Source organism: Myxocyprinus asiaticus, chromosome 37 (assembly GCF_019703515.2).
Source record: "Myxocyprinus asiaticus isolate MX2 ecotype Aquarium Trade chromosome 37, UBuf_Myxa_2, whole genome shotgun sequence".
NCBI lineage: Eukaryota > Metazoa > Chordata > Actinopteri > Cypriniformes > Catostomidae > Myxocyprinus > Myxocyprinus asiaticus.
The window spans coordinates 38,136,717-38,259,944 of record NC_059380.1 but is presented as its reverse complement, the minus strand read 5'-3'; the positions used below and the strand labels follow the sequence as shown (position 1 = coordinate 38,259,944).

Sequence of the window (123,228 nt, the reverse complement as noted above, 5' to 3'; positions counted from 1 at the left end):
GTCTGAAGCATCCGAGCGCTCTCTGCGTAAAACTCAGCGGTGAGATTAACAACACTCAGCTGCAATGTTGGGTAACGTTACTTTTAAAAGTAACTCATTAGAATATTGCATTACTCCTTAAAAAAGTAACTTAATTTAAAAGTAATTTTTTATGGAAAGTGAAGCGTTGCTTTACTTTTGCATTACTTTGGCATTACTTTTTTCTCACAACCGCTTTCTCTTCTGCTATGCTATGCATTTCATAGAAATAAGCAATGCATTCCATACAAGAGGCATTACAGGTCATGCTAGCTACTGTACAACACTCATGTCAAAACAACATAGTAAACAAACAGATATTTAGAAAGTAGTATTTATGTATTTATGCAAATTGCTTAGCTGATGCAGGGGCGGATTTAGGCATGGGTGACAAATTTACTTTTAAATTGTAACATAAACAGGGTTGGGGAGTAACGGAATACATGTAACAGGATTACGTATTTAATATACAAAATATAAGTAACTGTATTCCACTACAGTTACAATTTAAATCATTGGTAATTAGAATACAGTTACATTCAAAAAGTATTTTGATTACTGAAGAGATTACTTTGCATTTTATTGTCATTTGTTTCATTTAATATTTAGTCCTTTCAGATGGAAAACATTTATACATATAAATGATGCGATTCAAAGTGCATTTGAACAGCGGTGAAACACTTTCTTATGATGTGTTACATTCATACGAGCAGACAGAGAAGTACGTTTGGAGCAGAAGAAATAGAAATAAACCTTGTGTAAATTGTCAGCTTCACGCTAAGCTAAAATGCTATTTCTAGCCATTTTACGTGCACATGTTAACAGGCATGATCATATTTTTTTATCAAGAAAATTCACGTTGGATCATAATTTCTATTTTTCTTGTAAGACCTTTGATATTAGGGCAAAAATCATATTCTTGATAATAATTTTTGTATTGTTTTCCTATAAAAATATCTAAAATATCCAAAGATCAATTTGATTTATCTTGTTTTTGAAGCAACACTGCATAAGATATTTGGGTTTTTCAGAGAATGTATTTTTAACATGTGTATTTTGTCTTACTGTACTGGCAGACTTTTTATAGTCAAAACAAGTGAAAAAATCTACCAGTGCTGAAGAAGTAATCCAAAGTATTTAGAGTACGTTACTGACCTTGAGTAATCTAACGGAATACGTTACAAATTACATTTTTACATAAAAAGTAACCATCCCAACCCTGAACATAAATAGATATACCTTTGGCATGTACAGGATGATGATGCAATATACAGTATTATCAAGGGAAATAAATAGAAACATTATTTAAGTAATTTAAGTTTATCAACATTATGCCCCGCTACTGGGGCAAGAAGTATTTATCAATAACCCTATAAGTTAAAATTATTAATACATTAAATAATAATGACACCAGAAACAACCTTCTGCCCCAATTCTGAGGGAGGCATCTTACTCCAATCTCACAAATGTTTATATTCAGATGAAATATCAATATTAATAAAGAGGAGCACAGCCATTCGATAAAGGTGTTGAGATGAGATTTAGTGCCATCTATGGTTAGACTTTCTTAACCAGTACCAAATTGAGTTTATATGGAAAAGCGTATGCATGTATTGCCTGGAAGCACATTCACCCATGCAGCTCTGACAGGCTTTAAAGGAGGCGCAGCAGGAGGCCTGCTTTAATGCAGAGATGGATTCGGAGGAGAGGAGCAGAACCCCTCGTCTTTGAGGGGCTCCTAAAGGAGAACAGGAATGTAGGGGTTGATCAAGGCATGCTGCGGACATTTTTATACATTTATTGGTAAACAGCAATTGAAGAAGAAAGTCCTGTACATTGCAAAATGCTTATCACCTAAAAGCAGAAATGTCACCTGCCATTTAAATACAAGGACATTTCAAATGAATCTTGCTTTAGTATTTATAAATCTATATGGAATGGCAGGCTGCCTCTTTGCACCACGATTAGAGTGTGTGATGATAGTATACTGTAAAATAGTAGAAAAAAAGTTGCACATATTTTGCCATAAGTGATTGTAGAAAATCTCTACACAATAGCTTTGAGGCAAGAAGTCAATGACTTGCATTACTAATCCTCAAAATGTGCATAGACATTAACAGATGTTAACCTGATGGCCCACTGCAAAATTAAACACTATCAAAGCAAGTTCAATTACCAGGAGTGCCCAACGGAAAAGCCATTTTTGTCAAGCTTTTTCAGTTTTTCATTTCAGTTTGTTTGGAGTTTCACAGCTTCCTTTCCAAAAGGTTAAAACAAAATATAAGAACGGTTAATAAGGTTCTTTTTAAAATGACAGTACTCTGCGCCAAGGGGTGGGTGAAATACCAATTGTAGTGTTGCCAGATCTCGCAAGAGAAACAACATGGTCTGGAAAAACAAGTCCAAGATAAGCCACTTGCCTCACCAAAATAATTTTTTTCCTGTGTGGTGGATTTATCCGCATAGAACTCATTACAAGCAGTTAATTAACAGTTAAGTATAATCAAAGTCTTTCTAGCAAGTCACTCCACTGTCAGCCATCTTTGGAACACTCTAAGGAGGCTAGTTCCAGTCATGACAGTGCAGCTCCTATCTACTTGAATGGAGAAAGACCAAAATCTCAAATACGGTTGGTCAAGATTACGATCAAAGGACATATTTCAAATCAGCCATAAAATCTGACAATACTTGTACCATAAATTGTGATTCTTTACCTCATATTCTGCTAAAAAACAAAATTTTCCCAGCTTGTATAGCTAATGCGCATACGAGTTGATTGACAGGCGATGTCTGTAAAAGGTGTAAAAGGTGATTGGCTTTTTTACCTGTAAGGCGGGACTTCCTTTCTACATCCGTTGACCGTTGGGCGCTAGAGCTTTTTGCTTAGGTGTTCCAATTTCTCCCATTCATTTAAATAGAAGTGGCCCGTCTCTGCTAAATACTCTCTGGTATAATTTTATTTACAGATCTGCTTCTCAGTCAAAACTTGTCAACATCAAATATGTATTAATGCATCATATCTAACAATAATTCAGTGAAGACTTGGAAACAACTGAGAAATGTACTTTTTAACTTGATATTTTTCCTTGCATCTGGATTAATCGTGCATGTACAGTATATGTAGTAATTCTACATAGTTGTTAAAAAGGTCTTCATTCACAGAATGCAACATCCACAATGGGCAATTAGGCAAAGAAATGTGTGATGCAGCAGTTTCCTTCGGGATCAAAGCACATGTTTAATTTTGTTGGGCAACATGAAGTGATGTAGTTCCAAAAATGTACTGTGATAAACCCTATGGCATTTGGTTTCATGAAAAAATTATCAGAACAAAATTAACCGGTTATAACCAGTAACCATCATTTAAAAATAACATTTTCACTCCGGAACAATTGAAAATCACTTTGATCGGTTTTCGGCTACCTTCTGCAAAAAATGTAGTTCGTTTTCGGTTTTTGTTACTTGAACCGATTTTAATCCATGATTCTGAATAATATCTCTTCTACTTAAGCTGAGTTTATTAAAATAATATTCATATCGACTAAAGTGACCTGAGAGAACCCCAGGTACATGTTTCCATTGTGACACTTGAAAAAGCATCCAGAATTCATAGTTGTCACTTCAATCTAGCATAATTTGATTAACTTGATAGTTCTACAACATTTTGTTTCTTATTGTCAAGGTTTTTTATTTTTCTATGAAAAATGGTGATTCCACAAATCTTTATTATATGGAGCACACAATTTGTCATTAAAGAAGGCATTGCTCTGGCCAGAACAGCTTGAAAATTAAACTGATTTAAAGATCCACTGACCCAAATGAAGATCCTGCTGGGATCCTGATTACCCCATTTGGCATTGTTGTGGTGTGATAAAATTGCAGTTTTCTTAAAAATGTACCCATTTAGGTTTCAATACATGGGAACAGCTATATAAGACATAACATATATATGTAAAACATACAGCCTATTGTAAATACATACTGATTTATTTTTCAGCTTTTTAGCATGGTAGATAATATGTAATTTAAATTTTAAGAATGCCTCAGATGTATTCCACTCTCAAGAGCCATTCACCAGATTTATGTGAGTTTTTGAAGAATACGACCTTGGTTTTCTACAAAAACTGTCTTGGTGTCATCTCATGAAAAACTGTCATGCAACTTAAGATGATCAAACAAGCTTGGACCGTATCCTCTTGCGTCCTGCAAACAGAAATCTGACCTCTTGAACTTGCTTGCTCAAACAGCGCCTGGACACTCCATGATGTGATCAGGTCACGACCCAGCAGGGAGGTCACAGTGAGTTAAGTATCCTTCTTAAATGTAAGGGTGATAGCTCTTGTCTTTAATGAAGTGTGACTATCCTATGCTGCCACTGTCTGGCCTGACCGCCCTCTCAGCTAAAGGCACATTATGAAGAGGAGCGGAGAGCTCATCTAATCTGCCCAACTACAGAAAAAAGGGCTTTTACATCCATAAAGCCTTATAAAGTGAATGAGAATGAATTGTTTCCATTCTCCTCCAGGACATATCTATGTATATAAATCCACTTAAACTGATCTGATCGTGGTCTCTTTGGAATCTTTCTCTATTTTAATGTAACATTTACAGATGTCACATCCACATGCAAATTGTCTCATGAAGGCCATTAGCTACGAAAAAGTTTAAGATAAAGTTTAGATTAATTGGAGATTTTAATGTTAAAAACCTAAAGCTTTGCTAAGGATGCTGACACAAAAATCTGACAACGAAAGAATCCCACATGTACTTGAGATTTAAAATCATCGGATTAAGGCCTCTGCACACTTCCTATGAAATCGAAGAACGAACAGGTGTGACATCATTTAGAACAAAATCAGTCCGAAAAGGTGTTTTTGAGTTTGATTCCGTGGTTTAAAACAGCTTGCCAGGACAAACTTTACCTGCAGCTAAACACCTGTTTACTGCCATTGGTCTTCGGTAGGTGTGACCTGGAGCACCACCTACTTTGAGGCAGACAGCTAATTCCAGTTCAGTCAGTTAAGGTCAGTCAACAACGGTGTGTAGAGTTATTAGTGAACTGGTGCAAATTTACTTGTACAATTGTTTGTGTAGAGACATTTTCTAAGAACAAGTCATGCCATTTTTTGGTTTAATTACTCTACAAAAGGAGTCAAATCTACTCAAATACTCTTAAGTGCCCATTCACACATCTGCCCAAAGTAAGACATTCCTATCATCATTCTTTTTTCTGCATTACTTTTATTCACTAATCTTTGCAGTTGTATCAGTGTCACCATAAATTACAATAACAGCATGTAATCAGCACATATTATGGCCACCTATAGTGTGTTGGCATATTAGTGCCATGAATATAAAAGGTAAACATTACAAATTACACATTATTTACATTATTTATTAGAACATAAAACATCTACTTTTACTGATCTGGTGTGAATTCTGCTCATAGATTGAGGCATGAAGTCATTGATAACACGCTAGTTGATGTTTTACATGTAGTCTTTAGCGTCCTTATATGTAAATGTACCTCTAAAAGCCTCCCCAGCAGCGTGGTTGGTGTCTGGATATTTGCAAACAGTATGTCATTGCCCAGCTGTAGCAAACGTTTTTTTGACTCTGAGCAAAGAACAAAGAAGCACTTCACCGTGAGTATACCGGGGCCTTTCTGCATTTGACGTCAAGATTAGAGAATAGTCATGTGCACAACATTTGCACACATTGGATAAGCTGGTAAGAGGTATTGGCATTTAACGCGAAATTGGTGTATAGCCAAATATCTACATCTGCCGATAAATTTTTGCTCAAACCGCAAATGACTCGATAAATGAATGCTGTTTAAGCAGTTTACAGTTTACACAAATTCTATTCCGGGACGCAATATTGGAATAATTTCACACGATGTGAGAAAGGTGCCCCAAACTGTTCTACTACTTAGCCTTTCAGGAACAATTTAAGGCACCTTTGAACAATGGGAATATTTTCACAATGTGTTCATACATGTGAACCCTTGTTTATAAGCACACTATGCAAGGAGGAGAATCAAACACATTCATAAGAAAGTCTGATTAAATTGAGTGAACCGGCTTGTTCGGCTGATTGAGATGTCCAAAAAAAAAAAAAAAAAAAAAGCATGCCCTAAAAAACTAATTTCTTTACTTTTATTGTAAGATCTCTTAGATTCATAATGACCAACAATCATAACAAGACAAAATATTATTTTTTAAGGTTTAATCATTTCAGTTTCATAACAAATTTTAAATTGAATTTTAATGAACACATTGTGTGATCTTTGACTAAATTAAATTAGTAAACCTTTTATTTATTTTTTATTTTGTTTTATTTAATTTGTTTTTTAATTTGTTTAAATTTGTTATGAAATTGAAATGCATAAGTCTTTTTTGAGTAAAAAATAAAAAGTTACTGTATGTTCATTTATTTGATTTCCTTTGGTTTAAATGTACAAATGTTTTTTAAACTTTATACATAACTTAATTCTTTATACATACATATTTATATATTTAAATGTTCAGTGTGAACCATAAACTCAAGAAAACTGACAAGGGACAGAATAAGTGAATAAAAAAAAATAAAAAAATAAAAAAACTGACAATGAAAGTATTCATGAGATATGAAATCATCGATTTATTCTCTGCTTTTGATGTTAAAACTTAAACTCATGCGCACATTGGCTCAGCCGGTAAGAAAGCTGGTAAAGGTGTTTACATGCAACGCGAAATCGGGGTAATGGGCAAAATCAACATGTGCCGATCAGTTTATGCTTAAACCGTTAATGATCTTACCTCAATAAAGCAAAGTAGTTTAAGGCATTTATGGGACTTCAAGCGTTCGTCAGCTTATTAGGCAAAATCAGTGACAGATCGTGGCTGTGAACATGCTCAATGTTTATTAAGTTAACTGTTTACTCATAATGTTGGCAACAGATGCAAGTTAAAACAACTTTGCACAAGAATACAGGAAATAAAGTTCAAAATTAGTTGTTCTCAGTGCAGTTTAGTCAGGCAATGTCTGTGCTTAGTTTACAAACTTTTCGAATATAAATCTCTACTTACCTAAAACCTAATGACTTTATATTTATTGATCCTACCTGAACTAATCCATACCTCTCTGCACATACTCATTCAGTAGCCTATATGACAACTCTTTGTGCATGTTATTACCAAGTAACTGTTAGCAAACAATTAAATTCCTTGTGCATGTGACCACACTTGGCCAAATAAAACACTTTCTTTTCTGAAAAATGCCATATAACTTATGTTTTCTTCTCTGTCATAGAAGCGCAGACCCAGCTGTGATGCTATGAAATTTAAATAATTTTGAAATAATTTAAAATAATTGCTATAATTTTGCTCCCAAATCAACAGTCTTATGAGACTTTTACAAGGCCTAATGACATGTGATAAACATGCTGGTACATATTTTAATCAGTTAAGACATCCCGCTTTTCAACAGAATGAAGGAAACTCTCTGTTTGCCCATGATGAAAGTGGCACTATCCATTTTGCATGCAGTCCACATTAGTTTCAGTTAAATCCGTCCCACAATCCCATGGCAGATAAAACAGATCATTTGATCCTTGATATGTGAGGCCAGAACTCTGAGGCAGTGTTCAACCAGATAACAAATCACTCACATTTACACACAAATCACTTAAAACAGTCAGATCTATAAATAAGACAGGTAACCAAGCAAATGTATAAAAATGATATACAGTGGCAAGAAAAAGTATATGAACCATTTGGAATAAGCTGGTTTTCTGCATTAATTGGTCATAAAATGTGATCTCATCTTCATCAAAGTCACACAAGTATAGACAAACACAATGTGCTTAAGCTAACAACACACAAAAAAATAATAATCTTTCATGTCTTTACTGAACACATCCCATTAAACATTCACAGCACTGTGGAAAAAGTAAGTGAAGCCTTGGATTTATTATCTGGTCGATCCTCCTTTGGCAGCAATAACCTCAACCAAGTGTTTCCGGTAGCTGCGAATTAGATCTGCACAGATTGGACCATTCTTCCTTACAGAACTGCTTCAGATCAGCCTGGTGAGAACGGCTTTCTTGAGGTCATTCAACAGCTTCTCTATTGGGTTAAGGTCTGGGCTTATACTGGGCCACTCCAAAAGGTGGCTTTTTAGGGTCACTGTCCTGCTGCATCATCCAACTTCTACTGAGCTTCAGCTGGCACACAGCCACACTGACATTATCCTGTAGGATATCTTAATAAACTTGGGAATTAATTTTTCCCCTCAATGGTGGCAAGCAGCAAAGCAACCCCAGAATAATGATGCTCCCTCCACTGTACCTCACAGCTGGGATGATGATTTCATGTTGGTATGCAGGCCAGTTTTACACCATACATATAGTGGTGTTGAGTGTTCTTCTCAGAGAGTTCAACCTTAGTTTAATCATCAGTCCACAAAACATTTTCCCTGTAGTGTTGTGGAGTGTCAAGGTGGTCTTTGGCAAACTTCAGGCACATAGCAATGTTTTTGTTCTAAAGTAGCGGCTTCCTTTGTGGTGTCCTGCCATGGACACTGCCTGTTTAATATTTTCTGTACAGTGGGCTCATGAACAGAGATGTTAACCAATTCCAATTATTCTTTCAAGACTTTAGCTGTCACTCTAGGGTTCTTTTTTTTTTTTTTTTTACCACATTGAGCATTCTGTGGTGTGCCCTTTGAGTCATCCTGGCTGGACAGCCACTTCTAGGGAGAGTAGCCACAGTACTAAATTGCTTCAATTTATAGACAATTTGTCTAACTGCCAACAGATGAATATGTAAGCTCGATGAGACAACTTTGTTACCTTTTCCAGCTTTATGCAAAGCAGCAATTCTTGATCGTAGGTCTTTTGAGATCTCTTTTTTGCATGGTCCACATCAGCAGATACTTCTTGTGAATAGCAAACTCAAAATGTTTGAGTGCTTTTTATAAGTCAAAGTAGTTCAAAGGGTTCATATACTTTTGTTTGCCACTGTAGTAATAATATGGAAATTCTGATTCCACAAAAGAAATTCTGCCTAGAAAACTTAAATTAAACTGGAAATATGATGAATGTGTGCATTCTACTACACAAGATATTAATCATTTTGCATATTAAATGGTCACTTGGTACAGAATTAGTGGATTTAACATGCTGATCAAAAATTCATATTGTATCTAAAAAGCTTGTCTTCATACAACATTATGTCAGCAGCATTCTCTTAATGTGCCTCTTCCGTCCAACTCAACAAATATGAAACGAAAAAGGTGTTTTGTGTTAGAATGCATGTTTTAAACTAGTATGTGGCTGTCTACTCTTATTTGCTGAGGTTGAAGATTATCATAATGAAAGGATGTATTCTTAATTACAAACTCTAAATTATTTGACAGTGGTTGTGCAACTTCCGTGCAATATAAAAGTTCCGAAGTGGTATAAAGCGAAAACCAAGGTCTTGTCCTTGTTTTTTTTTTTTTTTTATCAGACCTTGTCCTTAAGTGAGGAATTCGCTTTCTCCGGTGTGTTATCTGGTAATCCGAACACACCCAAAAAGGACAGTCACGGATGATTATGATTGTAAAAGCTTGTCTTATAGTCCAGAGGAGCATGAGATCTTCACAAGTGCATCAGCCCCAAGTGAAATCAATGGGAGTTTTCAGCTCAACTTTCTCTGTTGATTCACCATACAAGATGCATTTGGTTTGCTCTGCAAACACTGATAAGTGTCTATTCATTCACTATTATTTATTCTAAATCTTTCTTTATTAGGGGTCCAAGCACGAAGTGCTGGAACCCTATTGTTTTTGTAGGATTTTCGTATTATTATTTTTCTGCCCTTAAAGTGTCTGGGTGTCAGAGACCGTACATCGCAGAGACCCCAAACTTGGTGGGATGGTTCATAATTGCACCCACTACTCAGGCAAGCAAACACACATTTGTCGGACACTAGGTGGCGCTATAATAAGGTCCTTCGCATTTTCTACTTTAATTCTAGAACCATATGGGCTAGAATCAAAATTATTTTTATCTCTGAATCCTTGGGTCAAACTCTAAAAAGTAATGTTATTGGCATTTTCATTTCCACCTATGAAATTTTTCGAACTCCTCCTAGACCGTATGTCCGATTCACACGTAATTTCGTGTGTATCTACTATGGACAAAAATTTTGATTCCTCAAAGCATTGCGAAGATATAAGCCAATGAATTGGTCAGGCGTCGTCCATTTTTTACGAACTGACCTATATCTACCAAATGACAAGACCAAATGTAACGAAACTTGATACACATAGTCAACAGGACATTCTGAAGGTGCATGCATTATGAGTTGCGTCAAATTTCGCCTATAGGGGGCGCTACAACTAAAAAAAAAACCTTCCTAACTCTGCAAATGTATGATCAATGAAGTTGAAAATTGGTATGCATCTTGTTTTTTGCAAATGCTAACATATACTATAATATCACTTGGACAAATAAAGAAACATGGCCGCCAGCAGCCAATCAAATTTCAGCAGCTAATAACGTCAATGTGAATGGCCAACCATTACGAAAATGGAGATATTTGTACATAGTGTCAAAACGAGGCTGTGCACCAAATTTTGTGAGAATGAAGGTGGCGCTATAATAAGCAAATTTACGTTTGTGTTAATAACTCCGCATCCTCGTGGACTAAAATCAAAATTCTTGTTCCATCTGAATCCTTACGTCAGGTCCTATGAAATGTATATCTCCGTTTTATTTACATCTCCAAATTGATTCCATCATTCAAATTTTCTGAAAAACATACTTTTTCGAACTCCTCCTTGGGCGTTCATCAGATCTTCACCACATTTTGCACAAGTCAGCTCTAGTCCATGTTGGCAAAAAGTTATCAAAAGAATTTTGTTTGGTCAAAGTGTTTTGAAGATATAAGCCAATGAAATGCCTGGGCATTGCTCATTTGGACTAACTGACCTGTATGCACAACATGTACAATATCTATTCTTTCAAATTTGACTGTTATGGTTCCCAAACCTGCTTGGACCCCGATAATTGCCGCTTGCGGATATATTTATAATTATTATTAGTTAAAATCTTACATTTAACCATTATAAAACATACTGTAGCTGCACCATGGTACAGAGATGGAATCAAATGTTAATACTATGGTACACTGAAATGAATTACGGCACTTTATTTACTATATTACTATATTAATATGCCATGGTATTTAAATATTAATCCAAGGTATTTCAAAGAATACACATTTTTTCCCACTTACTCCTTTCTGAAATTTGTCACACACGAAAAGTCCTTAATCTCTTTGAGAAACAGCTAGGCAAGTACGAAAAATAATATCCTTTTACACAAAATAATTTCTAAATACTTGCCTTCAAAACCCATAACAGACCATTGCAGACCAAAGCCGACACCTAGTGGCCAAAATTACCACACTTTACGAGCAAGGAGCTCTGACAAGCGGCACAGTTATGGATCGTTCGAGGAAGGCTTAGCTCATGAATATTAAGTATGTCGTGCCACGCAGCATGGAACGTTATTTAATATTCACGAGGTATGCCATCACCATAGTAAGGTTAGTAATAACGCTTCCGGTTGTGTTTGACCAACATGGCTGCGCCCTTGCGAATGTCATGTTGTTGATTGCTCGTCTCTAGACGTGTGTATTTGTGCGCGACAACCAACATTTTAAACTGTAAACAGATAGTAGTAATATAACCAACCTTTCTATATGCAGTTAGCGGATTAATAAGGTATGTGCGCTGTGTTACGAATTTGTATACATATAACGCTGCTTTGTGCTTTCGTAAAGACTATTTAATATATTGATCTTTGTTGTCAAACAAGATGGTCATACATTCTATTATATATTAATAGTATTCTACACTATATTTTCTGTTTCATCACTATATCTGTTCTTTCCTTTTGTACATAGTTTCTATCAATCATGGTTCACCTGTGTAAGTATTCCTAGTGCTTTTTTCTTAGATTTAAGCCTCATGTTCCTGACATTAAGCATTGCCATTCCAACGTTAAGCTTCAATCTCAATCTCTGACATTATGCTTTGCTTTTGTTGTGCCTTTGATCTTAACAGCGTCTTTACTCCTGAAAAAATACCACGGTGGGTATGTTGTCATCAGACTGGCGCTAGGGGGCGCCACTAACAGACCATTCTACCGCATCGTGGCCGCATATAATAAACGGGCGAGAGACAGTAAATATATCGAGCAGCTGGGATCATACGACCCTCTGCCGAACGTCTACAATGAAAAACTTGTTGCCTTCAATTACGACAGAATCAAGTACTGGATTGGCTGCGGCGCCCATCCCACTAAACCTGTGGCCAAACTTTTAGGTGAGTAACACCCAGCATCAGTCCAAAATTGCAGTACAGTACTCCTTGTCACTTTATTCTGAAAATGATGATGCCTGACTCAATATTTGATTTCATGCATAGATGGACAATGAGTAGTGATTCTATGAAGTGGTCAAAGTCAATTACTTTTTTTTTTTTTTCTCTCCCCAATTTGGCATGCCCAATTCTCACGACTTACTAGGTCCTCGTGGTGACATGGTTACTCACCTCAAATTGGGTGGCGGAGGACAAGTCTCAGTTGCCTCCACTTCTGAGACAGTCAATCCGCGAATCTTATCACGTGGCTCGATGTGCATAACACCACGGAGACTCACAGCATGTGGAGGCTCATGCTACTCTCCGCGATCCACGCACAATTTACCAAGCGCCCCATTGAGAGTGAGAACCACTAATCACGACCACGAGGAGGTTACCCCATGTGACTCTACCCTCCCTATCAACCAGGCCAATTTGGTTGCCTAGGAGACCTGGCTGGAGTCACTCAGCACACCCTCAAAAATCAAATCAAATCAAATCACTTTTATTGTCACACAGCCATATACACAAGTGCAATGGTGTGTGAAATTCTTGGGTGCAGTTCCGATCAACATAGCATTGACGTGACATTGATGAGACATATACCAATTTACAATAACAGCAAATTAACACAACACAATTTAAAGTCTAATGTACACATAATTACACACAACACAATATACAAATAATAACATACACTGTACAGTATACAATACACACAATATAGATACACATTATTCAATAAAAAAAAGTATATATAGAATGTACAGTAGGTTGTATTGTACTGTATTGACATTCAGGCTGTCGGTTGATAGTAAGTTGTTAAGAGAGAATAGAATATAATAATAATAATATAATTTATGGCAGTCCGGTGTGAGATATAAGAGTAAGAGTAATAAAGTGCATTTCTGATGTATTTTGATCGTGGGAGATCAAGAGTTAAAAAGTCTGATTGCTTGGGGGAAGAAGCTATCATGGAGTCGGCTGGTGCGGGTTCTGATGCTGCGATACCGCCTGCCTGATGTAGCAGTGAGAACAGCCCATGGCTTGGGTGGCTGGAGTCTCTGATGATCCTCCGAGCTTTTTTCACACACCACCTGGTATATATGTCCTAGGGGGAGGGAAGCTCACCTCCGATGATGTGTCTGGCAGTTCGCACCACCCTTTGCAGTGCTTTGCGGTTGTGGGCTGTGCTATTGCCGTACCAGGCGGAGATGCAACCAGTCAGGATGCTCTCTACAGTGCAGGTGTAGAACCATGTGAGGATGTGGCGGTTCATTCCAAACTTCCTTAGCCATCTTAGGAAGAAGAGGTGCTGATGAGCCTTCTTCACAACGACTTCAGTGTGGATGGACCATGTGAGTTCCTCAGTGATGTGGACACCCAGGAACTTGAAGCTGCTGACTCTCTCCACTGGTGCTCCATTGATGGTGATGGGACTGTGTTCTCTGTCTTTTCTTCTGAAGTCCACCACAAGCTCCTTTGTCTTACTGACGTTGAGGGAGAGGTTGTGCTCCTGACACCAGTGTGTCAGAGGGTGCACCTCCTCTCTGTAGGCTGTTTCATCATTGTCAGTGATCAGACCTACCACCTTCGTGTCATCAGCAAACTTAATGGCATTGGAGCTATGTGTTGCCACACAGTCATGAGTGTACAGGGAATACAGTAGTGGGCTGAGAACACAGCCCTGCGGGGCTCCAGTGTTGAGGGTCAGTGATGAGGAGATGTTGCTGCCTATTCTAACCACCTGGCGTCTGCTTGACAGGAAGTCCAGGATCCAGCTGCACAGCGAGCTGTTTAAGCCCAGAGCCCGGAGTTTCTCATCTAGCTTGGAGGGCACTATGGTGTTGAATGCTGAGCTGTAGTCTACAAACAATATTTTCACATAAGTGTTCTTTTTTTCCAGGTGGGAGAGAGCAGTGTGTATTGTAGATGCGAGGGCATCATCAGTGGAGCGGTTGTTGCGGTAAGCAAACTGCAATGGTCTAGAGAGAGAGGTAGCACAGAGCAGATGTAATCTCTGATTAGTCTCTCAAAGCATTTGCTGATGATGGGGGTCAGAGCAACAGGACGCCAGTCATTTAAGCAAGTGATTTTTGATTGCTTTGGAACAGGTACAATGGTGGATGTATTGAAGCATGTGGGGACTACAGACAAAGAGAGGGAAAGGTTGAAAATGTCCGTAAAAACACCAGCCAGCTGGTTCGCGCACGCTCTGATGACGCGGCCCGGAATGCTGTCTGGGCCCGCGGCTTTGCAGATATTCACCCGTCTGGGTTACATCCGCTACAGAGACGGAGAGTGAACTAACCTCTGTAGCTTCGGCCTCGAGAGCTCTCTCCGTGAGGGCGGTGTTATTTCCCTCAAAACGAGCATAAAAAGTATTTAGCTCATCCAGGAGAGAGGCAGCGGTGTTCATGGCAGAGTTTTTTATTCCCTTTAATGTCCGTGATGATGTTAATTCCCTGCCACATGCTTCTAGAGTTGGTGGTGTTAAACTGTCCTTCAATCTTGTTCCTGTACTGGTGTTTTGCTGTTCTGATAGTTTTTCGGAGGGCATAACCGGCTTGTTTATGCTCCTCCGCGTTCCCGGAATTAAAAGTGGAGGTCCGCACATTAAGTGCCGCGCAAACTTTGCCATTTATCCATGGCTTCTGGTTCGGATAGATCCGTATTGTTCTGGTCGGAACGACATCCTCTACGCACTTTCTGATGAAACACATTACGCTATCAGCATAAAGCTCTATGTCATCATCAGAGGCGGACCAGAACATCTCCCAGTCCGTGTGATCAAAACAGTCTTGTAGCGTAGAGTCTGATTGGTCCGACCAGCACTGGATCGTTCTGAGGGTGGGTGCTTCCTGTTTCAGTTTCTGCCTGTAAGCGGGCAGAAGCAGAATGGAAGAGTGGTCCGATTTGCCAAATGGTGGGCGTGGAGAGGGATTTGTAGCCATCCCGGAAGGGAGAGTAGCAATAGTCCAAAACCCGGTCTCCTCGTGTGTTGAAACTAATGTGCTGGTGGTATTTTGGTGCGACTAATTTGAAACTGGCTTTATTAAAGTCCCCGGTCACAATGAACATGGCCTCAGGGTGCACGGTTTCCTGCTCACTTATACTCCCATACAGTTCCTTAAGTGCCCGTTCTGTGTCAGCTTGTGGTGGGATGTACACAGCAGTGATAATGACAGCTGTGAATTCCCTTGGTAGCCAGAATGTCGACACAGAAGCATGAGAAATTCCAGATCAGGAGAGCAGAAAGACTTGATAGAATGTACGTTCCTCTGATCACACCAGGATTTGTTGATCATAAAACATACACCACCACCTCTGCTTTTACCTGAGAGGTCTTTCGCTCTGTCCGCTCGGTGCACGGAGAATCCTGCGGGTTCAATGTCTGAGTCTGGAATCTCAGCAGACATCCAAGTTTCTGTAAGGCAGATAATGCAGCAGTCCCTCATCTCTCGTTGGAAAGAGATCTGCGCTTTCAGCTCGCAGAGCTTGTTATCCAGAGACTGAACATTTGTGAGTAGAATACTGGGTAGCGGGGGTCGATTTGTGCGGCGTCTTACTCTGATGAGAACGCTGGCTCTGTTTCCCCTTTTCCTCCTGCGTTTCCGCGTTCGGGCTGCTCAGACAAAGGGTTTCGCTTGCGTGTTTGTAAACAGCAGGTCGGCATTGAGGAATTTGAAGTCCGGTTTATGGTGTGAAATTGCTGAACCAATGTCCAAAAGTGTTTGTCTGTCGTAGACAATAAGGCAGACAACATCCAAGACAAAAACATAAGAATTGTAAACAAAACACTACCATGTTGTGTCGGAGCTCGCAACGCAGCAGCCATACTCGGCGCCATCTTGATTCGAACTCGTGACTCCAAGGGTGGTAGTCAGCGTCAATACTCGCTGATCTACCCAGGCCCCCGTCAGAGTCATTTTTAATCAAATCTAGACAGGCCCCATTTCCACTCCAACACCTTATCCTTGAGTAATCATGTTAAATAGCTAATTTGGTACTAGAAAATCACTTGCCATTATATCAAACACAGCTGAAAGCTGTTTGGTTCGTTAAATGAAGCTTAACATCGTCTTTTTGTTTGTTTTTGAGTTGCCACAGTATGCAATAGACTGGCATGTTTTAAAGTCAATATTAGGTCAAAAATGGCAAAAAAGAAACAGCTTTCTCTAGAAACTCATCAGTCAGTCATTGTTTTGAGGAATGAAGGCTATACAATGCTTGAAATTGCCAAAAACTGAAGATTTCATACAAAGGTGTACACTACAGTCTTCAAAGACAAAGGACAACTGGCTCTAACAAGGACAGAAAGAGATGTGGAAGGCCAGATGTACAACTAAACAAGATGATAAGTACATCAGAGTCTCTAGTTTGAGAAATAGATGCCTCACATGTCCTCAGCTGACAGCGTCATTGAATTCTACCCGCTCAACACCAGTTTCATGTACAACAGTAAAGAGAAGACTCAGGGGTGCAGGCCTTATGGGAAGAATTGCAAAGAAAAAGCCACTTTTGAAACAGAAAAACAAAAAGAAAAGGTTAGAGTGGGCAAAGACACACAGACATTGGACAACAGATAATTGGAAAAGAGTGTTATGGATCTTAGCCCCATTGAGCTTTTGTGGGATCAGCTAGACTGTAAGGTGCGTGAGTGCCCGACAAGACAGCCACATCTATGGCAAGTGCTACAGGAAGTGTGGGGTGAAATGTCACCTGAGTATCTGGACAAACTGACAGCTAGAATGCCAAGGATCTGCAAAGCTGTCATTGCTGCACATGGAGGATTTTTTGATGAGAACTCTTTGAAGTAGTTTAAGAAGTTCTGAAAAAAAAAAATTCAAATATGAATAATAATTTTTCACGTTATTAATGTCCTGACTATACATTGTGATCAGTTGAATGCCACTTTGGTGAATAAAAGTACTAATTTCTTTCCATAAGAGCAAAATCTGTACATTTCCAAACTTTTGGCCGCCAGTGTACATTAAAGTATTGAAATAGATGTGATCGGATAATGAAGGACTTCAGCAAATTAGTGTCCAGTATTCATGGGAACTGTTTAAAAAAGCAGGATGCACCTTAAGAAGTTGGTTTAGAGAATTATCAGAGTGTGCAGAGCTATAATCTTAGCAAAGGGTAACTATTTGAAAGAAGTTAAAATATAAGAGAGTTTTTATTTAACCTATTTTGGTCATTGCATAATTTCCATAATTTCATTTGTGTTATTTCTTAAAGGAATAGTTCACCCAAAAATGAAAATTCTCTCATCATTTACTCACCCTCATGCCATCCCAGATGTGTATGACTTTATTTCTTCTGCAGAACACAAATGAAGATTTTTAGAAGAATATCTCAGCTCTGTAGGTCGATACAATGCAAGTGAATGGTGTCCAGATCTTTGAATATCCAAAATCATATAAAGACAGCATAAAAGTAATCCATAACACTCCAGTGGTTTAATCCATGTCCTCAGAAGCAATATGATAGGTGTGGGTGAGAAACAGATCAACATTTGATTCCTTTTTTTACTATAAATGTATACCTTTACTAAAACATTCTTCTTCTTGTGTTTTTGACGATTTACATTCTTTGTGCATATCGCCACCTACTGGGCAGGGAGGAGAATTAATAGTAAAAAAAGGACATATATATTGATCTGTTTCTCACCCCACACCTATTATATCGCTTCTGAAAATCTAGATTTAACTACTGGAGTCGTATGGGTTACTTTTATGCTGCCTTGGTGTGCTTTATGTTGCTTCAAAGTTCTGGCCACCTTTCACTTGCATTGCATGGGCCTACAGAGCTGAGATATTCTTCTAAAACTCTTCGTTTGTGTTCAGCAGAAAAGAGAAAGTCATACACATGCTATGGTATGTGGGTGAGTAAATGATGAGCGAATTTCAATTATGGGTGAACTCTCCCTTTAGCTATTATTCTGAAATGTGGAAAATTGTAATAATATCCAAACTTTTGACTGGTAGTGTAATCTCACTGTCTTAAATCTTATGAGACTGATTCATTTATTGTTCTGACCAGGATTGGCTGGATTTTTCCCACTACACCCAATGACAATAACAGAAGCAGAGCGGAGACGAAAAGCTGCTTTGACAGAAGAAATTAAGACTGACAGTCAAGATCAAGAGGACAAGCATGCAGAGATGTAAAACGTCATAAACCAAAAAATATAAAGGAGTTTCACAAAAAGGCAAAATTAAGTGTTCATGATTTCTCAGTCGTTGCAGTGTAATATTGTACTTATGTAATGGTGAGGTTTTGTTTCACGTTTTGTACTTTTGTAATAATGTTTGGCGTTAAGCTTTAGATCAGGTTAAATAAACTTCAGACATTCAAATATTGTTTGATGAAAGGAGGGGACTTACTCTTTTGAAGTGAATTCTGTAATCATTAAACTGTCTCACACTTTTATTGTTATTCATTGAGAACCGATGATGAGTTGAGAAAAGAAATTAATCAATGATCTGGCTTGGGGCATCTACAATGAAAGCTGAAATTTCCTTCCTTGTTTAACATCAGATCAACTGATCAGACCCTATAAATGATTACACATGATTGTGTAACTCCTTTGCGGCAAGCAACTTGTATTGCAATACACCCATGTACTTGTATTAAAGTCACTGTTTAACATTTGTCAGAGGCTCAAATTATCAGGTATAGTTCACCCAAAAATACAATTCTGTCAACATTTACTCACCCTCACACCATCCCAAATGTGTATGACTTTCTTTCTTCTACAGAAGACAAATTAAGATTTTTAGGAGAATATTTCAGGAGACCAAAACATTCAAGCTCATAAATGCACATAAAGGCAGCATAAAAGTAATCCATAAGAATCCAGTGGTTAAATCCATGTCTTCTGAAGCGATATGATAGGTGTGGGTGAAAAACAGATCAATATTAAAGTCTTTTTTTTACAATAAATTCTCCTTGCCATATTCCAGTAAGTGGAGATATGCACAAATAATGCGAATCACCAAAAACAAAAGAATGTAGAAGTGAAAGTGGAGATTTATAGTAAAAAAAGACCAAAATATTGATCTGTTTCTCATCCTCACCTATCATATTGCTTCTGAAGACATGGATTAAACCACTGGAGTATTATGGAATACTTTCATGCTGCCTTTATGTGCTTCTGGAGCTTAAAAATATTGGTCATCATTCACTTGCATTATGAAGAGCTACTGAGCTGAAATATTCTTCTAAAAATCTTAATTTGTGCTCTGCAGAATAAAGAAAGTCATACACATCTGGGATGGCATGAGGGTGAGTAAATGAGGGAGAACTCTAATTTTTGAGTGAACTATTCCTTTAAACAGAAGGTTGGGGACTAAATGGGGACACTATTTTTATTTTATGAATTTTTTTATTTCATCCCCAATTTTGGAATGCTCAGTTCCCACTACTTACTAGGTCCTCATGGTGGTGCGGTTACTCACCTCTATCCGGGTGGCGGAAGACAAGTCTCAGTTACCTCCACTTCTGAGACAGTCAATCCGCGCATCTCATCACGTGGCTCATTATGCATGACACCGCGGAGACTCACAGCATGTGGAGGCTCATGCTACTCTCCGTGATCCACGCACAACTTAGCATGCCCCATTGAGAGCGAGAACCAGTAATCACGACCACGAGGAGGTTAAAGTGACTTTACACTCCCTAGCAACCGGGACAATTTGGTTGCTTAGGAGGCCTGGCCGCACTATTTAGATTTTTAAGATCATGTGAACACACCAATTTAGTGAAGTGTATCCAAACTTTTGAATAGTGTCAAGAAGTGTATGCTTCAGTAATTGTTTTTAATATAGAAAAAAAAAAAAAAATACTATGAAAGTGAATAGTGACTTAAGCATACACTTCTTGCGACTATTCAAAAGTTTGGACACATTTGACTAAATATATGTATTCTCATAATTTTCAAACCCTTTGATCTAAAGGCATACGCTTAAATGTTTGACATTAATTTTGTAGACAGACATACAGTAAATTGTCATTGACAGTGCTTCTGTATGGAGTCCTTTACAGAACAAACATACATCCATCAATCTCTTGTGTAAGCAGGTAAGAGCAAACTGTTACAACTATAAAGTTTTAATATAAATGAGTCAGTTGGGTTAGTCTTGAGTTAGTCAGCAGTCAGTAAGTTTGACAGATGAAACGCAATTCAGTTGGAGTACAAAAGCAATTTGTAATCTTTTATGAAGTTTGGAAAGGTTATGTATAGTTTAATGAAATTTACCAATGGTGTATCCAATGATTTTATGGACTCGGTGAAGACAAGTCTTAGTGCCTTTGCCAGCAGGATTTTGCATTATAGTTTTTATTATGTACGATCGGATTATGCAGATAAAATGGACTGTGAAAATTGACTGACATGTAGATTTCAGCTGTTGTCCTACTTTGGTCTATACCAAACACAGTGTACAGAATCTTTGAATAAAGATATTGCCTGGCCACCACTGTGATGAACAAACCTTTAAGGAAATGTTGAAATGGACATTCATCTTGCTTTCATTTTATTTATTTAAAAATAGTTGCTTATGATTATTTTAGCTAAATAATAAATAATAATAAATAAATAAGATCAGTATGAGATGAAGGACTGATCATGAAATAAAGTATTCATTGTTTTGTCCTACTGTATAGGGCATAAGATGGGAGACTCATATATGAAACATAAACATTTCTCAATAGAGAAAACACCACCGATTTACACATAATGTTTGTATAGCATAGCCTGTGTTTCCCATGCACGCAGAAAAATGTATGAGAATTGATGAAGCAACTGAACCACTGATAAGCCAGTACAGCTCTAACACTCTAACATTGTTAATGCCTAACACACCCTAGAACAAGTCCACATGCATGTCCACAAGGAATGAGGAAATATGAATCAGAATCACAGTGTCACCTAACCACAGATTTTACAATCATTAATGTCGTTATAAATGTGACAGCTTTCCTTACTGTTTATGCACAGTTGTGTAACTCATTGATGGACTCAGTCTAAATGCAAAAGCATTTCAAAAGATTACATATGAATCAGATTTTCAAATATTAATTTATGTAATCAGGGGCGGTTCTAAACTATTTTGACTGGGGGTGGGCCAGGGTGGGGCCGGGTGTGCTTGTAGGGGGGCAACTGTATTATACCTTAAATGTCCCCTGTACACATATAAAACATAATTTGCTGTTTTAATATTTGTGGACATGCTATTTTTTAAAGACAAGCAAAGATTAACCAAATTTGAGGGAACATTTTTACATTTTAATTTTAAAATATATGAACAAACAGGCTCATGGCAAATGTTTAAATTAGTCAATACATCTAACAATCTGACTTTACCCACAAACTTTAAACCATGTTGCCATGCTGTTCTTTAGAGTGACAAATGCAGTAACATTCTTAGATAACATTAATGGTTGGCTACATCAGTATTTTAGGTTAGAATTTAAGCAGTAGGCTATAATTAGCATGTACAGGTTTTGTAAATGATCACCATTTCCTTTAAGATTATTCTAAGAATTTTTAAGCGCATTTTTTATATCACTAGTTCATTTTAAATGGTTGTGTAACAAGTGAAATTGTAAATGTATCTCAATTACTATGAGTTTAAAAAGGTTGCATGCATTGTAATTATAAGTGACCAATTAGATGGCTTTAATATTTTTTTAAATATTATGTCTGTCAGTGTCTATGCACATTCTTTATTGAGCACGCTTGGTGTGCGCCTCTTATTAGAGAATGCGGTTGCTAATATTAAGCTCAATTCTCTGTTATTGAGCACGTGTGCCTCTCCCTTGTGATTGGTGTGCCGCACGTTAAGTATTTGATTGATAAATGGTGTTAATAGAGAGGACGATGTGTTTGCTGTCTTCCCTGTAAACTATTGAGTAGAGTTGGGGTACTCAAGTTTGGACTTGGACTTGAGTCCAAGTCACGAGTCCAATTTTATTGGACTTGGACTTGTCACGGACTCAAGCCTTTGGGACTCAGGATTTGTTTCAGAGTCCAACCGAGTTCATGACATTTGTAATGCAATTAAAAAAATAACAAAACAGAAATGAATGAACACATCTCTGTCTGCATGCAGCTGTATTAGCCCCTGAAGTCGTAGATGTAACCAGAGTTGTTTCACTGTTTAAGCAAACACACAAAACACACATACGCACGTGCACAGGCACACTCATCAGTCAACCAATAGCTTGAATGTTACTACAGAGACTACTGTATAACATCAAATCCTGAGGTGGCTGGCATGACGAAAACATAAAGATGGGTATGTATCCCATGTAATAGAAACTAAACAAGGCAGTTTCACATGACACGGGACCTGACAACTGGTAAAATTGTGTGTGGCGTTTGTGCAGCCAACGGTGCTCGCATCGTGGTTTCATCATGGTTAAAAACTAAAAATCAAGAGCTTCATTGAGTCAAGCCACCCACATCATGTCTCTCACAGTTTACTAAAAACAGCATAACAAAATAAAAATACATCAAAATAGTATTAATATTGGATATGAAGTCTTTTTAGGCATAATGTATCAACACATGTAGGCTTCTGTAGTCTCTTGTGGTCCACGCATGTGTTGTCAGCTTGAACTGGTCCATAATAGTTTGATGAATTAACCGTGTAACTTTTTAAACAGTCGGGGGGAAAAAATTGTTATTGCTAAAGCAGACAGCAACTCTAAACAGATAAACAGCACCTATTTATTATTGACTGACTATTTTCAAAGCATTGACGAGCTGCTTAAAATACATTCTTTTACAGCATTTGTCCACCATTCACAACATTCAACCATGCACAATAAAATATTAGGATATTTTGGGCAGTGAAATGTTGTTTATAATTTAATTATAGACTATAAAATAAATGTATTATTCGATGACAGAGTTTGTGTATGAAGCTAAACTTCATGTAATGAGATGAATTTAGTTGGTTATGACGTTTTTATTTTGCATTTGTATTTTATTTTTATTGTAAACCACCGGGTAATTTATGCACGTATTTTTTTAGCCTACATCTCTTTTTGAAGGACAATTCTGTTAATTTATGACTCAATTTTTATTCTCCATGTTTTTGCAGTTAAAGAGCTCAATTAAATTTTCTTTGGTTGGTATTTTAAGATTTCAGACTGATTGCAGACCAACGTGGCTGCCGCTCATGCAAATATCAGATATTATAATTTTTTATCTTCTGCAGCAGCTGCTGCGTGATGCATATGGACGCATCAAGGATTTAGGTACACAAGCAGCATGCAGAACTGCCCTGCACTGTGCGGTTTCCCACAAATTAACTAGAAAAATCATGTCCGTGACAACATGGCCCTAATATTATCAGTGGGCTTTTCCAGTGTTTTTGGATGTAGCATTTGCAGTCAAATCATGAGATGTAACTTCTCAGTGAGTGCTAATTAATATTGTGTTGACTCATTTGTATGAACTGTATTTTCCCAAATTAGTCGGCAGATAGAGAAAAAAAGACAGAAATATTAGTATAGACAATTATTTTATTAGATAGGGATCATTTTAAATAAAACTAAATTAAGTAGATTGAAAATGAAGTTGAAATAAAAACTAAATAAAAATTTGAAACATAACCTTGGTTGTAATGACTAGCTTTCACATTCTTTAGCCTATATTTGAGTGGAGGGGGAAACGCAACAAATAACTGAAATGTCAACAGAACGCAATAAGTGTGAAATATATGAAAGGCATCAGAGGTGTTTTTGTTACATTTATATTGACAATCTGTTTTTCTTAGTTGTGAAGTTTAAAATAAGCTTAACATACTGATGTTGAGTTTACGGTTTCAATTTTAATTCAGATTCATGAACAGATTCATTCGAACTCGGCCTGTTATGGACTCGGTCTCGAGTCCGACTCATCCCCTTTTAGACTTGAACTCAACTCGGACTCAATTGTTTAAAGACTTAGACTTGAATCGGACTCGACTAAGGTGGACTCGAACCCAACACTATATTTATTAGTTATCTTGCATTTTGTTTGCAAGAGAAGCAGTAGGATCAACTCTGAAGCTTTGTTCTCTCTCTCTAGGTTAGTTGTGCGTTTGCTTTTTTATTCTTGCGCCCGTACCCAACAGTACCAATATTAATCTGTATGTACACTGCTTGGCCAAAAAAAGTTGCATACTCTAATATTTCGTTGTACCACCTTTAGCTTTGATTACTGCGTGCATTCGTTGTGGCATTGTTTCAACAACCTTATGTAACATCACAACATTTTTTCCATCCACAGTTGCATTCATTTTTGTCTGAGATCTTGTACTGATGACGGGAGAGTCGAACCAGTCTGTAAAGTCTTCTCCAGCACATCCCAAAGACTTTCAATGGGGTTAATGTCAGGACTCTGTGGTGGCCAATTCATGTGTGAAAATGATTCCTCATGTTCCCTGAATCACTCTTTCACAATTTGAGCCTGATGAATCTTGGCATTGTCATCCTGGAATATATCCATGCCATCAGGGAAGAAAAAACCATTGATGGGATAACCTGGTCATTCATTACATTCATGTAGTCAACTGACTTCATTTTATTGCTGCATAATGTTGAGCCTAGACCTGACCAATTGAAGCAACCCCAGATCATAACACTGCCTCCAGAGGCTTGTACAGTGGGCACTATGCATGATGGGTGCATCGCTTCATGCACTTCCCTTCTTACCCTGATGCGCTCATCACTTTGGAATAGGGTAAATCTGGACTCATCAGACCACATGACCTTTTTCCATTGATCCACGGCAAGATGCCGCCCTGGGTGGCTGCCCATGTCGCCTATACCTAAATCTGCCACTGCAAAGGTTAAGAGAGTAAAGATATTCTATGCCTAGAGTCATTGTTTTCCTGTGGTTGCCATATCAAATGCAATTTATTAACTCAGTGTTGCTATTTATAGCATGACACAAGAACAAAGGAACCAACTTTACTTGGTTCAGTATTACGAAATATGGTATCTTTCTTTGAAAACATTTTTAAATGTTTCCTGACTACAATTCAGACAGTTAAACATGAAGCTTAATATAAATAGGAATTAATGTCACAGAACACCAACAGTTGTCATCATCAGTTTCTTCTTTTGCTTGTGGTGAGATTGTTTTTACTACAAGTTCAAAATACAATTTAACTTTCTAAGTATTATTTTCACTATTCGACTCACTGAATAAAATAGACAACAATAATATTAGTCTGACATTTAACAAAAGTCCTAAAACAACATTTTTGCACTTATAAGATCTAAACCTCATAACGTTATTTAAAGGGATAGTTCACTCAAAAATGAATGAAAAATAATTTACTCACCCTCATGCCATCCCAGATGTGTATGACTTTCTTTCTTCTGCAGAAAACAAATGAAAATTTTTAGAAAAATATCTGAGCTCTGTAGGTCCATATAATACAATTGAATGGTGTCCAGACCTTTGAATCTCCATAATCACATAAAGTCAGCATAAAAGTAATCCATAAGACTACAGTGGTTTAATCCATGTCCTCAGAAGTGATATGATAGATGTGAATGAGAAACAGATCAATATTTAAGTCCTTTTTACTATAACTGTCCACTTTCACATTCTTCTTCTTTTGTTTTTGGGCAATTATCATTCTTCATGTATATCACAACCTACTGGTCAAAGATGGTCAAAGGTGGAGATTTATAGTAAAAGGAATTAAATATTGATATGTTTCTCACCCACACCTAACATATTACTTCTAAAGACATGGATTACACCACTGGGGTCTTATGGGTTTACTTTTATTCTGCATTTATGTGCTATTTGGACCTTCTGAGTTCTGGTCACCATTCACTTGCATTGTATGGACCTACAGAGCTGAAATATTCTTCTAAAAATCTTAATTTGTGTTCTGCAGAAGAAAGAAAGTCATACACACCTGGGATGGTATGAGGGTGAGTAAATGATGAGAGAATATTCATTTTTGCATGAACTATCCATTTAAATAATACCAATCTTAAACCAACTGCAACATAAAGCTAAAAAGAAACCGTTTATTTCCTTCTTTTGACTGGTTTGAACTAGTTTCTATTTTGGTCCAGTTTAACTTTTAAACCGATGGTTTCTCAAGGAAGTAACATGATGCTGTAATGCAGTCTTTTTCCACTAACATAACAAGACTTGACAAATTTGACGAGGCATCAATTCAATAACACTTGGCTTTCACCTCACTTTGTATCCTGTTTTGGGGAGCAACTGTAGCATCTAAAAATAAAAACTTTTGGGTACTCTGTTAAATTAGGCGTTTATGACTATTTAAGTGAGTTTATCAAAACTGTAACAGTGTGAGATAAATACTGTTTTAAATCTAATAGCTATATATGATCTGCAATAGCTACTAAATTTAACTGTGAATTTTGACCACTATGTTTTCTTGAATTAATACATAATCTTTCCTGATAAAGCAATTCCACGTTTCTCTATGGTCACATCATGGCAAGCACAATATTTTAGACATACACAAATGCAACATAGGGAGTTTGTTTGTTTATTTATTTATTTATTGGATTTATTGCATTATGTCAGACCGAACATTTCTTGGAAAGGGTGTATGCTGGTGGAGACTGGAGGTCAGATAACTACTCAGTGGTTTCAAAACCATACGCACTGCCAATCAGTGTGGTTTACTCAAGGCGTGGACTTAACTTTCTTAAATGCACAAATGTTCCATACCTGCTGACATTTACTGTCACCGGAAAATTTGTATGCCTTCCTACTCAGGTGGCAACTGAAATTTAACAGAGGAGAAACAATGATGACAGGTGCATTTGGCTGTCAATTTCCATTATAGAAAGAATGCAAATTTTATATATATGACTGAAAATTATATATATATATATATACTTTAAATATGCATGTCTGGAAAACGAATGTCATAATCCTGCTAGTATATTTAACAGTCATGATCTTTGGAGAAGGTAAGTTTCAAAAGCTTATTGTTTATACATTTGTTTAATTAATTATTTTGCAAAAACAAAAGATTAACTGAAGATTAATTTTAAATGTAATTCATTAAAAAATTATCTGTTAGCATTTGAGAAGCATAAGAGCAATGATTGTGATTGGCTGGTGAAAAATTTGATTTGTCTACGCAGTAAAACATAATATGAACACTGTACATGTACACATTCAAGTGAATCACTGGACTGTTGCATAGACTTTTAAAGCAAATAATTCCGTTATCTTGTGTATTTATCAATTATACAGTCTTTCCAGTCATTAAAATAAAAATGAAAAAAATATTTTCCAAGGAACTGTATTACATTTGAAAATATTTAATATTTAATATAGTTAGTCCTAAAACTAAAGAAATATTACATTATAACATTATACGATACATGTCCAGGGGTGTAAATATTTGCACTGACAACGATTGGATTGGATTACAACTTTTTACTTAACGATTACGACTGCATTGCAAAATCTGAAATTTGGTCACGATTTGATTTGGTTTTTATTATTTTAGAACAATTATTTTCAAAAAGATTCAGAAACAAGATTCAAAGTTTTTACTGAACATTCTTAATTTAGACAGCACAGACATGCACCAGACTTGAGCACTATGTGTGGCTGCATATATAAACAGAAAATAATACTAAGGTTATGCATAATAGATCTGATAAGAATAAAGGATAACAATGTCTGATGCAACAGATGCAATGATTTGATGCAAACACACACAAACAGACGGTGTGTGAACTGTGGAATAAGTGTTGCAGATTTGCATATTATGTAACGTTAACATTTATTGCACCAGTAATTACAAATGAAATATGTCAAGTGCAGACAGATAAGGTACATGTTTAAATCAAGCAAGGTCATAGAATTATCAAATATCTATTAGTAGTGTAGGGCCCTATGAAATCCATTTTATTTTTTTCCAAAATCGGTTTTATTTTTCCCAAATTCCATGTTTTCCTTTTTATTTTCCCTGAATTTCGGGTTAAAGTTTAATAACATTTTATCATTAACAAAACTGTCCAATCTAATGAATTCATAGAATTTTAATCAAATAAGATCAGAACAATTACTTTTCAACATACCATTGCATTATTTCTATAATACTTCTATACTGATACTCACAGCACATTCCAAAACACAGCATAAGAGTTTTTTTCTTGTTTTTTTTTTTTTTTTTTTTTTTTGTCAAATACAGCATCACAATTTTAATGAAAGCAGTGATGAAACTCTTGCTTGTGAGATATAATGTATAAATATAATGTTCTTATTATTGATATATTATTATTATCATTATTATTCCTACTACTACTGCACTGAATATTAAATGTTAGTATATAGAAGTAATACATTTCTGTCCCATTTTTTCAATTTCACACGTCTAGTTAAATGGAGCTTTTATTTTGGTGTTTTGGCGGGAAAAAACTGATGTTTTTGATGACTTCACTATGGGCTGATGTGCTTATTAAACCATAAAAGGCTATGATTTAATTATATAAATATATTGTCTGCATGAGCTATGCACGAACAAAGTGCTCTGCTCTTTGTCATTTGTCACAGAGCACACATGATGTTAATAATGCAGTTGGTGTGTAAGCAGCTGCTTCTCACATTCACTTACTGTTGAAGCATGCAGCTCAGCAAGACATTATATAGGCTATTTGTTTAATTAAATCTCAACCTTTTGTGGTTTAATCATCACACTAGGACATATCACAATTGTAATTTGATTAATTGTGCATCTATACATTAATTTTATCCCAAATAAGTTCAATTCCGTGACATTCTGCATTTAATAGTTAATTAAATTTTATGACTGGATTCTACGATTCTGTCCATGTTTTCTGCATCGTGGAAATCATAGGGCCCTAGTAGTGAATAAAGGTAGTTTTACATGTGTGGTGATGGGGCCGTGGTCGAGCTATGTCTGTAGAGAGCAAGGCCAGGAGAGGAAGGGCAGTCTGGTCTGCCCTTTTATCCCTCTCCAGCTCCCACTGTAACACAGAACAGTTGTTAGAAATAATTTCCCACAGGTGTCAATCCTTACCACTCTTCCTCTCCTGGCCTCGCTCTTTAAAGACGTTGCTCGGTCACACCCCATCACCACAACATGGTATGTTGTACCTGCAAGTTCCCTATTAATTTTCAATGGGAGATGCAGCAGAACTGAGGTGGCTACGCTTGTCAAGCACATTCACTGCAATGTTTTATCTTTTCGTGGCTGCCACGTGTCATTAACCAATCAGAGGTAACTTAAATCAACCGGCATTTAGCTTTTAACTGGTTAGTTGCCTTACCAGTTAAAAGTCTGAAATCACTCACTATTACCTAAACAGTACACCATTTGGCATTTGAGTGAGTAATTTCGCTATTTAATGGAGAAATAATGGACTTTATGGAGATATCAATCAATATAAACATGGCATATCGTAATTTGAGAAAAAAGCAATGACAACTAACTAACTTGATCAATTAGATGCAAAGAGTTTTGAATAATGACACAAAAATCCAAACTCAGCAGCATCAATCCATCCATTCATTTTCCCACTTATCCAATAAGGGGTCACAGGGAGCAAACTGGGCAGCATGAACTTTCTTAATTTAAAGTAAGATTTCTTCCCTTCAATCTTTCGTGCTCTGCATCTGCTGCGAGAAGGCTCGTGTACTGTATCTGAATAACATTGGGTATTAATATATTAATGACAATCGATGTCTTATCGAAATCGAAATGTCTTCAGATCTATGCATTTTTTAAACCCATAGACCTAATTAAACCATGAATAAAAACAATTATTAAACAAAATTATATGATTTTTGTTTGTGTTTGCATACATTTGTAAAAATATAATTTATAGGTTCACCTTAAATAAAGCAACATGTTAACTATTATTTAATTTACATCTATGCCACTAAATACTTTTATCAGGTGTGACAACGGCAGAAAAACAATCTACACCAACACGTACCTCTCCATCATCAACATTGTCTACCATAGAAGAACAGAGTAAATTAGAATTCACTGCATCCTCAACAGAAATATCTTCAACTAGTGTAGAGAAAACAACAAACCTGCAGACTCCAACAACAGAAATAGAATCTTCCCCATCAATAACAGGTACATCTTTATCTTCATTATTTTCAACCACAGAAGGACGAAGTACACTAGAATTCACTGCATTCACAAAAGAAATATCTTCAACTGGTGTTGAAGAAACGGTCAGCCTGCATACTCCAACAACACAACTGTCAACCACATTAGGACAGAGTACACCAGAACTCACTGGATCCACAACAGAAATATCTTCAACTAGTGTAGAGAAAAAAACAAGCCTGCAGAATCCATCCACAGATATACAATCTACATCATCAATAACTGATACCTCTCCATTTTCATTATTGTCAACCACAGAAGGACAGAGTACATCAGAAATCACTACATCCACAACAGTTATATCTTCAAATAGTGTGGAAGAAACAACAAGCCTGCACTCTCCATCCACAGAAATACAGTCTTCACCATCAATAACAGGTAGCACTCCATCTTCATTATTGTCAACAACAGAAGGACAGACCACATCAGAACTCACTACATCCACAACAGAAATAACTTCAACTAAGGTAGAGGAAACAACAAGCCCGCAAACATCAAGCACTCTTTCTATTTTAACCATAGAAATACAATTTTCACCATCAATAACAGATACATCTCCATCTTCAACATCATCTACCACAGAGGGAAAAATGACACCAGATTTCTCTGCATTCACAACAGAAACATCTTCAACTAGTTTAGAGAAAACAACAAGCCTGCAGACTCCATCCAAACATATACAATCTTCATCATCAATAACAGGTACCTCTCCAATTTCATTATTGTCAACCACAGAAGGACAGAGTACATCAGAAATCACTACATCTACAACAGTAAAATCTTCAACAAGTGTGGATGAAACAACAAGCCTGCAGACTCCATCCACAGAAATACAATCTTTGCCATCAATAACAGCTACCTCTCCATATTCAACATCATCTACCACATTGGGACAGATTACACCAGAATTCACTGCATTCACAACAGAAATATCTTCAACTAGTGTAGAGGAAAAAACAAGCTTGCAGACTTCAACCACTCTTTCTATTTCAACAACAGAAATACAATCTTCACCATCAATAACATGTACCTCTCCATCTTCACCAATGTCAACTACAGAAGGACAGAGTACAACAGATTTCACAGCATTCAAAACAGAATTATCTTCGACTAGTTTTGAAGAAACAGCAAGCCTGCAGACTCCAACAACAGAAATGCAATCATCCCCATCAATAACAGGTAGAACTCCATCTTCATTATTTTCAACCACAGAAGGACGAATTACACTAGAATTCCCTGCATCCACAAAAGAAATATCTTCAGCTAGTGTAAAAGAAACAATAAGCTTGCAGACTCCATCCACAGATATACAATCTTCACCATCAATAACAGGCACCTCTCCATCTTCATTATTGTCAACCACAGAAGGACAGAGTCCACCTGAACTCACTACATCCACAACAGAAATACCTTCAACTAAGGTAGAGGAAACAACAAGCCCGCAAAAATCAAACACTCGTTCTATTTCAACCAGAGAAATACAGTCTTCACCATCAATAAAAGGTACCTCTCCATCTTCATTATTGTCAACCACAGAAGGACGAAGTACACTAGAATACACTGCATCCACAAAAGAAATATTTTCAAATGGTGTTGAAGAAACAACCAGCCTGCAGACCCCAACCACACAATTGTCAACCACAGAAGGACAGAGTACATCAGAATTCAATACATCCACAACAGTAATAACTTCAACTAGTGTGGAAGAAACAACAAGCCTGCAGACTCCATCCACAGAAATACAATCCTCACTATCAACAATAGGTACCTCTCCATCTTCACCATTTTCAACCACAGAAGGACAGAGTCCACCAGAACTCACTACATCCACAACAGAAATACCTTCAACTAAGGTAGAGGAAACAACAAGCCCGCAAACATCAAGAACTCATTCTATTTCAACCACAGAAATACAGTCTTCAACATCAATAACAGGTACCTCTCCAAGTTCACCAGTATCAACTACAGAAGAACAGAGAACACCAGAATTCACTGCATTCACAACAGAATTATCTTTGACTAGTTTTGAAGAAACAACAAGCCTGCAGACTCCATTCACAGAAATACAATCTTCCCCATCAATAACACATACATCTCCATCTTCATTATTGTCAACCACAGAAGGACAGAGTACATCAGAAATCACTACATCCACAACAGTAATATCTTCAACTAGTGTAGAAGAAAAAACAAGCCTGCAGACTCCATCCACAGAAATACAATTGTCACCATCAATAACAGGTATCACTCCATCTTCATTATTGTCAACCACAGAAGGACAGAGTACATCAGAACTCACTACATCCACAAAAATAATATTTTTAACTAGTGTGGAAGAAACAACAAGCCTGCAGACTCCAACAACAGAAATACAATCCTCACCATCAACAACAGGTACCTCTCCATCTTCACGATTTTCAACCACAGAAGGACAGAGTCCACCAGAACTCACTACATCCACAACAGAAATACCTTCAACTAAGGTAGAGGAAACAACAAGCACGGAAACATCAAACACTCATTCTGTTTCAACCACAGAAATGCAATCTTCACCATCAATAACAGGTACATCTCCATCTTCAACATCATCTACCACAGAGGGACAAATGACACCAGAATTCTCTGCATTCACAACAGCAACATCTTCAGCTAGTGTGGAGGAAACAGCAAGCCTGCAGACTCCATCCAAAGATATACAATCTTCATCATCAATAACAGGTATCTCTCCAATTTCATTATTGTCAACCACAGAAGGACAGAGTACATCAGATATCAATACATCCACAACAGTACAATCTTCAACAAGTCTGGAAGAAACAACAAGCCTGCAGACTCCATCCACAGAAATACAATCTTCAACATCAATAACAGGTACCTCTCCATCTTCATTATTCTCAACCACAGAAGGACAGAGTACATCAGAACTCACTACATCCACAAAAATAATATCTTCAACTAGTGTGGAAAAAACAACAAGCCTGCAGACTCCAACAACAGAAATACAATCATCCCCATCAATAACAGATACATCTCCATCTTCATTATTTTCAACCCCAGAAGGACGAAGTACAATAGAATTTACTAAATCCACAAAAGAAATATTTTCAAATGGTGTTGAAGAAACAACCAGCCTGCAGATTCCAAGCACACAATTGTCAACCACAGTAGGACAGATTACATCAGAACTCACTACATCCACAACAGTAATATCTTCAACTAGTGTGGAAGAAACAACAAGCCTGCAGACTCCATCCACAGAAATACAGTCATCACTATCAACAATAGGTACCTCTCTATCTTCACCATTTTCAACCACAGAAGGACAGAGTCCGCCAGAACTCACTATATCCACAACAGAATTACCTTCAACTAAGGTAGAGGAAACAACAAGCCCGCAAACATCAAGAACTCGTTCTATTTCAACCACAGAAATTCAGCCTTCACCATCAATAACAGGTACATCTCCATCTTCAACATCATCTACCACAGAGGGACAAATTACACTAGAATTATCTGCATTCACAACAGAAACATCTTCAACTAGTGTGGAAGAAACAACAAGCCTGCAGACTCCATCCACAGATATACAGTCTTCACCATCAATAACAGGCACCTCTCCATCTTCATTATTGTCAACCACAGAAGGACAGAGTCCACCAGAACTCACTACATCCACAACAGAAATACCTTCAACTAAGGTTGAGGAAACAACAAGCCCGGAAACATCAAGCACTCTTTCTTTTTCAACCACAGAAATACAATCTTCAACATCAATAACAGGTACCACTCCATCTTCACCAGTGTCAACTACAGAAGGACAGAGTACACCAGAATTCACTGCATTCACAACAGAATTATCTTCGACTAGTTTTAAAGAAACAACAAGACTGCAGACTCCAACAACAGAAATACAATCTTCCCCATCAATAACAGGTACATCTCCATCTTCCTTATTTTCAAGCACAGAAAGACGAAGTACACTAGAATTCACTGCATCCACAAAAGAAATATCTTCAACTAGTGTTGAAGAAACGACCAGCCTGCAGACTTCATCCAAAGAAATACAATGGTCACCATCAAAAACAGGTACCACTCCATCTTCATTATTGTCAACCACAAAAGGACAGAGTACATTAGAACTCACTACATCCACAAAAGTAATGTCTTCAGCTAGTGTGGAAGAAACAACAAGCATGCAGACTCCAACAACAGAAATACAATCTTCCCCATCAATATCAGCTACATCTCCATCTTCAATATTTTCAACCACAGAAGGACGAAGTACACTAGAATACACTGCATCCACAAAAGAAATATTTTCAAATGGTGTTGAAGAAACAACCAGCCTGCAGACACCAAACACACAATTGTCACCCAAAGAAGGACAGAGTACATCAGGACTCAATACATCCACAACAGTAATAACTTCAACTAGTGTGGAAGAAACAACAAGCCTGCAGACTCCATCCACAGAAATACAATCCTCACTATCAACAATAGGTACCTCTCCATCTTCACCATTTTCAACCACAGAAGGACAGAGTCAACCAGAACTCACTACATCCACAACAGAAATACCTTCAACTAAGGTAGAGGAAACAACAAGCCAGCAAACATCAAGCACTCTTTCTGTTTCAACCACAGAAATACAATCTTCAACATCAATAACAGGTACCTCTCCAAGTTCACCAGTATCAACTACAGAAGGACATAGAACACCAGAATTCACTGCATGCACAACAGAATTATCTTTGACTAGTTTTGAAGAAACAACAAACCTGCAGACTCCATTCACAGAAATACAATCATCACTATCAACAATAGGTACCTCTGCATCTTCACCATTTTTAACCACAGAAGGACAGAGTCCACCAGAACTAACTACATCCACAACAGAAATACCTTCAACTAAGGTAGAGGAATCAACAAGCCCGCAAACATCAAGCACTCGTTCTATTTCAACCACAGAAATACAGTCTTCAACATCAATAACAGGTACATCTCCATCTTCAAAATCATCTACCACAGAGGGACAAATGACACCAGAATTATCTGCATTCACAACAGAAACATCTTCAACTAATGTGGAAGAAACAACAAGCCTGCAGACTCCATCCACAGAGATAAAATGGTCACCATCAATAACAGGTACCATTCCATCTTCATTATTGTCAACCACAGAAGGACAGAGTACATCAGAATTCACTACATCCACAACAGAAATACCATCAACTAAGGTAGAGGAATCAACAAGCCCGCAAACATCAAGCACTCGTTCTATTTCAACCACAGAAATACAGTCTTCAACATCAATAACAGGTACATCTCCATCTTCAAAATCATCTACCACAGAGGGACAAATGACACCAGAATTATCTGCATTCACAACAGAAACATCTTCAACTAATGTGGAAGAAACAACAAGCCTGCAGACTCCATCCACAGAGATACAATGGTCACCATCAATAACAGGTACCATTCCATCTTCATTATTGTCAACCACAGAAGGACAGAGTACATCAGAATTCACTACATCCACAACAGAAATACCATCAACTAAGGTAGAGGAAACAACAAGCCCGCAAACATCAAGAACTCTTGCTAATTCAACCACAGAAATACAATCTTCAACTTCAATAACAGGTACTTCTCCAACTACACCAGTATCAACTACAGAAGGACAGAGAACACCAGAATTCACTGCATTCACAACAGAATTATCTTTGACTAGTTTTGAAGAAACAACAAGCCTGCAGACTCCAACAACAAAAATACAATCTTCCCAATCAATAACAGGTACCTCTCCATCTTCAATATTGTCAACCACAGAAGGACAGAGTACATCAGAACTCACTACATCCACAATAGAAACATCTTCAACTAGTGTGGAAGAAACAACAAGCCTGCAGACTCCATCCACAGAAATGCAATCCTCACCATCAACAACAGGTACCTCTCCATCTTCAGCATTTTCAACCACAGAAGGACAGAGTCCACCAGAACTCACTACATCCACAACAGAAATACCTTCAACAAAGGTTGAGGAAACAACAAGCCCAGAAACATCAAGCACTCTTTCTGTTTCAACCACAGAAATACAATCTTCAACATCAATAACAGGTACATCTCCATCTTCAACATCATCTACCACAGAGGGACAAATGACACTAGAATTATCTGCATTCACAACAGAAACTTCTTCAACTAGTGTTGAAGAAACGACCAGCCTGCAGACTCCATCCACAGAGATACAATGGTCACCATCAATAACAGGTACCACTCCATCTTCATTATTGTCAACCGGAGAAGGACAGAGTACATCAGAATTCACTACATCCACAACAGAAATACCATCAACTAAGGTAGAGGAAACAACAAGCCCGCAAACATCAAGCACTCTTGCTAATTCAACCACAGAAATACAATCTTCAACTTCAATAACAGGTACTTCTCCAACTTCACCAGTATCAACTACAGAAGGACAGAGAACACCAGAATTCACTGCATTCACAACAGAATTATCTTTGACTAGTTTTGAAGAAACAACAAGCCTGCAGACTCCAACAACAAAAATACAATCTTCCCCATCAATAAAAGGTACCTCTCCATCTTCATTATTGTCAACCACAGAAGGACAGAGTACATCAGAACTCACTACATCCACAATAGTAATATCTTCAATTAGTGTGGAAGAAACAACAAGCCTGCAGACTCCATCCACAGAAATACAATCCTCACCATCAACAACAGGTACCTCTCCATCTTCATTATTTTCAACCACAGAAGGACGAAGTACACTAGAATTCACTGAATCCACAAAAGAAATATTTTCAAATGGTGTTGAAGAAACAACCAGCCTGCAGATTCCAAGCACACAATTGTCAACCACAGTAGGACAGATTACATCAGAACTCACTATGTCCACAACAGTAATATCTTCAACTAGTGTGGAAGAAACAACAAGCCTGCAGACTCCATCAACAGAAATACAATCCTCACCATCAATAACAGGTACCTCTCCATCTTCATCATTTTCAACCACAGAAGGACAGAGTCCACCAGAACTTACTACATCCACAACAGAAATACCTTCAAATAAGGTAGAGGAAACAACAAGCCCGGAAACATCAAGCACCCTTTCTGTCTCAACCAGAGAAACACAATCTTCACAATCAATAACAGGTACATCTCCATCTTCAACATCATCTACCACAGAGGGACAAATGACACTAGAATTATCTGCATTCCCAACAGAAATATTTTCAGCTAGTGTGGAAGAAACAACAAGCCTGCAGACTCCATCCACAGATTTACCATCTTCACCATCAATAACAGGCACCTCTCCATCTTCATTATTGTCAACCACAGAAGGACAGATTCCACCAGAACGCACTACATCCACAACAGAAATACCTTCAACTAAGGTAGAGGAAACAAAAAGCTCGGAAACATCAAGCACTCTTTCTATTTCAACCACAGAAATACAATCTTCAACATCAATAACAGGTACCACTACATCTTCACCAGTGTCAACTACAGAAGGACAGAGTACACCAGAATTCACAGCATTCAAAACAGAATTATCTTCGACTAGTTTTAAAGAAACAACAAGACTGCAGATTCCAACAACAGAAATACAATCTTTCCCATCAATAATAGGTACATCTCCATCTTCATTATTTTCAACCACAGAAAGACGAAGTACACTAGAATTCACTGCATCCACAAAAGAAATATCTTCAACTAGTGTTGAAGAAACGACCAGCCTGCAGACTCCATCCACAGAAATACAATGGTCACCATCAATAACAGGTACCACTCCATCTTCATTATTGTCAACCACAGAAGGACAGAGTACATTAGAACTCACTACATCCACAACAGTAATATCTTTAGCTAGTGTGGAAGAAACAACAAGCATGCAGACTCCAACAACAGAAATACAATCTTCCCCATCAATAACAGCTACATCTCCATCTTCAGTATTTTCAACCACAGAAGGACGAAGTACACTAGAATACACTGCATCCACAAAAGAAATATTTTCAAATGGTGTTGAAGAAACAACCAGCCTGCAGATCCCAACCACACAATTGTCAACCACAGAAGGACAGAGTACATCAGAACACAATACATCCACAACAGTAATAACTTCAACTACTGTGGAAGAAACAACAAGCCTGCAGACTCCATCCACAGAAATACAATCCTCACTATCAACAATAGGTACCTCTCCATCTTCACTATTTTCAACTACAGAAGGACAGAGTCCACTAGAACTCAATACATCCACAACAGAAATACCTTCAACTAAGGTAGAGGAAACAACAAGCCCGCAAACATCAAGAACTCGTATTATTTCAACCACAGAAATACAGTCTTCACCATCATTAACAGGTACATCTCCATCTTCAACGTCATCTACCACACAGGGAAAAATGACACCAGAATTATCTGCATTCACAACAGAAACATCTTCAACTAGTGTGGAAGAAACAACAAGCCTGCAGACTCCATCCACAGATATACAATCTTCAACATCAATAACAGGCACCTCTCCATCTTCATTATTGTCAACCACAGATGGACAGAGTCCACCAGAACTCACTACATCCACAATAGAAATACCTTCAACTAAGGTAGAGGAAACAACGAGCCCGGAAACATCAAGCACTCATTCTGTTTCAACCACAGAAATACAATATTCACCATCAATAACAGGTACATCTCCATCTTCAACATCATCTACCACAGAGAGACAAATGACACCAGAATTCTCTGCATTCACAACAGAAACATCTTCAACTAGTGTAGAGGAAGAAACAAGCTTGCAGACTTCATGTACTCTTTCAGTTTCAACTACAGAAATACAATCTTCAACATCAATAACATGTACCTCTCCATCTTCATTATTGTCAACCACAGAAGGACAGAGTACATCAGAACTCACTACATCCACAACAGTAAGATCTTCAACGAGTGTGGAAGAAACAACAAGCCTGCGGACTCCAACAACAGAAATACAATCTTCCCCATCAATAACAGATACATCTCCATCTTCATTATTTTCAACCACAGAAGGACGAAGTACACTAGAATTCACTGAATCCACAAAAGAAATATTTTCAAATGGTGTTGAAGAAACAACCAGCCTGCAGATTCCAAGCACACAATTGTCAACCACAGTAGGACAGAGTACATCAGAACTCACTATGTCCACAACAGTAATATCTTCAACTAGTGTTGAAGAAACGACCAGCCTGCAGACTCCATCCACAGAAATACAATGGTCACCATCAATAACAGGTACCACTCCATCTTCATTATTGTCAACCACAGAAGGACAGAGTCCACCAGAATTCAATACATCCACAACAGTAATAACTTCAACTAGTGTGGAAGAAACAACAAGCCTGCAGACTCCATCCACAGAAATACAATCATCACTATCAACAATAGGTACCTCTGCATCTTCACCATTTTCAACCACAGAAGGACAGAGTCCACCAGAACTCACTACATCCTCAACAGTAATACCTTCAACTAAGGTAGAGGAATCAACAAGCCCGCAAACATCAAGCACTCATTCTGTTTCAACCACAGAAATACAATCTTCACCATCATTAACAATAGGTACATCGCCATCTTCAAAATCATCTACCACAGAGGGACAAATGACACCAGAATTATCTGCATTCACAACAGAAACACCTTCAACTAATATGGAAGAAACAACAAACCTGCAGACTCCATCCACAGATATACAATCTTCACCATCAATAACAGGCACCTCACAACCTTTATTATTGTCAACCACAGAAGGACAGAAAACATCAAAACTCAATACATCCACAACAGTAATATCTTCAGCTAGTGTGGAAGAAACAACAAGACTGCAGACTCCAACAACAGAAAAACAAACTTCCCCATCAATAACAGGTACATCTCCATCTTCATTATTTTCAACCACAGAAAGACGAAGTACACTAGAATTCACTGCATCCACAAAAGAAATATCTTCAACTATTGTTAAAGAAACGACAAGCCTGCTGACACCAACAACAGAAATACAGTCTTCCCCATCAATAACAGGTACCACTCCATCTTCATTATTGTCAACAACAGAAGGACAGAGTACATCAGAATTCACTACGTCCACAACAGAAATACCATCAACTAAGGTAGAGGAAACAACAAGCCTGCAAACATCAAGCACTCTTTCTGTTTCAACCACAGAAATACAATATTCAAAATCAATAATAGGTACCTCTCCAACTTCACCAGTATCAACTACAAAAGGACAGAGAACACCAGAATTCACTGCATTCACAACAGAATTATCTTTTACTAGTTTTGAAGAAACAACAAGCCTGCAGACTCCATCCACAAAAATACAATCCTCACCATCAACAACAGGTACCTCTCCATCTTCACCATTTTCAACCACAGAAGGACAGAGTCCACCAGAACTCACTACATCCACAACAGAAATACCTTCAACAAAGGTAGAGGAAACAACAAGCCAGGAAACATTAAACACTCTTTCTATTTCAACAACAGAAATACAGTCTTCACAGTCAATAACAGGTACCTCTCCAACTTCACCAGTATCAACTACAGAAGGACAGAGTACACCAGAATTCACTGCATTCACAACAGAAATACCTTCAACTAAGGTAGAGGAAACAACGAGCCCGGAAACATCAAGCACTCATTCTGTTTCAACCACAGAAATACAATATTCACCATCAATAACAGGTACATCTCCATCTTCAACATCATCTACCACAGAGGGACAAATGACACCAGAATTCTCTGCATTCACAACAGAAACATCTTCAGCAAGTGTAGAGAAATCAACAAGCCTGCAGACTCCATCCAAAGATATACAATCTTCTTCATCAATAACAGGTATCTCTCCATCTTCATTATTTTCAACCACAGAAGGACGAAGTACACTAGAATTCACTGAATCCACAAAAGAAGTATTTTCAAATGGTGTTGAAGAAACAACCAGCCTGCAGATTCCAACCACACAATTGTCAACCACAGTAGGACAGAGTACATCAGAACTCACTACATCCACAACAGTAATATCTTCAACTAGTGTGGAAGAAACAACAAGCCAGCAGACTCCATCCACGGAAATACAATCCTCACCATCAACAACAGGTACCTCTCCATCTTCACCATTTTCAACCACAGAAGAACAGAGTCCACCAGAACTCACTACATCCACAACAGAAATACCTTCAACTAAGTTAGAGGAAACAACAAGCCCAGAAACATCAAGCACCCTTTCTGTTTCAACCACAGAAATACAATCTTCACAATCAATAACAGGTACATCTCCATCTTCAACATCATCTACCACAGAGGGACAAATGACACCAGAATTCTCTGCATTCACAACAGAAACATCTTCAGCTAGTGTAGAGAAAACAACAAGCCTGCAGACTCCATCCAAAGATATACAATCTTCATCATCATTAACAGGTATCTCTCCATTTTCATTATTTTCAACCACAGAAGGACGAAGTACACTAAAATTCACTGTAACCACAAAAGAAATATCTTCAACTGGTGTTGAAGAAACGACCAACCTGCAGACTCCAACCACACAATTGTCAACCACAGAAGGACAGAGTACATCAGAAATCACTACATCCACAACAGTAAAATCTTCAACTAGTGTGGAAGAAACAACAAGCCTGCAGACTCCATCCACAGAAATACAATCTTCACCATCAATAACAGGTACCTCTCCATCTTCAACATCATCTACAACAGAGGGACAAAGTACACCAGAATTCACTGCATTCTCAACAGAAATATCTTCAACTAGTGTAGAGGAAAAAACAAGCTTGCAGACTTCATCCACTCTTTCTATTTCAACCACAGAAATACAATCTTCAACATCAATAACAGGTACCTCTCCAACTTCACCAGTGTCAACTACAGAAGGACAGAGTACACCAGAATTCACTGCTTTCACTACAGAATTTTCTTTGACTAATTTTGAAGAAACAACAAGCCTGCAGACTCCAACAACAGAAATACAGTCTTCCCCATCAATAACAGGTACATCTCCATTTTCATTATTTTCAACCACAGAAGGACGAAGTACACTAGAATTCACTGCATCCACAAAAGAAATATCTTCAACTTTTGTTGAAGAAACGGCCAACCTGCAGACTCCAACTACACAATTGTCAACCACATTAGGACAGAGTACACCAGAATTCACTGGATCCACAACAGAAATATCTTCAACTAGTGTAGAGAAAACAACAAGCCTGAAGACTCCGTCCACAGATATACAATCTTCATCATCATTAACTGGAACCTCTCCGTTTTCATTATTGTCAACCACAGAAGGACAGAGTACATCAGAAATCACTATACCCACAATAGTAATATCTTCAACTAGTGTGGAAGAAACAACAAGCCTGCAGACTCCAACAACAGAAATACAATCTTCCCCATCAATAATAGGTACATCTCCATCTTCATTATTTTCAACCACAGAAGGACGAAGTACACTAGAATTCACTGCATCCACAAGAGAAATATCTTCAACTGGTGTTGAAGAAATGACCAGCCTGCAGACTCCAACCACACAATTTTCAACCACAGAAGGACAGAGTACACCAGAACACACTGGATCCACAACAGAAATATCTTCAACTAGTGTAAAGAAAACAACAAGCCTGAAGACTCCGTCCACAGATATACAATCTTCATCATCAATAACTGTTACCTTTCCATCTTCATTATTGTCAACCACAGAAGGACAGAGTACATCAGAACTCACTACAACCACAACAGTAAAATCTTCAACTAGTGTGGAAGAAACAACAAGCCTGCAGACTCCAACAACAGAAATACAATCTTCCCCATCAATAGCAGGAACATCTCCATCTTCATTATTTTCAACCACAGAAGGACGAAGTACACTAGAATTCACTGCATCCACAAAAGAAACATTCTCAAATGGTGTTGAAGAAACAACCAGCCTGCAGACTCCAACCACACAATTGTCAACCACAGAAGGACAGAGTGCATCAGAACTCACTACATCCACAACAGTAATATCTTCAACTAGTGTGGAAGAAACAACAAGCCTGCAGACTCCAACAACAGAAATACAATCTTCCCCATCAATAGCAGGAACATCTCCATCTTCATTATTTTCAACCACAGAAGGACGAAGTACACTAGAATTCACTGCATCCACAAAAGAAACATTCTCAAATGGTGTTGAAGAAACAACCAGCCTGCAGACTCCAACCACACAATTGTCAACCACAGAAGGACAGAGTGCATCAGAACTCACTACATCCACAACAGTAATATCTTCAACTAGTGTGGAAGAAACAACAAGCCTGCAGACTCCATCCACCGAAATACAGTCCTCACCTTCAACAACAGTTACCTCTCAAACTTCACCATTTTCAACCACAGAAGGACAGAGTCCACCAGAACTCACTACATCCACAAAAGTAATACCTTCAACTAAGGTAGAGGAAACAACAAGCCCGGAAACATCAAGCACTCTTTCTATTTCAACCACAGAAATACAATCTTCACCATCAATAACAGGTACATCTCCATCTTCAACATCATCTACCACAGAGCGACAAATGATAGCAGAATTATCTGCATTCACAACAGAAACATCTTCAGCTAGTGTAGAGAAAACAACAAGCTTGCAGACTCCATCCAAAGATATACAATCTTCATCATCAATAACATGTATCTCTCCAATTTCATTATTGTCAACCACAGAAGGACAGAGTACATCAGATATCACTACATCCACAACAGTAAAATCTTCAACAAGTGTGGATGAAACAACAAGCCTGCAGACTCCATCCACAGAAATACAATCTTCACCATCAAAATCAGGTACCTCTCAAACTTCACCAGTGTCAACTACAGAAGGACAGCATACACCAAAATTCACTGCATCCACAAAAGAAATATCTTCAACAGGTGTTGAAGAAACGACCAGCCTGCAGACTCCAACCACACAATTGTCAACCACAGAAGGACAGAGTACACCAGAACTCACTGGATCCACAACAGAAATATCTTCAACTAGTGTAGAGAAAACAGCAAGCCTGAAGACTCCATCCACAGATATACAATCTTCATCATCAATAACTGGTACCTCTCCATTTTCATTATTGTCAACCACAGAAGGACAGAGTACATCAGAAATCACTACATCCACAACAGTAATATCTTCAACTAGTGTAAAGGAAACATCAAGCCTGCAAACTCCAACCACTCTTTCTATTTCAACCACTGAAATACATTATTCACCATCATCTCAATCAACATTTACAACAGCAATTAGCACCTCCATTTTGGAATTCCCAACAACTGAAATTGGTTCAACATTAAAAAGTTCAAATTTGGCAACAAGTACTTATCCATCTTCACCATCATCTACCCCAGAGGGACAAAGTACACAAGAATTCATTACATCCACAACGGAAATATCTTCGACTAGTGTCAAGAAAACAACAAACCTGCAGACTTCAACCACTCATTCTATTTCAAACACAGAAATACAATATTCACCATCAATAACAGGTACCTCTCTATCTTCACCATTTTCAACCACAGCAGGACAGAGTATGCTTGAAATTACTACTTTGACAACAGTAATATCTTCAACTAGTGTAGAGGAAACAACAAGCCAACAGACTCCAATCACAGGATTACAATCTACACCATCAATTTTGTCAAAATTTACAACAAAAATGTCACCAATTTTCACCACCACTATAGAATCCCCTACAACTGAAACTGATTCAACACTAAAAAGTCTCATGTCAACAAGTACCTCTCCATCTTTACCATCATCTTCCACAGAAAGACAGAGTATACCAGGCTTCACTACATCCACAACAGTAATATCTTCAGCTAGTGCAGAGAAAACAACAAGCCAGCTGACTCCAACTACTCTTTCCATTTCAAACACAGAAATAAAGTCTTCACCATCAACAACAGGCACCTTTCCATCTTCACCATTATCAACCACAGAAGGACAGATTACACAAGAATTCACTGCATCCACAAAAAAAATGTCTTCAACTAGTTTGGAAGAAACAACAAGCCTGAAGTCTCCAACCACAGAATTACAATCAACATTTACAACAGTAATGTCACCCATCAGCACTATCACATCAGAATTACCTACCACTGAAAATGATTCAACACTAGAAAGTCCAATAACAGCTACAGGCACCTCTACATCTTCACCATCTTCTTCCATGGAGGAAAAGAGTACAACAGAATTCCCTTTATTCACAACTGACATATCTTCAAGTGCTGTAGAAGTAACTACAAGCCTGCAGACACAAAACACTCTTTTTATTTCAACCACAGAAATACAATCTTTATCATCAAATCAATCTACAGCAACAATAGCTTTGTCACCCATCGCCACAACCACATTAGAATCATTAACCAGAGAACATGGTTCAACACTAGAAAGTCCAATATCAAGTAAAGGTACCACTCCATCTTTAAAATCTTCAACCACAGAAATACACAGTGCTGCAGCATTCACTCCATCCATTCCAGAAACATCTTCTTCTAGTGTAAAACAAACAAGCCAGCAGACACAAACCACTCTTTCCACTCCAACCAGAGAGATACAATCACCATCAACTCTATCAAAATTTACAACATCTACAACACCCATCAGCACGACAAAATTAGAGTCACCTACATCAAAAAATGTATCACCATTGACAAATCCAATACTAACCACAGTTAGGCCTACCTCTCCATCTTCACCATCTTTTACCACAGAAGGAAAGAGTACATCAGAATTAACTTCATCCACAGCAGAAATATTCCCAACATGTGTAGAAGAAACAACAAGCCTGCTAACACAAACCATTCGTTCTACTCCGATTACGGAAACACAGTCTACATTGTCAACTCAATCGCCTTTAACAACAACTACAACACCCATCAGCACAAATAAATTAGAAACTACAACTGAAAATACAATATTATCTACAGTTACCTCTCCATCTTTACCATTTTCTACCAAAGAAGGACAGAGTGCTTCAGCATTCACCACATCCATCCAATCTTCAAGTACTGCAGAACAAACAAGAAGCCAGCAAACACAAACCACTCTTTCCACTGCAACCACAGAAAAACATTCAACACAGTCAACATTTTTTACAACACTGGTAACCATCAGCATAATGTCATCTGAATCTGCAGCCCCACCCACTACAACTTCCTTTAATCAAGCATCAATACAAACACCAACCCAAACTGTTCCAGCTCAAACATTCAACATTTCTACACCATTCACAATTTTAAGCCCCACATCTACTAGTACCAAGACTACTTTACCCCAATCCACTAAACCACAAACTGCATCATCAGCATCTGAACTTCCATCATCAGCGTCAATTTTCACTTCAATTTCAACAACTCATAATTGTAACCAGTGTCAGTGTAATGGGTCTCCATGTGTCTTCAATGAAACATCAGGGAAATGTCAATGCCAATGCAATCCTTTCACTTTTGGGGATTCGTGCAATTTTGCATCTAGTTCCTCCTCAGTCAGCTTGTGTAAGTATTAATCATACTGTTCTTAAATGATAATTACTAGTTATGCTCTCCATTGTTTTTTTGTTTTTGTTTTTTTGTTGTTGTTGTTTTTTACTCTGGAACAGTTGCCTCACTTTTTTTACATGTTTAAAAGTACTTTCAGTGTGATTATTAAAGGGATAGTTCATCCAAAAATGTCATCATTTACTCACTACCATATCTTTCCAAACCCAGATGACTTTCTTTCTTCTGTGGAACTCAAAAGGATATGTTAGGCAGAATGTTAGGTTTTGACAGCTTCAGTCATCATTAACCTTCACTGAATGTAAAAAGATGCAGTATAAGTGAATGGTGACTTTTGTGTTCCATGGAAGAAAGAAAGTTATATGTGTTTGGAATGACCTGAGGGGGAATAAATGAGAACAGAATTTTCCTATGTGGAAAAACTTACCCTGAAGTAAAATTGTATTCCCCAAGACACTTGACTATTGCCATAAAAGTTGTCAAAACAAATTGCAACTCACAAATGTCTCTTTACTGACTCTTTGATTTAAAACTTGTGTAAATAATACAATCTAACATTTATGATTTTGTTGCAGCTGGAAGCATACCCACAAGGAAGGCAAATATCTCTCTTAGAATTATGATGGACTATATTTCTGACTACGACAATTTGAACTCTCCAAATTCCAAAAATCTAATTGCTATCTTAAGACATGAGGTACATTTTTTCATTCTTTTCTTGAGGTTCTTGTTACACCAGCTACTGTATATAGTATATTGCACTTGTTTTAGCTGAGATATGGGGGATCCAAAATATTTTCAGATGCTTGAACCATGCTTAAAAATGCATATTACTGTCATTGCATTATAAAAAAATGTGGCATTTAGTAGAAAGTTCGATGACAAAAGCACACTTTTCAAGCAAAACTTTTCACAAAAAGAAGTTTGTTAGGTTTTAAGTGATAAAACAATACATATACTGTATTTGGACCAGAGGTGAGGCCATATCAGGGCCAGGGTTGCACTGGTGCTCCCAGATTGACGGCTGGTCCACCCAATCAAAACTGCCAGAATATATTAATAGTTTGCAAATAAAAAGAAAGCCCTGAACATCAGCCAAAGGAGAGAGTTTGTCAGTTTAATTAAAGAGTTGATCTTTGTGGATTGACGGTCTCAGACGCTGAGGCAACTGAGATTCATCCTCCGCCACCCGGATTGAGGTGAGTCACTACGCCACCACTAGAACTTAGAGCGCATTGGGAATTGGGCATTCCAAATTGGGGAGAAAAGGGTAGAAAAATCCAAAAAATAAAATAAAAAATAAAATAAAGATTTTATCTTCTTCAAAACACCTGTGCAAACCAGGAGGACTGAAAAGTGTCAAATAATATTATTTATTGCATCTTATTTATTATATTAATTTATTGTATTTTTTTATTAATGGCCATTTCATTTTTCATCACATCACTATGACCTATTAAGGTAAATTCCTAATAATAAATGTAATGATTATTCAAAAACAAATAATTATTGTTAAACCAGTAATTATGCAACTATTATGTATTAAGCTGTGTAAATTAGCAAATATTTTCTCATAACGGCTGAAGAAAGGGGTATGCTTCATTTTATTCACGATGAAATTAGGCACAGAATAGAGGTCCACCCTGTTTCACCAAGGTCCACCCACTTGGAGATTTCTGGCCTTGCTACTGATTTGGACACTGTCTGGTTGTAAAACATTAAATTTCTAATTAATTTCTTCGCACAGTAATACTTAAAGTCTTGGCTACAAATAAAGTGTTTGAATATTTCCCCATTACTGACCAGGAAAAAAGATACAGTTCATTAAACACATTGACCTTTTGTGACAACATGTCCCATACAACGAGCCATGTTGTCTCACTATATGAGGTAAGATGTCACAATGGGAACCTGCCCTAAAACAGATTTATAAAAGAGCAAACACTGAATTCAATGCCACTCTGCAATAGTGAATATCATATAATACCATGTACGGACTGGGGGGCTTGGGTAGCTCAGCAAGTAAAGACGCTGACTACCACCCCTGGAGTCGCAAGTTCAAATCCAGGGCATGCTGAGTGACTCCAGCCAGGTCTCCTAAGCAACCAAATTGGCCCAGTTGCTAGGGAGGGTAGAGTCACATGGGGTAACCTCCTTGTGGTCGCTGCAATGTGTGGTTCTCACTCTTGGTGGGGCGTGTGGTGAGTTGTGCGTGGATGCCTCCACATGCGCTACGTCTCCGTGGTAATGCGCGCAACAAGCCACGTGATAAGATGCGTGGATTGACGGTCTCAGATGTGGAGGCAACTGAGATTCGTCCTCCACCACCCGGATTGAGGCGAGTCACTATGCCACCATGAGGACTTAGTGCGCATTGGGAACTGGGCATTCCAAATTGGGGAAAAAATAAAAAATAAATAAAAATACCATGTATGGACTTACTTGGACATGGACATGTTTTTTTTGCCAATCCTCTGTTTAAATGCAGTGTGTGGCACTTGTGGGTGACGGTCCATACATGTTGAGCTCCAATGATGTTATTCCACCATATACTGACTGCAAATTAATTTACTTTTGTTAAGACCTTATTCAGAGTAGTGCCATATTTAATTTTGATGTGAATGAAAATGTGGCTGTGAGGGACAGAAGTATGGTCTCTTCAATGGGTTGTAGGCTCCTGTGTTGATAGTTTACCTGACAAAACTAAAAAAAAAAATTAAAAAAAATTCCCAAACAAATTTCAGAAGATAAAAAACACCATACAGTGAAATGAGAAATTAGATGTGATCTGGGTCCTTTATACAGTGCATGGCATGCCATTGAAGAGACTGTACGTTTTTCCCTCTCAGCCTTGTTTTCACTCACTACAAAAATAAAATATGGCGCTTCTTTGACGAAAACAGATACAGGTGTGTTGTGCGTTTGTATATTGATCACAGGCACCAGGTAACGAGTCAAATCAGAAATGAATGAAATACGTATATAATATAAAAACTGCATAATGAGGCCTATCATGTGATCATTTATTTTTATTATACTGAAAAAATGTTGTGCATATACTGTATTTATATTTATATGCTTTCTATAAACTTGCCTTGTGTCTTTTTATTTTAATTTCCTTTTTTATAGCTTTCCATCCTCTGCAAGAGAGCAGATGCACAAAACTTCAAAGATGTACACATCCTCAGGCTAAAGTAGGCCTTTTTTGTTGAAATTCATACATAGAAAAATTACATTTTAAAACTAAACATTTTCAAAGTAAAATCATATTAATAAGTGATGTTTTTTTTTGTTTTTTTTCTCTCTCTCTCTCTTTAGGCCAGGAAGCGTCATTGCTGATAGTATTGCAGAATATAACTATCCAAACAACAACTCCCAAATTCAGTTTCTAAACCAAGATTTGGGAACCACACTGGAAAACATCTTTAATGACTCAAATTCACTTGGAAATCTCAGCGCAGCTCTCGGCAATGTTCTCATTCAGTATACAACTATTGCCATGCAGAGAGTCGAAATAGCAAGTAAGTTGCATTTTTTTAAACAGATAACTTTGATCTACCGTTAAGCTATTTATGAGTGCAAAAATAAAGTTAGCCTTCATTTGAAATATATATGATATATTGCCCTGAGAAAGCTTAAAATATTTTGTATTGATTTATAGAGCTTTTTAATTTTAATTTCATATTGTTGTTGTCTTTGTTGTCTCAATAGATATTTCAGATCTACAGCCATTTGTGCGCTGCAGTGTGGATTTTGCCAATTTCACTGAGGAAATTGAAAATGGATCATGGATATGTGCAGGGCCATGCAAAAAAATACCCAACTACTGCAATCAACATGGGCAATGCTTCAATGAGAAGAATGCAACACTCTGCCAGTAAGTTCAGCTACTGTAAATTTGCAATAATCTCATTGCAAACAACTGATTTGGAATGGGTTCCTTGCTTAGACTTTATTTGATTTAAAAACTAAAATAATAAATAAAATAAGCAATAATAATAATAATAATAATAATAATAATAATAATAATAATAATAATTCAAGGAAAGTGGTTGACCTCAAATAGTAATATAAATAACAAATGAAAAACATTTTCTTTAAAAGTTGGCAGCATAATTTTATAACCAAATAGAAAATCTGAAAATAAAAAAGCTTTAACAAGTGATTAATACTTTAGGATACAAATGTCACTATTGTAGGCTGTATTCAGAATAAAGAAAATATTCAGGAATCAAAGGGATAGTTCACCCAAAAATTCTCCCATAATTTACTCACCCTCATGCCATCCCAGATGTGTGTGACTTTCTTTCTTCTGCAGAACACAAGCAAAGATTTTTAGAAGAATATCTCAGCTCTGTAGGTCCATACAATGCAAGTCAATGGTAATCGGAACTTTGTAGCTCCAAAAATCACATAAAGGAAACATAAAAGTAATCCATAAGACTCCAGTGGTTAAATCCATATCTTCAGAAACTATATAATAGGTGTGGGTGAGAAAGAGATCAAAATGTAAGTCCTTTTTTTTACCCAAAATCTCCACTTTCACTTTTACATCTGAAAGTCACATGTGGTGCCTGTTTAGTTTCACTTTCACATCTGAAACTGAAAGTGAAAATGGAGATTTAGAGGAAAAAAGGACTTAAATATTGTTCTGTTTCTCACCCACACCTATCATTTCGCTTCTGAAGATATTGATTTAACCATGGTATTCATATGGATTACTTTTATGTTTGCTTTGTGATTTTTGGAGCTACAAAGGTCTGATCACCATTCACTTGCATTGTATGGGCCTACAGAGATGAGATATTCTTCTAAAAATCTTCATTTGTGTTCTGCAGAAGAAAGAAAGTCATACACATCTGGGATGGCACGAGGGTGAGTAAATGATGAGAGAATTTGAATTTTTGTGTGAACTATCCCTTTAAGAGAGCAACTCAGAAAACATGGAAATCTGAGCTATCCTTATAAAACAATTTAAATGAATATTTCGGGTTCAATACAAGTTAAAGGTATAGTTCACCCAAGAATGAAAATTCTCTCATCATTTACTCACCCTTGTGCCATCCCAAATGTGTATGATTTTCTTTCTTCTGCAGAACACAAACGAAGATTTTTAGAAGAATATCTCAGCTCTGTAGGTCCATGCAATGCAAGTGAATGGTGGCCAAAACTTTGAAGCTCCAAAATCCACATAAAGGGAGCATAAAAGTAATCCAAATAACTCCAGTGGTTAAATCCATCTGTTCAGGCACGAAGTGATAAGTGTGGGTGAGAAACAGATCAATATTTAAGTCCTTTTTCACTACGTTTTCCTCCCTGTCCTATAGGTGGCGATATGCATGAAAAATGCAAATCACCAAGAACAGAAGGAGAATGTTAAAGTAAAAGTAAAAAAATGGAGATTGACTGAGCAGGGAGGAGAATTTATAGCAAAAAAGGGCTAAAATATTTATCTGTTTCTCACCCACACCTATCATATAATTTCTGAAGACATGGATTTAACCACCAGAGTCAGCTGGAGTACTTCTATGTTGCCCTGATGTGGATTTTGGAGCTTCAAAATTTTGGCACCCATTCACTAGAATTGTGAGGACCAAAAGAGCTGAAATATTCTTCTAAAAATTTTCATTTGTCTTCTGCAGAAGAAAGAAAGTCATACACATCTGAGATGGCATGAGGGTAAGTAAATGATAAGATAATTTTCATTTTTGGGTCAAATGTTCCTTTAAGCTTAATCAACAGCATTTGTGGCATTGATTTCTACAACAGTTAACTTCAACTTGTCCCACATTTTCTTTAAATATAGCACAAATCCAGGTTGCAGCGAGACACTTACAGTGGAAGTGAATGGGCCAATCGTTAAAACAATTGGCCCCATTAAATGTTAAAATACTCACTATTTCAAAACTATAGCCATAAGATGTAAACACTGTGTTAACATGATTTTAGTGTGATCAAATCAATTGCTAACCTTTTCTGTGTAAAGTTATATCCAATTTCACAACTGTTGCCATGATGACGTTACTCCATAAGCCTTGTCATTCTGCAAAAATTACAATATAAACAACTTTACATCTCAAATATAATATAATATACGAGTTTAAGCAGAACAACTAATGTACAGTAAGTGCTTTTTAAAAATGACAAGCTTCACATTTCTGCCTTTAAACCCTCCAAAAATTGGCCACATTCACTTCCATTATAAGTCCTTCACTGTAACCTCGATTTCTGCTCTTTTTTTAAATTTTTTTTTTTTAAAGAAAATCAGGGACGAGTCGAAATGAATTATTGTGGGAATCAATATTATGCCACAAATGCTGTTGATTACACTTACATTGAACCCGGAATATTCCTTTAAAGAAATGCACTTCAAAACCTTTAATACATGCTCTCTTTTTTTATTGTTATTATTGTCTAGGTGTGACCGTTCTTACTTTGAGGAGTTCTATGGATCGCAGTGTGAGCTGTACCGCAGAGGGGCTGGCTTCTATGCCATTCTCTTTGGGAGTTTAGCAGCCTTTGTTCTCCTTCTCATCGTTTTGGCTGTGATGATTGTGGTGCTATATAGAGGCAAGAGGTCAGTATAACTGCTTTTATAATTGAAACATTCAAAGACTAAAAGAAACAAATAGTAACAGCAATCTAATTTTGTTGGGTCAGTAACTGCAGGATGTCAAGCATAAGGAAGATATCACTGTTTGATGATGACTTCTTTGACTTTACATCAAGAGGTATGGTTTATATTTGTTGCTTTGTGCCTTTTATTGGTTATGCTATGGTGTGAGACAATACATTCAAGCATCAGAAGTGATCTGACAACAGAACAATTGAACATTTGACCATTTGAATTGCAGGATTCAATAACAAGTATGTTCTGCACCGAGATTTTCCCGTAGCAGAAGACTCAGCACCTGGGATTTTCAGATTTTATGAAAACGCACCTGTAATGTAAGATGAGCAGTTGTGCATTTATCATTTAATAAAGAGATGAAAGAGGGAAATTACGTCCTTGCTAAAAAAACAAAAAACAAAAAACAAAACAAAAACAGATTAAATCAGCCTGAGGTGGTTAGCTGGTCTCCCAGCATGTTGTTTTTTTAATATATATATATATATATATATATATATATTAGGTGGTTTTGTTTTGATGGTTTACAGGGTTTTTGGGCACTTGTCAGTGAGCCAAGCAGTGAGACCAGCTAAACCAGCAACAAAAATCATAGCAATATCTGAATTAACTGTCAAAATTAAAAGGGCTACTAAGATAAATTCATTACAGAGACTGAGATTCATTACTGCATTTGTGGTAATTAGTTAGCTTGTTTGTTTGATTTAATCACAATTTTCCCATCCTATTTTGGTCTCCTTGCTGCAGGGAAAGACCAGAGCAACATGAACTGTGGATGTCTGATGAACAGAGATGATTTCTTTACAATATGTTTCGGAAAATGTGGACACCAAAAGCTCAGGGAGTCAACATATTACGTGCATTATTGAGTCTGATTTGGCATTATTCAGAGTCTATCATGTAAATCTTGTGGTGCATTACATGACTCTGAAAAAAATAAAAAATAAATACATTTTAAAAATGTATATTTCTGATGTATTTACAATGCTAACAGTTACAAGTTAGTGATGATACTTTTGTAATGTTTGTATTTGTTGGCAAAGATGTAGTATTTTTGATATTTGTTTTAAAAGGGTGTTTGCGTGCACTATGTTCTGATTTGCATAACATGTTTCTTCTGAAATATGCTTTCTTCACATTATGTAATAATTGCTGGTGTAGGGGAGTGTCCTATTTGTCCCTATTGTATTAATAATCATGAGGACAAAAGCTGCAATGAGGACATTGTTTACAACCAAACTTCAACTATAAAATAAACCACATGCACACACACACACACACACACACACACACACACACACACACACACACACACACACACACAAAAGGCCTTAAAACTTAAATTGGCACTGTCTACATTTCCATGGCTTTTTTAAGATGTATGATCACACATGGTACTTGAAAAGTTTGAGAACCACAGCCCTAAATGTGTAATACTTGCAATAATATTCTATGATCACAAGGGGGCGCAATAGATGTATTTAAAAACATGCTTGTACTCTCTTGCACGTGCCACTGTAATTGCTTGGCCAAACATTAACCTTATCTATGTAATCTATGTTGCAGTTCACAATAAAAAGTATATATACCTGTCATCAAGACTAGCAAACAAACAAACAAACAAACATTTAAACAGTTTGAAGTTACTGTATTATTTTTGGTAACGGTGTCATTCACATATTTCATTTGCAGATAGGGGAGACCGGGGTTGGTTGGCTACAGGGGTTGTTTGGCATAGCACAGAGTTCATTTCTGGTCATTTTGAAATTATTTGAAATCATCTAAACATCTAAATGTTCACTTTCTTGACCTACACTGATTCTGTCAGGGCATCTGAACGTTAACATTTTTAATTATAAAAGACAACTTTTCATTTTACCTATGTAAAAAAAAAAAAAAAAAAACTTTTATAGAAATAATAGCAAGAAGTATTTATAAATGTATTATTTTTTAATTAATAGTGATGGGTATATTTTGATATGAGATTTGTAAGCCTGTGGTAAGCTATGCTAGAAGACTAACATAATTTATCAAAATAGAGTGTGTGGGTGGGGTTGGTTGGTACATTGATTTTGAGATTGGTTGGCACATTGGTTTTTGGGTGGGTTATCACACTGTGTATATAAAAAAAAAAAAAGAATCAAAATAATTTATAACCTTCTTACTATTTACTTAATACTTAATAACTTAATAAATCTAAATACACACATATGTAACATAAAAATAATAAATAATAATAATACGTATTATTTTATTTATTATATTATTATTATTATTATTATTATTATAAGGCCTATTACAAATACACATGGTTCAAGCCAAGCCAATGATACAGTTCATTTAATTTATATTTTACAATTGTTTTACATTTATATAAAAAAAACAAGCAAAAATGTATATATTCATACAAGTTTATATGAGTGAAACTTTTTCCATATTAATTCCAAACTGTAAATTTGCATATATTTGCATAAACATAATCATATTAATAAAATCATATTAATTACTCATATTAATGATAGAAGACAAACATGTGTTGTTCTGTTGTCCTGGTTTAAAATAAACTGTTGTTTGTTTTTTTCTGTGTGTTGCTTCTCTGCTAAATGTTTGGTTGGAGTAAGAAACACACAGAAGCGATATGATAGGTGTGGGTGAGTCCATTATTACTATAAATCTTCACTTTCACTTTCACATTCTTCTTTTGTTTTTGGCGACTCATATTCTTTGTGCATTATTGCTATTTACTGGGCTGGGAGGAGAATTTATAGTAAAAAAGGACTCACCCACACCTATCATATCACTTCAGAAGATGTGGATTTAACCACTGAAGTTGTATGGATTACTTTTATGCTGCCTTTATGTGCTTTTTGGACCTTCAAAGTTTTGGTCACAATTCACTTGCATTGTATGGACCTACAGAGCTGAAATATTCTTTTAAAAATCTTTGTGTTCTGCAAAAGAAAAAATGATACACATCTGGGATGGCATGAGGGTGAGTAAATGAAAGAATTTTCATTTTTGGGTGAACTATCCCTTTAAATCTTTTGCTCAAGGGCACAATGGTGATAGTTGATGGATCAACCATTGTGGGCTTTGAACATACAACTTTCTGTTATCAGCCTAGATTTTAATCACTAAATTACGTCACCCTACATCAGGTTTGTTGTAGGCAAATGTGAAATTCACTGTCAGTTGACAATCCTGCTGATTGTATGATTGCAGAAGATGACAAAGAAAACAGAGAATGATGGACGCTTGTTTGATTTGGAAGTTTATTCTGACCTTTCACAGTCTTATTATATTGATTCTCTTGTGCTGTAAATTCATACAAATCCAGTTTGGTGTGTAATGTCCTTTAATACCAAAGCCCCATTGAGGAAAAGTGAATACATTATAATGCGCAGCATCGCATTTACAGAACACAATAATAAAATAATTAACTTATCTTTAAGACATTCCTTGGTTTTGAATAGCAAGTAAAAAAATTATTGCACTCATTTTACACCTAACATTACCTATGCAATTACCCTGATCAGTTATTACAAAGATATAACACAAACAAAACTCATGATAACTGTATTCTATGTAAGAGCTTAAGCATTTGGTTCACTGGCTATAGATTTGTCAGGGAAAAGATGGTAAAATGGGCATAACCAGTCATCATCTTAACAACTTAGACCACAGGAAGTAATTCCACATTTTGTTTTCCTAGAATTTCAATGCCGTGGTTTTATTTTGCAAGTAAAAATGTTAAAGAACAGGTTGTTAAAGAGTATTCAGACTTATGATTTTTGTGTGTATGTGGGTGTGTGTGTGGGGGGGGACATAAGCATGAGTATATGACTTCTTTTTTTTTTTTTGATGAACTATCCCTTTAAAGGTAAAACATTATTCATTAAAAAAAATATCATTAGTCTATAATAATTATAATTACCTTTATATATATATATATATATATATATATAAGTTCCTCATTAAGATAGCTAAGAATGTGTGTTTTCTGAGGGTTAACAAACAATGGATCTTAATTTGCAAACAATTTCATCAAAACTGGAAACTAGTTTACTTTTTTTGACCAAATGTATGTGGTTTTACCATCTTCATTTCCTCCCTTTTGTCTTTTGATCAGGCTGTGATTAATCAGGAAGTTTATCTTCTTAGAGTTGAATTACTGGTTTGCAAGGTGTCACTTCCATTTCACAGGCTCAGGTGAGGTCAACCTACTACAAATATCTATGAAAAAGTAATTCTTGTTTTGTTAATACTATTATTGTATAGGATATTTTCCACAAACCACATGACTGAGAAATTATTGTGAGACAGAAATTATTTTCTCCAAATCAGTATAGAAGTTTTCAAAAGGACAAATAGCATCATTACAGCATGTTTTCCCACCTGTTACAGTAGTACTAGTATCTAGCACTGCCCAATGTTCCACAGATGCCATCAAAAAGAGAGTACAATATCCTGAGTTACTGCAAATGAATAAATAAATACTGATATTCTAAAACTAAGCCAAAACTCTTATAACTTGTCCTTCATTTGGATAAAATGTAAATATGGCAACAACAAGAAAAGTACTGTACAATTTTCTGTAATGAGGATATCTGAGCCAAATTTGTTAGAAACATTAACAGGTTCATCACATTAATATAAAATTCAGAAGTACTTTGAAGAAGATTCAAAATGTTGAGCTGATGGTGGTGGTCAGTGCTACACTTAAAAAAGTAAGTGTTCCTGCTGCCTTAAAATTTTTAATTTGTGTCACCTTAAGAGGGAAAGTTGTTTAAACAGAACATAAAGTTGACTTAAATCAGTATAACTTGTTAAATGAGCTTAATGTCTTTTTAAGTAAACTTGACTTCCTTAGTTCAACTTCATTCTAATTAAATTTAAATTGAATATAGAAGTTTAATAATTTATATTATAATTTAATATTATATTAACCATAGAAGTCATTAGGGTTATCCCATTGTCAAAGGTAAAATAAACTGTTAGATAACTGAATTATTTCAACAAGATCAATCCACGGCAGTTATTCTGACTTTACATTTGATAACTCAAATAAGGCATAACCATTTATTTTTATTTTTTTACAGTGAACAAACAACATGATTTTTTAATTTTTCAATATTTAACTAATATTTGTTCACTTTAGTTTCTATAATGTTAATTAATGTTTTTTATTTTATTTGTTTTTGCATATGCAGGTTAACTTGGCATTGTTCGCTCATTGTTTCATCCAGGTGAGACTTGTGTGCAAAAAAAAAAAAAAAGAGACTAGTGAAACAGCATTTCCCCCAATCAGCAAGGCATAAAAGGCAGAGAATACCAGACTACGCAAGTCATTTTCAGGTTTGGAAAAGGGTGACCTGTAACACTGTTCTGAGACCTGCATCCCTCATCCACAAACCAACCCCTCACCTTTATCAAGGCAATCATAGAACTGATCCAAGACCAGTTTTAAAAAAGTAAAAGTATAGTTCACCTTCCTCCTGTCTGGAGTGAGGCCAATAGTAATGAGGCAGAGCACAGGGGCGTGGATGTGATAAAACAGGCAAAACAGCAATATCTTTGTGTTCCGGAGCGATAGGACATACTTCAGAGAATGAAATACGACAGAACATCAGATAAAGACCAACTTGATTCATAAATAAGTCTTATTTATTTTTATTACTTTAGAGAATACACTACAATAAGCACTATTCAGTTTTGGGTAAGAGGACAATGTTAAATACTTTTACACATCACAACATACTGTGTTCTCAGTGCACTTTGCTTTATATTTATATATCTATATATTCCACAGCAGAGATGTCCATTTGTTCTTAAAGGGATAGTTCAGCCAAAAATGAAATATCCCTTTAAACTTGCCTTCATTTTTTTTCCAGGTAAGACATAGCAAAAGATTAAATAATAACAAAAGAAACAACATACAATGTAAACATTTCTAGTTACACAAACTGGTAAAATAAAGGGGAAAAAAAAAATGTCATCAGTTGAGTTTCTATTCCTTCGTGAGGTGTAAAGTTGTACTTGACCTCAAAGCTTCCAAACAGCATGTATTTTAATCTTACTATCTACAAATTTTTAATTGCATGGCATTTGCTACATTTACCGAGTTATCACAATGGTTCTGGAAACGATATATAATAATAAAACATCTCATTCACCAGCTGCCAGCAGCCAAAGTCTCAGGTACCCACACCCACTGTAATCACGCCTGACAGGAATGCACGTACAGTAATAGGAAAATCAGTATGTGTGAGTTCGGCCAAATGCATAACGCATGGACTTTAACTCCACATAGTGCTTAAAATCGGTTGAAGATTTGTCTTTAATTGAGGAAGTGTTAATAACTGACTGTTTCGAAACAGGAAAACCAATAAAATATATAGATCAAGGGAAATTGTTTCCTTGTATACCTTCATGTATGGTTAAATACAGTGCCAGGTGTCAAACTAGATTGGATTTGTTGAGTCTTTGCAATCCACAGTTGGGTAATTAAGAAGAACTAGATCTATAATGGGAGGTAGTACTTGAGAAAATCCTATTCCAGACAATGGCTCACAGCTTCACGTGAAGACAGCATTGTAAAAGACAAGAGAAACACATTCACAGGTTTTACAAGTATTGCCTTTTTTTGTGCAACAAAAGAACTCTACACACAACACCTTGGTAAGAAGCCACAGATTGGGAATACTCTTATTTAGAGGGCAAAATTTCAGCTGCCGTCTTAAGCAGCTTATAAAAGCTTAAAAGCAGCACCAAAAATTGGGCAATGTAACACATTCAAGCTCTCCTGTATCACTCACACCATTCACAATAGAAAAGCAATACTCAGCCTGTTCCTACAATATGTAACACACACTCGAGACTAGTGGTCGACCGATATGGGTTTTTTAATGGCCGATGCCTATGCCGATATCCAGAGAGCAGGGTGGATGATAGACAGAAACAATGCCGACATATCACACAATGTAATATAGTAAATAACAAACATAAAATTGCTAAAAAAAAACAAACTCTTATTTAGCACTATAGTTCCTCAATTAAAAAAAGAATCTAAAAAAAATTATATTGTATTTTAATTGGTAGACTGCAGTTTCTTCTGATTTCTGTTTAGTCATCAAATTTCTGTAATTTATTTGCACATGAGGACATTGTTAATATATTAGGAAGAAGGAAACAGTACAAACAGTAGTCCAGCAACCATGGATGGCATGTCCACGTTAGCAATCGAATTTTTAAAAAATATAGAATCAAAGCAATTGTACATACAGAACAGTGAATAAGACATTTACTCATAGCACACGTGAAGCGGTTTTCCCTTGAAGTTGCACCAGAGAGTTTTTAGCAGAGATGGGCCACTTCTATTTAAATGAATGGGAGGAATTAGAATGCCCAACTGCAGCCAATAGTCAACGGATGTAGAAAGGAAGTCCTGCCTTACAGGTAAAAGAGCCAATTACCTTTTAGATACAAACATCGCCTGTCAATCAACTCAAGAACACACAAGCGCATTAGCTATAAAAGCTGGGAAAATTTCGTTTTTTAGCGTAATCTGAGATAAAGAAGCACCATTTATGATACCAGTGTTGTCAGATTTCACTGCTGATTTGAAATATGTTCTTTGTTCATAATCTTGACGAATCATTTTGGAGATTTCGGTCTTTCCCCATTCAAGTAGATAGGAGCTGTACTGTCATGACTGGAAATAGCCTCCTGAGATCGTTCCAAACATGGCCGACAGTGGACTGACTTGCTAAAAAGAGTTTAGTTGCACGCACGCGCTCATGCGGATCCAGCGAACAGCAGCAATCTGCTGACAGTTTAAACGGCCTGGATCGCCTGCTTGGATTGTGACCACTGACCATCATGATTTGTGAATCAGAGGAATTTTTGATCCTGATCCTGAAATTTGATTCTGGCTGATAGAATATGCGCTTCAGAGGAAGATATTAGATGAGCACTCGACGGGAAGAAAACACTGGATTTTCATGAGGTTTGTGAATTACATCTGTTTAAACGAGATATCTGCATAATTGCAAATGGTATATATGACATTCATTTTATTGATATTTGCCTTTTTATCATTAGACAAGACAGTTAAAAGTTACAGGGAACTGTTGTGGAGAGAGAATGAGAATGAAACTTTAACATTATGAGCTTAAACACGTCTACCGCGGCTCTGATATGCGGACCGTTTAAATGACACTGTGTTGCACACTGGACTATTATTGTAGTAACACGATGCATGTAACAACAAAACGAACTGTGACTGGTTGTTTACATGTCTCAGTCGCTTCACATGCATGCAGGTGATTTTTGGAGCTCTCAAGAAAAAAAACCCGGCTAAACAGGAAAATGTATCGGCCGATGCCGATAATTAAAAAAAGTCATAATATCAGCCGATTTATTGGCCTCTGCAATATATCGGTCGACCACTACTCGAGACTACAAGATGAACAGACCGGCCACATAGACAAAAAACAAACAAAACCAAAGAAGGTCCAGACAAAAGCTGAGAGCATTGGTCTAACAGAAGAACAGCTAAATGCTTGCATGCAATTTGCATGCAGTATTCGCAATGGAATAGTCAAAGATGGAATACGCTTCACTTAAAATGCTGGCCTCAAGATGTTGGGCCATTTCATACTTCATATATGGTAGACGACATAAACTTACAGAAACATTACTGACCCTATGTCCCTGTGATCAGACAAACGTGCTCTGAGACACTAAAACCATCTTCAATGCAATATAAAAAAAGACTATGAAAACTGCATGTACAACACTCAAAAACACTGAAGTAAGGAGGTATCAGACCAGCTAACACCAAACAACTGCACCACGTTATCATTTTCAACACTTATGTTTCACATAACAATGAAATAATAAAAATATTTTCCGAGCTCGTTCCTAGAGCCGTGAACTGTCAGAACTGTTTCCATATTGCGCGCAAAACAAATTCCAGTAACTGCAATTCGTACGTAACTTGCTCCAATTTATGGAGCGATAGGTTAAAACCCAACGATAAAGACTGTGACAAAGCAGTAGAGCAACATATCCTAAGTGATGTGTTGGTTGATTCATACCAAGTCTATTTGGTGTGTCGTTTTCCTTTTGCTTTGACATTCCCAGTCTGAACTTGAATCAGAGGCGTCAGTGCCTCGACTCGCTGTGCTGTCCATTAAATACTTCTCGTGTTTGTCCAGGTATGAGGGGCGTTGTGGTAAAAGGAAGTAGTGGGTGGTGCTGGCTTTCCGACCATTTTCCATGACAGGTAGAATGCATGGGGAGCCTTCGCTATTCTGTCGTTGCAAACCACGACTGACGTATTTGGGATCCGGGGCAAAGCTTTGGGTAGGGGGCATGATCCCGTTAAGGTACATTGGGAGACTCTTAGGGCTAGGGGTACGGGAGCTACCACAGGATAGAGGTTCTCTAGGGGGCACTTTAGGAGGTCTGTCTTCATCACTGTTGGCCCCTGACGAGACTTCAGCTGACCAGCGGCGGTAGTCTCCCGTTTTAATTGGACGTGGGGGAATTGGAACTCTAGGAGGAACCTCCGGTTTCTCTAAGCCATGCAGGTTCCGATTGTGACTGGAGAGTCGGAAGGAGGTGGGTTTGTTGAAGCAGCCAGCAGGACCAGAATGGGAGCGTCGTAGCTTCCGTTGCGTTCGTTCCTGCTGTTGTTGCTGGTGGTGGTGACTGCGAAGTTCTTTTTCCCTTTGTTGGGTTTCCCGCTCTTGCCTCTGCTTCTGCGGTTGTGGTTGCGGTTGAGGGTGTGGATGCGGCTGATCCTTCTGCTGTGTTGGACCTTCGTAGTACGCATAGTTAATCTGTCCACAGCCCCTAAAACTCCTCCTACTGGGCATTCCATAGCGGAATGAAGAGTGTTTGGAGCAAGGTTCGGAAACTAGGCAGTGACTGTCATCTCCGTTGAAGAACTCGACTTCACTGTCCATGCCTTGTTCTGGGGAAAGCTCGGCTGATCCAGGAATAGGGGGAAGGGGTTTGGTGGCTCGGCTGGGCGTCTGGGGAGGGCTGATGTGTTTCGATACTGTTAGACGTTGAAAGCAGGGAACCACCAGTTCGTCCTCAACAGGGTTAGATGTAAAATTGTCCGAAAGAAGGGTGAGCTGGGAAGGTCTGTTTTTTTTGGTGGGCAAGGGCTGACCTCCCGGGCTGTTTGGTGATTGAAGATGGTGAGTCCGCTGTTCTGTTTAAACATAAAGGCAAAGAATGTCTTTAACAGTGAATTAATAAATGGTTATTTTCTTGATCAAACAAGCAACCTCACTGTTGTCAGAGTTCAAGCTATTACTTTCTCAAACTTAATAATTTTTTAGTATGTATGACACTTGTGCTGCATCCATTAAGAAAATGTTTTCTTTGTTATCATATATTATTCCACTTTTTCTAGTACATTTTACGGGTTAACCTAGAGACATAAGATACTTACTGTCCCCTCCTGAATATGATGACAGCACCTGTTGCTTGGACTGAAGGTTATAATCCATAGAAGTATCAAGGCTGATGTACAAGCTGAAGAAAAACAGGAAAGCAAATGAGCATTTCCTATCAGATTGGCACAACATATGAAACATGTTGCAGACAGGCCATTTCCTGTTTCGTCATGCAGTGGATGTCCAGGGCCTTATTAAACTAATCCATTTTAGCTCTCAAAACACGTGAAAAACGTATTCGTGTTTTGGTGCTGCACTCACTTGCGTAGATCATGGTATTTCCAAGAGGGTTTAGCTCCGGCCATGCTATGCCAATGGCTGCCCCGCTGGAAAAGGCTTTGCACGGGTAAACAGATCTCCTGGGCAGTCAAGCCTGCAGTGGACATGCTCCAGCTGCAGTCGGTTCGCATTCAGGCCAGGAAACGCTCCGCCAAGCTGGCAGCTGTTGGCCTGTACCTGAAACACAGCAATTAGAGGACAAGACATAAATCTTTTGTAAGGAGGCTTCCCTTTATAATTCACAAATGAACCCTCTTTAATAGCTTAATTGTACCTCCTAGACAGCAATGAGGTAGCAGACATTTGCTTAAAGGGTTAGTTCACCCCAAAATAAAAATTCTGCCAGGTTTTGGATAATCAAACAGGTTTGGAACGTGAGGGTGAGTAAATGATGATAGAGTTTCATTTTTACATGAGCTACACCTTTACATCTCCTACCCTTTCTGCAAAAAAGATCCAAGTATTCACACATGCGTCTGAGGAGTTTCAGAAGATACTGTATCTATACAATTCCACAAACCAAAATGATTTGCCAAGACATTTGCGATCAGACTTCTCAAAATTGACTCATTGAAACATTTCTAATAAAAATGTTCTAAGACCGAATGACCAACATTATGCAATCTACATTAATTTTATAGCTCTATACTCTTACTGCATGTCTTATTTGTCTCTATTTTTAGTTCTCCTCTAGCAGAAACACTTGAGACAAAGCTGTTGCTTCAAACAAACATATCTAGGAGCTCCATTAAGTCTCCTAAGCTATGAAAGAGTAGCTTCTTCTGGTTTATCATAACCATTTACATCACCATATATACATTCAAATCTAAATAAAAACACTGACAGTGCCTAGAAAGCATCTTGATGTTTTTGGTTGTGTTGTTGTTGTGCAAGAATTGTGGCATTTTCTCAAGTTGTTTATTGAGCTGGGCTGGTGCCCTGGGCTATCATCACCACGTTATCGACAACATCAACAATAAAAAATTGTCGACAAAAATTTTCGTTGTCGAATAGTCGTTTGATTTCATTTAACGTAACATGAGATCAGATTAAACTCTAATGATTACGCACGAGAGCAGCACTGCACCTCGCGCCTGACTGAGGAGAGGAAGAAGACAGTCAGTCACAGTCCAAATGCACTCTAAACTTTCTAAACATCTTCAGGTGATGTAGATCGCAAAGTATGTGGGAATTATAATGCAAAAATACAAAATAAGTAAATACAGAAGCAGTCTCGTTGTGGAGTAAGTGGAGCTGGAGCAAAACTTGTGTGTCGAGCATATTTAAAAGAAACACCCTGACGTTACATCTTAAATGCAGTTATATTTAATGTGTTATAGCTTTATTAAAATTCAAATAATATGGAATATGGAAGCAGATCATGTAAATAACTACAATAAATTTTAAAACTGGCATTTCTCTGTGAGGTCAGCACCTCTTCTATGAGTTGCACAAAGTGTCCTGATCTAAGGGGGAGAGATTGAAACTGCACCCAGCTGATGCACACTCTGTCGTGAGGACGCTCGTCCCTCGAGTGCGCACGCTTAATGCAGCTTGATTATAACGTGATGGCTCGCGACTTATTGAATCATAATATGTCACTGTGCATTTCCTATCATGAAGAAAATTGGCAATACGCAGCTTTATTAATAAGAGAGCTTTTTTTTTGTGAGTTAAAGATGGATTGATTGAACAGAAAGGTGAGAGAGGTAGTCTCCGCCCCGTTATACACTTGTTTTCCAATATAAATATCTCAAACACCTTTAAAACAAATGTACATTTACTTTAGCAGCTATACTGCAGAAGAATTGTTTTTTTTTATCTGAGAATATTGAATATAATATTATAAATACAAATATTTTAAAATATCTAAAAATCCTTTAAAAAAAAAAAAAAAAAAGATGCATTCACCTGAGAAGCAGCATATGAGATATTTAGACTTGCTTTTAGAGAATAGATCTTGAATATAAGTGTATTTTGTCTTTACTGCACTCGCAGAAGTATAACCAAGTGAAAAAATACACATATCCAAAATACACTTATATTAAAGATACATTCTCTTAAAGCAAGTCTAAATATCTTATATGTTACTTCTCAAGTAAATGTATCTTATTTTAAGGATTTTTAGACAATTTTTAATAGAAAAAAAGACAAAAAAAAAAAATATATATATATATATATATATATATATATATATATATATATATATATATATATAATATATATATATATATATATATATATATATATAAAAAATATAATTTTTTGCAGTGAATTTCTTTACTGAATTAAACTTAATAAAAAGTATTTTTTCCCCTTTAATTCAGTGAATGTCATTTAGAGGTGTTTTTAAAAGATGATTTTGTCCTCTTTATTGTTAGTAAGCACATTTAAAACAACATTTTAAGTCAAGGAACAAGCTGAATAATCGGTTAAGAGCTCATGATTAATCATTGCAATAATCAACGAATAGTCAAATAATCGTTCGAATAATCGTTAGATTAATCAATTATCAAAATAATCGTTAGTTGTAGCCCAACACCACACCATGCAATACACCTCCTCCTTGCTTCCCTTTGCTTTGTAATGCGGTCAGCCAACCCCACACAACTGCAGCAGCCATGTACACAGGACTCCAGCCGCACTCTTTCAGAAAAAGAACATTGAGCAATATTCTGCTCAGCTTCACAGTCTGTGGTATGACAAGCGCTCAGTTTGACAACACTAAACGACACTAATGCCCCCAAAGCCCCGAGGACAGAGCCAAACCGAATGCTTTAGTGGTTGTCACACACAAAAACAGTACAAACTACAGACTTCATTGATACAGACTTTTGTTATGCAGTGCACAAATGTAACACTTTACTTCATTAGAGTAAATACCACACCATAAATTAATATGCTGCACAATGTGTGCCAGCACGATTACTTGTATGCAGATGCATCATTAGATTTTTGAGCCAACAAAATTTTGAATAGATTATGTGAACTTCCAAAAATGTATTTGTACCTTCAATAATTAAATTAAATGTTTCTTGCATGTAAAAAAGAATGTCTGTGGCAGAAATCTTTATTCACATGTCAAAATTTTGTCAGTCCAAATCCAATTGAGCTTGGTGCCCCCTCAAAAAAATAGGTGCATGACACCCCCTGCAGAGGAAGTAAAATAATATCAAATGATAGGCTATGTGCAAACGAGTCTTGAATTTTCAGCCTTGGGAACACTACTTTGAAAAATTATATAGGAAGGAAATTGCTAAAGTATTTGGTGTAACACTAGAGATGACGTGCAGTAGTAAAACACTTTGAGAAACCAGCTTTACACCCCTGAGAACTCGAAGAGTGATGGAGCTGGAGGCAAGGTTCATCCTGGTGTTAGCTTACAAACACATATCATGCTCACGCGCTATCACATTGCAACATTACGATCTCTAGAGATACAAACAACGCATGTGCCCTATGCCACTTAAAAAGCAATTAGCATTTTTATAGAAACGATTTATTGCAGGGCTCTTTTACAAGCAACAGGCACAATGCATGTGCATGGTGCAAGACATTTCTGCAGGAGTGTGATATGCATAGCTGCATCATCAGGATATGTGCATTTAATCAATATCATACATTTCAACAATAACCAGTATAGAATGAACAGTAAAAGTAAAAGACTAGTCAAAGAAAGCTAGTGAATATGTCCACTTACATATCCAGGCAGTCTAGCCAAAGTTATTCTGTAAACATGCACATGATCTGACTGAGTGAATTGGTTCAACAGGGACGAGCATTTGTGTTGTCCGACCCTGATCCAATTCATAAATGCAACCAGTAATGCATCCTGAAAGCTTTGGACCTTGGATACGGTCACTATGAGCACACAACGCAACCTGATCTGCAATAAAGAACCCCATGGGACAAGCATTTCCTCTCGCAACAGGTGCAAGATGGACAGACTTCCTAGTGTCCAGCACAGGCACTTCTCAATGCGTTCAGAAGACAATAACAGCATGTTAGAAAGATGATAGGTAAACAAAGCGTGTTGAATGTGTTTATTTTGCTGTAAACACCATAGAACATGCTTCAAAACACTGACAGATGAAGTCATAACTTTAGCCCCTTTCACATACTGTATGCAATCTGTGATTATTGTGTCTCAGAACCATAAGCAGGCCCAAACGAATGGATTTCTGAGGAAGGGATTTAAACATGGCAAAATGCATTAAATAGACCTGAGAGTACTTTAGTAGCTAGCTAAAAGCATCATGAAACAAGGCCAAATATTTCATAAACAAGCATTAAAGGGATGGGGAATGCGTGGAACTTTTATAAATGACAGATGTCGCAATTCTGCGGAAATCTGCTGAGTTTTCTGCTTTATTCTGCGCATGCAGACTCCACAAGTAAAGAAGGTTTGAGACATTTGGTTGCATTGTGCAAGAACATGCCCAGGTCACATTTCCACCCGAAATGAATTTATATATATATACAGGGTTGGGGAATAATGAAATACATGTAACGGGAATACGTATTTAAAATACAAAATATAAGTAACTGTATTCCACTACAGTTAAAATTTAAATCATTGGTATTTAAACTACAGTTACATTCAAAAAGTATTTTGATTACTGAAGAGATTACTTTGCATTTCATTGTAATTTGTTTCATTTAATATTTAGTCCTTTCAGATGGAAAACATTTATACATATAAATGATGCGATCCAAAGTGCATTTGAACAGCGGTGAAACACTTTCTTATGATGTGTTACATTCATACGAGCAGACAGAGAAGTAAGTTTGAAGTAAGTCTGGGGCAGAAGAAATAGAAATAAACCTTGTGTAAATTGTCAGCTTTACGCTAAGCTAAAATGCTATTTCTAGCCATTTTACATGCACGTTACCAGGCACGATCATATTTTTTTAATCAAGAAAATTCACGTTAGATCATAATTTCTTTTTTCTTGTAAAACCTTTGATATTAGGGCAAAAATCATATTCTTAATATTTTTTTTATTGTTTTCCTGTAAAAATATCTAAAAATCCATATATATATATATATATATATATATATATATATATATATATATATATATATATATACACACACACACACACACACACACACACACACACATACATACACAAATATATATATCACCGATCAACCACAACATTAAAACCACCTGCCTAATATAGTGTAGGTCCCCACGTGCTGCCAAAACAGCTCTGACCCGTCGAGGCATGGACTCACAAGACCTCTGAAGGTGTCCTGTGTTATCTGGCACAAAGACATTAGCAGCAGATCTTTTAAGTCCTGTAAGTTGCGAGGTGGGGCCTCCATGGATTGGACTTGTTGGTCCAGCACATCCCATAGATGCTCAGTCTGATTGAGATCTGGGGAATTTGGAGGCCAAGTCAACACTTTGAACTCTTTGTCATGTTCCTCAAACCATTCCTGAACAATTTCTGCAGTGTGGCAGGGCGCATTATCCTGCTGAAAGAGGCCACTGCCATCAGGGAATACCGTTGCCATGAAGGGGTGTACGTGGTCTGCAACAATCTTTAGGTAGGTGGTACGTGTCAAAGTAACATCCACATGAATGCCAGGACCCAAGGCTGCCCAGCAGAACATTGCCCAGAGCATCACACTGCCTCTGCCAGCCTGCCTTCTTCCCATAGTGCATCCTGCTGCCATCTCTTCCCCGGGTAAATGACACACCCGACCGTCCACATGATCTAAAGAAAACGTGATTCATCATTCTTCCATTGCTCCATGGTCCAGTTCTGATGCTCACATGCCCATTGTAGGCGCTTTCGGCGGTGGACAGGGGTCAGCATGGGCACTCTGACCGGTCTGCGGATATGCAGCCACATACACAGCAAGCTGCAATGCACTGTGTGTTCTGACACCTTTCTATCATGGCCAGCATTAAGTTTTTCAGCAGTTTGTGCTACAGTAACACTCCTGTGGGACCGGACCAGACGGGCTAGCCTTTGCTAGCCTTGGGCCCCCATGACCCTATTGCCAGTTCTACGGCTGTCCTTCCTTGGTCCACTTTTGGTAGGTACTAACCACTGCATACCGGGAACACCCCACAAGACCTGCCATTTTGGAGATGCTCTGACCCAGTCTTCTAGCCATCACAATTTGGCCCTTGTTAAAGTCGCTCAGATCCTTAAGCTTGCCCATTTTTCCTGCTTCCAACACATGAAATTCAAGAACTGACTGTTCACTTGCTGCCTAATATATCCCACCCCTTGACAGGTGCCATTGTAATGAGGTAATGAATGTCATTCACTTCACCTGTCAGTGGTTGTAATGTTGTGGCTGATCAGTGTATACTGTATATAGTAATTTATTTATTTTATTTTGGGTGTGAAATGTAACCTGAATCTTAAAACATCTTAAAAACATTGCTGTTTTTGCATTGTGACAAAGTATACAGTGAGGATTTTGTGACATTATTTTCATTAAATTAAACATTTTATATCATACTTTTATTATACCATGATGAATGCATTCTTTAATTATATCATAGTTTTTACATCAGTACAGTAATGGAAAAGTGTTCCACACTGGTTGAAAATATGCATAATTGTCATGAAAATAAAAGCATTATTAATTCTATAGGCTTAGCTGTCTTTATGCAAAGTATAATTTCTTATTTAAATTCCTTTGATATTGGAGTGAAATGTGACCTGGACATGTTCTTGGCAGGTGAGATTCTCCCACATGTATTAGATCCATTGGAAACACAGCATATGAACACAGCTGATTCTAATATAAATGATAAAACATGTTAACATATTACCAATACAGACAACACCTCATTTTTAAGCTTTAGTCCAAAAGGGACAGGAAAATTCAAGTCATTGTACATGGACCAATTACGAAATATTTGCGTCCTGACAATGTACTGACAAACCACTGATATGACATTGTTAGAAGGTATGAAGGAGAGACAGGCGCGCGCGTTCACACCCCGCTCTGCCGCGGTTTCCAAGCAACCATACCCGATCTACCTGTCCGTTTCCGCAAACTGGCGGGATGAGTCACTTACACTCTATCACACCTGACGAAATACACCTCGCACATTTCTTTAGGGGGAGGAAAAAAAAAAAAAACATATGTTTGACAAGATGAAGCAACATATATGACATCATGGCATTTTATGATAGTGTCATGCATATTTGGCAACCTGCTCTTTATTATTAACGCAATATGGGTTTAAAAATCTATCATCTATTCTGAAAGTGTACTTTATTATGTCTTAGAACGCTAGAACTGAAAAAAAAAATGTAACAGAAAAGAACAGAACGCACAGATGTTACATTGTATCACTCACAGTTACATTGTTCCAATTGTTTCAGTTATACTGTTACATCTGTTACACTCTTCTTAGAAAGGAGCCTGCGTTCCTTCCTAATTGAACACACAGACACATACATTCCTTATCGGATGTCCTGTCACAGAATGTGATATTATCACGTCACTGTCGTCATCAGCGCGCACACACATAGGCACGCGCACACACGCAAAAACACAGACAGTATGACAAAAACATTAAAACTCACCTTAATCTCCTGACAGATTATATGTGCACTCTCTTATATCCTGGATTAAAAATACATAATGCTGTAACGGTCCCGTTAGGTCCGATTGCAAGCTTCAGTTTAACTCTCTTTCAGCTTTATAGATGAGCGAGGACATTCATTATAGCGCGCGAATGTTTCTTTAAAAAACGAGTCAGTGTGCGCTGAGCTTTAACTGCTCGCTGCAGTCTGTAGACACGCAAGCTCCGCCCCTTCAGATGGGATTTAAAGAGACAGTCCGTATTTCTCTGCAGCTCTCTGTGCATGTCTTGTGTCAGGTAGATGACAAATAACACGGACATGGACTTTATTTTTTTAACATTAAGCTTTTAGTTTAAAAAGAGGAACATTTTATATTTTAGTTGCCGTGACAGGACACTATTTCAAGTTAAAAAGCAGTTCACTTAATTCTGCGGAGTGAAAAAGGATTTTTTTTTTTTTTTTAAGTGCAAATATTTCATGTCTCTCAATTAATGAAAACTGCATGGATAGAAAGTATAAGATTTTCTATATGATTTTACATCAGTTTGCTTCATAAGAAAAAAAAAGGAAAGATTTTGTATTTTTTTTATCTTGATATTAATGTATCCTTATACTGTATTATATGTTGATATTTTATATTAAAGAGATGGTATCATAGTCTTAAATTAGGAATACTCCTAAAAAAGAAAAGCCCAATATGTACTCTTTAAGATACACAGGATTTAAAACATGAATGCTCTCAGCAAGGCCATAACCATGTCTTGAACATTGGGGGGGGGGGGGGGGGGGGGGACCCAATCATTTTGGGTGTCGGGGGTCACAGGTGTTGAGGTCACAAATATAATGGTTCTCTTTGGTCCTTTAATATAGTAAAGGTGCTGAATGCAATCATTTTCTGAATAAAGGCCTGAAATGCGATAAAGGCCCAACATTTTATAACTTTTAGTTTTAAAAGATACATGTATTTTTAAAGTTCACACAGTACAAGACAAACACTGTGTCTGCATTGCTAGCAATATGCCTGTTTCAGTCATCTTTCTTTCTTTTTTTTTGTGCTGTCTTGAAGAAAAGATGAATACAATTTGAATTACTTTTCATCACTGATGTATCTGTAAATGACATGACATCAGCTGTCTAGCAAATAAATCAATCAATCAATAAATAAATATATAAATAATACACAAAATTATTTACTGCCCTCAAGTTGTACCTCATTGTGTTTTTTTCCCGAGTAGAATCTTAACACAGTCTTCAAGAATCCTAATGCTGCTCTTTTCCATACAAAAAACACTTCATATTGATCACTGCTGTCAAGGTCCAAAAAAAAAAAAAAAATCATTATAAAAATACCATAAAAGTAGTCTATAAACTGTTATTCTATGGAATAGAGCTGCTTAAAATATCTATTTTTATTTTCAAAGAAAAAGTAACAGCATATGGGTTTTGAACAACATAAGGGTGAGTAAATGAGTGAGTAAAAGTACATTTTCCATTTTTAGGTGAACTATTCCTTTAACTGGTGGCTCATTTTTTTTTTTTTAGCACAGATCTCACAAGACCTACTCAGAATAAAAAGAAGAATCTTAGGAGATGCTGTACAAAATTCAGAATTAATTAAAGACATAAAGAAAGTGAAGTTTCTAGAAAGCTCCTTCAAAAACCTGCCAGATTACCTCATTCACTCAATTCCTTTACAATGTACACACATTTGCTCTTTGTCTTAAGCCTGATATGCTGGAAACTGTTACATTAATGTTTTCACATTCACAATTATGAATGGCATCTGAATCACATACTGTATATTCAATATTTTCAATTCAAAACGGCAAATTTTGCCAAATGGTGAATGGTTTACACTCTTGGAAATGACTTTCGATTGGTACAACATTTTAATCATAAAACAGTGGTCAAATATTGCAGGTTTAGTTAGATAATTTCATCTCACATGACACAAACTCTCTTAATCTGAACTGCTTGTTGATGTGCGACGCTGGAATAATCCATGAGGTTTCCGCTTAGCTTCTGAAACTTGAGTCCTGCGACTCCCGCCTTCATCGTTTTGATTGGCTATCTCAAATGACATTGACGAGTGGTGTTAGACTACTGAGCACGCTAAAAATGTAACTTTTTTAAATCATTATGTTATTCCTGCAACAACTTAATGACAACTAGACAGTGATGTATAATGGACTGCAGCAGAACAGCAACAAGGATATCAATTATTGGGGAGGAATTGTCCCCCTCAGTGTATATTGTGGTTACGGCCCTGGCTCTCCTATATAAAAAAACATGTCCACTACAGTTGACAAAAATTATTTTTTTTATAATGTGCAAATATTCCATGATATCTCACAATTAATATAAGGCCAAAAAAACTTTTTAAATAGAAATGATCAGATTGTTTTTATTTGTAATTTTATAAAAATGAAAAAGTTCATTTTATCTTAATATACTGTTATATTATTGATTATTATATTATAGCTATTTTATACTAATACTACTTTAAATATTATACAGTATTAGCCACACCCTCAAATATTTCAATGACAGAAAAGCCACATAAGTCATCTGTAAGATACAAAGAACTTAAAAATGACCATGTATGACCTCAGAAATAATAAAAAAAAATATATATATATATTTCCACTACCGTCAACAAAAATGAATAGCTATTTTACAATATATATATATATATATATATATATATATATATATATATATATATATATATATATATGTACAGGGTTGGGGAGTAACAGAATAAATGTAACGGGATTACGTATTTAAAATACAAAATATAAGTAACTGTATTCCACTACAGTTACAATTTAAATCATTGGTAATTAGAATACAGTTACATTCAAAAAGTATTTTGATTACTGAAGAGATTACTTTGCATTTTATTGTCATTTGTTTCATTTAATATTTAGTCCTTTCAGATGGAAAACATTTATACATATAAATGATGCGATACAAAGTGCATTTGAACAGCGGTGAAACACTTTCTTATGATGTGTTACATTCATACGAGCAGACAGAGAAGTAAGTTTGAAGTAAGTTTGGAGCAGAAGAGATAGAAATAAACCTTATGTAAATTGTCAGCTTTACGCTAAGCTAAAATGCTATTTCTAGCCATTTTACATGCACATGTTAACAGGCACGATCATATTTTTTTATCAAGAAAATTCACGTTGGATCATAATTTCTATTTTTGAAGTAAGACCTTTGATATTAGGGCAAAAATCATATTCTTGATAATAATTTTTGTATTGTTTTCCTGTAAAAAAATATCTAAAAATCTTTAAAACAAGATCAGTTTGATTTATCTTGTTTTAGAAACAACACTGCATAAAATATTTATATTTTTCAGAGAATGTATTTTTAACATGTGTATTTTGTCTTACTGTACTGGCAGAGTTTTTATAGTCAAAACAAGTGAAAAAATCTACCAGTGCTGAAGAAGTAATCCAAAGTATTTAGAATATGTTGCTGACCTTGAGTAATCTAAATAAATACGTTACAAATTATATTTTACAGCATGTATTCTGTAATCTGTAGTGGAATGCATTTCAAAAGTAACCCTCCCAACCCTGTATATATATATATATATATATATATATATATATATATAGTTGTGCTCAAAAGTAAATTGGCAGAAATTGTGAAATTTTGGCATTGATTTTGAAAATATGACTGATCATGAAGACTGATGTCTTTTATTTAAGGATAGTGATCATATGAAGCCATTTATTATCACATAGTTGTTTGGCTCCTTTTTAAATCATAATAATAACAGAAATCACCCAAATGGCCCTGATCAAAAGTTTACATACCCTTGAATGTTTGGCATTGTTACAGACACACAAGGTGACACACACAGGTTTAAATGGCAATTAAAGATTAATTTCCCACACCTGTGGCTTTTTAAATTGCAATTAGTGCCTGTGTATAAATAGTCAATGAGTTTGTTAGCGCTCACGTGGATGCACTGAGTAGGCTAGATACTGAGCCATGGGGAGCAAAAAAGAACTGTCAAAAGACCTGTGTAACAAGGTAATGGAACTTTATAAAGATGGAAAAGGATATAAAAAGATATCTAAAGCCTTGAAAATGCCAGTCAGAACTGTTCAATCACTTATTAAGAAGTGGACAATTCGGGGATCTCTTAATACCAAGCCAAGGTCAGGTAGACCAAGAAAGATTTCAGCCACAACTGCCAGAAGAATTGTTCAGGATACAAAGAAAAACCCACAGGTAACCTCAGGAGAAATACAGGCTGCTCTGGGAAAAGACAGTGTGGTTGTTTCAAGGAGCACAATACGACGATACTTGAACAAAAATGAGCTGCATGGTCGATTTGCCAGAAAGAAGCCTTTACTGCGCCAATGCCACAAAAAATCCTGGTTACAATATGCCTGACAACATCTTGACATGCCTCACAGCTTCTGGCACACCGTAATTTGGAGTAACGAGACCAAAATAGAGCTTTATGGTCACAACCATAAGCGCTATGTTTGGAGAGGGGTCAACAAGGCCTATAGTGAAAAGAATACCATCCCCACTGTGAAGCATGGTGGTGGCTCACTGATGTTTTGGGGGTGTGTGAGCTCTAAGGGCACAGGGAATCTTGTGAAAATTGATGGCAAGATGAATGCAGCATGTTATCAGAAAATACTGGCAGACAATTTGCATTCTTCTGCACGAAAGCTGCGCATGGGACGCTCTTGGACTTTCCAGCATGACAATGACCCTAAGCACAAGGCCAAGTTGACCCTCCAGTGGTTACAGCAGAAAAAGGTGAAGGTTCTGGAGTGGCCATCACAGTCTCCTGACTATAATATCATCGAGTCACTCTGGGGAGATCTCAAACATGCGATTCATGCAAGACGACCAAAGACTTTGCATGACCTGGAGGCATTTTGCCAAGACGAATGGGCAGCTATACCACCTGCAAGAATTTGGGGCCTCATAGACAACTATTACAAAAGACTGCATGCTGTCATTGATGCTAAACGGGGCAATACACATTATTAAGAACTAAGGGTATGCAGACTTTTGAACAGGGGTCATTTCATTTTTTTCTTTGTTGCCATGTTTTGTTTTATGATTGTGCCATTCTGTTATAACCTACAGTTGAATATGAATCCCATAAGAAATAAAAGAAATGTGTTTTGCCTGCTCACTCATATTTTCTTTAAAAACGGTACATATATTACCAATTCTCCAAGGTTATGCTAACTTTTGAGCACAACTGTATGTTATATTATAAAAAAAATAAAAAATAAAAATCAGAACTTTGAAAAATCACATAAAGGAAACACAAGTAATCCATAAATTCATGTCTTCTAAAGCAATATGATAGGCATGGGTGATAAACAGATCAATATTTAAGTCCTTTATTACTACAAATCTCCACTTTCACTTTTAAGTTCTTCTTATTTTGTTTTTGGCGATTCGCATTCTTCGTGTATATTGCCACCTATTGGGCAGGGAGCAGAATTTATAGTAAAAAAGGACTTAAATATTGATGTTTCTCATCCACACCAATCATATCGCTTCTGAAGATATAGATTTAACCACTGGAGTCATCTGAATTACTTTTGTGCTGCCTTTATGTGCTTTTTGGAGCTTAAACATTTTGGTACCCCTTCACTTGCATTGTACTGTATGGACCTACAGAACTGAGATATTCTTCTAAAAATCTTTGTTTGTGTTTGACAGAATAAAGAAAGTCATACACATCTGGGAATTAAAGTGTTTGGGTGAACTATCCCTTCAAATTCAAAGTGTAACTGACAACAATGACATCAATGTAATTTTTGCATACTGAATGCGATTAGTCAACATCTGTTTTGTAACTGAATTAAAATCAGTCTTTTCTTTTTTGCATAAAAACAGCACAGTGAATGTGTTGACTTTTGTATTTCGCAACCCAGTGTTTTTTTTTTTTTTTTTTCATGAGATCAGTTTAGAATATCAGAGATCTGTTCTTTAGTTCAATGATCTTTTAACTGTTTTTCTTTTTTTTTTTTTTTTTGTCTAACTAACATTGCTTAGTTTGCATGGATGAACCACTATATACAACAACTACTTTTTTTTAATTTATTATTATATACAATCTAGCAGCACACTCCATGCCATAACACTTCTGTAACTTACTGAGTGACTAAAGGGAAGCTCTGCATAAGGTCAAACACAATGCCCCACAAAAAAACCTCAAAGTGCTAAACAAACAGAGCTGAGAATCAGGAATGCAGCAGGAACAAAATGTGCTTGTGTTACAGTGTTGCAAATCTCTGTGTCTGGCCTTGGCCCCCGAACCCAACAGGCTTATCGCCCGATATTTGGCCGTGGATGAGCCGACTCGCTTTAATCCCCTTTTATAATTTCAAGAACATTCCACGCATTCCAGTGGACCAGTTGCGGCCAGTACAGGAAAGTACTTACTGTTGATTTTTTAACCAATAAGTGTGCATTTGTTAAACTTGTAAGTATACAAGCAGGTTTTTGTGTAAATGTCTGTGTGAATATGTTTATGTGATTATGCATGTGCTCAGTGCAAATGTGCATGCACAGCACACATATTCCTTCAATTTTGGATGTGTAATACATAAATGCACTTACACAGATTAGAAGCAATTCATGTTTTATTTACATTAGTCTATACATTTGACCTAGTTTAGTTCACTGTTTGCCCATGTGATATTGCCCTTTTACAGGATGCATTGTCACTAGGGTCATAAATTAACCAAGCTCAGGGCAAAAATGCCACTGAAAGTGACTAAAATGCTAAAATCCAATTCAGAGGGCAACCATTGTCCCTTAAAGAGACAATTCACCCAAAAATGAAAATTTAGTCATTTATGCACCCTCATGTTGTATTAAACCCATATGACTTTCTTTTGTCCATGCAAAACAAAAGGAGATTTTGAAAATTATGCAATGAAAGTGGATGGTGACTGAGAATAACACTCTTTCTAACATCCCTTTCATTTTCCACTGAAGAAACAAAGTCATATTGGTTTAGAACAACATGAGGGTGAGTAAATGATTTGTAGGTGAACTATCCCTTTAATTTCTGATACTGATTGACATTCTAATAAGTCAGCTGTTTCTGTCAATCTATGCAACTAACTTTGCAACCAGGTGAGGAGACCAAACTGAACTGATCTGAGCTCAGATTGCTTTGTATTGATAGAAACATGGCCATGAACTTTCCTCTGTTGACAGATCCCTCCCAACTCTCACCTCCCTTACACACATACACAACGCACACATATAAACATTCGAGCACTCCACTGCTGGTATGATGTCATCGCTCGCATACATAGGAAGTGCCTTATAAAGTCAGGCAGTCATGCACCTTTGGAGCAGAAAGGGTCACTTAAACAAACCTGAAAGAAACGCTTGCAATGTTTAAACAACAGAATCATCAGACGCGTAGGGAAGACTGGTCTATATTTAAAGCGAGTTTAAACACTAATGTTTTTAAAGAACAGACTTCATCTGAGCTTGAGGGTAAACATGGATTTCAAATTATTTTAATGAGAACCGCAGTCTGCTTTGTTTTCAGCCTGATCTCATGAACATTATGTGATCGTGGCAACATGTATGTGAAAACAAAATTATGTGTTTCATTACATTATGTTTGGCTGCAATTTCCCAGTGAAATGTCCAGCAGGGGGCTCCAAAAGTGAGTGAAATGGTGTCATAATCTGACAAGGTTTTTAAGGTGAAGATTAGATTGAGGTTTTAATGAGTAAAACGTACCTTCCTAACCTAAAACTTTAACCTAAACCTAACCAATAGTGTCAAAATGAGAGGTGAACAAAACAGACATCCTTACACTTAATCATCACTTAAACCTAACTGATAGTGTCCTAAAAGCAAATGCGACATGAAAAGCACATTTTCTGAAAAAAATTCAGATCATATTCTGATCAAGATGCAAGGTAGCGAACATGACGCAAAGGTATGAGTCCAGAAGAGCATGCTAGTCGACATGTAAGCCAAAAGTGTCGTAGAAGCACCACAAATGACATGGTTGTTCCAGCAATTGCTTTTTTATGTCACATTAGGTTTTATGACACTAAAGGTTTAGGTTTAAGGTTTAGGGTAGAGAGGTAGGTTTTGTTGAGTTTGAACTTGATGGAGTATTAACCTCAAAGGGATAGTTCACCCAAAAATTATAATTCTCTCATCATTTACTCACCCTCATGCAATCCCAAATGTGTATGACTTTCTTTCATCGGCAGAACACAAACAACATATTTTTGAAAAATATCTCAGCTCTGTAAGTCCATACAATGCAAGTGGATGGTGATCAGACCTTTGTAGCTCCAAAAATCACAAAAAGGAAACATAATTCCATCTGACTCCAGTGGTAAAATCCATATCTTCAGAAGCAATATAAGAGTTGTGGGTGAAAAACAGAACAATATTTAAGACCTTTTTAATCTAAATCTCCACTTTAACTTTCATTTTCAGATGTGAAAGTGAAACTAAACAGGCACCACATGTGATTTCCAGATGTCAAAGTGAAAGTGGAGATTTAGAGTAAAAAAAGGACTTTTAAATGATCCTATACCTACAATATCGCTTCTGAAGATATAGATTTAACCACTGTAGTCTTATGGATTACTTGTGTTTCCTTTATATGATTTTTGGATCACCATTCACTTGCATTCTATGAACCTACATAGCTGAGATATTCTCTTAAAAATCTTCATTTGTGTTCTGCAGAAGAAATGAAGTCATACACATCTGGGATGGCATGAGGGTGAGAAAGTTTTGAGAGAATTTTTATTTTTGGGTCAACTATCCCTTTAAAAACCTGATCTGTTTGGAAGAACATTCAACTAGCAACACAGTGGACATTTTACCTCGGAACTGCCGCATTAAGTGTAGTGAACCACGCGTCGTTTCGAAAAATGTTGCCAAAGTCACGTAATTTTCATGAGATCAGGCCGTTCAAATGTCAACAGTTGTTTCATTAGCATTTCTCCTAAGGCCTTTTAGGAGAAACATCTGCGAAACATTTGATACTTGGAAACATAACTGAGAACTCCATTAAGTGTCTTCAGCTATTAAATAGCAACCTCAGAACAATGCACTTTTCCTTGGGGATCCCTTGACGTATCAACTATTCGATCATTCAAAGTAGTTACTGGTGCCCACAGCACCTATTCAAACCATCTCCACGTCTATAGAAGAATTCACACCTGCTGATGTTTCTGGTATAAGTAATTTCACAAAACCACATGTGTGTGACATGCTGGCATATTGTCATGGAGCTCCGCGGGGGAAGGGTGTGAAGGTTATGATGGAAAGGGGTGAATCATCTTTTACGGAGGTCACCGGGTTATAGACCTGCACCTGTTGATGTAATCTCACTGTGTACATTCCCAACGACAGGATCGAAGTACAAACCTGGAGATAAGGAGGGAAGCCGATGACTTTAGCTGCTCATGTGAGACAAAAACCATGCAGTCTGTTTTTTAGAATTTGTAAAAGTTTAATATGAGTTTAGGACACTGACCTTTCTGCAATTCTACTTTCTTGTTATTAGTAGTGTTTTCAAAGGCAAGCATCACAATTACTATTGCTCATACTTACGGTCAGGGCTTTGAACAAACCATAACCTAATGTATTAAACTTAAGGTTTTAACTCATCCAGCCTGACTGCATGAAAATTATGTGAAGTTACAGCGTCATTTTGGCATAATTATATTACATGATTCATTACATGTATTGCGGCAGTTTCGCGGTGAAATATCCACTGCATGGCGTTAAAAGCAAGTTACATTTTCTCCTAAACAGATGAGGTTTTTAAGGTTAATGCTCTGTCGAGTTTTAAATGATCAAAACCTACTTCCCTAACCTAAACTTTAAACCTAAAACTGTCCTAAAGTGTCATAAAAAGCAAATGTAACATGAAAAACCACATTATTTTGTGGTGCTTCAATGACACTTTCAACTCACATGTGCTCTTCAGGACTCGTATCCTGGTTCTTTGTATTGTAAGTGCAACACTCTATCAGTTGAGCTACCACGCAATTTGATTGTATTTGAACAAGCTTGTAAATGTAGTTGGTTATATAATGCAAAGGTTAAATGTATCACCCTATAAGTCATGAGCTATAGTAAAAGCATTTAGATGTCAGTAAATGGGCCAGTAAATAACCACCTAGCAACTGCAAAAATACAGTTTAAAAAAATAAATAAATAAATAAAAAACACTAAGAAAACCTTTGCAACCAATTAGCAACACTCTGGCAACCATTCAGAATACTGTTATGGTGGTGAGTTTGCATGGGCATGTACTACTCACATTTTTGTTCAGAAAATATAAAATTTTTCTCTTTTATCAAATATTGACAATTGCAGAACTCATAGGCATAATGTGTGTGTGTCAAAAGCTAGCTTTTTTGACATAGAACATAACCATCTACCGGAACCTTGAAAACGTTGTTTTATTTGAACTAGAGCAAATATCGATGTGATTAATAATGAGTGAACAAACATATAAACTTTACAAAGATTTTGGAAAAGCTCTGCCTGTAACATGTGGCTCGGTTTATACAGTTCAGCTGTAACAAATGTTAAGTCATTAAGGTTTCAATTATGATGATGATTATGATGATATGCACGCTGGCCAGATGGTCTGATTCAGATTTGTTTAGTCAATTTCGTAAGAACATTAGACTGTCTGAAAGCCACATACAGTTGTGCTTAAAAGTTTGCATACCCTGGCAGAAATTGTGAAATTTTGGCATTGATTTTGAAAATATGACTGATCATGCAAAAAAACTGTCTTTTATTTAAGGAAAGTTATCATATGAAGCCATTTATCATCACATAGTTGTTTGGCTCCTTTTTAAATCATAATAATAACAGAAATCACCCAAATGGCCCTGATCAAAAGTTTACATACACTTGAATGTTTGGCATTGTTACAGACACACAAGGTGACACACACAGGTTTAAATGGCAATTAAAGATTAATTTCCCACACCTGTGGCTTTTTAAATTGCAATTAGTGTCTGTGTATAAATAGTCAAAGGGTTTGTTAGCTCTCACATGGATGCACTGAGCAGGCTAGATACTGAGCCATAGGGAGCAGAAAAGAACTGTCAAAAGACCTGTGTAACAAGGTAATGGAATTTTATAAAGATGGAAAAGGATATAAAAAGATATCCAAAGCCTTGAAAATGCCAGTCAGTACTATTCAATCACTTATTAAGAAGTGGAAAATTCAGGGATCTCTTGATACCAAGCCAAGGTCAGGTAGACCAAGAAAGATTTCTGCCACAACTGCTAGAAGAATTGTTCGGGATACAAAGAAAACCCACAGGTAACCTCAGGAAAAATACAGGCTGCTCTGGAAAAAGACAGTGTGGTTGTTTCAAGGAGCACAGTACGACGATACTTGAACAAAAATGAGCTGCATGGTCGAGTTGCCAGAAATAAGCCTTTACTGCACCAATGCCACAAAAAAGCCTGGTTACAATATACACGACAAAACCTTGACACGCCTCACAGTGAAAACCTTGACATGCCTCACACACTGAAATCTTTCTTGGTCTACCTGACCTTGGCTTGGTATCAAGAGATCCCCGAATTGTCCACTTCTTAATAAGTGATTGAACAGTTCTGACTGGCATTTTCAAGGCTTTGGATATCTTTTTATATCCTTTTCCATTTTTATAAAGTTCCATTACCTTGTTACGCTGGTCTTTTGACAATTCTTTTCTGCTCCTCATGGCTCAGTATCTAGCCTGCTCAGTGTATCCACATGAGAGCTAACAAACTCATTGACTATTTATACACAGACACTAATTGCAATTTAAAAAGCCACAGGTGTGGGAAATTAACCTTTAATTGCAATTTAAACCTGTGTGTGTCACCTTGTGAGTCTGTAACAAGGCCGAACATTCAAGGGTATGTAAACTTTTGATCAGGGCCATTTGGGTGATTTCTGTTAGCATTATGATTTAAAAAGGAGCAAAACAACTATGTGATAATAAATGGCTTCATATGATCACTATCCTTAAATAAAAGACAGTTTTTTTGCATGATCAGTCATGTTTTCAAAATCAATGCCAAAATTTCACAATTTCTGCCAGGGTATGCAAACTTTTGAGCACAACTGTATACTGTATGCTTTCAACACACGTGAAACCTTCGGAGATGTGACACACACATTCAAGAGCAGCAAGCCTGGCATCACTCATTAAATGTAAACATTTCCATATTACAACACTGGTATGATTACTGAAACCTTACTCAATCTTTTCCTCCACCCACGGCAATTATTAATCAATTTCTCACTTGCAGTTATTAGAGTAATTTCTAGCAAATTATCTTTGTTAAGACACGTTCATTGCTGGGGAACGAAGCGTGGGTTTTCTTTCGTTCCTTGTGTTTGATTGTTTTATTTGCAATGATGTGTTGTGTTAGTTCAGCGCTGTCAGGGATCAATAGTAAAGGGGGCGGAGTTGTGATTGTTCAGGCAAGGGTGTGTCTGTTCTGAAAATACTTTTTCCTGACTTGATGGCTGCAGCATCATGTGTTATGACATAAGGAGGTTCTTGAAAGAGTGTGCTGTCTCATTTATCTTTCTCGCCATTAGTTTCTTTTTTCTCTCATCCTGTCCGTTTGCCACAGACATTCTTTAAAAGTGAGAGTGTGTGCCTGTGCGCTTGTAATATTTGCTCACATTACATTTACATTAATTCATTTAGCAGACACTTTTATCCATAGCCACTTACAAACAGAACTAGATTTTTATATTTTCTGTAGAAAATTTCAGAGGGACATGCCTGTCCAAAACTGAGTGTTCTGGGTGGTTGCTAGGGCATTGCTAGGTGGTTGCTTAGGTGGTCTAAGGGGTTTTGAGCATGTTGCTATGCAGTTGCTAGGGTGTTCTGGGCAGCTGTTAGTGCATTGCCATGTGGTTGCTAGGGTGTTCTGGGATGGTGTTGTGATGTTGCTAGGTTGTTCTGGGTGGTTGCCAGGTCACAATATTGTTGTTGAGATGTTCTGAGTGTTTTAGCGTATTACTATGCATTTGCTAGGGTGTTCTGAATGGTTGTTAGGAGGTTGCTAGGTGGTTGCTAGGGTGTTCTGGGTGTTTTAGCACCTTCCCATGCAGTTGATAGGGTGTTCTGGGTGGTTGCCATGGCATCACAATATTGTTGCTAAGATGTTCTGAGTGTTTTAGCACATTCCCATGCAGTTGCTAGGGTGTTCTGGGTGGTTGCCAGTGTGTCACAATGTTGTTGCCAAGATGTTCTGAGTGTTTTTAGCTCATGCAGTTACAAGGGTGTTCTGGGTGGTTGCCAGGTTATCAAAATGTTGTTTCTAAGATGTTCTGAGAATTTTTTAGCCCATTCCCATGCAGTTGCTTGGGTGTTCCGGGTGGTTACTAGGGTATCACAATGTTGTTGCCAAGATGTTCTGAGTGTTTATAGTGCATTCCGATGCAGTTGCTAGGGTGTTCTGGGTGGTTGTTAGGATGTTGCTAGGTGGTTGCTAGGGTGTTGCAAGTAGTTTCCAAAGGTGTTGCTGGGTGGTTGCTAGGGTGTTCTAGGTGGTTGCTAAGGCATTACAACATGGTTGCTAAGATGTTCTGAGAGAAGGTTCTGGGTGGTTGCTTGGACAGTTCTAAGTTGTCGCTTGAGTGTTCTGGGTGGTTGCTGTGTGGCTGATTACAGGCCCAGGCAAAATAACCCACCCCCAAGTCTCTATGATATTCTGGACTTTACTCGCAGCTCGGGTCCTTCTGTCAATGTCAATGGGAATGTTTTCACCCGTTTTATTGCCTGCCATTGGAAATCTGATTGCTTAAAAAGCTAGTACCACACCTGTGCTCATTAAGAGGCATGATATGAGGTATCAATCATGTCTGTAGTCAATGTCAAATTTTAATCCTAACACCCTGTCATCAATGGATGCGAGTGGCACGTCGCGGCAAAAGCCGTAGAACCCCATTATAGTCAATGATACTTTCTACATTGGAAGCGTCCGTTGCGGGGCGTCAGTCGCATTCCATTTTGTGCTGCACGCACTGGCGCTACAACACAAATTAAATGGTTTAGAACATTTGTGATGATGCATCCAGTGTAGACAGCCTCAAGCCGTTGTGTTGTGTTGAATCAACGGTCATGCCCCATGTAGACAGGGTGTTAGGGTAAGGGATTTTACAACTCTTTAAGTATGAGAAAAGTAGTGATGCTTGCCTTGAAGAGACAATAATACAAGTTATATAATCAACTAGAATATTACAACACTAGCATCTTTTGGGAATGTCCCATGACATTTTCAAACACCTGAAGGTGTTCTTTATGATAATAACACACTGTCAAGATCATCTGTCTGTTACTCTGTCTATTATTAGTAACTGTCTGGATCAGCAGGATGGAGATGCCGGTTGCTTAACGTTGTCTCCACATCATACAGAGTCATACAAAGGAAACCTATAAACCCAAACCCCTGCAGTTTTATCAGGAATGTCCCTTCGCAAGTCAACCTTCTTTATTCCTGCGGTTTACAGCCAAATAAAAAAAGAAAGAACACTCTTAAGCTTCTAATTAGTGGAGTTTGCTAAGGCAAGCATCACTTTTACTATTGCTTACACTGAAGGATAGGTATTTGAACAAATCCTTAATCCTGTGTGTTACACTTTGTCATGTAACTTGCACCATTTTTGCTACTGAAATTAATGATGTATTAAATCATACATCAACTTTTCTAAGCAATCAGACTTATGATTTCTCCTGACAGACAATAAAATGACATAAAAAATAATGGCTTATATTAAAAGAGAAACCTAAGCCATATTTAGGGATGAGAATATCAAAGAGACTTGGGGCTCTTTTGACTTGGGCCAGGACATCACAATGTTGTTTCTAATACGTTCTGTGTGTCTAAGCGTATTCCCATTCAGTTGCTAAGATGTTCTAGGAGATTGTTAGGATATTAGGTGGTTACTAAGGTGTTCTGGGTGGTTGTTACGCCATCACAATGTTGTTGCCAAGATGTTTTGAATGTTTTTGGTGCATTCCCATGCAGTTGCTAGGGTGTTGTGGTTGGTTGCTAGGATGTTCTGGTTGGTTGCCAGGGTCTATAAATATTGTTGCTAAGATGTTCTGAGTGTTTTAGCGCATCCCCATGTGGTTGCAAGGATGTTCTGGGTGGTTGTTAGGATGTTGCCTAGGTGGTTGCCATGGCTTCACAGTGTTGTTGCCAGGGGCGGACTGGGACTAAAAAGTGGCCCTGGACTGGCCCGCAACACACCACACCATAACACCAGCTCATTGATTTCATTTTCCGGCTCAATTTAAAAATTTTGTGTTGAAAAAAAGACATTTCTATTGACTGCTAGTCATGACAATGGGTCCAACTAGTGCAAAAAGTGTCCTAATTTTTTAAACAAATAAAACCACTGTAAATGTGTTGAGTGGGTTTTTAGAGAATGCATTAAAATAAGCACTTTATAGATCAGACAAATAACATGTCTGAAAATGTTTTTTTCCCAACATATAGATGTTAGGTTTAAATGTACATGAACATACAAGGGAAAGTGTGTATTTTAGGTGCTGTGACAAGTCAGCATTTCTTCAAAATATTTAAAGATATTAATCACCTTTCAACTTTTTTCTAGAGGTGCAGATAAACTATTGTCTTAGTTAATATGAGGTTGTGGAAACAACAAGTATAATAATAATATATTATATATGTATTTATAGCTATACAAGATTATAAAATGTTGTTTAAAATAGTTAGATGAAGAAAGTGGCACACAGCAGGACACTGATGACAATGCTTAAAATGTCATGACAATTACTTACATAACTATGTGTAAATGTTTATTTTAAAATATCAGTGAAAACAAATTTGGACAGAATATGTACATAGAAATATACAAACATAAACAAATGTAAAAAATTTAAATAAACATACCTCTTAAAGTGTAGAGCTTTGCAGATATTTTGCAGATTAATTGCTCATATTTTCCCTCTATGTGAGTTTGTTGCATCTTTATATCTGCAGTGTTTTAATTCCTTCCCCAGATTATTCTTGAGAAAAAGTGAAAAGTCCTATGCTTTGACAAGCACTGTTTCTGCTATCCTTTAAACTAAGTAATATTTTTCATGGCTTATTTTCTGCATGTTTATAGGGGTGAGCATTGTTCAGCAAGCCACGCTTCAGCTCCTAGAAATGCTTTGCAGTATGAATAAATTATGCAAATGACTATGTACTGCTCACAGCTTTACTGTTTGCAGATTTTATATACGCTGCTGTTATTGTCAAAATTTTTACAGTGTTTGTGTTGAAACACTTAAACACCTGCATCCTGGCACGGGGACAATGAAGATTCCAGGTTTGTGCTACGTTTCCTGCAGTAGTCTTAAGAAAGCAAGGTCACGGCTTCATTAATGTAGCGATGAAGGAGTAACTGCTCTCCTGGTTTCCTGTTCCGGAGGGCCTCAGGGACACTCTGGAGCAACACAAAGACACAGTCACCCCACACATACAGCTAATAAAGATTTCAGATGTGCTACCCAGGGGGAAAAGACTGGACTTAATTGTGTAGTACCGCTAAGAAATGCGAGGCGAGTCTTCAAGACATGGGCACCTAGGGCTGTGATTCACTGGGTGTACATTATAACAGCATTGTGCTATTGACAGCTCTTAAAAATGTGTCACCTGAAATGTAACCTTATAAGGAATTCACATATTCAACATACAGTACAATGAACACAATGGAGGTGTGACTCAGTGGTGATGCAATCAACTTCTACCAAGTGGAAGATGCCAATATGGCATCACTGTAACATATTTTCACCACCAGTCAAAACTTAGGACACACTTGACTGAATTTACGTTTCTCATGACATTAAAAAACCTTTTAATTTAAATACTTATTGGTTTGAAATTAGTTTTGATTAATTTTGAAACGAAGGCATTTGCATGAATTGTTTGACATCAAATTTCATTGATGAGTTAGACCAGAAAATGAAGGAAAGTCAGCAAATAAGTGCCCAGCATACATCTGAACTTCTTCTCATGATGCACCTCATGAAGTTGGCTAAGAGAATGACCAGTGTAAAGAGCTGTAATCTAGACATAATTCTACAGAATTCTTATTTGTGCTATATCATACATTTGAATGTGGAAAATAGTAATAATAATGGGGAAAGGTTTTGACTAGTAGCATATATGAAACAGTGTTAGGGAGAAGTTAACTAGAAGTAGCAACGCTAATAACTTAACCACATTTTTGACAGTAGCTTGGCTATTTTCACAATATGTATCTATTCCAAAAACTAGCAACATTTTCCAAAGAGTAGCACTGTAGAAGTTACAGTTCCAAAGTAGCTTCCCCAACACTGATATGAAAGGGTTAAAATAAAATTGACCATGACCAACCACAATAGCAAGCTGTTATATCATCACTCTCATGTGTGCGAGTGAGAAAGGTGTTTATTGCTTAATCATGTGGAATGGATACTGTTGAAGTAGGAACTGTTTCTTCAACTTAACAGACCTTGCATAACACCAGGAGGTTACTACCTATCCCTTAAAAGCCATACTAAGCAGCATACATTAATTCCTGACAACACAGTCGCCCACACCTGTGAGCACTGAAGAACTTAATGGGACCGAGTACCAAGCCTTGAGGCACACCATCATCACTTTTTCCATCTCCTAACACAAACTGTCCATGTGAACGCATATCAAGTAGGCTAGATTAAATGTGCCATGAGACCTCATATAAGCAAGTTTAAATGCACAGTCTTGACTGCAGCCTTATCACAGGGATAAGTTGAATTCAAAAGCACTAACTACTGATCTACTAAACAAGCAGTCACAATAGCCTTTGTGTTGCTATAGATACGCTCCTTTAAACAGAGCACTGTGCTTAAACTATGCTAAAGTTGTCACACCCACTTTCAAAAGACTTCAACTTTTTCAAAACCAGCCATGTTTGAGCTTGGCTGCAATAGTATGCAAACATTACAAATAAAATGTTAGGAAACCTGACCAATGAACAGTAGCAAATCAATGCGTACTTCAATACTTGTAAAGTGCAGAAATTTTTAAAGGACTATTTCACCCAAAAAGTAAATGTATATAATTGTTTATTCGCCCTCAGTAGCCTTAGTAACCATTCACTTTGATTGCACCTTTTTCCATGCAATGAGAGAGAACGAATGGTGACTGCCGCTGACATTAAGCCTAACATCATTTTGTGTTCCATTTTTTTTTCTGTCCAATCACAGGCGTAAAGCAAACTAGATTTTTACCATACATTTTGAGAGAAATGTGAAGGTGCTTGCATATGCACAACTCGCCACCATAGAGTGCTGTGGGTTGTTACCAGGGCATTGCTATAGGGTTGCTAAGGTGTTCTGAGTGGTTTTGTGCATGTTGCAATGTGGTTGCTAAAGCATTGATAGGTAGTTGCTAGGGTGTTTTGGGTGTATACTAACTGGCCCAAGTCAAAAGAGCCCAGCCCCAAGTTTATATGATATTCTGGTTGCTAGATATGATTCAGGTCCATTCCTTGAATGTAAACTATGGGATTGTTTTATCCGTTTAGTCTGCGAGGCAAACATGGTAAGTCCAATTGCTTCTAAAAGTAATATGGTGATCAGGGTTGCAGTTAGAAATTCTTGGGCACGGTACAAAATGTATTCAGCGGGTCACCTTACAATTAGTTGTCCGACAGGGGGGTGGATGTGCACAATACAATATTGAACAGCCTTTCTGTTCTAATGATATTCTCATAAATGCATTGTTGTAAAAAAAAATTAATACATTTAATTGAAAAGTATTTATACATCATAGTAGTACTCTCTTGATAATGTCTTTTTGCTGATTTTAATGAAAAAGATCATTGTACAACAGCCTCTTTTATACTGTAAAATAGTTTAAAAATGACTGTTACGGTTATGAGAATTATCAATGAGAATAGTAAAAGAAAAACGTCCGGACGCGTTACAGTAATGAGAACTAGGCGGTAAAATGTGTTAAGAGTCCTTAAAATAATGTCACAATGCAAACAATCTTAATGGTCCTAAATGTAGGCTTCATTTTCTTCATGCAAAATATAATTTCATATTTTTTGTATTAATTTGGAGTTAAGTGTAACCAGGACATTTTCTTGACAGGCTTTGTGGGACTCAACCAACAGCATACTTCTGCTCGACAAGCCACATGATATAAGGCATCATTCATGCCCATTTTTAGGGTAAGAGGTTTGCTCAAATAAGTACTATGCAGTGGTGGGCCGTGCATTTAAAGTCTAGGCCTTCAGTGTGATTCATGCCATTAAGAAAACACAGTTTCACAATGAATAAGACACCCTATGCCTTTGGGCATCATACATTATGTCGCAGCTAACTAATAATACCAATTGACATTTTAAAAACACGTCCACGCACGAAAGCCATAACTTGAAACGACACTTAAAGCTCAAGCAAGCCTAATTTTATCTGCAGCATGACTGTTTTTTTAAATGAACATCTCCCGAACAGACATTCAAAAACGTCCTGGTTACTTGCGTAACCTCTGTTCCCTGATGGAGGGAATGAGACGTTGTGTCAAAGTAATGACACTAGGGGTCACTCTTGGGAGCCCAAGACACCTCTGGTCTTTGATAAAAGGCCAATGAAAATTGGCGAGTGGTATTTGCATACCACTCCCCCGGACATACGGGTATAAAAAGAGCTGGTGTGCAACCACTCATTCAGGTTTTGTGTTGAGGAGCCAAGACAAGGTCCCGGCCATTTCAGCGGGTAGTTCGGTGTTGTGGCAGGAGGGACACAACGTCTCGTTCCCTCCATCAGGGAACGGAGGTTACACAAGTAACCAGGACGTTCCCTATCTGGCACTCACTTGACGTTGTGTCGATGTAGTGACGCTGGGGGTCCCTATACGAAATGCAGCAACTGGCTGAACTGTGTTACGTGAACTGGCAGTGCGTGACGGGCAGACCACTGTGTGCCTCGTAGCCAGCACACCAGGCCGACACATAACCTCCCCCAACACTCGGCCCTTTGGGGATAAGTCGACTACCCAAAAGTTAGAGACGGGCTAGCCCAGTCGTGGCCTCTTCTCCCCTTTTTTCCCTCTCCCCAAAAAAAGGGAATTAACTGACTGGGCCACCAGGTCTAGTCGGGAAGACACCATGGAGACCACACCCCGCCCAAAGGGTAGGGGGTGGGGGGGTGGGGGGTATTTAAGTGGAAATACGTCACATCATGGGCTTGCCGATCTATGTCGGAAGTATGCTATGTGGGGAAGTCCCATGGTAGGTCCTACCCTACGGGGGAGGAGTTACTACAATATGGTGACTGGGGCATAGGGGCCTCTGCCCAAGGAAGACGCAGTTTGCCAGCAGGAAAATGAATTAGCAGAAGATATACATCGCATGGGGTTACCTACAGGGATCCGCCACATGTGGAGCACCTACCCCAGTACAGGGCTTTAGTTAGCACGTGTACTGGGTCGGCAGCGAGTCTCTCCGCAAACTCTCCTTCGAAGCCTTTCTTGGTTTTTGGCGGCCGCGAGATGGGTGGCGTCTGCTTCCTGCGGTGGGCTCCACGCCGGGGCCGGGACGCAGGTGCGGGCTGCGGCGGAGCCAGTGCAGTCACCGTAGGAGAACGCTCTTGGCGACGAGCAGACGGGATGTGCTGGATAACCTCCGTCTGCTGCTTCACCGCTGAGAACTGCTGGGCAAAGTCCTCGATGTCGCCGGACTGGCCAACTTTGGAAATGGGGGCGCTCCTGGACCACCAAGGTGGACATCGCCCACCCAAGAGACCGCGCCATGACCTTCGTCGCCTGGAGAGCGAGGTCGGTCACCGAGCGCAGCTCCTGCATCAATCAATCATCAACTACCCTCGTGCAGTTCCTTTAGCGCCTTGGCTTGGTGGACTTGCAGGAGAGCCATGGCGTGCAGGGTGGAGGTGGCTTGTCCAGCAGCACCGTAGGCCTTGGCCGTCAGGGACGACATAAACCTACAGGCCTTGGATGGGAGCTTTGGGCGCCAGGTGGTGGTGCTCTGTGGGCATAGGTGCACCGCGAGTGCCTTATCCACTGGGGGGATTGCCGAATAGCCCTTGGCCGCCCCACCATTGAGGGTAGTGAGGGCGGGGAAGCTGAAAGATTGGGACCGGGCAGTAAAAAGTGCCTCCCACGACCTTGTCAGCTCTACATGCACTTCCAGGAAGAAAGGAATGGGGGCGAGGCATGTCTGTGAGCGGCGCCGCGAGCCCAGGAACCAATCATCAAGCCGCGAGGGTTCAGGGGAGAGCAGAGGGTTCCACTCTAGTCCGACGCTCGCAGCTGCCCGTGAAAGTATGTCGTCATCTCCGCGTCAGCCTGTGACCGGGCGACCGCACCCAAAGGGAGGAGCCCAGCTGAGGCTTCCGCGTCCGACTGGACGAGCCCGCTCTCCGATGCTGCGCTCGAGAGCTCATCACCTTCGCGGGCTCCGAATAAGAGGTCGAACTCGCCATGAGATGAGCCGGCGGACTCATCCGGAAGCCCGATTGGGATGGGAGGTCCGTGGGGGGATACCCGGCGGAGGTGGTCCCATTGGGGTCCCCAAATCGCCCCCAGTGCTAAATCGACCAGAGGTGTCTCGGGCTCCCAAGAGTGACCCCTAGTGTCACTACATCGACACAACGTCGAGTGACTAACAGATAGGGAATCATAATTTTTCATATGAATCTACCAAGGAGGTCTATAATACCTGGAAGATCTATCTAATAATGTTTGCAATTTAAATGTAGCTTGCAATAAATTTCGTTTCTTCAGGGTACATGGTTATGCTGCATTCCATTCAAGTTGGATGTGGGATATTCCTAATTGATATCTCCGACCATAAATGCATTCCATTCCCCAATATTCGGAAGATGACGTTTAAGGAAACAAAACTGCAATGCTCACGTTAGCTTAGCAGGTGTTTGACTCTTATTAGAGATGTCTCCTAGCATCCCAACTGATAAACAATGCTGCAGCGCTAGCATTTGTGCTTCAGGTGTACGATTATCAAAAGAGATTATGTTTTATACACCTGTTTCTGCAGGCATTTGTTAAACAATCTTTAATATCATGTAATGTGGAAACGAACTCATTTATCAATATTACTTAATAAAGTGAATGTTTATCACTTACTTTGTATATCTCCCTGAGTGTCGACATGTTTGTGTGACATCATGCCCCTGCATCTCGGCGAAATCAGAGTTGAGAATTTCTGCACGAGCCTACAAGTTGTAATTCTGACTTCAAGATGCATCCATTGCACTTTTCTTAGTAGGAAGTTCCGACTTTCCGAGTTGAATGGAGCGCAGCACTACTTTTCAAAACTTGATCTGACACTGAATGCTCAAGCAGCCTAATTTACACTTAGAAAACTCCTGATGTTGCTATAACAATGCAAAAAGCACTTACCAATTCACTTGAAGTGAAAATCAGTCCTCCTTTCCTGTTTAATAAATTAAGCAATCACACAGTCATGCAGAACATATCGTGTTTTTAAATCCATAAGGATCTCTTTCTCAATGGCGATAGCGGCAGTGATGGCAGCAGACTCGTCAGATAGCTTGATCTTACGCTTTTCGCTCTTGAACTATGTACATCACTTAAAGCGTGATTGCGTCACTCAAGTCCAGCTAGAAGGCCCGGACCGGGACATATCCTAAAGATCACACCCACCAAGAACAAATAAATCAATCTGATTGGCTGATGAATCTGACAATCTGACTTTAGTTGCCCATTCATTTGCACTGTTGAGGGATTCTGAAGAAATTCTGAAGGCCTGAAGGGATGGAGCTCAAACTCACGCGCTGCTTTGGGCATGTGATTTGTGAAACAGTTGTCACACTTTGCTTGCAAGCATCAAGGAATAAATTCTGACTGGATAAACTTTTCATTTTTTTTCTATTTGTTTGCAGATTAATTAAGAGTGGAAAGTGATTAAAAATACATAGGCAAAAAGGTGATTGAGAATGAAAGGATGAAAAATATTTATTTATTTGGCATGTTAGGCCAGCAGAGAAGGCTTTGCTGGCCCTGAGAAATCGCCACTGGTACTATGGCAATACTAATAGTGATGCTTCCATAACAAATGCCAATAACTGGAAACACAAATCCAAAGTGACAATATTTTGTTGTTTTGTACATCTAAAATAATATAGTCACTCGATGTTTTTAATGTGTATTAAGACTTTGACATTCGAGATGAAAGACTGATCAGATAACACCAAAAACATGGGAAGCTTGGCCTGAAAATGCTCTAGTAGCCAGAATCATCCAGGTAAAGTTGTGTTTATTCACAGATCATGAACAGGGGGTGGCCCGTGTGACCTCACACTTTTCAGATTTTGGCAGAAGAATTGAGGAGCATGCTGCAGTGATTTCATGTGATGATGGTTTTAGTGCATTCACACATCAGACGTAGTGCTGACCTCTAACTCACATTCCCACCACACACACAACCCTTTGGGTGCCTTAAAGTTATTAAGGTGCAGCTTCCTAACAGTATACCCACAGGCCTTTAAGCTATATAATTACTAATCCAAGTCATTTGACATTTTAAGTTATCTTCCAGCTTTTTTCCTTTTGGCCAAGCCATTTATGGAGGTTTTGAAACCATGCTTCCCCTCTAAAATTGTTTGTTATCTGTGCTTAGTAAGGCAATTGCTTAAAACATTTAAAAATCTAGTATTATTCTCTGGTGTATTTTAAGATCAAACGTAGAAGTCACTGGAAAAATATTGTCCCAGAAGACTGTGTTCATTTCAAATGCTGTTTCTACTCAAAGACAAGCAATGCATGCTAATTAACTCTCCTACCTTCTCATTACAGAAGGGCAAAACTTTACCTCTGAATCTGTTTAACACTAACGGAAGGTGTGTGCAGAGGCTGTAGAGTCAGAAAATGACTTTTACATGAAGGGACTAGGTTGTTTAATTTTGGGATTGCTACACTTTATTTTGGGATTGAAATGACAAAAAATGACAGTGGCAGTAGCTTGGTATAGCGATGTATCAGATGATAATACCATGGTACTTTTACATATATACTACTGTATTGTATTAATACCATATTCATGACCCATGGTATTTACCTGATACTCCAGGGATTTCAAAGAATACCAGTGTGACATACAGCATATTTACACCTGGACACCTAAGGATTGTTGCCGTTCTTGAAGGGGCATATGTGTTCTTGCCATTATAATTGTGTGTGTGTGTGTAAATGTGTGAGTGAATGTATGAATACCTTTGACACATGGAGTGGGTGGATTGTGGGTTGTGGGGGTAAGAGGTGAGAGCCCTTGTGGCAAAGCTCCAGCGCAAGAGTTTAAAGTGCCATGTGGGCCTCCCGGTCACAGATGTTCCAACACAAACACTGACAACTCATCAGTCCAAAAAACAGTGAACCAGAGGTGAGCTCCAGCGCTCCCACACACGTGTGCATGGGTCACAGCCCTGCTAACCCTTCCTAGAGTCATGCACCTCTGAACATCATGCATTTGTTTAACACTAGCGGAAGGTGTGTGCGGAGGCTGCAGAGTCAGAAAAAGACTTTTACATGAAGGGACTAGGTTGTTTAATTTTGGGATTGCTACACTTTATTTTGGGATTGAAATAACAAAAAATGACTGTGGCAGTACCATGGTACAGCGATGTATCAGATGATAATACCATGGTACTTTCACAAATATACTATTGTATTGTATTAATACCATATTCATGACCCATGTTATTTACCTGATACTCCAGGGATTTCAAAGAATACCATGGGTTTACCATAGTACAATGCATAAAAACATGGTTTTACCATAGTACCATCCATTAAAATCATGGTCATACCATGGTACAATTAATAAAAAAGCATGGTAAAACCACAGTTCTTTGGTATATACCACTAGGATTGCCATGTACCATGGTATTTAAATGGCATGCCGAGGGGGTTTCAAAGAATACCATGGTTTTACCATGGTACCAACATGGTAATGCCATGGTACTCTCATATACAGTATATTGTGGCACTGTATGATTACCATATTCATGTACCATGGTATTTTCATGATACTCCTAGCGATTTCACAAAATACCTTGGTAATACCATGGTACTTTGATATGTACCATAGTACTTTATGATTACCATGTGCCTTTGTATTTTTTTGGTACCTAGGGACATCAAGAAGTACCATGGTATCACCATGGTACCATGTGTAAAAACATGGTAATATCATGGTATTTTGACATCCTCTTTTGTAAGTCGCTTTGTATAAAAGCATCTGCCAAATGAATGAATATAAATGTAAATATACCATGTTAATGTTTGATTACCATAGTCATGTACAATGGTATTTACATGGTACTTATAAGGACTTCAAAATATACCATGGTGCCATGCCCAAAAACCATGAAAATTCCATACAATTTATTATTATTATTTTTATTTGTTTGATAGAAGCGTCTGTATTCACCAGTGTTAGACACAGATTTGTTCTCCACATAGCATGCACAAGAAATTTGAATGATACATTTCAAGTTCACCACTTCAAGACTGCTGTTGATGTAGCTTCAGGTCTCTGGTGTTGCACATGTATAAAATTACACATTGTTAAAAGCAAGGCTGCAAATCACAATAAAAACATCTGGTTATACCTCTGTTAACAATAACAAGAGCAGTCCTATTTATCAGACACAAGCAGGATGGCTGAACAGACAGGGGGACTTTTTATATTTCTATCTTTTGGAGAGCCAGAGCCAAAGTTTCCCCACGCACCAGAAATATCACTAACACAGATAAAGCTCTAAACTTATCCCAATGAAAAGTATCAATTGTACATTGGGGATAAAAAAGGAACCTTGTCTTCATTCTAAATGACACTCAATCTAAGGTTTATATGCCATTATTTGCCTAACACTGTTTTACTTGATTTGTCCCATGAGTAATTCTTAAACCAAATGTGCTTTTGTGAGGGCACTGATTCTGTTTCTCCACAATAAACTTTGGAACAGGCACACTGACTGGGTGTTTCTCTGTTTTTGTTAAATTTGATTCTATAGTTAGCCAAAGGAGGGAACTCTGTGGCAATGAAGAACATGTGTGTGAAGCCATTATAGATGTATAAAAGAAGAAGATTTCAAAGAGAGCGTCTAGACATCGTGAGGGAGGAGAATACAGATGATTCTAAAAGTAGATGTATGCACGAGGCATAATTAAATTGTCCTCGTTTCTACAAAACCCTCTTTGCATCATCTCTTTTGTTCCTATTCTCTCTCCATCACTGTGTATTTAAAAATTATGTGGTGCAGTTTGATAAGTTCTTCACATTTACATTTTCTTTCATGCCTGTGGGTACAGATTGTCCTAGTAAAATGTGGCACAAAAGATTCACAACAAAAAGGAATTCTAGGCTAAGTGTGATCAGGAGTATGCAAAGATGCGAATTATATGTTAGAGCGCAACAATCAGGTTCCGGAAGTAAAAAACTCATTCATGTTTATAAGTTATAACAACTTATAAACCTTTAAAGACAGACTTACTGTAAGCTCCAAGGTTGTTTACTGATGGTATACTGTATGTTTCTGTTGAAGCCATCAGTCTGCGTTATTTCAACATAATTTTTAAAACTTGTGTTTATTAGTGGAATTCCTGGTAAATAACGGCAAACAAAGTGCACCAAAAGAGCTCTGCTGCAACCCCCATCTCCCATGATTCACTGTGAATGTTGCAGTCGAGTTGATTTCCTTACACTCTCAAAACACAATTTGCATACATTTAAGTATTTTCCACTAAATTTAGAAAATATTTGTAGAGCCGAGGAGGGCGGGGCCGGGCTGGAATGACACACGCCCGGTCCCCAATCAGCCTGATTGGGTGCGCGAGGGATAAAGGCGGCCGGGGACGACAGTTCGAGAGAGAGAGAATTACAGGCAGCTGCCCTGCATGTGTTTATGTTTGTGTGTTTTTGATTAAGTTGTTCATTAAACTATTATTTAAGTTGTCAAGCCGGTTCTCGCCCCCTCCTTTCCCTCTAACCCCCTTTACACTGGTGCCGAAACCCGGGAAGGAGGAGGAATGCCCGTCGCAGAGTCCTCGACACTGCCGTCCACCCAGCGGAGCACCGCTGCCATCCGCCGGGGGACGGAGTAGCCCGACCACCCGGACGCGGGGAACGGCTGCCGTCCTCGAGGCGAGTGGACTGGACTCCCCAACCACCTGAAGTGATGGAGCCGCTGCCAGGGGCGGAGGAGTGCCCTGCCATCCCCCAGAAATGTGGAGGGGTCGAGAGAAGACCGTCGTCCATGAGGGGAGGAGGGAAGCGACTCCCCACCCGCCTGGAGCGGTAAGGCCGCTGCCAGGGGCGGAGGAGTGTCCCCACGGGTCGCCGGGAACGTGGAGGGGTGTTCTGTCCACTGGGGGTCGGAGGTCTGACTCCGGTCCGCCCGGGGAGGAGCGGCTGCCGTCCGCCTGAGAGGGTGGAGGATTGATCGAGGACCATGCGACGGCGCATCAGAGAACCGGTGAGTGAGTTTATTTTTCTCTCTCTCCTCTCTCTCTCTCTGTTGCTCCATGTTGGCCTTTCCCTCTCCTATTTTGTTTTGTTGTTTTTTCCCCTCCTGTCTCCTCCCAGGTCGAGGAAGGCGGGGATGACCCGCTGACAGTCGGGGCGCAAGTTTCATGGGATTGTAGTTAGTTTCCTTTTGTTGCAGCCTGCTCTCATGAAAATTAATGGCAACATTTCATTTCACAGAATGAAATTCTGTGCCTTATTACACTATTGTTTTATGTGTCAGCTTGCTTGCACCTTGGTTGTCTGAGTCCAAAGTCCAACACTCTGTCAGGTGAGCTACTGTGCAAGCCAATCATGTTTGAATAAGTGTGTAAATTTAGGTCGGTAATACAAACGTTAAAATGTATTGTTTCTTAAATGATATAGAGTAAAAGTGTTTTGATATCATAACATAGCAGTGTGTGAGTAATAGTGTGAAAAATAAGCATTTATAAAGTCATAATCAGCCTTTGAAGTCGTGATTTGTGTAAAAGTGAATAAAATGCACAGTTGTTGTAGCGCCTCTAGTGTTCATTTCACCAGGAAACTGCAGCGAAACATAGAATGTGGCGCATAAAAGTCAGTTTGCAAAAATGTAGATAGTAAAGTTCATTCTATGAGACTAGGTTGTTTTGTTGTCTAGTTAATCTCATTGCTGTCTAGGAGACACAACTGAGATTTAAAGGGCATTTCCAATTGTGTTTCACACGTTCTGCCATGGGCCCAGCGGACACATTCCAAACACTGACCAGATTAGATTGGGAGAGTCGGTGAGAACTGCCCATTACCTAAACTATCCCACCCAGTGGCAAGCACTCCATACAGAGCTTTCTCCCAACATCTTGTATCAGAGCAGGAAGCACCCTGCTGTGGCTACAGGCCTACACTGCCCTCCCTTCAGTTCCTTGGAGGACTGGAAAACTGGTGACAGCAAATGCGTCAATGGGAAAAGAGGCGACTCAGACCTCTGCTTTATGTTAGTTTAATGTGTGTGGGAAAATAAGAGGGTGGTGAGAAAGAGAGGGGTGGAGAGAAATATACTGAGAAAGTAGATCCCATTGGTGTTGACAGGTTTGGCTTGTCAATCTTACGGCGTTGTTTTTCTACTGACTTACAAGTACTCAGTTGGCATCTGACACTGATAAGTTTCTAGGACTGGCAGGTTTGTTAAGAAATGTTTTGTCATTTGGAAAGGTTTTGACATTTCGTCAGCCATGGGACACATCATAGAGCAAAAGAGTTTGCCATCAGGACAAACCTATCACGATCTCTGAAATTGTTAAGCGATGATATTTGGTTCTTAAAAAAATGCAAATTATTTTTTATTTCAACTTCTGTGAAGAAAGTGAAGAACAACACCACCCACATTCCTGAGACCTGATTTGCAAAACATCTTAAAAATAAAATTCTTCTTAAAGGTGCACTAAGTAAGATCTTTTTCATGTTGTCTTAGACTTACACGGACACCTAGTGTCCTGGATGCAGCATCATTTAAATGCAATAGTTTTCAGTTACTGATGCCAATGTAAAAATTCACAATTCACAGTCAGCCATGATTACTTTAATCAATGAGTGAAAGTGTCAAATAACAGGATGGTTACTGAGACTAAGCGAGTAGTATTTGGCTGGTCATGTGAATCTAACATGGCAGCCCCCATGTGCGGGCCCTCTCCATGTAGAATAAAACAGCTTTTATAAGGTTACTGATATGACTGGTCTTCTTTTTAATGTGAGTGGTCATGATTTCCTACATATGTTTCAAAATTACAATTAATTTCATAAGGAGTATAGCTTAATGAGGCAAAAATTACTTAGTGCACCTTTAACTACTATTTTCTTCTAATTTTCGAACTTGTTTTCTAAAGAAAATGTTATGAATATTTTGTATTTCCGAAAATACTTTTATTGTTTTTCTTAAACCCTCAACATACCTTAGGCTATGTTCAGACTGCAGGCAAATCAGATTTTTTCTCAAATCAGATCTTTTCAGGCAGACTGTCCGCACTATTAATTTCAAGTGATCAAATCAGATTTGCGCATTCAGACATAACCAACCTATCTGCATGGGTTGTTTTTGGTAATGACGTAGGCATACCCACGTGACGATGCTTTCAAAACAGATGCGGGAAAAATGGAGGTGCATCATCTCGCTCTCCAAATAAGCACCCTGTCCAGTCATGGTGCAGAACTCCTCCGTCGCACAAGAAAAACTCAGTGACGGAGGAGACTGGTAAATATTGTGATGTTCCGTGCTGCAGTCACCGATTTTTGACATCATCATTGTGTGTGGCATTAAGAGTGACGCAAAAGACCATTTGAAATCCGATTTGAGCAGCCAGAGTGTCCGGACTGAGACGCATCTGAAAAAATCAGATTTAAATCGCGTTTGAAACCACCTCCAGATGTGGTTTGAATCAGATTCGGAAAAATCTGATTTCATGTGGTTTTTTGCTGTCCAGACTATAAAAGTCTGGATATGCAAAAAATCTGATTTTTTGTGGCAGTCTGAACATAGCCTTAGATACCTTGTAACAAACTTTTTCTTGCAAATCTATCTTTAGAATTTAATGTTTTTTTTGTTTTTTTTAAAGGTGGTCGTGAATTCAGCCCCTGGAAAGAGATCCACCAATCAGAGCATTCGCTGTTACCATGGAAATGAAAATCGTGGCAAAAGATCTTAGCAGCGACCCCTTACTTCTAGGAAGCGTTGTGAATGAGGTAAGTTGCTGCAACATGATTACACAGGAAGTCAGCATGCTTTCTCCGAAAGGTCCAATACCCTAGGATCGGCGACAGTATGCTGACTCACTGACATACGACATTTCCCACCAGACTTTTTTGCATTGGTTTCAGTGTGTTTACCTTCCTACGTGGTTCGATGGGCAGAGCATTGCATCAGCAGCATGAGAGACCCGGATACGTATCTGTGCTGAAACCAGGAAGTAGTCGCTTTGCCTAATCAGTGACGAGCGTGATTCGGAGGTTGCACTTTTCCCTCCAACATTTCATTTTTACTCCACTAATGGTTAGGTTTGGGTTTGGGGATAGAGTCCATAAAATATGCATTCCTCTTCACTGTATTACATCCTGTGCAGCTGAAAAGAACTCCCTTCACAACTAGCTTTTGGCGACCTCTCCTGGTTATAAATGGAGCTCACGTGCCTATACGCCCTACAACACATTCTGCTTTGGCCATTGGGGGCAGTGTTTTCAATTTCGGTAAGCATATACTGATTTTTGCTAAAGAAAAGTCGACCTACTCTTTCTGATTTCACTGTGTGATCAGGCTGGTTGGTCCCCCTAAACTATCAACTTTTTATATTTTTGTATATGATTATTTCACAGTAAACTTACAATATATTGTTTTTATACTTTATGACTAAATATTTTATGTTATATTTTATACTAATGACTATAAATCAGCAGTTTTAAATAGTACCATAGTTTTTCATACCATTCAATTACGTCATTCACAATGGTTCATGGGATGTGTAGTTCAGTCCACAAGTACAGTCTTGTAGCTTTGTCTTTTTTCCCATTATCAAATACTGTTTTGCTTAAAATCAAATGTGAACATGAATGGGGAAAATATTTATGGAACCAATGCAGTTTAAAAAGTGAGCAGTCACTTTAGTGCCAGATGGTTTCGAGTCATCTCATGGCTTTAAACACGATTAGCGGACAATAGATAAAAACAGGGATGGCAAAAATTATGCCATTATAGTATGACAATATTTGCAGACAGATCAAACTGATGTTTATACTTTTGACAAAGTGGCGATTTACATGGGACAGTCTGGCGTGAACGGAACCCATGGTTGCCGTAGAGACAGAGGGTAAAGAGACACCTACACTGACCACGGCACAGTCGGTGAGTCATGAGAATGAGGCTAGCTCACAGGAAATACGTCCCACACAGTCCTGTGGGCTGAGCACATTGGGTCAGTCAGCTGAACCAACATGAATGGAGTAGGCACACCATTACACATGTTGGCACTAGGTGGGAAATTAGAGGTATAGATACTTTTTGTTTGGTCAGTTTGCTTTTATGCATTTGTAGATGACAGTATGCTACCAAATCCTAAAAAAATGACCTAATTTTGTTTGTTATGCTTGGTAGAATTGGTAGAATTTGCCCACTTAGTTGGACAAAAAGTTTTTCAGACATGGCCCACCACTGGTGGGAAGGTTTAAATTTATTCAATGTTGACAATAAAATGCACAGCAAAGACCTGAATCTATTTTCCATTTATCAAGCATTTATTGGACGGATAAAAACAGTTTGAAAGAATATTCCCAGTTCAATACAAGTTAAGCTCAATCGATAGCATTTGTGGCATAATGCTGGTTACCACAAAAAATAATTTCGACTCATCCCTCCTTTTCTTTAATAAAAGCAAAAATCGAGATTACAGTGAGGCACTTACAATGAAAGTGAATGGGGCCAATTTTTGGGGTTTAGGGTTTAAAAGCACAAATGTGAAGCTTATAATTTTATAAAAGCACTTACATTAATTCTTCTGTTTAACTGGATTATTATTTGAGCTGTAATGTTGTTTAAATCGCCATTTATACAGTCGTTTTAGGGTTTTAAGGTTTGTTGACAACATCATCATGGTAACAAAGTTGAAAATTGGTTATAACTTTACACAAAACAGGTTAGTAAGTGGTTTTATCACATTTATATCACGTTAACACACACATTGTTTACATCTTGTGGCTATACATTTGAAACAGTGAGTATTTTAGCAATCAAAAATTTGCCCTATTCACTTCCATTGTAAGTGCCTCACTGTACTTTGCCACACATACATTTTTGTGGTAATCAATATTATGCCACAAATGCTGTCGATTGAGCTTAATTTGTATTGAACCAGGAATATTCCTTTAAAGGAATAGTACACCCAAAAATAACAAATATTTGATCATTTTGCTCTAAACATGTATGACTTTCTTCTGTCGAACAAGAGATTTTTTTAAACAAAATTTACATTAACTATTTTGTAAACATAATTTGCAGCAGTGTACAGTAGCACTTTTAGGACTGTCCGTTAAAATGGAGTGCTGTACATTGAACCGAGCGAGTTGGAATTGAACAATGGGCGTATTATTGCCAGTGTCCTGGGTTCTATACTGGCAAGCACACAGCATCTGTCACAATGTGCGTTTGTTAAGGGGGTTCCATCTTTGAGTCTCATATACACCATTATATTATATAACAGTCTGGTCCGTTCTCAGAAAGCTGCACAAACAACATACTGCATATGATTCCTTAGAAATTCAAGATTTGCAACTTTGTTACGAGGGTGCTTTGAATCCTACTGTGTAATATTCTTTGACCATGTTCATTTGTCGATGCAATTAAATATCTAAAGCTGTCGTTCTCATCTGATTTTGCTTTATATTTTACAAAATGTACAATACAATAGGTTGAATAGGTAAATACATGAGATTTACTTTTTTATGATTTGCTGTGATTTGTTCAGTTCCTGTTTCTTTCTGGCAAGCAATTTGCCTAATTGTGCAATCTGCTGATACATGTGTGCCAAAACACTGTAGAGTTTGATCAGACACACTACCTTTGACCTCAAAAACAGAATATATTTAATTTTTGTCCCTTTTAAAGTTGAAGCCTGTTTATTTTGCTATCCTAACCATGCATGATTATATGGTTAATTGCATTAAGCAGTCTTTTTCCCCTGCTGTCTGCAGTCCTGTCAGAAAAGACCCGCCACTTAAGAAAACTAGATCATCTAAACATCTAAAGTGTCTTATTCACTAAGAAAACACAGCACCTTTAGGGTTCAGTCATGTACATAGTGGCTCTCTGGTCCATCTGTTATCTATGCAGCAGCGAGCAACGTAGTATTGCTCGATATCAAGTTCTTTGCATCCTGTATTATTAATGTTTACCTTACAGCGGAATCTCTGTTTCTCCTTACTATCCTGGTTGTGTTTACCTTTCTCTCTGTCGCTGAGCGTTCCCAGGAAATCCACATCAGGTTCCTCCCACCTGCAGTTCTGATAAAACCCAGTGTTATGCACTCCAAGATAAGGCTCGCTGATTTGGCTACAGAGTTAATACCCAAATATCCTCTTTTGACAAAAACATTCTCCACATGTTTACACTATAAATCGTTCAGTTAGAGCAGTGGTTCCCAACCCTGTTCCTGGAGGCCCCCCAACATATATCTCCCTAATCAAACACACCTGATTCAACTCATCAGCTCGTTGGTGGAGACTCCAAGGCCTGAATTGGGTGTGTCAGAAAAATTTGCAGTGTTGGGGGGCCTCCAGATACAGGGTTGGGAACCACTGGGTTAGAGGAATAGTGTAGTTCACCAAAAATGAAAATTCTGTTATTTACTAACCTGTCCTTTCAAACCCATATGTTGTTAGTTCAACTCTTTTCTATATAATGTGACCCTGTTTGCCGAGCTCCAAAACTGATTTTTAGGTTACAAATTAAAAGTAGTTTTATACTTAAACACATCTAGAGATCCCTTCATTCTGTTGTGCTCCGTCAAGCGGTCTTTGAGCACAAGAGCACACTGATGGTAGGAAATTGCTTATTACGGAATTTACATATGGGTCAGGAGGCATGATTATGTTCATTTTTTCAATGGGTTATTTTTCATATAATTACACTAATGTAGATTAACACGTTACATTGACAGCCCTAACGAAAACACAATTAATGCAACATTAAAGGAGCCCATGTGACTGTACGCTACATTTCCAGTCTACTGAAGTCATACGATAGTTTTGCACAAGTAGTATTTTAGCGCTCTAGCGGAAAGGAAGATTTTCAGAGAGTCACAAAAAGCTCTCATAGTGTTTTTGAAGACTTGGAACGGACTCTTTTCACAGACTGTGCTAAAGCCATGTCATCTTAATTTAGCATCTTAAATCTAGCAAACTTTTTATATTTTCTATTTAATTTATTATCTAACATGTATAACATTATACTTTGTTTTATATTACCCTGGCATAAAAAAAACTAGTCTGCACTATTGTGATGGGGTTTCAAATACAGCTGCTAAACGAGTGACTGTAATGGGCCATCTTTCTCTCTTCTGACTGACCAGACTGATCTCACAGTGAAATTGGAAACAGTAGGTTGACTTTTCTTTAGCAAAAATCGGTTACCTCGTGTATTGCTTCCAGAAATGTGAAACACTGCCCCCGGTGGCCAAAGCGTAAAGTGTTGTTGGGCATATGGGCACATTTGAGCTCCATTTTTCCATGTGAAATGTCCACAGAGCGGCGGCAAAAGTGAGTTGTGAAGCGAGTTGTTTACAGCTGTACACGCAGTAATACAGTGAAGATGAATGCATATTTTATAAACTGAACCACCCAACCCAACCCCCAAACCAAAACCTAACCATAAGTAGATAAATGTAATGTTAGAGGGAAAAATGCAACCTCCGAATTGTACTCGTCATTGATTCTATGAATGTGATTACTTCCTATTTTTTTTACACGGGATCCGAACCTTGGTTTCTCACGCTCCTGATGCAGGATGCTTCCAGTCCCACCAAAAGAGAAGGTAAACATTCTGAAGCCGATGCAAAAATGTCTGAAAGATGCTGCTTCTCAGTGAGTCGGCATAATGTGGCCAATCCTTGGATACTTGAACTCTCGGAAACAACATGCTGATTTCCCATGTGACCATGATGGACTGACAAAATCCACCTCTATTTTTTTCACTTTCGGAAAGTTGTGGAAACATACTAGTGTTCTAAACTATAGAAGTTTACCACGTTATAATTTACTTCCACGTTCCAAACCAGGAAGTGTGAAAAGGTTCCATATAGTGAGTAGTATAGACTACTTTTATGGTGCTTTTTGCCCTTTTTGGAGCATTGTACTGTATATAAACATTCTTCTAAGATTGATCCTTTTGTGCTCCACAGAAAAAAATAACAGCGTGCAGGTTTTAAATGACATGGAGAGGGAGTAAATGATGACAGAATTTCAATTTTTGGGTGAACTATTTCTTTTTAACATGAACACTTGTCTTTTTTCCATTTGCCTAAGGCAGGGTCAACTGTGGACTGCCTGACCAAGCTAATACAAAAATACCAGGCCTGTTTATATGAATGATGGTGAACTGCAAAGAGGGAGGGTGTTTCTCCAGAAAACTGCTGCTAATTGGATGGGCTGTCAGATATGGAATCTGTCAAACATGGTGGTTGGTCAAGCCCGCAGCCAAAGAATGTCTGGTGTCCTTCTAAGGAAACCAAACATTTGATTTAATTACAAAATGATGAGTCATATTGAATCTTCAGGGTCATTATAACCATCTGTCCTCTAGTAGATTGATTCCTACAGATAAATGATTGACTTATTTAGCTGCAAATGTTCAATTTACACTCATTATGTAAACATTAAATATTTTTTTGTAATTGGAACATCTACACTGGCGGCCAAAAGTTTGGAATAATGTACAGATGTTGCTCTTACGGTAAGAATTTGGTACTTGTATTCACCAAAGTCGCATTTAACTGAACACAATGTATAGTCAGGACATTAATAATGTGAACAATTACTATTACAGTTTGAAACTACTTAAACTACTTCAAAGTGTTCTCATCAAAATATCCTCCACGTGCAGCAATGACAGCTTTGCAGATCCTTGGCATTCTAGCTGTCAGTTTGTCCAGATACTCAGGTGACATTTCACCCCACACTTCCTGTAGCACTTGCTATAGATGTGGCTGTCTTGTCGGGCACTTCTCACGCACCTTACAGTCTAACTGATCCCACAAAAGCTCAATGGGGTTAAGATCCAGAACACTCTTTTCCAATTATCTGTTGTCCAATGTCTGTGTTTCTTTGCCCATTCGAACCTTTTCTTTTCGTATTTCTGTTTCAAAAGTGGCTTTTTCTTTGCAATTCTTCCCATAAGGCCTGCACCCCTGAGTCTTGTCTTTACTGTTGTACATGAAACTGGTGTTGAGCGGGTAGAATTCAATGAAGCTGTCAGCTGAAGACATGTGAGGTGTTTATTTCTCAAACTAGAGACTCTGATGTACTTATCCTCTTGTTTAGTTGTACATCTGGTCTTCCACATCTCTTTCTGTACTTGTTAGAGCCAGTTGTCCTTTGTCTTTGAAGACTGTAGTGTACACCTTTGTATGAAATCTTCAGTATGAATTACAATTTCATGCATTATATAGCCTTCATTCCTCAAAACAATGATTGACTGACGAGTTTCTAGAGAAAGCTGTTTCTTTTTTGACATTTTTGACCTAATGTTGACCTTAAGACATGCCAATCTATTGCATACTGTGGCAACTGAAAAACAAACACAAAGACAATGTTAAGCTTCATTTAATGAAACAAATAGCTTTCAGCAGTGTTTGATATAATGGCAAGTGATTTTCTAGAACCATATTAGCAATTTAGCATGATTACTCAAGGATAAGGTGTTGGAGTGATGGCTGCTGTCTAGATTTGATCAAAAATGACTTTTTTTTTCAAATAGTGATGGTGCTGTTTTTTACATCAGTAATGTCCTGACTATACTTTGTGGTCAGTTGAATGCCACTTTGGTGAATTAAAGTACCAATTTCCTTCCAAAACAGCAAAATCTGTACATTATTCCAAACTTTTGGCTGTAATAGTTGTAAACTCTTAAAAAAAACTTCTGGATTTGTTTAAAAGTGTGCTTTCGTCCTTAAGTAAGGTGCTACTTTGAACAACCCAACTGTGAATGGCAATTGTGGGCCCACTGTTTCATCTACAGGCAAAACCTACACACTGTTTGTTTGACTTGTTTCCATAGTGATGTTGTTATCCATTAGAATTCAAACTCAATGGCTGAGGCTGAGCTAAGATAATAGTCCTGCAAGGGTTTGTATCTGGCAGATTCTTTGCATCGTTGGAATTGTTCAACCGCGCAGTGAGACCGATGTTACTCACTGCATGACCCCTTTTCCGCTGTATTAAAGGAAACAGTATGACTCAGATGGTTTGCTTTATCCCGCCCCCCACACCCCCCCGATTGTCTGTCTTGGTCGGGGAACTAGACTCACACAATGTGCAGATGTTGCTTTGTTAACATGATTTTCAACTGCTTTCAAGCAAATGACTCTTGAAAAGTAATATCCCAGTTGGGTAACATCTTGGCCGCTCAAATATAACCTTAGGAGAGATGTCTTTTCTTGTGCGTTTAAGAAGTACTAAAAGAGATAGCTCATCCAAAAATGAACATTTAATCCAATTTTTTGGGGGGTGGGGGGGGGGTGAACTATGCCTATCCTTGGCAGCTTCTGAGGTTTTATTATCTATGTGTAATATATCATATCTTTGTCAACATGGATAACATGGGTAGGCAAGTAAAGTTAGCATGTCAAAAGTGTTAAAGCCAAGCATTTCAGTAAGTAGTACTATATATTTTGTGACACCGGGTGAGGCACACTGGAAAGTGCACCATTAAGATCGGTTTCATGCTGAAGAGCCACTAAGAAGTCTTTTCACGTTCTCTCTTGTAAATGTAAACAACAACATATATACCTAAAGAATTTAAGTCTGTCACACAAAACATGAGCTCAATGATGTTATTCAAACAGATTGCTTTTTCATTCCAACCTTCACTCCTGGTCAGAGTCTTCCTTAAATATTTAGTTTGTACGTAGGGTTTAAGTTTAAGTTTAATGGTGAAATGCTCAAAATAGCTTAAATAGTAGTGCGTAAATTGTAACTTAATGCCTACTGTATTTAGGCTATAAGTAGTCTAAGTTGTAACTTTAGCATTGCTGGTGTAACTTACCCCCTGGATCAAGCGGATTTTGCTTTGATGCAAAAAATGACAGTTAAACGTGAAATTAAATGCCTTAATTAAAAATGAAAATGCCACTAGATAGCGATAATGCTAGATGGCCTTGAGAATTTTAACGCAGTTTAAATTAAATGTTTTCACATTAACATTAGCAGAAAATACTAAAATAATAAAAATTAAATAAAAACTTTAAACAAAAACGTTAACTAAATGGAATTTTGAAAACAATGGGTGTGTTTTCATGTACGTTCTTATGTGTTGTCTGCTTTTTAGGCATGATTGGTATAATGTCATGTAAACGCCTTAAACGTTTTTCTTTTATCAGGGTAAGGTTATTTGTTTAAGCAAAAAAACAATCAGCACAAAAGATTTTGTCCATTACGATTTTGTGCTGCATTTTCCGCCATTCTTAACGGCTTATACAATGTGCACAAGAGTTGTGCGCATGCCTGTTTACGCTCTGATGCCCAAAGCAAAAAGTAATCTGATGATTTCAAATTTCATATAAACGAGGTTTTCTTGAATTGACAGATTTTTTTAAAGAAGTTGATTTTTGGTAGTTATCAGCATTTTAGTATGCATGTAAACCCACTCAGTCATAGATCCACACTAATGTGGATGTTCACAAATGTTCTAGTGTGGATGAGAGGCGTAAACATAGCGAAATCAATGCATTTTCCAATGAAAATGTATTAGAGTGGACCTTGCCATAGAGAGAAAATTTATGAAAACTAAACTAAAAGGACAAAATAAAAAACAGAAATGGACATAAAAACAAATTTGAAATTCAAAACTATAATAACCCTACATCTGCAATGCATGTGTGTGATAAAAAATTAAATTACATGTTAAGAGGGTGCGTAAACCTCAACTCTCAGAAGCTAAGGGCAATTCTAGAGGCTTGTCCTCATGCACTTGTAAAACCAGCTCTGTCGGTGTCTGTTCCCCTGTCGCTGTGGGTGAGGTTTGACTCAACCTTGGCTGTTGTTGCAAAAATTTTTGCAGCAGGATTGTTGCCCGTTGCAATACGCCAAGTCTCATGCTGCTTTAGATAACGTAGTTGATATCCTGCCTCTGTAGTGACCCCTTGTGCACTACATGCGGCCGAAATTATTCAATGTTAAATTGATGAAATTGTCTGTACTATAAATCATCATGCTCTGTTTTGTGGATTATTTATTACCAAGTTTATTAGCATTAAAACTTAATGTTCCTGATTAAGTCTGCGCTTCGATGAGTTTTCTTCCTTTAATATGTGTGATGGTTAAAAATTAGCTTTTGCTGTTTGTGTGCACCCAAATACACTCTGCAAGAGCTTCACAGTATTTTTGTCTTGTTTTCTAGTAAAAAAATATAAACATCCTTTAAAGGAATAGTTCACCCAAAAATGAAAATTATCTCATTTACTCACACTCATGCCATCCCAGATGTGTATGACTTTCTTTCTGCAGAACACAAATTAAGAGTTTTAGGAGAATATTTCAGCTCTGTGGGTCCATACAATGCAAATGAATGGTGGCCAGAACTCTGAAGGTCCAAATATCACATAAAGGCAGCATAAAAGTAATCCATACAACTCCAGTGGTTTAATCAATGTCTTCTAAAGCGATCCAATCCATTTTGGGTGAGAACAAACCAAAATATAACTCCTTTTTCATCTGTTTCATCTTGCCACTGCAGTCTCTAGGTACGATCACGATTTCAAGCTCAATTACACTTGAAATCATGATCACCAAGGAGACTGCTGTCAAGATTTATAATGAAAAAGGAATTACATTTTAGTCTGTTCTCACCCAAAACTGATTGGATCGCTTTAGAAGACATTGATTAAACCACTGGAGTTGTATGGATTACTTTTGACGTTACTAGAGTCATATGGATTAATGATGCCTTTACGTGACATTTGAACCTTCAGAGTTCTGGCCACCATTCACTTGCATTGTATGGACCTACAGAGCTGAGATATTCTTCTAAAAATCTTCATATGTGTTCAGCAGAAGAAAGTCATACAAATCTTTGATGGAATGAGGGTGAGTAAATGATGAGAGAATTTTAATTTTTGGGTGAACTATTCCTTTAAAACAAGACTTACTTGAGAAGCAAAAATGTGCAAGATATTAAGACTTTTCGTGAGGGTGCAAAGCGAATCACTACATGCAACGACTGTGTGCTACATCTTATCCAATTTTCGTGAGAGTGCAGTCCGCAAGTGGGCATGGGTGGGAGAGTTTGGACTATCTGTGAGCGCATGCGCGAAAACTCTAGGTGAATTGTATGTTAATGAAGTGGCGTAAAGCTTAATTTGCTATTTTCCAGAGAAATAGGTCACTGTGCTAAGACGTTTCAAAAGCACATCTCTTTTCAGCGCAAAGTCTAAATTTAGTTCATACATTTGCACTTTGGAGAAATCCACCAGCAGGTGGTAATAAAGTTCATGTTCAAACTGGACATTAAATTAAGTCCCTGACAATCAGAGTTGTTGAGCCATCTTACTGAAAAATAAAAAAGTCTTATGATAAGCTATCAACAGGTCATGGTTTATTTTTCAATTATTATTATTATGTTTTATTTACAATTGTACTTATGAACTAATTTGTGTTGGTATTTTTTCACCTGTTGTCGTTGAGTGATTTTTAAATCACTGCAAAATGTGCAGTTGGAAAGGATAAAATGTTTGGATTTGGATTTTTTTTAACCATTTTGTTATTTTGATTATTAGTTTTGTTAGTTTTGGTTATTATTGGTTAGTTATTTGGTTAGTATTTGGTTAGTTATTATTTATTTATTTTTTTTTGTTTCAATAACGGATTTAATTGTTAAAAGCCATGATTTGTGTGACAGATGAAAATGATTAATAATACTTACATTCCCTATAATTTAACGGAGTGTACATCCAAATCCTGATGAGAATAACATTTTCTAAACAAATAAAAAGAGCATATCCATATACTTTTTATTCTTCTAATTAACTGTACAGTATACAGTCCATTTACACTACCAACTTCTTATGAATGTGCTGTCTTTGTTTATATTGCTGGTGTTTGACAGGGAATGGACTATATAATAGAATGCAGATGCTGCAATAACCAGAGAAAAACCTCTGAATTAAATTGCACTTGATCCAGCCCATTAGTGCGAGATTTTTCCAAACCCACTTGTGCCTAGACTTGGTGCATGCTTGCAAGAAATTAACAAAACTTCATGGCCATGCCCACTGACTTCGCACTTATGACTAATGGCATTGTGCTGCGCTTAGCGCTCAAAATAGGGCACTATATCTTATATTAACTTATGTCTTACCCCATGAGCTACCTTTTTCTTGTTAAATGTTTACACTTAAAACAAAGGAAAATAACATTTACCTTCAAGACATATTCAAGAAATAGAAAAAAAAAGTCTCAAACAATATCTTGCACAATTTTCTAAGATTTAAAGGATGCCCAGATATTGTAGTTAACAAAAATATTGATTAAGAACTTTTTTTTTTTTTTTGAGGTTTGCTCATTTTGTAAGACAGTGGAAGTGTGTACATGAATGTGTACATGTCTGTCTCCTTGGATAGGTGTGTTTGTCTTCTGAGCTGGTGTGTGTTTGTTGTAGGTTTACATGTTTAAGTGGTTGCTCGTACCTTGTAAGTGTGTTTGTGATTGCAAAAGTGTGAGTGTGTATTTGTGCAGATATCTGTTTCTGTTTGAACAGATTATACTCTTCTTATCCAGATAATATCTCTCTATACAGTATGTCAGATTGAAAAGGTCATGATCAACATGTGTTTCAATGCTGCCAAAAGGGAGAGAGAGAAAAGAAAGAACTACATGAAATGGTCAAACTGGAAAGTCAGGATTTATGAACGCGAGGAAAAAAATGTGTGACTGCAAGGATCTGATGAGAGATGAACAAGACGTACTCTTTCTGCAATCTAACACTAGAATCTGTGTCACTCTTTGTGAAGGTAACAGTATATTGAACGACTATTATTGAAAATTTCCTGTTACCATGTTTGTCTAGTACTCGTCTCCTCACCCTACCGTCCGGCCTTGGAGTGGACATCTCCAGGCGGACTTTAAGGGTCAGGAGGTCACATTCCTGGAATCTCTTAGCATTCTTCCATAGGGAAGTGGGGTGTGTGCGCGTGTGTGTACAGCAGAGTTGTATGTGCAATTCATTTGTTTGTGTGTGTGTGTGTGTGTGTGTGTGTGTGTGTGTGTGTGTGTGTGTATAGATTGAGTGACAGCATCACTTTGCGTGCATGTGTGTTTGAATGTCAACATGTGTTAAAAGTGCAGCTTTTTGTGAACAGCATTCCTGCTGAGTAGCAAAAGCAAGTCTGCTGCATGTTCTCGCAATGCATGCAGCACGGTTCAAATGCAACATGATTCATGTGCTATGGTTCTATTTGTCTTATTATGCAGATTTATTACACAGCTTTCAGAAACAGTTGATTGTGATTGGTCAATCATGGCATTCTGAGGTCAAATATTTGACTATTGTCTCTGGCAAATGATTTCCTAGTAGTGAAAGTTTCTGAGCAGAAGCTTTAAGCTTGTCTGAAAGTGTGCTAATAAAGTCATTTAAAATCAAAACAATATTTCTATTTATTTATTTGGTAAGTAGCAGTGTCATAAGCACATTATTGGGTGTAATCTGATACAAAGTAATTAGTTGCTATAATCTAATTACTTTGGTCCCACTTTATATTAGGTGACTAACTATGTACTAACTTTAAAATACATCTATTACAATGCATTTATTGTGTAATTACATGTTGTTCTTCAAAACTCTTAAAAGATTTACATTTGCTGCCACTGAGGTTGAGGTACGGGTATGTTTAGGAGTAGGGTTAGGGTAAGGGTTGGGTTAGGGTGTAGGGTTAGGGATATGGTGTAACTATAACAGTGTAACTACAGATGTAATAAAATGCAGGTACTTTAAGTAAGATGCAACAACACGTATGTACACAATAAGTACATTGTATCAAATGCTTAAGTTCAAAGTAGTTAAAGACACCTAATATAAAGTGGGTCCATTACTCTTTAGTCAAACATTGTGATGTCAAAAGTGCCGGTACTTCGGTACCAAGTTCATTTGTGCACATTTACTGTATAGCACGCAGAACCTGCAGACTGTATATTTCTATGACTAAATCTCAGCATTTTGCACTTTGATAATCACACAGCAGGTCCATATTCTTAACCAGAGGTGAGAAACTACCATCACAACACGGAACAGAAAAGCCTTCACGTCAAAATTAAAGTTTAATTCAAAATAAAAGCTTGACGGGAGAATTGAAGAAATTGTGACAGAAATATATAACTACTGTATAGTACAATGTAGTATTTACTGTAATAATAATAACAATTGTTATATTTAAGCAATATCTCACAAGCAAGGGTGCTGTTGTACTGAATAAAAGTTTTTGTCAATGTTTTCATTTATAATGCGGTGATATGTTGTGCAGCACTTTATTTTTAGTTTTGGATTATGCAATGAGGATCTTTACTGAAGCACTTCATTTGATTAAAAAAAGCAATTGTATTTTAAAAGTAATTGTGCTATTTCCATTTGATTAAAGTTTTATTAATTCATTTGATTACATACTATTTTGATGAAGTTGATTAAACTTTAAACTTTTTTTAGTCATTTGTGATTACTGGATGAAGATGAAAAACACATTATTTATAAAAATAGTTTTATAGATATTGTCGTCGCAAAAATCAATTTCTAGCCACTGGAATATTTAATAGTCCATTTAATTTCAGTTATGATTATCTGCTAAACTTTATATTCACTGTAAACATTTCCATGACTTTTCCAGGCCTCAAAATTACAATTTTAAAATTCTCTGATATTTCACAGTTTTCTATGACCGTACAAACCCTGTGCTACATACGGAATAAATCTTTTCATACATACGGGTGATGGGTTAGTCATAGGTCACACATACACACACACACACACAGAAATTGTGCAGCACGGTTTTATCAAATTACATCTTGAATGACCACTGTGACATCATCAACTAAGCATTAATGTATCGATTTCACAAATCTGCTCTGTCATTCTGTCATGCCCACAAATCAAATCATAGATCAATGTCATTTTGTCACTGAGGTGTAACAATCGGGCTGGGGTGGCTTTGCCATATTTTTCGGCAGTGCAATCTTGACTTTCAATGTAAAGAGGGGGGGTTGTAATGGGGTTGCTGTAGAGATACATACAAGGGTTTCCCCGGCGCCCAGCAGATAAGCCAATTCTGAGTTTTAATAATCGCTGGTGAAGACCAAGCCGGGCATATGCTGGCTGGACCACGGAATGGCTGCCGGTGTTTTTTGTGCACAGCTGTTTGTTTTGACAGCACGCTAAGAGACAAGAGGCCTGATGAGCCCATGTAATCCAGATACAAACACCAAAACACATGGAAGTACACAGCGATACAAGCATACTGCAAAAGTACACTGCTGTGCATGGTGTTTCAGGCACTTGAGGGTGTGGCGTATTAGTATAGCTTGTCTCTCAGTGTCTTACTTTGAATGGGCCACTTGGGCACAGCTTATGTCATCATTTCCAGTCTTTGCCACCCTCGAAAAAATAAACAATGACAAGACAAGAAGGCTCATTTTAAGATAAACATCACAGGGAGGGTGCACAACTTTTCGCTCCACACAATGACTCATGTTTAGACTGATGCTCAAATTCAGCGTTTGGCGCCACCAAACAAGACACTGTTGGGAAGAATTTGAAAGGCCTTTTCCCGAAAAATCTCAAGAGAGTTAACAGGAAATCTGACATAAGGCAACAAGTGACCCCCATTAAAGGGAGGAGTTGTGTGTGTGTGTGTGTGTGTGTGTGTGTGTGTGTGTGTGTGTGTGTGTGTGTGTGTGTGTGTGTGTGTGTGTGTGTGAGTGTGTTAATCTACACATAATGACAGACACATTGAGTCAGCAGTCACATTCCACTGGAGTCAAGCAGCAGTTTTGCCCACTATCCTACAATGTACTTACTTGCTGCTGTAATTAGTGTGTGCTTGCTAAGGCAAGCATCAGTATTAATTTTGCTCATACTTGGAGATTTGAACAAAGCCCTAACTTTAAGTATTAAAATTCAGTGGAAACACTTTTTGTGTTACAGACATAAATTATGCGTTAAATCATGTGGTTTGTTGAGGAGAGGTACAATATTACTTTTTCAAGCAAGTAGACTTACATTTTTCATGTGCTGTGCAATAAAACGGGCAAAACTGCATTAAAAGAAGGACCAAAAATTATAAAGACTTGGGGGTGGACTCTTGACTTGGGACAGTAAGCAACTACCCAATACATATTATCAAAATCAACACCCTAACATCCACCCAAACACTACTCGGAAAACTACTCAAAACATCTTAGCAACCACAAAGCAACTGTGCACTGTATAGGCTAGTTCACATGGCCCCAACAAATGCCAACTCTCTGTCTGCATCTTTAATCTCTGTCTGCCTATTTGCACAAATTATAATACACAAATTTCTGCACCCAACACTAACACATTGTTTTTTTATTTTATTTTTATTTAGAATTTGTAGAAAGTTTTCTACCAAAAATGGTGATTATTCATGTTTAACAGCTCTTCTTCTGCCCTACCAATGCAATTGCACCAGAGCGTGTTCATTTCTGAAGGTTTGCGATGATGTCAGATTATGTCAGAGGTTGTTGGAAAATCATACCAGACTGCTCAAACATTCCAAGACCTGACAAACATAGAAAACAGACACCAATTAATGGCAACAGGGTGTGCACACTGATCTAACAAAACCCAACAACTGTTGGATGATGGGAGTTTGTTGGCGTTTGTTGGGGCAGTGAATTGGTCTCAAAAATGTCTGTAATTTTAACAGAAACTGAAATTTCAAAAAATTAAATGAAGTTCCAAATGTAAATTCGGGAGGAGCTTGTTCATCCAGGCCTGCCAATCATATCTCAAGGATCTATCAGCGGCTGCTTCCCTCGCAAAGGTGACGATTCTTCTGCCTCCCCATTTCCACCTTTATATTTAATAAACGCCTATACCAATTATTTCAAAATTGTCTTTCTAATTCTTACTTTAGTCAGATAGTCCGGGGAAGGGGTTTCAGAGTGCAGGCCCAATTATGCTCGAACCCCTCCCTTATGGACAGCATGCTAAATAAATTTAACTTAATGCGGTCCAGGACTATATGAACCAGTGAACTGGTTGCACTTTATTTTACAGTATGTGTACTTTCAGTATACTTACAGTGTACTTACCCAGGAAAGTACTGTGTAATATTAGGTAACTACATGTACTTAATATGGGTTAAGGTTAGGGATGGGGTTAGGTTTAGGATCAGTACCTAGTAGTTACTGTAGTTTTTGTTATTATATAGTTCATAAATGTAGAACAGTACTGTAAAAATAAAGTGCTACCAGTGAACTTGTGAAATTACGTAACGTGACTGTAACGGGGTTTGTTGTGGGGTGAAAGGAGGAAACGGGAAACGTGAGGCTTCAACTCAAAAGGTTAATCTTTAATAATGTGCTTTTCAGCTTCAACATAAACAGACAACTTTGGCGGTTGAAGTGTGTCTCGCTCTCTCTGTCTCTGGTGTGGTTTCTCCTTTTATTACTCTCCCCAGTACTTACTGCAGTCAGAAACAGGTGTTAGACATTAAAGTCCTCAGGTGTGCACACTTACCGCTTTCTCTCTCTCCGGACAAACACTTGCCCCCGCCGCCACATACCCCCACCGCCCGACTCAGGCCAAAGCATCATCCAGCCTGCCCACCACTTGCCTCGCCTACATTTCTGGAGAGGAAGTCCGCGACCACCATCTGCACCCCCTGGCCTGTGGACCACCTTGAACTTAAACGGCTGAAGAGCCAGATACCAGCGGGTGATCCACGCGTTGCTATCTTTCATGCGGTGGAGCCATTGGAGTGGGGCGTGATCTGAACAGAGGGTGAAGGCATGCCCCAACAGTAATTCCGGAGAGTGAGGATGGCCCACTTGATGGCAAGACACTTTTTTTCAATGGTGCTGTACTGAGCACGACTAATGTACAGCACCGGCTGTTCCTCCCCCCTCCACCACCTGCAAGAGCACCGCCCCCAGCCGATTGTCTGAAGTGTCTGTCTGTAAAATGAAAGGGAGAGAGAAATTGGGTGAATGTAAAAGCGGTCCGCCACAAAGTGCAGCTTTTACCTGCGTAAATGCCTGTTGACACTGCTCTGTCCACTGGACCAGGTCTGGAGCTCCCTTTCTAGTGAGATCAGTCAGCAGGCTGGTGATATCCAAATAATTAGGCACAAACCTTTTATAATAGCCAGCCAGCCCCAGGAACTGTCTTGGTCTTGGGTCTTGGACAGGTCACAATCACTGCAGTCTTATCAATTTGGGGACGCACTTGCCCGTGACCCAAGTGGAACCCCAGATACCATACCTCCACCCATCCAGTTGCACACTTCTTGGGGTTTGCCATGAGTCCCGCTCGTCACAGCGATCTCAGAACAGCCCTCAGATGCTGCATGTGCCGCTGCCAAACATTACTGTATATAATGATGTCATCCAAATAGGCAGCGGCATAAGCAGAGTGTGGTCTGAGGACTCAGCCCATAAGTGTTAAAATGTAGCCGGGGCCCCAAACAAACCAAACAGAAGTGTCACAAATTGGTGTAAGCCAAACGGTGAGGAGAAGGCCATTTTTTGTGGGACACTTGCGTTAAGGGGATCTGCCAATTACCCTTTGTCAAATCCAGTGTCAAGTAAAAGACAGCTGTGCCCAACCGATCGAGCAACTCAAATTTAGATACCACATTGATTTTCCTATAATCCACACAGAACCGTACTGACCCGTCGCTATTATGGACTAGAACAACCTGGCTGGACCAATCTTGTTCTTGTGCTCGGGAAGTCGGTAGGGACGGCTACGTACCACTACCCAGTCTCAATGTGGTGCTGAATGAGGTTTGTACGACCAGGTAGAGGGGAGAACACGTCTACAAATTCCTTTTGCAACCTGGCAACCTCTGTGACTTGCGACGGTGAGAGGTGGTCCTCACAACTGACCGGGGTGACATGATTGGCTTTTAAGTTCACCTCCGACCCAAGCTCCGCCCTCTCCGGAACCACCATTGCCAACGTCACAGTGACCACCTCCCCCCATAAATTCAGGAGATTGAGATGGTATATTTGATGTGCGTCACGTCTATCTGTTCGCCTTACCTCATAATCGAGATCTCCTACACGTCGTGTAACCTCAAAGGGCCCTTGCCACTTGGCAAGTAATTTAGAGCTCGACATTGGGAGTAATATAAGCACTTTGTCTCCTGGTGCAAATTCCCATAGCTGAGTGCCCGTCATAAAGTCGGCTTTGACGTTCTTGAGCTTGGAGCAAATTCTCCTGTGTTAGTTGACCTAAATTGTGTAGTTTTGCTCTAAGATCAAGAACGTATTGAATTTCATTTTTGCTATTTGAAGGTCCCTCCTCCCAAGCTTCCCGCATGATGTCGAGCACACCACGTGGTCACCGCCCATACAGCAGCTCGAATGGGGAAAACCCTGTGGAGGCTTGTGGGACCTCTTGTACTGCAAATAACAGGGGATTGAGCCACTTGTCCCAATTTCTAGCATCCTCATGTACGAACTTACGAATAATATTTTTCAGGGTTTTATTTAACCATTCCACCAACCCGTCTGTCTGTGGGTGGTAAAAACTGGTGCAAATCGATTTAATACCCAATAATTCGTATAGTTCACGTAGTGTACGTGACAGGAACATAGTGCCCTGATCAGTGAGGATTTCTTTCGGAATCCCCACTCGGGAGATTATTCTGAAGAGTGCCTCCACAACACTACGTGCTGAGATTTTGCGCAGAGGCACTGTTTCCGGATATCGTGTTGCATAGTCCACCAGAACCAATACAAAGTGATGTCTGCATGTCGTCTGCTCTAATGGCCCAACGAGGTCCATGCCAATTCTTTCGAAGAGGACCTCGATTATCGGAAGGGGGTGCAATGGCGCTCTTGGTGTGGCCAGCAGATTAACCAGCTGACATTCACGACATGCCGCACCCCACCTGCGAACATCCCCGTGAATGCCCGGCCAATAGAAATGGGCCATTAGTTGGTTCGGTGTATTTTCCTGCCCTAAGTGACCCACAATCGGATTATAATGAGCCGTCTGGAAAAACATTTCCAACGGCTCTGCAGTATTAACAACTGGGTTGTATCCTTTTTTGTCTGAGCGTCCTGCATCACTCGATACAACCGCTCTTTTACAACAGCGAAATACGGATATGAAAGTACGATGTTTGGCTGGAGCTGTTGACCATCAGTAACTTTCACTTGGTCAAGGGCATGCCTAAGTGTTTCGCCTCTCGACTGCTCCAGAGGGAAGTCCCATTTGGGAAATCCTCTAAGGACGGAAGTGGGGCCAGAGCCTCCCCCTCCCTTATGTCATCCTGATGTGGAGCTGACGAAGACCGCCCCGGCAGTGCCTCCCCCCCAAGGCATTGCACATTTCACATCCTTTAACAGAGTTTGAAATTCTGGCCATTTAGTTCCCAGAATTAGTGGATGGGTGAGGTGGGAACTAACCACAGCCTCCACTCTATGCTTTTGCCCCCAAAATTTAATAATGAGTGTCACTACAGAGTAATTGTGAATATCCCCATGCACACACCTCACCCTCACCTTTTTACCTGTGCCCAAAGCCTCGTCTTGAACCAAACATTGGTGTATAGCGGCCTGATTGCAGCCAGCATCCATCAAGGCTTGATGTGTACTCCCCTTGACACTTACCAGTATTCTGTATGCTCCGGTTCAATTGGGGGCAGCCCGTGGAGTGTCGGGGACCCAGACCAATGTTCTCAGCTCCATTACTGTGCATTGGTCCCGGAAATGCCCGGGTTCCCGCAACTCCAGCAGGCTGGCCCAGGCGGCACCTGTGTCATCGAGTTCAACCACCTGAGGAGGAGAGCGAAGAGACATCAGGGCCACTGGCAGCAGGGAAAACCCCCATGAATGGGGAGCCGGCTTCAGTGGTACATTTCCGCGCCTCCGGGGAACTGGGATTGGTTGGAAAAAAGGGACAGAGTAAGAGGGGAGAGAAGGGGGAAAGAGAGAGTGGGAGGGCTCTTCTGTCCTCTGATATGCCGACATATGGTCCTCAGCCAGTTGGACGGCCTCCTCCAGTGACACCGGGCGATGGCACTGTACCCACTCTGCCATTCCTTTTGGCAGACGATGGATAAGGTGTTCCAGCACCACGAGATCGATGACTCCCTCGGCGTCGTGGTCTGCAGCCAGCAGCCACTTCTGGCAGGCATCCCGGAGCTGTTGAGTGAAGGCAAACGGCCGGCCACGCACGGCCATCTTCATCGAATGGAAGTGTTATCGGTGCTGTTCAGGACTGCGACCGACATGCTGCAGGATGGTCTTCCTCAGAATGTCGTACACCAGGATACTCACCACCGGTAGTAGTGGGACAAAAGTGGGATGAGTCTGGCTGCCCACTGAACACGTGACCAGCTCCAGATCTCGGCCGTCCTCTCAAACAGGTCTAAGAATGCCTCTGGATCATCTTCTGCCCCTGTGTCCAGAGTCGCGGCCGGGGCTTTCTCCTGGTGCAGTAAGCTCTGGATTGCGTGCCGGTCCTCTGCTTGAGCCTGGTGCACCTCCTGGAATCAGCAATCCTGGTCATGGCGCATGGTGCATACTGGC

General features: G+C 38.2%; 3 protein-coding genes across 8 annotated transcripts; 2 read left to right on the top strand and 1 right to left on the bottom strand.

Annotated features, from left to right (window-relative positions):
* Nucleotides 1-11,590: 11,590 nt before the first annotated feature.
* LOC127427932 (28S ribosomal protein S16, mitochondrial-like) lies at nucleotides 11,591-18,855 on the top strand. Its single transcript, XM_051675878.1, has 4 exons — nucleotides 11,591-11,772; nucleotides 11,955-11,979; nucleotides 12,115-12,375; nucleotides 18,460-18,855. The coding sequence occupies exons 2-4, from the start codon at nucleotides 11,967-11,969 to the stop codon at nucleotides 18,585-18,587; spliced, it is 402 nt and encodes a 133-aa protein (XP_051531838.1). The 5' UTR covers nucleotides 11,591-11,772; nucleotides 11,955-11,966; the 3' UTR covers nucleotides 18,588-18,855.
* An 8,501-nt stretch (nucleotides 18,856-27,356) lies between these two features.
* LOC127427845 (serine-rich adhesin for platelets) lies at nucleotides 27,357-55,147 on the top strand. Of its 3 annotated transcripts, XM_051675677.1 has the most exons (10): nucleotides 27,357-27,387; nucleotides 30,354-30,542; nucleotides 47,768-47,889; nucleotides 50,322-50,386; nucleotides 50,511-50,713; nucleotides 50,904-51,069; nucleotides 53,611-53,769; nucleotides 53,853-53,923; nucleotides 54,047-54,140; nucleotides 54,568-55,147. In XM_051675677.1, exons 1-10 carry the CDS (start codon nucleotides 27,372-27,374, stop codon nucleotides 54,614-54,616), a joined length of 1,134 nt encoding a protein of 377 aa, XP_051531637.1. In that variant the 5' UTR covers nucleotides 27,357-27,371; the 3' UTR covers nucleotides 54,617-55,147. The 3 variants fall into 3 exon arrangements, with proteins under 3 accessions (XP_051531637.1, XP_051531635.1, XP_051531634.1); XM_051675675.1 differs by lacking the exons at nucleotides 27,357-27,387; nucleotides 30,354-30,542 and adding an exon at nucleotides 40,286-40,517; XM_051675674.1 differs by lacking the exons at nucleotides 27,357-27,387; nucleotides 30,354-30,542 and adding an exon at nucleotides 43,831-47,189.
* Nucleotides 55,148-59,462: 4,315 nt separating this feature from the next.
* LOC127427886 (ERBB receptor feedback inhibitor 1-like) lies at nucleotides 59,463-72,291 on the bottom strand. 4 transcript variants are annotated; one of them, XM_051675791.1, is made up of 6 exons: nucleotides 72,138-72,291; nucleotides 71,909-71,985; nucleotides 71,262-71,660; nucleotides 64,554-64,748; nucleotides 64,289-64,371; nucleotides 59,463-64,045 (listed from the first exon to the last, which is right to left on the bottom strand). In XM_051675791.1, exons 4-6 carry the CDS (start codon nucleotides 64,700-64,702, stop codon nucleotides 62,913-62,915), a joined length of 1,365 nt encoding a protein of 454 aa, XP_051531751.1. In that variant the 5' UTR covers nucleotides 64,703-64,748; nucleotides 71,262-71,660; nucleotides 71,909-71,985; nucleotides 72,138-72,291; the 3' UTR covers nucleotides 59,463-62,912. The 4 variants fall into 4 exon arrangements, with proteins under 4 accessions (XP_051531751.1, XP_051531752.1, XP_051531753.1 ...); XM_051675792.1 differs by lacking the exon at nucleotides 71,262-71,660; XM_051675793.1 differs by lacking the exon at nucleotides 71,909-71,985.
* Between the last annotated feature and the right edge of the window lie 50,937 nt (nucleotides 72,292-123,228).

Excerpts from the sequence above, each read along its gene's own strand:
- LOC127427932 (XM_051675878.1), top strand. Across the intron at positions 12,376-18,459 it reads ACCTGTGGCCAAACTTTTAG|GATTGGCTGGATTTTTCCCA; the intron begins GTGAGTAACACC and ends TGTTCTGACCAG.
- LOC127427845 (XM_051675674.1), top strand. The coding sequence starts at position 44,222 with ATGATAGCAGAATTATCTGCATTCACAACAGAAACATCTTCAGCTAGT. Across the intron at positions 50,387-50,510 it reads GTACACATCCTCAGGCTAAA|GCCAGGAAGCGTCATTGCTG; the intron begins GTAGGCCTTTTT and ends CTCTCTCTTTAG. Across the intron at positions 50,714-50,903 it reads GCAGAGAGTCGAAATAGCAA|ATATTTCAGATCTACAGCCA; the intron begins GTAAGTTGCATT and ends TTGTCTCAATAG.
- LOC127427886 (XM_051675791.1), bottom strand. The coding sequence starts at position 64,702 with ATGCGAACCGACTGCAGCTGGAGCATGTCCACTGCAGGCTTGACTGCC. Across the intron at positions 64,372-64,553 it reads AAATACCATGATCTACGCAA|CTTGTACATCAGCCTTGATA; the intron begins GTGAGTGCAGCA and ends GTTTTTCTTCAG. Across the intron at positions 64,046-64,288 it reads ATCATATTCAGGAGGGGACA|AACAGCGGACTCACCATCTT; the intron begins GTAAGTATCTTA and ends ATGTTTAAACAG.